The 143,822-nt window shown below is 43.8% G+C and overlaps 3 protein-coding genes across 6 annotated transcripts; 2 read left to right on the forward strand and 1 right to left on the reverse strand.

Moving 5' to 3' along the window:
- The first annotated feature begins 4,087 nt into the window (after positions 1 to 4,087).
- NEIL2 (nei like DNA glycosylase 2) lies at positions 4,088 to 23,739 on the forward strand. Of its 3 annotated transcripts, none has more exons than XM_060184933.1 (5): positions 4,088 to 4,336; positions 6,238 to 6,377; positions 17,794 to 18,143; positions 19,993 to 20,189; positions 22,441 to 23,739. In XM_060184933.1, exons 2-5 carry the CDS (start codon positions 6,240 to 6,242, stop codon positions 22,794 to 22,796), a joined length of 1,041 nt encoding a protein of 346 aa, XP_060040916.1. In that variant the 5' UTR covers positions 4,088 to 4,336; positions 6,238 to 6,239; the 3' UTR covers positions 22,797 to 23,739. The 3 variants fall into 3 exon arrangements, with proteins under 3 accessions (XP_060040916.1, XP_060040917.1, XP_060040915.1); XM_060184934.1 differs by having other exon boundaries at positions 4,088 to 4,282; XM_060184932.1 differs by having other exon boundaries at positions 4,088 to 4,242.
- Positions 23,740 to 36,608: 12,869 nt separating this feature from the next.
- On the forward strand, positions 36,609 to 81,992 carry FDFT1 (farnesyl-diphosphate farnesyltransferase 1). 2 transcript variants are annotated; one of them, XM_007517225.3, is made up of 8 exons: positions 36,609 to 36,783; positions 50,060 to 50,157; positions 51,869 to 52,052; positions 59,975 to 60,103; positions 64,642 to 64,833; positions 68,819 to 68,995; positions 73,876 to 74,028; positions 81,312 to 81,992. In XM_007517225.3, exons 1-8 carry the CDS (start codon positions 36,685 to 36,687, stop codon positions 81,531 to 81,533), a joined length of 1,254 nt encoding a protein of 417 aa, XP_007517287.1. In that variant the 5' UTR covers positions 36,609 to 36,684; the 3' UTR covers positions 81,534 to 81,992. The 2 variants fall into 2 exon arrangements, with proteins under 2 accessions (XP_007517287.1, XP_016041106.1); XM_016185620.2 differs by lacking the exon at positions 36,609 to 36,783 and having other exon boundaries at positions 49,689 to 50,157.
- A 14,105-nt stretch (positions 81,993 to 96,097) lies between these two features.
- CTSB (cathepsin B) lies at positions 96,098 to 114,980 on the reverse strand. Its single transcript, XM_007517224.3, has 10 exons — positions 114,846 to 114,980; positions 102,126 to 102,268; positions 101,608 to 101,693; positions 100,722 to 100,836; positions 99,442 to 99,560; positions 98,581 to 98,666; positions 98,292 to 98,438; positions 97,990 to 98,106; positions 97,339 to 97,467; positions 96,098 to 96,820 (listed from the first exon to the last, which is right to left on the reverse strand). Exons 2-10 carry the CDS (start codon positions 102,237 to 102,239, stop codon positions 96,735 to 96,737), a joined length of 999 nt encoding a protein of 332 aa, XP_007517286.1. The 5' UTR covers positions 102,240 to 102,268; positions 114,846 to 114,980; the 3' UTR covers positions 96,098 to 96,734.
- Positions 114,981 to 143,822: the final 28,842 nt, after the last annotated feature.

Genomic DNA, 143,822 nt, shown 5'->3' on the forward strand with positions numbered 1-143,822 from the left:
AGTACAGGAGCCTGTATAGCCTCTCAGTCCTTGTCAGTCTGAGCTCACAGTACATGATCACAGCTAGGAACATTCTAGGCTACACTCATTTCAGGACCAGTCTTCCTCGAGTGGCAGAGTAGGCTGACCTAGCCTCCCTTCAGAGAGTAGAGCAGTCCTTACCAACACTAGATTGTAGTGATGGTAAGATGCTAGAGAAGCCCACAGAAGGCCTAATGAAGACATTCCTGGTGGAAGTGACCAGTGATCCAGCCCACTAATACTTAATACTAGACTTTTGTATACCTGTATGGGGTAAATAGTAGCAGATTTAGCAGTGATTATCTTTAGTTAGGCTGAAAGTAATGAAAAAATTATAATTCACTGAACATACAGCAAATGGAGCTGGGCAGAGGGTTATTGGGATGAAATTACACCCTGGCCCTCAGAGATTTGTTTTGTTTTGTATTTTGTCCTTAGAGTTTTACATTCTGGTTTAGACTTAGATACTGAGTGTCTGAGTAAAGTCATTTGGAAAGTTGTATCTAAGGTACAGCCTGGATATGAATTTTTTGTTCTGTTTTTTAAAATCTTTTTTTAATATTGGAAGTATTTGTCAAGTCACACACGAGCCTTGTTCACAGGTAGAATACAAATATGTCATCATCTCATAACAACACCAGATATGCCATCCCATAATGAGGAGTACAGCTTCTGGAAGTAGAATGTTCAGGAATTGGCCCAGAGGTCCACTGCCTGTGGACACAGGCTGCTGTATCAGTTCCTGGGGCATCTTGGGAAGCAAGCCAGTTCATTACACTCTTCAGTGTGGATCATATATCCCTCCCTCATAAAATATTTTAAGGTATTTGTATTTTTTAATATTTTTATAATGTTCTTGCATATGTAATAGGTTACAGTAGGTCTGTAGGTGTCTATCTTTCTCTCCTCCTCTCTGTCTTCCCCTCCTTTTTCCATTTCCCGGTCCTATCCCAACAACAACGACATCAATAACAACAACAGTAATAACTACAACAATAAAACAAAAAGGGCAACAAAAGGGAATAAATAAATAAGTATTTTTAAAAAAAGAATTGTGTGACTTGCTTGATTGTGAACACTTGAGGGGTGCCTGTAGCCCTCTCAGAACTGGGCAAGTAAATTTATTGGAAGAGAGTCAGTCTGTTGTGACACAGCACGGATATGGGGATGTATTTAGCCTATGGCTGATGTCAGCCTATGAGCATAGTATGAATTTATGCAAACCCACAAGGGATTGTGGGTGGGTGGGGAGCTACTTAACTGGCAGGCTGCTGGAAATCAGGTCTCTTTTCCTACAACTTCTCTTCTGGCCTCTCTTTTCCTCCACGCTTTTGGTGGCTGCTCCATTTCCCAGGACCCACCATGCTATTTCTTGCCGCACCTGAACACATGTAGCCAAGCTCCGGTAAATTTAGCTTAAAAGACTTAATGCTCCTCTGCCCATAACGACTAACTGATATTTGCCTCTTTACCATACCTAAATATTTGCCATGTAGTAAACCTTTGATTGTCTTAAACCCACGCCAAGCTGCTCCCACAAACTCTATTTTTTAATTACATTATCAGTCATCAAAGATGCTGTGACCATTAATGAAGCAGTAGTATGTGCATCACTTAGCAGAATCTTGGACATGTGTACTCAATACACAAAGCTATTAAAAAAATGACAAGTACAGACTGGAAATCATTTGGTGTTTATATTCTATAGCCCTCTCTAACCTTGGCAGAATCCTTGGGGAGTATGCAGACCCCACAGAGTATGCATTCCAACAAGAGAGGAGAGGATTATGTTTCTTTCCTTCCCTCTCAGCTCAGTTGGAATCTACACACTGGGGAAGTATGGAGTTTAGGAACTACTGTTGGGAAGAGCCTGACTCTACAGAAAGCATCCTGTCTTTGGGATGGGGTTGCCCAGATGAGGCAGATGAAGGAGGAGATAGGCATATGGCTTTCCTGGGGTCCTGCTGCAAACACCATGTTCCTCAACCTACTCCTTTCTGTCTCTGGGTTCCTGGGTATTGAGGACCCCATCTTGGGCCTTCCATCTCCAGACTTCCTTCCCAGATGTTTGGGAGATCCCCATCTGTAAGAATCCCTCTCAATCACCTCAGCCTGATGTTAGGAGGGGTTGGTCCCCCATGTGCAGGCCTCAGTTGACCCAGACCCCACGGTGCTCTCATCCTCGGGAAAATCTGCAGGTACTTTTCTGCTTGTCTCTTAGAAAGCATTGGCTCCACATTCTTTTATTTATTTATTTATTTTGGAGGGGGGAACCAACTGCAAGGGAAGAGATTAGCTTTTAAAAATAGCCTCTTAAGAGATCCAAAAGGCCAAGAAACACATGAAAAAGTGCTCCAAGTCTCTGATTGTCAGAGAAATGCAAATAAAGACAACAATGAGATACCACTTCACTCCTGTGAGAATGTCATATATCAGAAAAGGTAACAGCAGCAAATGCTGAAGAGAGTGTGGGGTCAAAGGAACCCTCCTGCACTGCTGGTGGGAATGTCAATTGGTCCAACCTCTGTGGAAAACAGTCTGGAGAACTCTCAGAAGGCTAGAAATGGACCTACCCTATGACCCTGCAATTCCTCTCCTGGGGATATATCCTAAGGAACCCAACACACCCATCCAAAAAGATCTGTGTACACATATGTTCTTGGCAGCACAATTTGTAATAGCCAAAACCTGGAAGCAACCCAGGTGTCCAACAACAGATGAGTGGCTGAGCAAGTTATGGTATATATACACAATGGAATACTACTCAGCTGTAAAAAATGGTGACTTCACCGTTTTCAGCCAATCTTGGATGGACCTTGAAAAAATCATGTTGAGTGAAATAAGTCAGAAACAGAAGGATGAATATGGGATGATCTCACTCTCTGGCCAAAGTTGAAAAACAAGATCAGAAAAGAAAACACAAGTAGAACCTGAAATGGAATTGGCATATCGCACCAAAGTAAAAGACTCTGGGGTGGGTGGGTGGGGAGAATACAGGTCCATGAAGGATGATAAATGACATAGTGGGGGTTGTATTGTTAAATGGGAATCTGGGGAATGTTATGCATGTACAAACTATTGTATTTACTGTTGAATGTAAAACATTAATTCCCCAATAAAGAAATAAATTTAAAATAAATAAATAAAATAGCCTCTTATCACTGTCAAATGTAAAACATTAATCCCCAATAAAGGAAAATCAATAAATTAAATTTTAAAATAAAATAAATAAAAATAAAAATAGCCTCTTACAGGGGACAAGTGGTAGGGCATGTATTACAGTGTGAAAGGTTCAAGTGCCCAGTCCCCACCTACAAAGGGGACGCTTTATGGGCAGTGAAGCAATGCTGCAGGTATCTTTCTCTGTCCCTCTTTATGCCCCCCTTTACTCTTTATTTCTGTCTCTATTCAATAAGTAAATAAATATCTTTTTAAAGAAAATAGCCTGTTATCTTCTTTTTTTCATTCCCTGAAATAAAAATGTAATACACAAATGGATGAGATAGCATAATGGTTATGCAAAAAGTCGCCAATATCCCAGATTCAGTCCTCCCCCCTCCTCCAACCACCAAACCTAGAGACACTGGGAAGGCTGGGGAGACAGCACAATATTTACACAAAAGATTTTCATGCTTGAGGCTCTGAGGTCCCAGGTTCAGTTCCATTCACCACGATAAGGTAGAGCGGAGCAGTGCTCAGCTCTTTCTCTTATTATAACAACAATAATACATTGTGAGAATTTCTTGATCACCTGTTCCCTTCTCAGCTACATCCTGAAGCTCCAGGTGGAGCACCCCAACCAGAAGACCGGCCTCTGCCCTGCCCTCTCTTCCCCTCCAAGTTCTCCCTCTAGAACCTTTCCTCCCAGTCAGTCTGTCTGTCCCACACAGACAAACCACTCGTAGGGATCCAGCCTCCCTTGCAGGCCCTCTGCTCCCACACTTAGCAGAAACGTCAGAACCCCCCATCTACCAGCGGAGAGGAGTCCCAGGAGACACCCCAACCCCCCATCACAGCCGCAACCTTCTGATCCTGCCCCCGGGGAGGAGCCTCTTGGGGCGGGGCTGCACAGGCTGCGCGGGTTGAGTGCGCTCGCCGTGGGGCGGTGGGTTATTCCCCAGCCTGGGGTCCTAGTACTTCATCGACCTTGCGGAAGCTTGGGGTGTCCCCCACCCCTGCAAAAGCAAGACTTTACGCCGCCCGACCGTCTCTGGACCCCTGGTAGGGAAGTATCCTCCCAGAACAATCTAGAAGCGCCCGAGTGAGTTTGTGTTCACCAGCGTGCCCTCTAGGGAACTCCCTCAGGAAGCGGCAGGTGGGCTCCCAGAGAGAAGACGTGGGGATAGAGGAGCTCTCCTCCGCCCAGCGCTAACGGGGGAGGTGTGCACAGGGTCCCCCAACCCCTTGGTTAGATTCCTGCGCAGGGCCTCACACCCTAGTCTTCTGAGAAATGTGTATTTGGGGAGGCTGTGGGTGAGGGGACGCTTTTACAGAGACTTCCCTGGATGGTCAGCATGTCAGGATAGGCTGATTAATTTGTTGAGAGCAGCATGATCCTGGTGCAGGGAATGGAATCTGGGTTACTGAGACACTTTCCTGGTCTCAAATCTAGTTCAGACTAGGGGAACTCTGACTATATTTCAGTGAATCCAAGGCTCCTCTAAGTGTTAAGATACGCTACTGCTAGTGAAACTAGGAAATAAAAAGGCTTCTCATTTCAGAGATTTTTTTATTTTATTTATTACTTATTATTGATTTTATTTATTTATTGAAAGGAGGAGAGAGACAGAGAAACACCTGCAGCCCTACTGCACTTAGCTTTCCCCTGCAGGTGCGAGGCCAGGGGCTTGAACCTGAGTCCTTGTGCACTGTAGTGTGTTCACTCAACCAGGTGTGCCACCGCCTGGCTCTTTTATTTTATTTTTTAATTTTAAGGTGTATTAGGGTTGGGGAGATAGCATAATGGCTATGCAAAAGGCTTTTATGCCTGAGGCTCTGTGATCTAGTTCAATTCCCAGCACCACTATAAGCCAGAGCTGAGCAGTGCTCTAGTCTTGGTCTCTTTCTCTGTAGTTTTGTGTTTTTCTCTCATTAATATTAATACCATCGCAGAGGGCATCAGCTATCAAATAGAAAGATTAATTATTAGAGAGAGAGAGAATCAGAGCACCCCCTCTTGTGCATGCAGTTCTGGGGTTCAAACTGGGACCTCATACTTGAGAGGTCCCATCACCTCCTGGGTTGCCTGTATGTATGTGTACACACACACACACACACACACACACACACACACATATTCATCCAACAGGGTTATTATTGCTGGGGCTTGGAGCTTGTGCTATGAACCCATTGCTCCCAGTGGCCATTTTCTTTCATTCCTTTCCCTCTCTCCCCCCCTCCCCTTTCTCTTTCTTCTCTTTATGATAGATACAGAGATATTAAGAGGGGGAGATAGAGAAAGAGACACCTGCAGACCTGCTTCACTGCTCATGAAGCCCCACCCCTTCCCCACAGTTGGGGATAGGAGGCTTGAACCCTGCTTTGCAGTGGTAATGTGCAAGCTCAACCAGTTGTGCCACCACCCAACCTGGACCAATAGGCTTTTGCAAGGTGGATAGGGAAGGATGGTGATTAGCAAAGAGTCAGGACCCCAAGTCCAGGTAGAAAGTGACAAGAACTAGTTCCTGTTTTTAGCTGTCCCCAAGGTGAAAGCTTACAGTGCCTCAATATGACACCTAAGACAGTGTTGGTGTTTAATAAGTGTGTTCATGAAGGAAAGTAAGAGAATTGGAGGGGAAACTCCTGGGAACTTCACAAGACCCACTTTGACCCCATCACTCCCTATCCATACTCCTCTTGGGGCCACCAAGATTCTTATATTGATGAAAGAAAGATAGCTGGGAAACTTGGAGCTTGGACACCTAGCCATAATAACCTCAAAGAAACTGGGAGAAAACTCAGTGCTAGAGTACAGAACATGCACGCCTGAGGTCCCATGTTAGATCCCTGGCACCACACATATACCAGCTTTGGTGCAGTGCTCTGGTATCTCCCATTAAAATAAATATTTTTTTCAGGTTGAGGAGGTGGCTCAGTGGTAGAGTGTAGGACTTGTAAGCATGAGGTCCTGAGTTCCAGTTAACAAGTCTTTTTTGTTTGTTTGATTTCTAAAGAAAAAACATTGAAAAGAAATTTCTTCCCTGCTCCTTGCTGCAGCGATGCCAGAGGGGCCATCTGTGCGGAAGTTTCACCATCTGGTCACCCCCTTTGTGGGGCAGCAGGTGGTCAAGACAGGTGGCAGCAGCAAGAAGCTCAACCCTGCTGACTTCCAGTCTCTGTGGCTCCAGGACACCCAAGTGAGTGCATAGAACATTTCTGTGAGCCCAAGACAACTCCACTGGTGATTCTGACCTGTGCACCTTTGTCTGGGGACCGTGCTTAATCCTCCAGGACAAAGACCCACCAAAGTGTCATCCTGACCATCTCTGTTCTTAGCAAATCAGAGTTCTCCCATGGGGCTTTTGGTGGCCTTGGTAGGCCAGCTCAGGCCTGATCTCCAGTCTATTTCCTACCTGCCCCTGACTCTTCCAGTCGCCTTGAACTTGTGGATGCCTCTGCCAGGCCTTCCTGACAGGCTATACTCTTCTTGCTTAGACAACACCCGCCCCCTCCCCTTTCCTTTTAACTCTGCTCCTACTTGTGCTCCCCCTGCTTTTCATGGCAGCTTCTAGTCTGTGTCTAGATTCAGTGGTGCCATCATACCCACTGCAAATTCTGTAAAATAAGATAAACCATCTACCATTAAAACTAGAATGAGCAGACTTCATTCCTGGCACCTCATTTGTGCTACTCCCATCTTTCATCTGATAGTCCTCTCTCACCCCATAAACACACACACACACACGATAAAAGACTTTCATTTAGACCTAGAAATGGTCTTAGAACCCCTTACGGAATTCCTGCATTGGAGATGGGTCCTGTAAGAGACACCCATGTTGACACAGCTGGTGAGGACAGGGTCAGCCCAGGCAACCTGTCCACCAGGTCCAGGCTCTTTTCAGAAGAGCATTTGGACTCAGTTTAAACTGTTTTGTGACGTTTGTGGGGTATGTCTCTTTGGGATATCAGCCCCAGGAATGGGCCTGTGTCTGAGTGGGCGATCAAGATCTCTCCCAAATAAGTGGGTAAGCAGAAGAGCTAGGGAATCTGGAAGTGGTCCTGGGGACCAGTTTCTGGGAAGCAAAGGCAGAAGTCAGGGTCTAGAAACCCAGAGGAATATGCGGAAGATAGCCTGGGGACTGCTTGATTGATTCGTAGGTAGTCAATGCCCCATTGTAATCTTCTCTGTAACCAGTCCCGGCAACACCTCACACTAGTCTGCTTTCATAATCTTACTTCTTCAGTCTGAGTCCCAAGGCTTATCTTCATTCAGTGCTTGTTCTGTTACTTTATTTATCCCCACATGAGAAAGGACATTCAGTGGTTTCCTTTTATATAAGTTGCTTTAGTTTTCTTTTCAGACTGGCTTGGTGACAGTGAACTCCTTTAACTATATGTCTGAAAAGATCTTTACCACTCCTTCAAGCCAGATTGATAACCTAGCTAGATGCATTGTACTTGGGTACATGATTTTTATATTCAAAACTTTCAATGTATCCTGACAGTTTCTCAGGTCTTTGAAATCTCTGTTGGAAAATCAGCTGACAGACTTATAAGGAGTCCCTTTTTAGGTGTCTCTGCTTCTCTCTAGATGCTTTTAAAATTCCCTTTTTATTTATTAAAGTGGGGAGATAGCATAATGGTTATGCAGAAAGATTGTCATGCCTGTGGCACCAAAGGTTCCAGATTCAATCCCCAACACCACTAGAAGCTAGAGTTTAGGAGGGCTCTGGTAGTAAACTGCCAGGCTAGCGTGGGGGTATTCTTCCCGGGCGCGTACTCTCTGGGTTGGAGATAACTCGACTGGAGCCAACCTGGGCTGCTACTCACTCAGCGATGCGGGAGATAGATGACTCAGGAACCAAGCATGTGGCTCGAGGTAATGCAACCTTTATTGATCAGAGACAACGTTTTTATAGGATAGAACCGGAAGTGTCAAGTTGGAAACAGAAATGGCTAGGAAAGGGGGTAGAGAAAGGCAAAAGCCAGCTGGGAAGGTATAAACTTCCTTAGCAACTGTTGAGATGATTTTAACTGGTGGGATTAATGTTACCCTGCAGGCAGGGCGGGTCTCGAAGAAGATAGATCAAAGGAATGGAATGGGTGGGGATCTTTCAGGCAAAACAATGATTATGTAAATAGGCCGTAGTATCAGCAATGCAGGGTGGAGCGGGGGGAGCTGGCTTAATGTCCGACAGTAAACAAATAAAACGTATTTGCTAACACAACAGAGAAGGGGAGAAAGGGAATCATAGTATCACTCTGGCACATGAAATAACAGGGACTTCATGCTTTTAAGTTCAGTACTCTAGCCACCACACTATTTCCTATGCTACATGTATGTATGTAAGAATGTATGTATGCATGCATGTATGTTTTTAAAATATTTTATATTTTTCCTTTTGTTGCCCTTGTGTTTTCTTGTTGTAGTTATTATTGTTGTTGTTATTGATGTCACCGTTGTTGGATAGGACAGAGAGAAATTGAGAGAGGAGGGGAAGACAGAGAGGGGGAGAGAAAGACAGACACCTGCAGACCTGCTTCACTACCTGTGAAGTGACTCCCCTGCAGGTGGGGAGCCAGGGGCTCGAATCGGGATCCTTACGCCCATCCTTGTGCTTTGCGTCAAATGCATTTAACCTGCTGAGCTACTGCCTAACTCCTCACATGTATGTATTTTTCAGATAGAGTGAAAGAAACCAAAGCCTCCTCAGTGTAGTGGGGGCTGGGCTAAAACCTAGGCTGTGTACATGGCAAAGCAGCACACTATCCAAGTGAACTGTTTTACCAACTTTATTTATTTATTTATTTATTTAAGATCTTAGAGCTTCCTGAATCCAAGAGTCTCTCTATTCGTTAATTTCTAGAAATTCCCAGCTAATATTTCTTAAGTATTTTAGTAGGTATCTTATATTCTTGTCCTATTTATTTATTTTTTAGGATTTATCTGTTAATGAAAGAGAAAATCTGTGGTCCAAGAGGTGGCGCAGTGAATAAGGCATTGAACTCTCAAGCAGGAGGTCCCTAGTTCAGTCCCTGGCAGCATATGTACCTGAGTCATGTCTGGTTCTTTCTCTTTCTCCTGCTGTCTTTCTCATTAAAAAATGAAGTCTTAAAAAAAGAAGAGAAAATCAAAGCACCACACAGGCATGTGAGATTTATTGCTGTAGTTCTTTCAGTAGATGTTTGATGTATTTGGATGTCGTCTCATTGAGGACACAGATGTTAATAACTGTTAAGTCCTCTTGATTGACTGATCCTCTGAGCATTAAGTAATTTCCATCACCATCTTTTTAAATTTTATTTACTTTAAAGTCTATTGTATCAGATATGAGTGTAGCTGTTCCTGCCCTTATTTGTGGCTCATTGGCTTGTATGATAGTTTTCCATCCTTTCACTTTGAGTCTGTATTTGTCTTGTTGAGTTAGGTGGGATTCCTACAGACAACATATTGTTGGGTTGTATTTTCTGATCCATCTTCTTATTCTGCCTTTTAATAGGTGAATCAGGCCATTGATATTTATTGATATCATAGATTGAAGATATTTTAACACCATTATTGTAGATTTTTAAAGTGTTCTGATATATGGCATGTTTATGGTGGTCTGTTTATAGGAGACCTTTCAAATTTTTTTTCAGGACAGACTTGGTGATAGTTGATTCTTTCAACTGTTGCTTGTTTGAGAAGGTTTTTATACCTCTATCTAGTCTGACTGACATTCTAGCAGGATACAGTAGTCTTGGTTGAAAGCCTTCCTCATTGAGCACTCTCTGTATATCTTGCATTCTCTTCTGGCCTATAGTGTTTGTGTAGAGAAATCTGCTCCTAATCTTATGGGCTTTCTTTTGTAAGTGACTCTTTGTTTTTCTCTTGCAGTGTTCAGGATCCTTTCTTTATCCTTATTCCTTTTCATCTAAATATGATGTGTCTTGGTATCTTTAAGCATGGATTAATTATGTTTAGGACCCTCTGGGTTTCTTGAACCTTTATGTCTTTTATGTTGTCTAGAGCAGGAAAATTATGTTATTATGTCCTGTATAATGCTTGCTTTTCCGTCTCTTTCTTCCTCTGGTAAGCCGATAATGTGTATATTATTTCTTTTGAAATTATCCCATATGTCTCTGTTGTTTTCAGTATCTCTTAATCTCTTTTTGAGATCTCTTACTTCTTTCTTAGTTTTCTCTAATTGCTAATTTTGTTTTCTGCCTCACTTGTTCTGTTTTCTCTCTCCTCTGTTTTCTGTGACTCAGCTACTTTGTTACCCTGTTCCAATACTGTATTAGCTTATTCAGCTAGTTGTGCTCTTAGTGGTTTTTGTTTGCTTGCTTTTTTTTTTTTTTTTTGCCTCCAGGGTTATCACTGCCTGCACTATGAATCCACTGCTCCTGGAGGCCATTTCCCCCCCTTTTGTTGCCCTTGTTGTTTATTGTTGCTGTTATTATTGTTATTGTTATTAGCTATTGTTGTTATTGGATAGGACAAAGAGAAATTAAGAGAGGAGAGGAAGACAGAGAGGAGGATCGAAAGACACCTGCAGACCTGCTTCACCACTTTTTTAAAAAAATTTATTTCTTTATTGGGGAATTAATGTTTTACATTCAACAGTAAATACAATAGTTTGTACATGAATAACATTCCCCAGTTTCCCATTTAACAATACAACCCCCACTATGTCATTATTTTATTTTATTTTATTTTTATTTTTTTTAAATAATTTATTTCTTTATTGGGGAATTAATGTTTTACATTCAACAGTAAATACAATAATTTGTACATGCATAACATTCCCCAGTTTCCCATTTAACAATACAACCCCCACTGTGTCATTCATCATCTTTCATGGACCTGTATTCTCCCCACCCACCCACCCCAGAGTCTTTTACTTTGGTGTGATACGCCAATTCCATTTCAGGTTCGACTTGTGTTTTCTTTTCTAATCTTGTTTTTCAACTTCGGCCTGAGAGTGAGATCATCCCATATTTATCCTTCAGTTTCTGACTTATTTCACTCAACATGATTTTTTCAAGGTCCATCCAAGATCGGCTGAAAATGGTGAAGTCACCATTTTTTACAGCTGAGTAGTATTCCATTGTGTATATATACCACAACTTGCTCAGCCACTCATCTGTTGTTGGACACCTGGGTTGCTTCCAGGTTTTGGCTATTACAAATTGTGCTGCCAAGAACATATGTGTACACAGATCTTTTTGGATGGATGTGTTGGGTTCCTTAGGATATATACCCAGGAGAGGAATTGCAGGGTCATAGGGTAGGTCCATTTCTAGCCTTCTGAGAGTTCTCCAGACTGTTTTCCATAGAGGTTGGACCAATTGACATTCCCACCAGCAGTGCAGGAGGGTTCCTTTGACCCCACACCCTCTCCAGCATTTGCTGCGGTTACCTTTTCTGATGACATTCTCACAGGAGTGAAGTGATATCTCATTGTTGTCTTTATTTGCATTTCTCTGACAATCAGAGACTTGGAGCATTTTTTCATGTGTTTCTCGGCCTTTTGGGTCTCTTCTGTGGTGAATATTCTGTCCGAGTCCTCCCCCCATTTTTGGATGGGGTTATTTGTTGTCTTGTTGTTGAGTCTGGCAAGCTCTTTATATATGTTGGTTATTAAACTCTTATCTGATGTATGACATGTAAAGATCTTCTCCCATTCTGTGAGGGGTCTCTTGGTTTGGGTAGTGGTTTCTTTTGCTGTGAAGAAGCTTTTTAATTTGATGTAGTCCCATAGGTTTATACTTGCCTTAGTCTTCCTTGTAATTGGATTCGTTTCATTGAAAATGTCTTTAAAATTTATGCGGAAAAAAGTTCTGCCAATATTTTCCTCTAAGTATCTGATAGTTTCTGGTCTAACATCCAAGTCCTTGATCCACTTGGAATTTACTTTTGTATTTGGTGAAATACAGTGATTCAGTTTCATTCTTCTGCATGTTTCAAGCCATTGTTTCCAACACCATTTGTTGAAGAGACTCTGCTTTCCCCATGTAATAGTCTGGGCCCCTTTGTCAAAGATTAGATGTCCATACATGTGGGGCCTCATTTCTGGGCTCTCAATTCTATTCCACTGGTCAGTGTGTCTGTTCATGTTCCAGTACCAAGCAGTTTTGATGACAATGGTCCTATAATACAGTTTGAGATCTGGGAGTGTGATGCCTCCGGTTCTGTTCTTTTTTCTCAAGATTGTTTTGGCAATTCTAGGTCTTTTCTGGTTCCAGATAAACATTTGTAGCATTTTTCCTATTCTCCTAAAAAATGTGCTTGGGATCTTGATGGGGATAGCATTAAATTTGTAGATGGCTCTGGGTAATATATTCATTTTGATGATGTTAATTCTTCCAACCCATGAACATGGAATATCTTTCCACTTCTTTGTGTCTTTTTCAATTTCTTTGAGTAGTGACTCATAATTTTCAGTATACAAGTCTTTCACTTCTTTGGTTAGGTTTACTCCTAGATATTTTATTGTTTTTGTTGCTATAGAAAAAGGAACTGATTTCTGGATTTCAATTTCTTCTAACTTAGTGTTTGCATAGAGGAATGCCACTGACTTTTGAATGTTAATTTTGTAGCCTGACACCTTACTATATTGCCTGATGATTTCCAAAAGCTTCTTGCTGGATTCCTTAGGTTTTTCCATGTATACTGATAGTCATCTGCAAATAAGGAGAGTTTGACTTCTTCTCTTCCAATCTGTATGCCTTTAATTCCTTGCTCCTGCCTGATTGCTATGGCAAGAACTTCCAACACTATGTTGAATAGTAATGGTGATAGTGGGCAGCCCTGTCTAGTACCTGATCTGAGTGGAAATGCTTCCAGTTTTTCACCATTGAGTATGATGTTGGCTGTAGGTTTGCTATATATAGACTCCACTAGCTTCAGGAATTTTCCATCTACTCCCATGTTTTATAGTATTTTGATCATAAAGGGATGTTGTATTTTGTCAAAGGCTTTCTCTGCATCTATTGATATGACCATGTGGTTTTTGGTCTTGCTTTTGTTGATGTGGTGGATCACATTGATTGATTTACATATATTAAACCAACCTTGCATGCCTGGGATAAACCCCACTTGGTCATGATGAACAATCTTTTTGATATACTGCTGTATCCGGTTGGCTAGAATTTTGTTCAATATTTTCGCATCTATGTTCATCAGAGATATTGGTCTGTAGTTTTCTTTTTTGGTTGTGTCCCTGTCTGCTTTTGGTATCAGGGTGATGTTGGTTTCATAGAAGCTGGCAGGGAGTATTCCAGTGTCTTCAATCTTCTGGAAGACTTTTAAAAGTAGAGGTATTAGTTCTTCTTTGAAAGTTTTGTAGAATTCATTTGTAAAACCATCTGGTCCAGGACTTTTATTTTGGGGAAGATTTTTGATAACTGTTTCAATTTCATTAGCTGTGATGGGCCTGTTCATGTTATCCACTTCCTCTTTACTTAGTTTTGGAAGTTGGTAGGTATCTAGGAAATCATTCATTTCTTCCACGTTCTCTAGCTTGGTGGCATATAGTTGTTCATAGAAGCCTCGCATGATATGTTGAATTTCTGCAGTGTCTGTTGTGATATCTCCTCTTTCATTTACTATCCGATTTATTTGGGTCTTCTCCCTTTTTTGTTTTGTGAGTCTGGCTAAAGGCTTGTCGATTTTGTTTACTCTTTCGAAGAACCAACATTTACTTTCATTGATCTTTTGTATGGTTTTCCTATTCTCAATGTTATTTATTTCTGCCCTAACTTTAGTGATTTCTGTCCTTCTGGTTGCTTTAGGATTCCTTTGTTGTTCTTCTTCTAGGTCTTTAAGATGTGCAATCAGGCTGCTTATTTGTGCCTTTTCTTGTTTCCTTTTTTTTTTTCTTTTTTCTTTTTTTTTTTAATTTAAGAAAGGATTAATTAACAAAACCATAGGGTAGGAGGGGTACAACTCCACACAATTCCCACCGCCCAATCTCCATATCCCACCCCCTCCCCCCTTTTCTTGTTTCCTAATGTGTGCTTGTATAGCTATGAACTTCCCTCTTAGGACTGCTTTAGCTGTGTCCCAAATATTTTGAGAGCTTGTGTCTTCATTTTCATTGAACTCTCGAAACATTTTGATTTCTTCCTTGATTTCCTCTTTGACCCAGAAGTTGTTAAGAAGTGTACTGTTGAGCTTCCACATTTTGGGACTGTTACTAATCTTTTGTTGATTGTTAAGTGTTAGTTTAATTCCACTGTGGTCTGAGAAGATGCTTGGGATGATTTCAGTGCTCTTGAATTGGCTGATGCTGTCTTTGTGGCCTAACATATGGTCTGTCCTTGAGAATGATCCATGTGGATTTGAGTAAAATGTGTATTCCAGTTTCTTGGGATGAATGACTCTGAAAATGTCCAATAGTTCTAGTTTATCTATCTCTTCATTTAGCTCCCTTATGTCTTTACTGATTTTCTTCCTGGATGATCTGTCAAGTTGAGAGAGTGGGGTGTTGAAGTCCCCTACTATGATTGTGTTACTGTTAATATATTGCTGTAGCTCTTTCAGTAGAAGTTTGATGTATTTAGATGGCTTCTCATTGGGTGCATAGATATTAATAATTGTTAAGTCCTCTTGATTGACTGATCCTCTGAGCATTAAGTAGTGTCCATTCCTATCTTTTTTAATCTTATCTATTTTCAAGTCTATCATGTCAGATATGAGAATAGCTGTTCCTGCCCTTTTTTGTGGGCCATTGGCTTGTATGATAGTTTTCCATCCTTTCACTTTAAGTCTGTGTTTGTCTTGTTGAGTTAGGTGAGTTTCCTGTAGACAACATATTGTTGGGTTGTGTTTTCTGATCCATCTTCCTACTCTGTGTCTTTTAATAGGTGAATTCAGGCCATTGACATTTATTGATATCAAAGATTGAAGATATTTTAACGCCATTCTTGTAGAGTTTTAGAGTGTTTTGATATATGTCCTATTTGTGGTGGTCTGGTTGTTTATAGGAGACCTTTCAGAACTTCTTTCAGGGCAGGCTTGGTGATGGTTGCTTCCTTCAACTGTTGCTTGTCTGAGAAGGTTTTGATGCTTCCATCTAGTCTGAAGGACAGTCTAGCAGGATATAGTATTCTTGGCTGAAAGCCTTTCTCATTGAGCACTCGATAGATATCTTGCCATTCTCTTCTGGCCTGTAGTGTTTGTATGGAGAAGTCTGCTGCTAATCTTATGGGTTTTCCTTTGTAGGTGACTCTTTGTTTATCTCTTGCAGCCTTGAGGATCCTTTCTTTATCCTTATTCCTTTCCATTCTAAGTATGACATGTCTTGGTGTCTTTAGGTCTGGGTTAATTCTGTTTGGGACCCTCTGGGCTTCTTGAATCTTTATGTCTTTGGTGTTGTCTAGACTAGAGAAATTTTCAGCTATTATGGCCTGGAGAATGCTTTCTTCCTCTCCTTCTCTTTCTTCCTCTGGTAAGCCAATAATGCGTATATTGTTTCTTTTGAAGTCATCCCATAGGACTCTGTTGTTGTTTTCAGCATCTCTTAATCTCTTTTTGAGATCTCTTACTTCTTTTTTAGTTGTCTCTAATTCATCCTCAATCTTGCTAATTCTGTCTTCAGCCTCATAGATTCTATTCTCTCTGCCCTCTACTGCTTTCTGGAGTTCATCTATTTTGTTGCCCTGCTCTGATACTGTTTTAGCTTGTTCAGCTAGTTGCCTTCTTAGCTCGGCGATTTCAGCTTTCAGCTCTCTAATAACCATGAGATTATTAGAATTTTCTTCCATATTCTCATTTGTTGTTCCTGCATTTCTGATTACAATTTTTTCAAATTCTTTACTCACTCCTGTTATTATTTCCTTAGCTAATGTTTGGATGTTGAATTCGTTGTTTTGTGCTTCACCCTCTGGAGGACTTTTAGCTGGACTCTTGTCCTGGTTCGAGTCTCCAATATTTTTTCTTGTTGTTTTAACCATTTTATGTGTTATGTTATGAGTTCCCTTTATCAGTACTTTTCAAATTATTGATCACTATTGCCTGGATTGACTTGTGTCTACGTAATTTAATTAAAGGGTTTACCGTGGTGGAAGTTAACAGTTGTTTCAATCCCTGAGTTGGAGCTCAGTGGTGTAAAAGCCTCTTTTTTTTTTCTTCCCTGTAGACTATGGGAGCCTGAGGGCTTTTAAACTATCAATAGGCTTCTTAGCTTAATCACTGACTCCTGACCAAGAGATAAAGCAGGGTCTGCTTCACCACTTGTGAAGCTACCCCCTTTCAAGTGGGGAGCTGGGGGCTCGAACTGGGATCCTTGTGCTGGTCCTTGGCTTTGCGCCATGTGTGCTTAACCTGCTGTGCTACCACCCGGCCCCCATTTGCATGCTTTTTTAAAATCCCAAATGCCCAATTAGGGAAAATATTATGGAAGAAACATTATTGGGACAGTTTTTGTTGGGGTTAATATGTGTGAACACATGTCTTCCTTTTTTGTATTTGTTTTGGCTCTCATTTTTTTGGACTTCTGCAGCACTATCACATACTGGGAGCTTGGAAATAGTAGAAACCTGTTTCTCCAGGTCTAGAAACTGAAAGTCCAAGATCAAGATCAATGCTCTCGTAGATTCAAGGTCTGGTGAGGGCTCTTTTCCTGGTTCTTAGAGGATTGTCTTTTGGCTGTGTCCTCACATTATAGAAGGAGTGGGGAGAGGGAGTACCCCTGGGGGGTGTGACACACCTGGTTGAGCATACATGTTACAGTGCACAAGGACCTAAGTTCAAGCCCCTGGTCCCCACTTGCAGGAGGAAAGCTTTGCAAGTAGTGAAGCAGGGCTGCAGATGTCTCCCTGTCTCTCTCCTCTCTACCTCCCCTTTCCCTCTTGATTTCTAGCTGCCTCTAATAAATAAAAAAGATAAGTTAAAAAGGATTTTAGGAGCAGGGGTAGATAGCATAATGGTTATGCAAAGAGACTTTCATGCTTGAGGTTCCAAAGTCCCAGGTTCAATCCCCCCGCACCACCATAAAACAAAACTGAACAGTGTTCTGGTTAAAAATTAATTAATTAGCTAATTAATTTTTAACTAACTGATTTAAAAAAGAGTATTTAAAAATTAAAAGTAAGGAAATTCTCTTATAAAAAATAACCCCAGGAGTTGGGCGGTAGCACAGCGGGTTAAGTGCATGTGGCGCAAAGCACAAGGACCAGCATAAGGATCCCGGTTCGAGCCCCCAGTTCCCCACCTGCAAAGGAGTCGCTTCACAGGTGGTGAAGCAGGTCTGCAGGTGTCTGTCTTTCCCCCTCTCTGTTTCCCCTCCTCTCTCCATTTCTCTGTCCTGTCCAACAGCGACAATATCAGTAACAACAACAATAACTATAACAATAAAACAAGGGCAACAAAAGGGAATAAATAAATAGAATTAAAAAATATATTTTTTAAAAAAGTAACCCCTTTTTTATAAGGACATTAATCCCATTCATAAAGGCCCACCTGACTGTTGTGATCAAAGTACCTTCCTCAGGGCCCACATCCTTACCCCAGATAACTTGGAAGTTGGGTACCAACTTGGGAAGTTGACCACTTGGTAGTTGGATACCAATATATGAATTTGGGGACATGTTTACAGTATGTAAAGATCCATGGTTACTTTTTCCTAGGTTCATGGGAAGAAGTTATTCCTTAGATTCGATTCTGATGAAGAAATTGAATTGCCTGGCAGCAGGTCACCACCAGAGCCTCTCCAAAAAAGGAAAAAAGAGGCCAGGGATCAGAAGCAGGTTCTGGGACCCAAGTGCCGGAAGATTTCTGACACATCCCTTCGGTCTCCAGAGTGCCCTGTGCCTAGTGGAGACAGCAGTGGGAGTTGTGTGGGAGGTGATGCCCCTGCAAACAGTGCTGAGAAGTGGCTGCAGCTCAGCTTCGGTATGTTTGGCAGCATTTGGGTGAATGAGTTCTCCAGGGCGAAGAAAGCCAACAAGAGGGGCGACTGGAGGGACCCCATTCCCAGGTATGTGTGGGCCAGGGCCAGGGCTCTGTGGGATCCACAGTGCAGGTTGGGCTGTTGCTGGTGAGAATTCTGGGGTGAATTCAGGAACACATGCATCTCTGTTCCCACAGCCTATTTCCTGAAGATAACATGTCTGTGTCACCTGTAGAAAATGGATGACAGAGTCCTTGGAGAGTTTAGGCAGGGGGAGACCAAACCCCCAAACTTGACCCTTGAGGGTTAGGAACCTTTGGGAAGAATTTTATGGCTTGACTAGATGACTAGAGTGCTCTGAATTTAGGGTTATAGTTGTGTGTGTGTGTGTGTGTGTGTGATTATGTCTAGGAGAGTATAGGGAACCAGTTAGTAGTGCAGGTTACCATGTGCAAGGACCCAGGTTCAAGCCCCAGGTCCCCACCTGCATGAGGAAGCTTCTGGAGCAGGGAAAAGCTGTGGGTGTCTTTCTCTTTTCCTATCTTACCTTTCCATCTCGATATATATATGTCTAGTGTCATAAAACTACATCGAAGTTCAGGTGATTTCTTTAGTGTGAATTCCCTAAACCTTGCTGTGAATTCACCAGTTGGCACTGGTGGCCAAGAACAAATGTTCTTGGCTGCTAGTCTTCTGGCTTTGAATAAGTGCTGGCTTAACTGAGCATTCTCCAGCAGTGAGTTGTTTGTGCACCTTTTAATAATTTTGTGAGGACTTTGGGGTATTGGATTTTTAGTTCTGTGACATGGCACCAAAAGCATTTCGAGTCTGTCTGCATCTTTTAAACTATGTAGGTGATGCCTTTTGGTGTTTAATTTCTGTGTAGTCAATGGTAAGTGATTTTTTTTCTTTTTTAAAAAAGATTTTATATATTTATGAGAAAGATAGGAGGAGAGAGAAAGAACCAGACATCACTTTGGCACATGTGCTGCTGGGGATCGAACTCGGGACCTCATGCTTGAGAGTCCAAAGCTTTATCACTGCCCACCTCTCAGACCACTGTTTTGTTTTTTTTTTTTCTTTTTAAGATTTTATTTATTGGGCCTGGGTGGTGGCACATCTGGTTGAGCATACATATCACCATGCATGAGGACCTGTGTTCAAGCCCCCAGTCCCCACCTCTAGGAGGGAAGTGTCACTAATGTGAAGCAGTGTTTCAAGTGTCTCTCCTTCTCTCTCCCTCTATCCCCACCCTATTTCTCTCTGTCTTGATTCAGAGTAAATAAAACCTTAAAAATATTATTAAAATGGCACAGAGGGTAGATAGCATAATGGTTATGCAGACAGACTTTTATGCCTGAGGCTCCAAAGTCCCAGGTTCAATCCCCCGCACCACCATAAGCCAGAGCTGAACAGTGCTCTGGTAAAAAGAAAAAAAAATCATTAAAATGATTTCATTTATTAATGTAAGAGAGGAGAGATCCAGACGATTATCCTGGCCTATGTGATGCCAGAATTAAACTTAGGACCTCATGCTTGAGAGTTCAGTACTTTGGTCTCTGTGCTACCTCCAGGGCTACTTTTCTTTTGTTGTTATTTTTAATCACTTAAGGGGGGTGAAATAATAATTTATAAGATGATTATCACATGAGTACTATTTCTTTATATAGTTTTATTTTCTTCAAGATTATTAATAGGAGTGTGAACCTGGGACTTTAGAGCCTCAGGCATGAGAGTCTGCATAACCATTATGCTATCTACCCGACCCTATATGCTTTCTTTCATTGATTCCCTGTAGTCCCAAGACCTGTGAGATCCTGGCAACATCTCCCTTTCTCTCGGGGTTCATCTTGACTGTGGAGTGGGAGCCAGAGGGTGGCTGTGTCACTCAACAAGGCTGTTGACTATGTGCTCAGGGTCTTTTCTTTTTTCCCAGGTTGGTCTTGCACTTTGGTGGTGGTGGCTTCTTGGCATTCTATAACTGTCAGATGTCCTGGGGCTCTTGCCCAGTGGTCACACCCACCTCTGACATCTTGTCTGAGCACTTTCATCGAGGACAAGCCTTGGAAGCCCTAGGCCAGGCACAGCCTGTTTGCTACACACTGTTGGACCAGAGACATTTCTCAGGCTTAGGTAGGAGCTGTGGATGGGCTAAATCCCCAGAATAGTGTCTTCCCCAGTCACTGATCTGGGAAGCACAGAACTTCAGCCCTCCTCAAATATATTTATACTGTTGGTCTTAAGGGATCACTTCACCCCTTCAGCTTGGCTCCCTTTGTTTTGATTTTGATTTACTTTTGCAGTCCCAGGTATGAATCTAGGGCATCATACTTGCATTATATCATCAAGCCACTTCCTGGCCTAATTTATTTTTGTTATTGTTCTGTATTTCCCTAGAAGTGGGGAGAGAAAGAGAGAACCCAAAGCACAATTTTACTATCCATGGAGCCATCTTTCCCTTTCCAAAGCAGAAATCATAACCCTAGACTAATGAGCCATCATTTCTCCCCTTTCATCCCTTCCCCTTAGCCATTCATGATGCTTGCATATGGTGCACTGAGGCTCACCAGCACTGCAAAGGCCTCTGTTGGGAGAGCTATCTCCTAGCCCCTAGAGTTGACTTTTAATGTAACAACTTAGTATTCATAAAGTCACCCTCTGCCCTATGTGCACAAATTCTCATGCCCTGCGCACTAAGCCCATGTGACAGCTAAGACTCCCCCTTGCACAGTGAAGGCAAGTGGAATTCATAGAGGTGCTGGGGCATGCCAGAGCTGCTTGTATGGTGGGGATCTGACTGAACGGGCGCTGAAATCCAGATGTTCTTGTTTCCAGAGCCCATTTAGGTGCTCTCTCTGCTGGGTTTGAGCCAGGCAGGAGAGTAGTCCATTTCCTTCACATCCATAGAGATAAGGAACACCACACCTTTCATTTCTTTAAATTAATTAATTTATTTATTTGTTTATTAATTAATTTATTTATCTTTTTATTGCCATCAGGGATATCTCTGGGACACAGTGCCAGCACTATGAATCCACATTTCCTGGCAGCTTTTTAATTTTTTTCTATTTTTTATTAGTGATTTAATATTGATTTACAGAACCATAAGATAACGGGTATAATTCCACACTGTTCCCACAACCAGAGTTTTGTGTCCTCATTCCTTCCATTGGAAACTGAAGTAGTTCTCCCAAGGTCACAGATGTGGATTGACTATTATTTCTATACTATCTATCTATATTTATATTTTTGCCCATTTGTTTCTGTGGCCCTACTTTCTCTTCCTTTCTAAGTCATACCTACACCTGTTACTACTTCTGAATGTCCTTTTTGCCTTTTCTCTTTCCCAGTCCTGATGGAATTGGGTGGGGTTCAGAGCCCTCTGGTCATCTTCCTTGTATCACTTCTCCCTATCTGGGAGTATGGACCAACATTCTTTTTGGGATGCAGAAGCTGGGAGTTCTGGCTTCTTTAATTGCTTCCTTGCTGGACATGGTGTTGGCAGGTCAGTCCATACCCCCAGATTGTTTCTCTCTTTCCCTGGTGGTGTAGGGCTCTGGAGAGGTGAGGTTCAGGGACACATTAAGATGTCATTATTCCAGCGAGGTCAGTATGAAATCATAGTAGCATCTGCAGCTTGGTGGCTGAAAGGCAGTAAGATATAAAACAGGACAAAATGCTTAATAAACAGAAGCCAAAAAGCAGGAATAGAGCATATGAGAATAGGGATTTCAGGGTGGAAAGAAGCTAGAAAGTCTATGTTAGGTGTGTTCCTAGGGGCACATGACTTTAGTAATTTTTGCTTGAGCTTGATAGCTAACATGAAGGTGTGCTAAAAATATTGTCTGGAAAGATGATTTCAGAGTTATAGAACTAGAAAGCTAGACTAGGGCAGAGTGTGACTCCCAAACCTGAAAAAATATATAAATACAATTAACTGTTTACCACATTAATTTGGCCCAGTGCCCATGTATATGCATATTTAGCACAGGAATCTATATCTCTGAGTCCTCGTCAGTCTGAGCTTGCAGCCCACAGTCACAGCTAAGAACATTCTAGGCTGCACTCATTTCAGAACCAGTCTTTCTTGATTGGCAGAATAGGCTGACCCAGACCTCTGATAGATCCCTCTTTCACTGTCACTGGTCATTTCCATCAGGAACGTTTTCATAAGCCCTCTTGTGGGCCTCTCTAGGGTCTTGCCCTCACTGTAAAGTAGCAATGATAGGGACTGCCCCACCACACCTATTTTATAGAAAAGAAGGCCTACCCCTGGCCCCCAGAGCCTAGTTAGAGGCAGAATAGCCCTCCTGCAGGTTTTCTTTTGTTTTGTTTTGTTTTGTTTTAGACTGTGTTATTGTGGTCCTCCTTTATTCTCTTGCAGGGAATATCATTAAGAATGAAGTCCTGTTCAGAGCAGGCATCCATCCTCTGTCACTTGGTTCGACACTTAGCCCTCCACGCCTCGAGGCCCTGCTGGACCAAGTGCTGGACTTCAGTGCCTGCTGGCTACAGGGCAAGCTCCAGAGCCAGCCACAGCACACACAGATCTACCAGAAGGAGAGCTGCCCTGCAGGCCACAGAGTCCAGAAGGAAGCACTGGGGCCCGCAGGGGGCCTGAAGAGGCTCACCTGGTGGTGCCCACAGTGCCAGCCTCAGGAGCCCTCTGAGGAGTCCCTCAGTGATGCACCTATAAAGCTGCAGACCCCTAGTCCATCTCCCCACACCTCAGCCCTTTAGGGATCAAGAGTCAAGTGGGAAGGGGTGTGTGCAGGATAGTGGCTAGGGGACAAGAATTTGGGAGGCAGGGAAGACTGGGGGTGTGGTTCTGGGAATGGTCATTTCACTGGACTACCCTAGGGGTGGTATTGCTCTCTTGTTTAGTTAATTTTTCTTAGCCTTGTGGAACATAAGAACAGTCAGACTGATTAAAGTAGACACCTCTTGGAAAGGACAGTGAGGCAGGGATGATGAAAGTCCCTGGGAAACATTCTCTCTGTGTGGTTTCTGTCTAGTGTGAAACTATGTTATGGGTAGTTGAAAGTCTCCTTTAAAAAAATAAAAAATAAATAAATAAATAAATAAAAGAAAGTCTCCTTTTGAGGGTGGGGATAGATAGCCTCTCATGCCTGAGGCTCCAGAGTCCCAGGTTCAATCCCCCACACCATCATAAGCCAGAGCTGAGCAGTTCTCTGGTTAAAAAATAAATAAATAAATAAATAAATAAAAGTCTCCTTTTGAGAAACGGAAAGGTGGAGTCATCTGTCTTGGTTTTCTGCAGGGGCTAGAGATGAGACTAGGATTGCAGGGGTTGGGAGGCTGAAATTCAACCTCTTGTCTACATCCTTCCCAGGGTGAGGAGTCATTGGAGGGAGAAAGGGGACCCCTTTAATAACAAAAAAAAAAAAGCTCATTTCCTCCTCACTGTGACATGTTCATGCTTGTTGCACAAGTTTGAAATAAAAGGTTGGAGAGACACACTATCAGGTGAGGTGTTCTCAGCTGTGAGAAACTAGGAGAGATGTGGAAATAAAACTTTTTGCTGCTCTTTGTTAATCTTTCTTTGGCATTGAGGCCTCTTGTACTCTTTGGGAAGGCAGGTACCATAGGACCTGCTGAGTCAGCTTGGTAATCCATGTCAAAGGAGCATGGCTAGGAGGAGCTAGGTTCCCACCTGCTTTGTGTCCCCAGAGTAATTTTTTTTTAATTTTAATAAATATTTTTCTTTCACTATGCCTCTCTGTATTTATTGAAAATAAATGGGGGGGGGGGCTGGGTGATGGTTAAGCGCACACAGTACAGTGCACGAGGACCTGGGTTTGAGTCCCCAGTCCCTACCTGCAGGGGGAAAGCTTTGCAAGTGGTGAAGCAGGTCTGCAGGTGTCTGTCTGTCTCTTTCCCTCTCTGTAGCCCCCTGCACTCTTGATTTCTGGCTTTTCTATCCAATAAATAAAGATAATAAGAATTTAAAATAAATAAAAATAGGCCAGATAGGGGCGCATCTGGTTGATGCACGTGCTACAGTGCCCAAGGACCAGGGTTTGAGCCCCCAGGTCCCATCTGCAGGGGGAAAGCCTCATGGGAGAGCAGTGCTGCAGATGTCTATCTCTTCCTTCTCTTGATTTATCTTTGTCTCTGTTCAGTAAGATATAATAAAATATATATTTTTAATTTTCTAAAATATTTATTCCCTTTTGTTGCCCTTGTTGTTTTATTGTGGTAGTTATTATTGCTGTTGTTATTGATGTCATCATTGTTGGATAGGACAGAGAGAAATGGAGAGAGGAGGGGAAAACAGAGGGGGAGAGAAAGACAGACATCTGTAGACCTGCATCACTGCCTGTGAAGTGATTCCCCTGCAGGTGAGGAGCCAGGGGCTCGAACCGGGATCCTTATGCAGGTCCTTGCGCTTTGTGCTACGTGAGCTTAACCCGCTGTGCTACCGCCGGACTCCCATAAAATAAATATTTTTAACAAAGGGACTCATTTTAAAATGTCTCCAGGGCTGGGAGACAGCATAATGGTTATGCAAAATGACTTTCATGCTTGAGGGTCTGAGTTCCCCCGATTCAATCCCTAGCATCACCATAAACCAGAGCTGCGTATTGCTGTGATTTAAGTATATATATACTAATATATAATATATATTATATTAGAATGTAAATATATATATTCTAAACTAAAAATATATATTTATATATAATATATATTATATTGTATTAGAACATATATGTATATATAAATATATACTAAAAAAAAACCAAGCATAAAATATCTCTGAAGACTTCCTCCATGATTTTTCAATAAAAATAACTTGGGTGAAGAGCAATATCTTACTGGGCAAAATAAGTGCCTTGCCATACTGTCTCAGATTCTAGACCTGGTACCACATTGGAGCACTGAAAGAAACTTTTTAAAAAATATTTATTTATTTCCTTTTGTTGCCCTTGTTTTATTGTTGTAGTTACTCTTGTCGTCGTTAGATAGGATAGAGAGGAATGGAGAGAGGAGAGGAAGACAGAGGAGGAGAGAAAGGTAGACACCTGCAGACCTGCTTTACCACTTGTGAAGTGACTCCCCTGCAGGTGGGGAGCTGGGGGCTTGAACCAGGATCCTTACACAGGTCCATGTGCTTTGTGCCACCTGCGCTTAACCTGTTGTGCTACTGCCCACTCCCCTAAAAGAAACTCTTATCTGTCCTTCTTTCTGTTTCTTTCTGTTTCTTAATCTGAATGAAAAAGTATCCTGGAATGGTGGCTCCAATTTATAAGAATGAGAGAAAACGCAAGGAAGCCATCTCGAATAAAGGGGAGGGAGGGCAATTAAAAAAAAAACTGGAGGGGATTCGACTTCCGGAGGTGGAGCTACAAGCAGCAGATCGCTTTCTCTCCTCTCCTCTCCTCTCCTCTCCTCTCCTCTCCTCTCCTCTCCTCTCCTCTCCTCTCCTCTCCTCTCCCGGATCAACTAGGAATACCAAAGGAGACCACCCGGACCGAAACAAGACAGGACTAGAATGACCACAGGAACCCAGTAAATCACCCCTGAGTACAAACACGCGTGGCTGGTGACAGGAGAGAGGGGCCTAAGGAGAGATTAAGTGACTGCTAACAGTTCAACAGTTTGTCAGTGGAGACACCACCTCCAGTCTGCTCCACCAACAAGGGGACAGCTGAAGGGAGGAAAGGACTCCCCAGAGACTCACCAAGTGCAACTCAGAGTCTCCACTGCTACTACCGTCAGAATCTGGAGCAGTGGCAGGGAGGGACACCAGGGGACAGAGATCTAACCGGGAAACTCAGGAGATGACCTGTACCTCGGTGGCATAGCTGAGGGGCTGTGAAAGTCTCTTTGCATAACCACTGAATTATCTCTGCCACACCCTGCTTTATCTCTTGGTCAGGAGTCAGTGATTAAGCTAAGAAGCCTATTGATAGTTTAAAAGCCCTCAGGCTCCCATAGTCTACAGGGAAGAAAAAAAAAGAGGCTTTTACACCACTGAGCTCCAACTCAGGGATTGAAACAACTGTTAACTTCCACCACGGTAAACCCTTTAATTAAATTACGTAGACACAAGTCAATCCAGGCAATAGTGATCAATAATTTGAAAAGTACTGATAAAGGGAACTCATAACATAACACATAAAATGGTTAAAACAACAAGAAAAAATATTGGAGACTCGAACCAGGACAAGAGTCCAGCTAAAAGTCCTCCAGAGGGTGAAGCACAAAACAACGAATTCAACATCCAAACATTAGCTAAGGAAATAATAACAGGAGTGAGTAAAGAATTTGAAAAAAATTGTAATCAGAAATGCAGGAACAACAAATGAGAATATGGAAGAAAATTCTAATAATCTCATGGTTATTAGAGAGCTGAAAGCTGAAATCGCCGAGCTAAGAAGGCAACTAGCTGAACAAGCTAAAACAGTATCAGAGCAGGGCAACAAAATAGATGAACTCCAGAAAGCAGTAGAGGGCAGAGAGAATAGAATCTATGAGGCTGAAGACAGAATTAGCAAGATTGAGGATGAATTAGAGACAACTAAAAAAGAAGTAAGAGATCTCAAAAAGAGATTAAGAGATGCTGAAAACAACAACAGAGTCCTATGGGATGACTTCAAAAGAAACAATATACGCATTATTGGCTTACCAGAGGAAGAAAGAGAAGGAGAGGAAGAAAGCATTCTCCAGGCCATAATAGCTGAAAATTTCTCTAGTCTAGACAACACCAAAGACATAAAGATTCAAGAAGCCCAGAGGGTCCCAAACAGAATTAACCCAGACCTAAAGACACCAAGACATGTCATACTTAGAATGGAAAGGAATAAGGATAAAGAAAGGATCCTCAAGGCTGCAAGAGATAAACAAAGAGTCACCTACAAAGGAAAACCCATAAGATTAGCAGCAGACTTCTCCATACAAACACTACAGGCCAGAAGAGAATGGCAAGATATCTATCGAGTGCTCAATGAGAAAGGCTTTCAGCCAAGAATACTATATCCTGCTAGACTGTCCTTCAGACTAGATGGAAGCATCAAAACCTTCTCAGACAAGCAACAGTTGAAGGAAGCAACCATCACCAAGCCTGCCCTGAAAGAAGTTCTGAAAGGTCTCCTATAAACAACCAGACCACCACAAATAGGACATATATCAAAACACTCTAAAACTCTACAAGAATGGCGTTAAAATATCTTCAATCTTTGATATCAATAAATGTCAATGGCCTGAATTCACCTATTAAAAGACACAGAGTAGGAAGATGGATCAGAAAACACAACCCAACAATATGTTGTCTACAGGAAACTCACCTAACTCAACAAGACAAACACAGACTTAAAGTGAAAGGATGGAAAACTATCATACAAGCCAATGGCCCACAAAAAAGGGCAGGAACAGCTATTCTCATATCTGACATGATAGACTTGAAAATAGATAAGATTAAAAAAGATAGGAATGGACACTACTTAATGCTCAGAGGATCAGTCAATCAAGAGGACTTAACAATTATTAATATCTATGCACCCAATGAGAAGCCATCTAAATACATCAAACTTCTACTGAAAGAGCTACAGCAATATATTAACAGTAACACAATCATAGTAGGGGACTTCAACACCCCACTCTCTCAACTTGACAGATCATCCAGGAAGAAAATCAGTAAAGACATAAGGGAGCTAAATGAAGAGATAGATAAACTAGAACTATTGGACATTTTCAGAGTCATTCATCCCAAGAAACTGGAATACACATTTTACTCAAATCCACATGGATCATTCTCAAGGACAGACCATATGTTAGGCCACAAAGACAGCATCAGCCAATTCAAGAGCACTGAAATCATCCCAAGCATCTTCTCAGACCACAGTGGAATTAAACTAACACTTAACAATCAACAAAAGATTAGTAACAGTCCCAAAATGTGGAAGCTCAACAGTACACTTCTTAACAACTTCTGGGTCAAAGAGGAAATCAAGGAAGAAATCAAAATGTTTCGAGAGTTCAATGAAAATGAAGACACAAGCTCTCAAAATATTTGGGACACAGCTAAAGCAGTCCTAAGAGGGAAGTTCATAGCTATACAAGCACACATTAGGAAACAAGAAAAGGGGGGAGGGGGTGGGATATGGAGATTGGGCGGTGGGAATTGTGTGGAGTTGTACCCCTCCTACCCTATGGTTTTGTTAATTAATCCTTTCTTAAATTAAAAAAAAAAAGAAAAAAGAAAAAAAAAAGGAAACAAGAAAAGGCACAAATAAGCAGCCTGATTGCACATCTTAAAGACCTAGAAGAAGAACAACAAAGGAATCCTAAAGCAACCAGAAGGACAGAAATCACTAAAGTTAGGGCAGAAATAAATAACATTGAGAATAGGAAAACCATACAAAAGATCAATGAAAGTAAATGTTGGTTCTTCGAAAGAGTAAACAAAATCGACAAGCCTTTAGCCAGACTCACAAAACAAAAAAGGGAGAAGACCCAAATAAATCGGATAGTAAATGAAAGAGGAGATATCACAACAGACACTGCAGAAATTCAACATATCATGCGAGGCTTCTATGAACAACTATATGCCACCAAGCTAGAGAACGTGGAAGAAATGAATGATTTCCTAGATACCTACCAACTTCCAAAACTAAGTAAAGAGGAAGTGGATAACATGAACAGGCCCATCACAGCTAATGAAATTGAAACAGTTATCAAAAATCTTCCCCAAAATAAAAGTCCTGGACCAGATGGTTTTACAAATGAATTCTACAAAACTTTCAAAGAAGAACTAATACCTCTACTTTTAAAAGTCTTCCAGAAGATTGAAGACACTGGAATACTCCCTGCCAGCTTCTATGAAACCAACATCACCCTGATACCAAAAGCAGACAGGGACACAACCAAAAAAGAAAACTACAGACCAATATCTCTGATGAACATAGATGCGAAAATATTGAACAAAATTCTAGCCAACCGGATACAGCAGTATATCAAAAAGATTGTTCATCATGACCAAGTGGGGTTTATCCCAGGCATGCAAGGTTGGTTTAATATATGTAAATCAATCAATGTGATCCACCACATCAACAAAAGCAAGACCAAAAACCACATGGTCATATCAATAGATGCAGAGAAAGCCTTTGACAAAATACAACATCCCTTTATGATCAAAATACTATAAAACATGGGAGTAGATGGAAAATTCCTGAAGCTAGTGGAGTCTATATATAGCAAACCTACAGCCAACATCATACTCAATGGTGAAAAACTGGAAGCATTTCCACTCAGATCAGGTACTAGACAGGGCTGCCCACTATCACCATTACTATTCAACATAGTGTTGGAAGTTCTTGCCATAACAATCAGGCAGGAGCAAGGAATTAAAGGCATACAGATTGGAAGAGAAGAAGTCAAACTCTCCTTATTTGCAGATGACTATCAGTATACATGGAAAAACCTAAGGAATCCAGCAAGAAGCTTTTGGAAATCATCAGGCAATATAGTAAGGTGTCAGGCTACAAAATTAACATTCAAAAGTCAGTGGCATTCCTCTATGCAAACACTAAGTTAGAAGAAATTGAAATCCAGAAATCAGTTCCTTTTTCTATAGCAACAAAAACAATAAAATATCTAGGAGTAAACCTAACCAAAGAAGTGAAAGACTTGTATACTGAAAATTATGAGTCACTACTCAAAGAAATTGAAAAAGACACAAAGAAGTGGAAAGATATTCCATGTTCATGGGTTGGAAGAATTAACATCATCAAAATGAATATATTACCCAGAGCCATCTACAAATTTAATGCTATCCCCATCAAGATCCCAAGCACATTTTTTAGGAGAATAGGAAAAATGCTACAAATGTTTATCTGGAACCAGAAAAGACCTAGAATTGCCAAAACAATCTTGAGAAAAAAGAACAGAACCGGAGGCATCACACTCCCAGATCTCAAACTGTATTATAGGACCATTGTCATCAAAACTGCTTGGTACTGGAACATGAACAGACACACTGACCAGTGGAATAGAATTGAGAGCCCAGAAATGAGGCCCCACATGTATGGACATCTAATCTTTGACAAAGGGGCCCAGACTATTACATGGGGAAAGCAGAGTCTCTTCAACAAATGGTGTTGGAAACAATGGCTTGAAACATGCAGAAGAATGAAACTGAATCACTGTATTTCACCAAATACAAAAGTAAATTCCAAGTGGATCAAGGACTTGGATGTTAGACCAGAAACTATCAGATACTTAGAGGAAAATATTGGCAGAACTTTTTTCCGCATAAATTTTAAAGACATTTTCAATGAAACGAATCCAATTACAAGGAAGACTAAGGCAAGTATAAACCTATGGGACTACATCAAATTAAAAAGCTTCTTCACAGCAAAAGAAACCACTACCCAAACCAAGAGACCCCTCACAGAATGGGAGAAGATCTTTACATGTCATACATCAGATAAGAGTTTAATAACCAACATATATAAAGAGCTTGCCAGACTCAACAACAAGACAACAAATAACCCCATCCAAAAATGGGGGGAGGACTCGGACAGAATATTCACCAGCAAAGAGACCCAAAAGGCCGAGAAACACATGAAAAAATGCTCCAAGTCTCTGATTTTCAGAGAAATGCAAATCAAGACAACAATGAGATATCACTTCACTCCTGTGAGAATGTCATACATCAGAAAAGGTAACAGCAGCAAATGCTGGAGAGGGTGTGGGGTCAAAGGAACCCTCCTGCACTGCTGGTGGGAATGTCAATTGGTCCAGCCTCTGTGGAGAACAGTCTGGAGAACTCTCACAAGGCTAGAAATGTACCTACCCTATGACCCTGCAATTCCCCTCCTGGGGATATATCCTAAGGAACCCAACACATCCATCCAAAAAAGATCTATGTACACATATGTTCTTGGCAGCACAATTTGTAATAGCCAAAACCTGGAAGCAACCCAGGTGTCCAATAACAGATGAGTGGCTGAGCAAGTTGTGGTATATATACACAATGGAATACTACTCAGCTGTAAAAAATGGTGACTTCACCGTTTTCGGCCGATCTTGGATGGACCTTAAAAAATTCATGTTGAGTGAAATAATTGAGAAACAGAAGGATGAATATGGGATGATCTCACTCTCAGGCCGAAGTTGAAAAACAAGATTAGAAAGGAAAACACAAGTCGAACCTGAAATACAATTGGAGTATTACACCAAAGTAAAAGACTCTGGGGTGGGTGTTTGGGGAGAATACAGGTCCATGAAAGATGATGAATGACATAGTGGGGGTTGTATTGTTAAATGGGAATCTGGGGAATGTTATGCGTGTACAAACTATTGTATTTACTGTTGAATGTAAAATATTAATTCCCCAATAAAGAAATAAATTATTAAAAAAAAAAAAACTGGAGTAGGGCACCAAAATAACCCTGTGGTAAGGGGGAGGGTAGAAAAATTGATCATATGTCTAGAACTTTTTAAAACACACACTGGGTCTTTTTGCATGACCATTTTGCTGTATTCCAAGCCCTGCTTTTATTGATATGTTTATTTTTATTGACACCAGGGTTGACTGGGGCTTGGTACCTGCATCATGGCTTCTGGTGACCATTTCTTTTTCCTTTTAGAGTTTAACTCATTGCTGAGAAAGATAGAAGGATAAAGAGAAAGAACTAGACATCTCTCTGACACATGTCCTGACTGGGGATTGAAGGTGGGACCTCATGCATGAGAGTCCAATGCTTATCCCTTGCACCACCCATTTCTCTTTCTTTCCCTTCTTTTCTTTTCTTTTAATTTTTTTTATTTATTCCCTTTTGTTGCCCTTGTTGTTTTATTGTTGTTGTTGTTACTGATGTCATCATTGTTTGATAGGACAGAGAGAAATGGAGAGAGGAGGGGAAGACAGACACCTGCAGACCTGCTTCACTCCTTGTGAAATGACTCCCCTGCAGGTGGGTAGCCGGGGACTCGAACCAGGATCCTTACGCTGGTCTTTGCACTTTGCGCCACCTGCGTTTAACCCGCTGTGCTACCGCCCAGCTCCCTCTTTTTTTTTTTATTATTTGTATTTATTTATTATATAGAGGCATAGAGAAATTGAGAAGGGAGGGAAAGATAGATAGAGAAAGAGACAGACAACTGCAGCCTTAATTCACCACTCCTGAAGCTTTCGCCCTGCAGGTGGGGACCAGGGGCTTGAACCTGGATCCTTGTGCACGCTTAACCAGGTGTGCCACCACCTGTTCCCTCCCCACTTTGTTAATTTTTTTTTCTTCTCATCTGTTGATAGAAATAAAAAGGAGGGGGTTGCATTGTGGCACACCCGGCTAAGTGCACATAGTAAGAAGTTTAAGGTCCAGCAAAAGGATGCCAGTTTGAGCCCCCGGCTCCCCACCTGAATGGGGGTTGCTTCACAAGCAGTGAAGCAGGTCTGCAAGTGTCTGTCTTTCTCCGGGTCTTTTTAATACATAGGCTGAGTCTTTGATATGTTGACTCTCTCAAAAGTCTAGACCAGGGAGAACAGAAGCAACTGGTAGCACAGCTATATACAAGATGCTGGGTATTATACAGCAAACCCTAACAAAGAGACTTTTCAAAGTTAACCCAATTACCAAATAATGTGATAACAATAACAATCCATTGTCTTCTTGAACTCTAAGACAGCAGGAACCTCACATTTCCACTATAGAGCCTATATTTCCCCCAGTCCTGGAACCTTAGGGTGGTGCCCACTTTCCTGTGCATGCTTCTCTCAATCCATATCAAATAATATTTCATCTGCCTATCGCAACCCAATCAACGCAATGAGTGCCACCCCAGCATGCTTCACTTCATACTCTGTCCAGAGACTTCAGGTGTGGAATGACAACCCTTCAGCTTCATTACTCAAGTGAGACCTTTCCTTTCATAGTATTCTCTAATTCCCTTCCAGGTGGTCCACTCCCCAGTAAAGTCCCCAAAGCAAGATATAGACCAGGTTCCCTGAGGTAGAGCATATGTTCACACATGTCCATAAACCAGGGAAAAATATATATTTGAAAGCAGAAGTACACAAGAGTCTGCAGTGAGTACCCCCCAACACTTCATCTGCACTATTCCAGCCTTTAGGTCCTTGATTGTTCAACAATTTGTTTGGCTTTGTATGCTAATTCTCTTTTCAGCCACCAGGTTCTGGATGCCAGCATGATGCCAACCAGACTTCCCTGGACAGATGACCCCACCAATGTGTCCTGGAGCTCTGCTTCCCCAGAGACCCACCCTACTAGGGAAAGAGAGAGACAGGCTGGGAGTATGGATTCGACCAGTCAACGTCCATGTTCAGCGAGGAAGCAATTACAGAAGCCAGACCTTCCACTTTCTGCAACCCACAAAGACTCTGGGTCCATACTCCCAGAGGGATAGAGAATGGGAAAGCTTTCAGGGGAGGGGATGGGATATGGAGATCTGGTGGTGAGAATTGTGTGGAGTTGTACCCCTCCTATCCTACGGTTTTGTTAATGTCTCCTTTCTTAAATAAATAATAATAATAAAAAACCACGGAGGGTAGATAGCATAACAGTTATGCAAACAGACTCTCATGCCTGAGGCTCTAAAAATCCCAGGTTCAATCCCCCACACCACCATAAGCCAGAGCTGAACAGTGCTCTGGTAAAAAAAAAAAACAAAAAAAAAACCAATGGATTGAAACATGCAAAAGAATGAAACTGAACTACTGTATTTCACCAAATACAAAAGTAAATTCCAAGTGGATCAAGGACTTGGATGTTAGACCAGAAACTATCAGATACTTAGAGGAAAATATTGGCAGAACTCTTTTCCGCATAAATTTTAAAGACATCTTCAATGAAATGAATCCAATTACAAAGCAGACTAAGGCAAGTAGAAACCTATGGGACTATCAAATTAAAAAGCTTCTGCACAGCAAAAGAAACTACTACCCAAACCAAGAGACCCCTCACAGAATGGGAGATCTTTACATGTCATACATCAGATAAGAGTTTAATAACCAACATATATAAAGAGCTTGCCAGACTCAACAACAAGACAACAAATAACCCCATCCAAAAATGGGGGGAGGACTTGGACAGAATATTCACCACAGAAGAGATCCAAAAGGCCGAGAAACACATGAAAAAATGCTCCAAGTCTCTGATTGTCAGAGAAATGCAAATCAAGACAACAATGAGATATCACTTCACTCCTGTGAGAATGTCACACATCAGAAAAGGTAACAGCAGCAAATGCTGGAGAGGGTGTGGGGTCAAAGGAACCCTCCTGCACTGCTGGTGGGAATATCAATTGGTCCAACCTCTGTGGAGAACAGTCTGGAGAACTCTCACAAGGCTAGAAATGGACCTACCCTATGACCCTGCAATTCCCCTCCTGGGGATATATCCTAAGGAACCCAACACATCCATCCAAAAAGATCTGTGTACACATATGTTCTTGGCAGCACAATTTGTAATAGCCAAAACCTGGAAGCAACCCAGGTGTCCAACAACAGATGAGTGGCTGAGCAAGTTGTGGTATATATACACAATGGAATACTACTCAGCTATAAAAAATGGTGACTTCACCATTTTCAGCTGATCTTGGATGGACCTTGAAAAATTCATGTTGAGTGAAATAAGTCAGAAACAGAAGGATGAATATGGGATGATCTCACTCTTGGGCAGAAGTTGAAAAACAAGATCAGAAAAGAAAACACAAGTAGAACCTGAAATGGAATTGGCGTATCACACCAAAGTAAAAGACTCTGGGGTGGGTGGGTGGGGAGAATACAGGTCCATGAAGGATGATAAATGACATAGTGGGGGTTGTATTGTTAAATGGGAATCTGGGGAATGTTATGCATGTACAAACTATTGTATTTACTGTTGAATGTAAAACATTAATTCCCCAATAAAGAAATAAATTTAAAAAATTAATTCCCCAATAAATAATTTTTAAAAATAAATTAAATTAAAAAAAACCTCACTAAGGCTAACACAGTTAGATTTATGAAATGGTGATTACTTACAAACTATTATAGCTCCAGCTACAGAAAAAAAAAAATTCATGCAGGACCAGGTGGTGGTGCACCTGGTTGAGTGCACATGTTACAATGCAGATGGACAGGGGTTTGACCCTCCAGTTCCCACCTGAAGTGGTGAAGCAGTGTTGCAGGTGTCTTTCTCCCTATTACTCCCTTCCCTCTCAATTTCTGGTTGTCTCTATGAAATAAATAAAGATAATTTTAAAAAAATTAAAAAACATTTTAATTATTTCTTTTTCAAAGCCCCCTTCCCCCATCATCTGTCCCCAGCCATAGTACAGTATATTCCACAAAATGTTAATCAACAGGAAGGTGGCTTAAAGTGATGCACTATTAAGCATGCAATTCTGAGTTTGATCCCTGGTATTTCATGTGCCAGACTAAAAAAAAATTTTTTTTAAGTGGGGAAAGAGGTGGATTAGAGTATAAAACTGGTCAGTCAAGGTGTTGAAAGAAAGGTTTCAACAAAGAATTACTGGAAGTGAAGGAGATCGTGGAACTGGGACAGCGTTAATGGTTATGCAGAGAGACTCTCATACCTGAGGCTCCAAAGTCCCTGCAGCACTCCTATGAGCCAGAGTTTAGCAGTGCTCTGGGAATGAAAGAAAGAAAGGAAGAAAGAAAAATAGGATGGAAGCTAAGAGACACTGCTGTACTTATCTTTTTTGAACTGGGTTAAAGAGTAATTGTTTTAGGAAACCATGGAGTGTAGAGAGTGTGAAGCCATTCTGGAGCTTCCGTCTTTAACGTGTGACATGGAAAGACAGTGCAGTGTTCTGGGGTAGTGCTCTGAATGAGCAAGTTTGAAAAGATCCCTGGCTATTGCTGTAAAAAGACTGGAGAGCACGGGATAGGCGCTGCTGAGGCTGGTGTAAGAGAGGATGAAGACAGTTCCCACAGTCGCCACTCATAGGTGATAGAAATCTTCAAGTGGGGATGGGAGGGGAACGTAGGCGGGGTGGATGGGGCGAAGTGGGACCTAACATTGAACTTTGAACACTGCAAGAGGCTGGCTGAAATCCTAGGCGCGCATGACTGCCGCGGGAAGGGTCGAAAGGGACCTGGGGGAAGGTGCGAGCCAGGCTGCTGGGCCAGGTAGTCCCAGGTCAGGAGAGTGGGCAGTGAGTCGTATCACGCAGAAGTGCTGAAACTTCGCCACGCCTGAGTCACATGAAAGCCCTGGCAAACAGGCGACAGGTCCACATGACCACACTTCTGCCGTATAACCCGGGGGCTCTCTGTGGTCGCTCAGGTGTGCGGGTGCGCACGTGGGTAGTGCTACCCGCGTTCGACCCGCCCTCCAGAAGCGAGCCAATGCAGCTCTCTTGCCTTTTTCTCATTCTCCAATGAGTGCCGATGTTGCGGGAGTCACGCCAGGCGTGTCCTGCTGGCGATTGGCTGGCGTCTTCCTGGTGCGAGTGCCCAGGCCAATCGGCGTCCGTCAGTCCACTCCGCGAGCCCGGGAGAAGCGGGCTCGAGAGCCGTGGGCGTGACGGAGGGCGTGGCGACGTCTTGGCCCCGCCCCAGCGCATCTTCTTCCTCGGACCGGCGGGTGTAGCCGGTGTCGTAGGTGAGCGCTGCCTAAGCGGAGACCCTTTCGCGGACATGGAGTTCGTCAAGTGCCTGCGGCGCCCTGAGGAATTCTACAACCTGCTGCGCTTCCAGATGAGGGGCCGGCGGAAGATGGTACCCAAGATGAACCAGGTAGGCCGAGCATCCTGCATCCGGCCGGCGGGGCGGGCCCGTCATCCAGGGTCTCCCCAAGACCCCCTCCGGCGCCCGGGCTGCCCCAGTGCTCTTCCGCTGGGGCTGCCGCGCGGAGACGATCGGCCAAGTGCGAGAGGATCTGAGAGTGTGGACATCCTGAGCTTTGTATGCCCCCTAAACTGCAGCCTTATCCCCCCCCCCCCCCCCCCTGGCTTTGCAGTCACCGCACCCCCTGCTCTATCAGCCGGGGCGACTTCCGCTATTTGGATCTGTCAGACCTTTCTGCCTTCGGTGTTTTGTTTTGTTTTGTTTTGTTTCTATGTTCCCCCAGGTCAGGGCTGGTGATTTGTCTATCCAATATCCATCCAACGATCTGTCTATCCACCTAGTTGCCCGGAAGCCAGAACTCGGATTCATTCTTCCTATTCCATCTGCCTCATCCCCGCAGCCTTTATGTGGGGGCTCAGTTTCTTTTACCACCCCCCCCCCCCACACACACACACCAGAGCACTGCCCAGCTTAGGCTTATGGTGGTGCTGGGGATTGAACCTGGAACTTAACAGAGTCTCAGGCATGTGAGTCTCTGCATACCTACTGTGCTGTCTGTCTCCCCACCCCCCCTTTTTTTTTCCCCTCATTACACATTTTGGCAGTAAATTCTTTTTTTTATTACTATTTATAAAATGGAAACACTGACAAGACCATAGGATAAGAGAGGTACAGTTACACTCAACTCCCGCCACCGGAACTCCATATCCTGTTCCCTCCCCTGATAGCTTTCCTATTCTTTAACCCTGCCCCCCCATCCCCCTTTTAAAGAGCTTTTTATAGTTATCTTAAGGAGAAACACAGCAGAGCCACTGTTCAACTCTTCTGGCAGTGCTGGGAATTGAACCTAGGACTGTGGAGCTTAGCATGAGACTGTTGTTACTGCGTTATCCCACCCAGTTGAATGCACACATTACCACGCTCAAGGACACAGGTTCGAGACGCCCCCCACACACACACACCTGTAGTGATGCGGGTATCAACCTTTCTTCCTCTTTATACTCCTCCTCCTGCAATTTCTGTCTCTCATATCAAATAAAAAATAAAAGGAAAAAAAGGGAAGGATGGCCACTAGGAGCAAAGTGCATTCAAAGTGCTGACACAGAGCTCCAGAACAGCCCTGGTGTTTAAAAAAAAAAAAAAGTGTGTGTGTGTAGGGTAGATAGCATAATGGGTATGCAAACAGACTGTCATGCCTGAGGCCCAGGTTCAGTCCCCCACACCACATGAACCAGAGCTGAACAGTGCTCTGGTGGGAAAAAAAAGCATTACACCAATATTAATGAATTGCAACCAAAGCTCTTAATCTTTTACCCCCAAACAGAAATAAAACAGTCACACTCATTCTTTGCTTAGTGAAAAAGCACCCTAATTATTCATCTGAAAAACCTTGTTCCCTTTTGTGTCATGGCAGGTCTAACTCCAGTGTCACCTCTGTGCTTTTCAGCAGATTTCTTGAACACCTTTTCTATGCCAGGCATTAGACTGGCTACAGCTTCGAAAAAAAATGGCATATGTGTTGGTGAAACACTTCAAGAGCTCCCTATCTTGTCAGGTCAATGAAGTATCAGTTTTCTTCCTAGCTGCTTGTTAGTTTCTACCAAAGCACTGCTTTTATCTAGTTTACTGTGTAGCATTAGGCAGAAAAGTCTCTTGACAACCATTATGTTGCCATCCCAGACCTTTCTGGTCCTTCCACCTATCAGTCCCATAGTCTTGTATTGTCATTTCTGTATAGTGTCTGTGTACCTTTCAGATTTAGGACTCTGTATTTGATTTTGGGTTTCTATCCATCTGAAAAATAGGGTCTTGTTTATATCTTTAGTGACCTAGTGAACCAAAGGTGGATGCCCTGCACTAAAGAAACCTGTGGTGTAGGCAAGGGGTTGAATTGTTAAGTGGAAAACAGAAATGTGGGCAGGGGTAGATAACATAATGGTTAGAGACTCTCATGTCTGGGCCTCCAAACAACCAGGTTCAGTCCCCTGTACCACCATAAGCCAGAGCTGAGCAGTGCTCTGGTAAAAAAAAAAAAAAGTAAAGTAAAATAAGAAACCTGTGGCTATGCATAAGGACCCAGGTTCAAGCCCCCCCCATAGTGCTGCAGGTGTGTCTACCTCTCCTTTCTCTCTTAATTTCTTTGTCTATTCAAAATAAATATTTTAAAAATGAAGAAATCTGTAGTTATTTTGATAAGATAAAACTTTAAAAAAAATAAATGAGTGGTCTGGGGAGATAGCTGTGGTCACATAAAATTTTTTTCATGCCTGAGGCAGCAAAGGTCTCAGCTTAAATCCCCAGTCTCACTATAAGCCAGGACTGAGCAGCCCTTTAGTAAAATAAATAAATGAACAAATTAGTAAAATAGTGATTGAGGAAATATTTGTAAGATTTGTCACAGGTATATAGTTTTATATCTGCCCAAACTATGTGTAATCACACCTCACTTACCTATAAATTGTCATTTCCCTCTACTCTTTCAGTCCCCTCCCATCTCTCCCTGTTGTGTCCTTGGATCTGCTGAAATAGACCACAGTTGAGTTACACAAGATAAATGTGGGCTGGGGAGGCAGCATAAAGGTTATCTAAATGACTTATGCCCCCCCCCCCCCCCCCAGCACATGCTCTGAGCTCCTAGGTTCAGTCCTCAGCACCATCACAAACCAGAGTTGAGCAGTGCTCTAGTAAAAGCAAAAACCAAGATAAGCTTAAATATGGCAGACTGTAGTCAGTGCCATACAGAAAGTAACTGAAGGGAAAATAGCTTCAGAGAATAGGAAAGGGATTAGCCTGATACATATCCAAAGTTTTACACTGCTGTGCCTTGCTGCTCAACACTACTTTTTATCTAGAAATATTTTTTTTGTCTCTAGGGTTATTTCTGGGGCTCAGTGCACTAATCTACTGATTCTGGAGGCTATTTTTTCCCTTTTGGTGCCTTTGTTTTGTCATTGTTGTGGTTATTATTATTGTTATTGCTGTCATTGTTGGATAGGACAGAGAAATGGAGAAAGGACTAGAAGACGAGAGGGGGAGAGAAAGACACCTGCAGACCTGCTTCACGGTTTGTGAAGTGTCTCACCTGCAGGTGGAGAGCCAGGGGCTTGAACCGGGATCCTTATGCCGGTCTTTGCACTTCACACTACGTGCGCTTAACCCGCTGCGCTACCGCCTGGCCCCCTTACCTAGAAATTCTTACTGAGAGCTCTTATTTATAGCTTTCCTACAAATGTTGATATTATTTGTACACTTGTGTGGGGTTTTTTTTTTGGGGGGGAGGCAGGAGTTATAGGGAGGAAGAATGACATACACCAATTACTAAACTCTTCTAAGGAGATGTGACTTAAAATAGTCACCACTGCTTCTGGAGACTACCTGCTCCTTCACCAGACAATTTTGGTGTCCCCAGTGTCACCTTATAGTAAACTGAACTTAAGTTCTTTGTTCCCCTTCTAGAGCCACAGACTCTAATGTAATGTAGCACTTGAAATATCTTCTGGGCTTTCATAATCTCTCTAAGAATACTGACATGAGCCAAATCCTTCCTCTGGCTTTTCTTTATATGCTACTCTCTTTCCAGGTCACTTACTAACCTGCTCTCTTTTCATTTCAAGCCTAGTATCCAAGATTGAACAGTACTTCTGGTATGGCCTTTGTCATTTCAGAACCTCAAATTTCTTTTTTTTTATTATTGGGGAATTAATGTTTTACATTCAACAGTAAGTACAATAGTTTGTACATGCTTAACATTCCCCAGTTTCCCATATAACAATACAACCCCCACTAGGTCCTCTGAATCTTTCTTGGACCTGTATTCTCCCTACCCACCCACCCCAGAGTCTTTTACTTTGGTGCAATACGCCAATTCCCTTTCAGGTTCTACTTCTGTTTTCTTTTTGTTTTTCAACTTCTGCCTGAGAGTGAGATCATCCCATATTCATCCTTCTGTTTCTGACTTATTTCACTCAACATGAATTTTTCAAGGTCCATCCAAAATCAGCTGAAAACGGTGAAGTCACCATTTTTTACAGCTGAGTAGTATTCTATTGTGTATATATACCACAACTTGCTCAGCCACTCATCTGTTGTTGGACACCTGGGTTGCTTCCAGGTTTTGGCTATTACAAATTGTGCTGCCAAGAACATATGTGTACACAGATCTTTTTGGATGGGTGTGTTGGGTTTCTTAGGATATATCCCCAGGAGAGGAATTGCAGGGTCATAGGGTAGGTCCATTTCTAGCCTTGTGAGAGTTCTCCAGACTGTTCTCCACAGAGGTTGGACCAATTGACATTCCCACCAGCAGTGCAGGAGGGTTCCTTTGACCCCACACCCTCTCCAGCATTTGCTGCTGTTACCTTTTCTGATATATGACATTCTCACAGGAGTGAAATGGTATCTCATTATTGTCTTTATTTGCATTTCTCTGACAATCAGAGACTTGGAGCATTTTTTCATGTGTTTCTCGGCCTTTTGGATCTATTCTGTCCATGTCCTCCCCCCATTTTTGGATGGGGTTATTTGTTGTCTTGTTGTTGAGTTTGGCAAGCTCTTTATATATTTTGGTTATTAGCCTCTTGTCTGATATATGGCATGTAAAGATCTCCCATTCTGTGAGGGGTCTCTTGGTTTGGGTAGTGGTTTCTTTTGCTGTGAAGAAGCTTTTTAATTTGATGTAGTCCCATAGGTTTCTACTTGCCTTAGTCTTCTTTGTAATTGGATTCTTTTCATTGAAGATGTTTTTAAAATTTATGCGGAAAAGAGTTCTGCTAATATTCTCCTCTAAGTATCTGATAGTTTGTGGTCTAACATCCAAGTCCTTGATCCACGTGGAATTTACTTTTGTATTTGGTGTGAAATACAGTGTTCAGTTTCATTCTTCTGCATGTTTCAATCCATTGTTTCCAACACCATTTGTTGAAGAGACTCTGCTTTCCCCATTTAATAGTCTGAGCCCCTTTGTCAAAGGTTAGATGTCCTTAGGTGTGGGGGAGAACCTCAAATTTCTTTCCTTCCCCTCTTTCTCTCTTAATTCTTTCCTTCCTTCCTCACTTTTTTATTTATGTATTCATCACCATAAGAAAGAGAATCAGAGCATCACTGTGATACATGTGATGCCAGGGACAGGACCTCATGCTTTCAAAAGTCCAGTTCTCTAACATAGTTTTAAGATTGCTTTTAAACTTTTGAAAGTCTTCGTCAGTAATATTTTGAGCAAATACAAAAACACTGAGAATATAACAATATGAGTCCATCTCTAAGTTTAAATGTACATTTAGTGTGCTGTATTTGCTTTATCTTTCTCTTTTAAGGAATAATGCAACTGAAATCCTTGTACTCATGTCTGTATCTTTGCATCAGTGTCCACTTGCTTTGATGGCTACTGCATCAGAGTTGTGGTTAGTTCAGGACTCTTAAAGTACTAGTTCCTATCCACTCTCCATTTTGGTGACTGAAAGACTTGATTAAGTAACTTTTAGATAATAAAGACCACTAGAATAGTGGCTAAAATAGTGGTCAGGCACTGTTTTAACCTCTTACATCTGTTGCTTAAACCTCCCAGTAGCCCTATTAAGAAGCTACCATTAGGGAGTCGGGCGGTAGCGCAGTGGGTTAAGCGCAGGTGGCACAAAGCGCAAGGACTGGTGTAAGGAGCCCAGTTCCAGCCCCCAGCTCCCCACCTGCAGGAGTCACTTCACAAGTGGTGAAGCAGGTCTGCAGGTGTCTGTCTTTCTCTCCCCTCTCTGTCTTCCCCTCCTCTCTTCATTTCTCTTTGTCCTATCCAACAATGATGACAACAATAATAACTACAACAAAAAAACAACAAGGGCAACAAAAGGGAATAAATAAATAAATATTATTAAAACAAGAAGCTACTATTATTTTTCCCATTGTTTAGATGAAGTAGTAGGCACAGAGAAGTTAATTACTGAAGGTCCTATAACTGGTCTGTGACAGCCTTGACTTTGACTTTGCAGTCTAACTAGAGAGCTCTTCATACTCCATTAACCTACTTGATGAATGAACCATGTGACATTAAGCAGAAAATTATCCAGGTGCAGTGAAAACTCGAACACTTTTGTATGATGGCCCCAAAGTAGGAAATGCCTGCCCAGAACACAGTGTATTTGGGAATAGACATACCACAGTAAAATAGCCTATATGCTGAGAGTAATTAAAGTACATACTGTTTTTAGGAACTCTGAGTGATGTGAAACATTTTCAGAAGACACAGGAAGATTATTTTGGAAAATGTACATTCTAGAAAAGGTTCAGTTTAGAGGGTAAATAGCATAATGGTTATGCAAAGACATTCTCATGCCTGAGGCTCCAAAAATCCCAGGTTCAATCCCTTGCACCACCATAAACCAGAACTGAGCAATGCTTTAGTTATTAAAAAAAAAAAAAAAGGTTCAGTTTAGTGCATGGGGAGAAGTTCCTGTGGGGAAATGGGAAGATGGGTCCACTTTTGTAGACTGGACCAGATGTTGTAGGACAATAAGGAAACCCCCTGGCTGGAGGAACCACAGCATGTCAGAGAGATGTAAAGTTTAGGAGTATGGAATTACAAAAGCTAAGCTGTATTTATTCATTTAAACATATCATGGTTAAAAGCAACCCAAAGCTGAGCTACTTGTGGAAAGTAATTTTCTTTTTTTTTTTTTTTTACCAGAGTCCTACTCAGCTCTGGTCAATTGTGTTGCTAGGATTAAACTTGGGACCTCAGATGCCTTAGGCATGAAAGTTTGTTATGTCAACCACTAAGCTATTCCCCCTTCCACTAAGAATATGTGTATATGTAATGGTTTGGGTTTTTTTTAATTTTTTATATTTATTTTCCCTTTTTGTTGCCCTTTTTTTTATTGTTGTAGTTATTGTTGTTGTTATTGATATCGTCGTTGTTGGATAGGACAGAGAGAAATGGAGAGAAGAGGGGTAGACAGAAAAGGAGAGAAAGATAGACACCTGCAGACCTGCTTCACCATCTGTGAAGCGACTCCCCTGCAGGTGGGGAGCTGGGGAATCCTTAAGCTGGTTCTTGCACTTCGCGCCATGTATGCTTAACCCGCTCTGCTACCTCCGGACTCCCGGGTTTGGTTTTTTGTTTTTGTTTTGTTGTTTCTGTTGTCTCCAAGGCTTCCCTACTCCTGGCTGATTTTTGCAGAACAAAGGGAAGAAATCACAGCACTGAAATGTCCTTCAGTGTGGTGGGGCTTGGACTTGAACCTATGTGGCATACATGGCAAAGCAATGTGCGCTATTTTTGAGCCCTGAAGTATAAGATAAGCCCTGAAATAGAACATCTTTCCCATTAGTTATTTAAAAATATTTATATTAAAATTTTTTCTACTAGTGCTATTTTTCTTTCTAGATTTATTTATTTGTTTATTTTAAAGATTATTTTTTCAAAGCATTTATTTCCTTTTGTTGCCCTTATTTTTGTTGTAGTTATTATTGTTATTTATGTCGTTGTTGTTGGATAAGACAGAGAGAAGGAGAGAAAGATAGACACCTGCAGACCTGCTTCACCATTTGTGAAGTGACTCCCCTGCAGGTGGGTAGCCGGGGGCTCAAACCGGGATCCTTCCGCTGGTCCTTGCGCTTTTCGCCACTTGTGCTTAACCCACTGTGCTACCGCCTGACTCCCTCTAGATTTATTTTAATTAGACAGAAGAGCACTGCTCAATTCTGGCCGTTTTATGCATGTAAGTCTTGTGCTCTAAAATTGGGCTGTCTCCCTTGCTCCAAAGCAATATTTTTGGAATACTGATACTAGGTAACGGGAGGAGATATATTATGGAATACTGATACTAGTTAATGGGAGGAGATATATTATGAACTAGAGTAATATTAAGAGCATTTTCTGTGAATATGTATTGTTTACTAGACGTTGCTCTAAACTCTTAAAAGTTTATTAGCTCATATAACAATTTCTGAGGAGTATCAGAGCACCCCAGAACTGAATGCCATATTTTAAGAAATGACCACATGACAGAGTGAGTACATTGTATATTTTAGCACAAATGGAAAAAGAAATTGTAGTGACTTAACAGCTGTGATTTAGCTCACAGTCTAAGGGCTGTGGGAATTCTGATCTGGGCCTGCATGGTACATTTTGATAAGTACTTATACCACTAGATTTCCCATGTGATAACCAGGGGGCTTAGACAGACCCAAGTCCTTGTGTATAATAAAGTATATGCTCTGTCAAGTGAGCTGTCTTTCAGCCCTTAGGACTGGTTATTTCTGTCATAGAGAGATTAGGCTAGATATTTCAGGGTTTAGTGAGCTAAATTTTAGGTTGGCTTAAAGGAACATACCAGTCAGTCAGTCTTATGGGACTTGTTGACACCTGCATGTTATGTCACAGGTATTTATAATCATGCAGGCTTGGTATCTAGCAAATCTAAATCCTGTTCTTTAGACTAATACCTTCTGTCTAAATCTAGATTATTTGATGAATAACTTTTGGCAACTTAACACTCAAATGATGGTCTTTTTCTTTTTAAAAATATTTTATGTATTATTGGATTGAGACAGAAAGAAATTGAGATAGAGAGGGGGAGAGACAGAGAGACACCTGCCTCACTGATCAGGAAGCTTTCCCCTGCAGGTGGGGACTAGGGGCTTGAACCTGAGTCCTTGTGCACTGTAATGTGTACACTTAACCAGGTGCACCACCACTTGGCCCCTAGGATCACAATTCTTTATAATCACAACTTTCCCATTCCAGAATGGCTTGCAAACAAATAGTTAGGTCATGAATCTGGGTGGTAGGTCATATGTGAACAGAACCTGCCCTGAATCAAAGCAATATTCAAATGTTGTGCTCAGGAAATGTTAATAATCAGTTATGGGATGCCACTCCCTGATGGCTGGCACCAGTAGGCATTATGTTGCCTGTTCCTAAACCCCTCAAAATTCTGATTTCTTCATCTCTCCATGAAGATTTCAGATGTATAGAGCTGTAATACCATTGTTAAAGGGCTCTGTAAGGTGATATTTGTGTTATGTTTGGATCTTGTCAGTTGTCAATAATTTGTATTCATCTTGTTGTTACATCTTTTTTTTTTATAATTTATTTCTTTATTGGGGAATTAATGCTTTACATTCAACAGTAAATACAATAGTTTGTACATGCATAACATTCCCCAGATTCCCATTTAACAATACAACCCCCACTATGTCATTCATCATCTTTCATGGACCTGTATTCTCCCCACCCACCCCAGAGTCTTTTACTTTGGTGCAATATGCCAATTCCATTTCAGGTTCTACTTGTGTTTTCTTTTTTTTTTTTTTTTAAATAATTTATTTCTTTATTGGGGAATTAATGTTTTACATTCAACAGTAAATACAATAGTTTGTACATGCATAACATTCCCCAGATTCCCATTTAACAATACAACCCCCACTATATCATTCATCATTTTTCATGGACCTGTATTCTCCCCACCCACCCACCCCAGAGTCTTTTACTTTGGTGTAATACTCCAATTCCATTTCAGGTTCGACTTGTGTTTTCTTTTCTAATCTTGTTTTTCAACTTCAGCCTGAGAGTGAGATCATCCCGTATTCATCCTTCTGTTTCTGACTTATTTCACTCAACATGATTTTTTCAAGGTCCATCCAAGATCAGCTGAAAATGGTGAAGTCACCATTTTTTACAGCTGAGTAGTATTCCATTGTGTATATATATACCACAACTTGCTCAGCCACTCATCTGTTGTTGGACACCTGGGTTGCTTCCAGGTTTTGGCTATTACAAATTGTGCTGCCAAGAACATATGTGTACACAGATCTTTTTGGATGGATGTGTTGGGTTCCTTAGGATATATCCCCAGGAGGGGAATTGCAGGGTCATAGGGTAGGTCCATTTCTAGCCTTGTGAGAGGTCTCCAGACTGTTCTCCACAGAGGTTGGACCAATTGACATTCCCACCAGCAGTGCAGGAGGGTTCCTTTGACCCCACACCCTCTCCAGCATTTGCTGTTGTTACCTTTTCTGATGTATGACATTCTCACAGGAGTGAAGTGATATCTCATTGTTGTCTTGATTTGCATTTTTCTGACAGAGACTTGGAGCATTTTTTCATGTGTTTCTCAGCCTTTTGGATCTCTTCTGTGGTGAATATTCTGTCCAAGTCCTCCCCTCATATTTGGATGGGGTTATATGTTGGTTATTAAACTCTTATCTGATGTATGGCATGTAAAGATCTCCCATTCTGTGAGGGGTCTCTTGGTTTGGGTAGTGGTTTCTTTTGCTGTGTTACATCTTTTTTTAATATTTATTTATTCCCTTTTGTTGCCCTTGTTGTTTTATTGTTGTAGTTGTTATTGATGTCATCATTGTTGGATAGGACAGAGAGAAATGGAGAGAGGAGGGGAAGACAGAGGGGGCAGAGAAAGACACCTCCAGACCTGCTTCACCACCTGTGAAGGGACTCCTGCAGGTGGGGAGCCGGGGGCTCAAACTGGAATCCTTCCCGCCAGTCCTTGCGTTTTGCGCCACCTGCACTTAACCTGCTGCTCTACCGCCCAGACTACTGGTTGTTACATCTTAAGAGGAACTTGTATTAATCAAGGAAGTGGAGAAAGACTAGCTCCTGATGGAAAGAAATGCTACCCACTTTTGTGGGTCACTTGGTCAATCTTGACACCAACACTGCTGAGAAGTGTCTTTTAGTCTGAGGTTGGGGCCCAGGGTATTTAGTCTCCGTCCTTTCAATCACTGCCTGCCCTCCAAATGTCTCTCCTCCTTGCTTTTCTTCTTTCAAATTCCTGGAGCAGTGCACTCAGGTGGCAAGAAAAATAACGGGAGGCCCAGGGGACAGACACCTATATAGCTTTAGCCTTCCCTTCACTCATGATAATCGAGTGGTGGGAAAGTTTATGTGGAATGGTATTTTCTATAGTGTACTGAATGTTTCCACTTGCCAGATTATTTTCTGTGGGTGGAGAAGACAGTTGTTTCAGGTGAGATGCTGAAACAAATTGGTGGTAGATAAGTACTAGCTTCTGAGAGAAGTGGTGTTATTTATGATTGTTGTTCTTCCAAACTAGTTATTCTCAAACCCTTAGTGGTATCTAGATGAAACCATGAGACTTGATAACACTGTGTGTGCAGAGTTCTTGCTGTCATTATGCTTCTTTGCTTTTTCTGTGAAGTTTTGTCTCTACGATTTGAGAGGGAAGAATTTGGTGCATCATCTTTCTTCTTTCTTTCTTTCTTTCTTTCTTTACTTTTTCTTTTTTTTTATTTTTTATTTTTTTTTGGTAATTTTTATTTATTTATCTTCCCTTTTGTTGCCCTTGTTGTCTTTTTATTGTTGTTGTAGTTGATGTCGTCGTTGTTGGATAGGACAGAGAGAAATGGAGAGAGGAGGGGAAGACAGAGAGGAGGAGAGACAGACACCTGCAGACCTGCTTCACAGCCTGTGAAGCGACTCCCCTGCAGGTGGGGAGCCAGGGGCTTGAACCGGGATCCTCATGCTGGTCCTTGCGCTTAACCCGCTGCGCTACCGCCCGGCTCCCTCTTTTTCTTTTTTAGCCATTCTGTTGTGCGTATGTTGTGGTGGCACAGGGCCTAAAGTCTTGAGCTCAAGCATTAGGTCCTCAGTATCATGCACCAGATAGATGCTCTCATTCTCTCTCCCTCTCTTACAAATAATTCTTACATATTTTATTAGCTAGAGTGAAATGAAAAGAGAAGTGGGAGGTAGAGAGGGAAAAAGAAAGACAGCTAGCTGCTGGACTGCTTTACCACTCCGGAAGTTTTGTCCCCTGCTAGTGATAATGGCCTGAGGTTTGAACCAGGGTCCTTGTGCACTCAACCATACCGCTGCCAGACCCCTAATAAATAAATGTTTAAAATGGGGGGGGGGGGCAGGTGGTAGTGCATCTAGTTCACTCAGTACAATGCTCAAGGACTTGGGGTTCAAATCCCTGGTCCCCACCTGCAGCGGGAAAGTGGTGAAGTGTGTGCCTTCGAGTGTGCCTCTGCCCCTCTCCCTATCTATCTCCTCCTACCCTCTAAGTTTCTCTCTATATATTTCCAATAATAAATAAAATTAAACAAGGAAAAGAGTTGTGGAGACTGCTGGGAGTAGGGACTAACTATATGGAACTTTCTTTATCTTTCTTTTTTAAAATTATTTTTATATATTGGATAGCGACCGTTAGAAATTGAGAGGATAGGAGGAGATAGAGAAGGAGAAAGTGAGCTGCCTGCAGACCTGAGACCCGGGTTCTTGCGCATTGTAAAGTGTGTTCACCAGGTGCGCCACCACCCAGCCCCCACTTTCAATTTTCTATGGACCAAAAACTGTTGTAAAACAAAATCACCAGGAAACATAAACATAACAAACAGGTGCGAGATTTTATCAGGGTTCTTAAGTAGCCCTACAGAAAATTGTAGAGGTTTACCAGATCAGAGCTGGACAGTTGTTCAAGTTGTTGTTGTGTTATTTTATTTTTTGATCAGAAAAGCTGGGGGACTAGAGACCTTGACCAAAAAAAAAAAAAAAAAAGGCACCGAAGTGGGTGGTAGGCAGTCACTGAGAGGAGCCATCAGGGATGAGGGTCTACAGGGCTTCCGAGGGGGGGGGACGGACTGGGCCATGGGACTGTGGAGATGAGTCTTGGGTCCGAGAGAGACGCTGGAGGCTGAACTCGCCCAGCAGAACTTGCGTTCAAGCAGGACGCTGCGGGAATAAGTTCTGGAGAGCAGATGAGTTTGAGCTGGGGATAGCTTCTCTGCGGGACACGGAACGGGGAGGGGCTGGGGCGGGGCTAGGGCGGGGTTGGGGCGTAACTCTCTGATGGGTGGGGCGGGGCCCGGACCTTTAGGGGCGGGTTGATGACCCCTGGGCTCTGGGCGCAGAGGCTGCTAGGAGAAGGGAGGGCCCAGGCCTGCCCGCAGTGGCTGCTTGTTTTCTCTGCATGGTCTATGGAGAGAACATTTGCGTATCTCCGCCAGTGCCATGGCAGTGGCCGCTGGCAGCCCCAAGGCCATGTCCCTGTTCCAGCGGACTTTTGTGCGGAGCCCTGCCACGGCACCCCGGTGCCCAGCCACTCCCTCACGTGGAGCCCCTCTGCTCCCAGGGCAAGGACTGACAGGGGGGAGACGGTGTCTGCGACAGGTTGTAGGGCAGCAGGCTTGGCCACCCCCAGCTCAGGGCTGCTGCTCCACATGTTCCACTCCTCCGGGTCTTCTCTGCCCACAGGCCGAGCTTAGCAGCAGTCTGAAAACCTGCTACCAGTACCTGAATCAGACCAGCCGCAGCTTCTCAGCTGTCATTGAAGCTCTGGACGGGGATATTCGGTGAGTTGGGGGCTGTCACCTCGCCCGAGACTTTGATAAGCTTCACTTGAATGAAGGAACCGGCTTCCAGACCCTGCTTGCCACCTCAAGAGTCCCGTGCAGGCCTGAGTTTTTCAAGGAGGGGGTGGAGTGTTTACAAATTTTAGTTCTGGCGGTTAAACCAGATTCTGAGTTTAACTTAAGATCTGTTAACTTTCTGTATGATAGCATTGATTCTTTAGAATTTTTTTTTTCCTGCAAAATACTGGTTCAGTATAAACATCTGGGTTGTGTAGGTCTTTGAACAGCCATTTTGTTATTCAGTGAAACTCATTCTGGTAGTAATGACATCCAGCTGCTAGGTTTATGTTGCTTTTGTGACTTTGTTTTGTTTTGTTTTCAGTGGCAGGAATTTCACAGCTCTGGCCAATTTACCAGAATGTTCCTCTGGTGATATAGAGCAGTGAACCTGGAACCTCAGAGGTGTGAAAGTCTTTTTGAATAACCAGTATGCTATCTCCCTAGCCCTGGCCAACTTTTTTTTTGGGGGGGGGGCTCTAGAAAGAGAAGGAAAGAGGAGCCGGGTGGTGGTGCACCTGGTTGAGTGCACATAATTACAGTGCACAAGGACCCAAGTTCAAGCCCCCAACCCCCACCAGCAGGGGGAATGCTTTGCAAGAGGTGAAGCAGTGTTGCAGGTAACTTTCTGTCTCTCCTTATCTATTACCCCCTTCCCTCTCGATTTCTGGCTGTCTCTATCCAGTAAATAAGATAAACATAATAAAAAAAATTTTTTAAAAGAAAGAAAGAGAAGGAAAGACACCACCAAAGCACGAAAGCTACTCAAGTGCAACGGGAGCCAAACTAGAACCCAAATCATGTATATGCAAAACTGGTGCACTATCTAGGACTTACTTGTCTTACCAGCCCTGCTTTTTTCTTACTCACTTTTTTCTTTAAAGGAATATACAATTGCATTGCCATTTAAGAAAGGAAATCCAGGGAGTCAGGCGGTGGTTAAGCACAGGTGGCGCAAAGCACAAGGACTGGCATAAGGACCCCGCTCCCCACCTGCAGGGGAGTCGCTTCACAAGCGGTGGAGCAGGTCTGCAGGTGTCTGTCTTTCCCCCTCTCTGTCTTCCCTTCCTCTCTCCATTTCTCTCTGTCCTATCCAACAATGACAACATCAATAATAACTACAACAATAAAACAACAAGGAAAAGGGAATAAATAAATAAAGGGAAAACCAAAAAAAAAAAAAAGAAAGAAATAGTATGTCATAAGTACAAAAGGCTTTTGTTACTTTTTTTTGCCACCAAGATTATTGCTTAGGCTCCGTGTCTACTTGGCTCCACAGTTTGTGGTTGGTTGGTTTGTTTTCCTTTTTTGGATAATGAAAGAAATAGAGAAAGAGAATGACATCTGTAGCACTGTTCTTCCTTGAAGATGAGGACTAGGGGCTTGAGCTCAGGTTTTTTTGTGATAGGTAACATGTGCTCTACCAGGTGAATTACCACCCAGTCCCTAGCTATCCTTTTATAGTTCATGTAGACTTAAAAGTGTAGGAGGCAACAAGGGCAACAAAAAGGAATAAAATAAAATTTTAAAAATATTTTTAAAAAAAGTGTAGGAGGAATTAGAAAATTTTTCAGCGTAAATGAGATATTAGCTTAAAAAAAAAAAGTCACTGAATATTTGTTCCACTGCTATAATGATTCTTTTTTTTAAACAGGCATGCAGTGTGTATATTTTATCTGGTTCTCCGAGCTCTGGACACAGTGGAAGATGACATGACCATTAGTGTGGATAAAAAGATCCCTCTCTTGCACAGCTTCCATTCTTACCTTTATGAACCAGAGTGGCGGTACCTGGAGAGCAAGGAAAAGGATCGACAAGTTCTGGAGGACTTCCCAACGGTGCGGAATTATACCTCACTCCTGTTTATGGTGCCTTATCATTGACAGGGATGTGGTTGATGTCTGTAGGCAGCTTAGTCTAAAGTGATAGTTCAGAACTCAGGGAACCAGACTCTAATGCCAGATTGCTGGTTTGGAACCTCTTATGTTACCCACCACTATGTAGTATGTTATTACCATCCCTGTTTCGTAGATTAACAAAAACCTGAGGCAAAGACTTTCTAAAATCTATAAAATAGGAATAATATACCTCTCTAATGGTATTGGAAAGATGATACTTGATGTAGTTAAATTCTTAGAATGGTGTTGGCTACAATTGATGGTAGGGTGTAGTTTGGCAGTCCATCATTGTTTTATGTGAGGGAAGGCAATCCGATTTCAGGTTGGTTAAAGATTCTCAGGCTAGTGCACAAACCTTTCCCTATGTGATGAACAAAAGTATGTAACTGGTGTCTTGGGTCCTCCAAACCTGCCAGCAGGGTTCATTGCTCTTAGTGGATAGAAGTTGTAGGGAGTTGGGTGGTAGATAGCGCAGTGGGTTATGTGCACGTGGCACAAAGCACAAGAACCAGCGTAAGGATCCTGGTTCGAGCCCCCAGCTCCCCACCTGCAGGGGAATTGCTTCACAGGTGGTGAAGCAGGTCAGCAGGTATCTATCTTTCTCTTCTTCTGTCTTCCCCATCTCTCTCCATTTCTCTGTCCTATCTAACCACAATGACATTAATAACATTATTAACTACAACAATAAAAAGCAAGGGCAACAAAAGGGAAAATAAATAAATAAATAGAAGTTGTGGGGTTTGGCATAGGCTCTTAGCCAGTGCAAGAGAAGACTGATAAGCAGGAAATTCCTCTACTGCTTTCAGTTATGTGATCCTGGCACTTTCTGTGCTATAAAGTTAAAGCTGTGAGGACTAGTCTTGTTTGTACATAGGAAGATCAGGTCATGGCACTTTACTAGATATTCCTGTGCATATTAGCTCTTTAGTCTCTCTTGTCCAAGTACAATGGGTTGTCATTAAAATCTTTTTTTTTTCTTTACTGGGGAATTAATGTTTTACATTCGACAGTAAATACAGTAGTTTGTACATGCATAACATTTCCCACGGGGTCCTCTGTCATCCTTTTCAGACCTGTAAAATCTTAATTTTCAAAGACTCCAGTTTATGTTATGTATGTGACTGGGCCCTACTTTTTTGGAATTGGCATGTCTTATCACAAAGATAAACAATTCTTGTGGGTTTTACAAATAAAAGTCATTAGGATTCTCATTTTACCTAGCAGTGTAAAGAAACCCCTTTTTGTCCAGCTGCCAGAATTTATGGGGGGGGGAAATAGTTATTGTATGTTCTTGCTATTGAAACAAATTATTGTTCTGAAAGGGAGGGAAGGAGTCACCCATTACAAAAGAATGAACTCCTTCAGATTAAGTACTCTTTCACATTACTAAAATTGTATCTTCTGGGTCAGCCCAAAATGCAAATGCAGATCAGGAAAAGGAGGACCTGAAAGTCTGAAGGATAATTAAGTAAGGAATTAAGATTCCTCATTTAGGAAGGTGTATTGGCTGTCACCATATGCTCATAACCAGAAAATAAGTTTTCTCACTTGGAAACTCCTGTCCATTCATTAATGAGCCTTTGAAACTGTAAAGGAGGTGAAGTTCTACAAACTAATGATGATCCCATTTATAATTGAAGTATGTTCTTACTTAAAAAGCAATTATCTAGATCTCTGAAAAAAGAAACTGCCTCCCCAAACTCCTTTTGTCTTGAATACATTCATAAATTCTGATTATGGGTTAAGTGTTTTAGGTATTTTAAAGACTAAAGCACTGGACCATCAAGAAAGCTTATTTGAATGCTATACTTGTTTTTTTTTTTTGCACCTCCAGGTTCAGTGCTTGCACTGTGAATCCACTGCTCCTGTGCCAATTTTTTAATTCTTTGTTTGTTTCTGGATAGGACAGAGAGAAATCAAGAGGAGAGGGAGAGAGAAAGATAAACACCTGCAGATCAGCTTCACTGCTTGTGCAGCAACTCCCCTGCAGGTGGGGTATACTTGCTTTCTAACATGCATCCAGGTTCTAGCCTGCTGCATTGATGGAAACTTTGGCACTGTGATGTTTCTGTCTCTAAAAAAGTTGGCTTGGAGCAGTGAAGCCCCAGTGCCAATTAAAAGAAAAAAAAAAAAAAAAGGCAGCCCTAGCCACTAAGTAGAAATGAAATGTATGAAAATGTATGAATGCTAAAATCACTTGGGGCAGGGATATTGTTAGTAATTTCAAAACAGTATTCCAATATATTTGTAAAACTTAAATTGATTGTAAATAAAGCATACTGGGATCTGTCTGGGTGGTGATACACCAGGTTGAGTGCACGTTACCATGCACGAAGACCTAGGTTCAAGCCCCTGCTCCCCACCTGCAAGGGGGCTGCCTCACGGATGGTGAAACAAGTTTGCAGGTGTCTGTCTTTCTCTTTATCTTCCCCACCCCTCTCAATTTCTCTGTCCTGTCAAATTAGGGAGGAAAATGACTACCAGGAATGGTGGATTTATAGTGTTGGTACCAGCAATAACCCTGGTGCATATACATATACATATATGCAATTTTAAATAAAGCATACCAAGAGAAAAGCAATGCTTCATGCTATAATTTGTCAAATGTGAACATGAAGTCTATCTTTCCCTGTATTGGGTAGTGGGGTTTGGAGTGCAGACAGACACTCCCCTCCTGAAAACAGACTTGTCTCAGGTAGAATGAAAGGGTTGCTGCTGTCAACCTTTTGTGTCTTCATGACTGGGAAGTCTTTGAAACTGTGTTTTGTGAGAAAGCATTATTTTAAGATCTTTGGAAAGCCTTTCAGTCTATGGTTTGGGTTATGGAAATTCTAACATCTTAATCTTATGCAATGTTATATGGGATGCCTGTTTATCTTAGCATCTCCTTGAACCCAGATACAGTTAATTTTTTTTTTATTCTATGTGAGAGAGATCAGAGCATGCTCTACCATTTATGATGACCCATTTGGTTTTGTCTTTCCTGTTGTTTTTTTTTTTTTCATGTGGTGCTGGGATTGGTATCTAGAGTCAATTTTGGTCCAGGTCCAAGAGCTAACCTCATTCATATTGTTCTGTTCTAAGGTGGGGGAAATGCCCCATTCTGAGCTTTATATCCTGAAATCACTAAAGGTGCCCTGAGGCCATGGGAAGGTGCCTGTATTTGGATTTCCTTGCTCCTGATTTCCCTCAACCTACTCTGCATGGTCTGCTTTCATGAGCCCATCTCCTTTAGGACAGACCACAAAACAGCCCTGCCCCAGTCTTGAGAAGTGGGAGAGGGCAACTGCTGGTGAGCTTGTGGCTGAAGCTTGGCCCTCAGGCTGTAGTGCCTTAACATGAGTGTGAATTCCCTCTCCAGACCCCAGAGAGCTGAGGATCAGTAATCTCTGCCCAGGCAGTAAGAACTTTACATTCACTTTTTAGTTCTCCAAAGATGTGTTAAGGCAAGAGAATAAAGCAAGTATTTAACATTTTCCTAACTTAATGGAGCATTTTGCAATTTTTTTTTTCCCTCCAGGGTTATTGCTGGGCTTGGTGCCTGTACCATGAATCCACCGCTCCTGGAGGCCATTTTCCCCCCTTTTTGTTGCCCTTGTTGTTGTAGTGTCGTTGTGGTTATTATTATTGCCATTGTTGATGTTGTTCATTGTTGGATAGGACAGAGAGAAATGGAGAGAGGAGGGGAAGACGGGGGAGAGAAAGATAGACACCTGCAGACCTGCATCACCGCCTGTGAAGCGACTCCCCTGCAGGTGGGGAGCCGGGGGCTCGAACCGGGATCCTTATGCCGGTCCCTGAGCTTTGCGCCACCGCCTGACCCCTGCATTTTGGAATTTTTTTTTTCTTTTTTATTTAAGAAAGGATTAATTAACAAAACCATAGGGTAGGAGGGGTACAACTCCACACAATTCCCACCACCCAATCTCCATATCCCACCCCCTCCCCTGATAGCTTTCCCATTCTCTGTCACTCTGGGAGCATGGACCCAGGGTCATTGTGGGTTGCAGAAGGTAGAAGGTCTGGCTTCTGTAATTGCTTCCCCGCTGAACATGGGCGTTGACTGGTCGGTCCATACTCCCAGTCTGCCTCTCTCTTTCCCTAGTAGGGTGAGTCTCTGGGGAAGCGGAGCTCCAGGACACATTGCTGGGATCTTCAGTCCAGGGAAGCCTGGCCGGCATCCTGATGACATCTGGAACCTGGTGACTGAAAAGAGAGTTAACATACAAAGCCAAACAAACTGTTGAGCAATCATGGCCCCAGAGCTTGGAATAGTGGAGAGGAAGTGTTAGGGGGGTACTCACTGCAAACTCTGGTGTACTTCTGCTTTCCGGTATATATTTTGCAGTAGTTTATGGATACGTGTGAACATATGCTCTCTCTCACAGAAACTGGTGTATATCTAGGTTTTGGGACTTTGTTAGAAAGTGAACCACCTGAGATGAAATTAGAGTATACTATGAAAGGAAAGGTCTCACCCGAGTGATGAAGCTGAAGGGTTGTTATTCCACACGTGAAGTCTCTGGACACAGTCTGAAGTGAAGCATGTTGAGGTGGCAATCGTTGCGGGAATTTTTTAAGAGTACTTACTACTCGGCTGTAGCTTATGGTGGTGCTAGGGACTGAACTGGGGACCTTGGCTGCCTCAGACATTAAAGTCTTTTTTACATGACCATTACAGTATCTCCTCAGCCCCATTTTAAGCCTAAGGTATATGTGCTCTTGGACCAGGTTCCAGAATTCTAGAACTGTTTAGCAACTTAGATGGGAATCTACCAGTGGACCATTTCCATGCACAGCCAGTCTGTACTGATACTGAGCCAGGTGCTTAGTGTTTTAGAGGTCATCAGTTGCCGCCATTTAAGAGTTAGACTTTCTGGAAGTTTTGTTATAGATTAGAGTATATATTTTTCACCTGGTCCTAATAGAATGAAAGCATCTGAAACAAGCTTAAGAAATAACACATTGTTATTTTTATTTTACTATTTTTGGGTGTACCACTTCAGTGATCCCCCTTTTTTTTTTTCTGATACAGAAATAGAAGGGAATAGGCTGTTCAGTACTATTCCACCATTTGTGAAGCTCCTCAACCTCTTTTTGCAGGTGGGGACCAGGGACTAGAACTAAGGTTCTTAAACTTGGTAACCTGTGTGCTCTACCAGGTACACTGTCCCTAGCCCCTAACACAGGGTTATTATTTTTATTTTCCTTTTTGTTGCCCTTGTTGTTTATCATTATTATTGTTGTTATTGATATCATCTTGTTGGATAGGACAGAGAGAAATGGAGAGAGAAGAGGGAAGACAGAGAGGGGGAGAGAAAGATAGATAGACACTTGAAGACCTGCTTCACCACTTGTGAAGCGACTCCCCTGCAGGTGAGGAGCCAGGGGCTTGAACCAGGATCCTTATGCCCATCCTTGCACTTCGCGCCACATGCACTTAACCCACCGAGCTACCGCCTAACTCCCCACACAGGGTTATTTTTAACTGATTGTAATAACATACCTTTTCGGAATAATTTACTAGAACTAGCTATAAAATATTTTCATAATTGATTTTTAAAATATTACTGTAGTATCAACACATGAAACATGTGATATGTATTGTTGTCACATTTTGTACAGATGAGGAAACAGGCATAGATTCAAATGCCTTACCTAAGGCTGGCTATGAAATTTAGCAGATCCAGAATGTAAATCCAAAAGTTCTGATTTCAGAACCTCTGTGTTTTGTAACTGCCTCATTCAAAATACAACTGTTAGAAACAAAAATTCTAGGTGGAGTTTAAATTGCATAGCTCTTTGATCATAACATCAGAAGGTTCACAGTTGGAGAGAGTTTTTATTTACAGGTTGTTGGCAGTATCACTTTTGCCCTACATGGAGTTTGGCCTTTCTCCATCAGACCAGGGGAGCTATGAGAGCAATCACCAGGGAGCTATCCAAGGGCATAGAAATATAGTAGAATTGTGAAACAGTTATGTCAAGGGACAAAACACAGATTTCCTGACACACTTCAGTCCTGACCTTGTTGCTGCTTCTAAAAGAAATGGAGATGGGTATCCCCTCTTTCCCTCAGCTTTTTTTGGGGGAAGCATGTTATCACTCTTTAAGTATTTTAATTTTTTTAGTTATGAAATCATGCAATAAATGCCTAACGCTTGTTGCAGGGTGGTATTTGGGAGTGTGGTTTAGGAACTTAAGTGGCCCCTTTATAGAACTGGCCCCTTTATAGAACTGGCCCCTCCAACTTAAGTGGAACTTAAGTGGCCCCTTTATAGAACTGGCCCCTTTATAGAACTGACTGGGGATAAGTCATCTTTGGTAGAGTTGATCATTCACAGTGGAAATTATCATTTGCCATTGTCTTGGAACAGCTCTCAGGGAAAGAAACAAATTCTAACTGGGTTGATATTATTATTTTTTTATATTTATTTTCCCTTTTGTTGCCCTTTTTTATTGTTGTTGAAGTTCTTATTGTTATTGATGCCATCGTTGTTGGATAGGACAGAGAGAAATGGAGAGAGATGGGGAAGACACAGGGGGAGAGAAAGATACCTGCAGACCTGCTTCACCACCTGTGAAGCAACTCCCCTGCAGGTAGGGGAGCCAGGGGCTCGAACCGGGATCCTTAGTCCTTGTGTTTCATGCCACATGCACTTAACCCACTGTGCGACTGCTGGATCCCCAGCCAGCTTCTTTTCCCTCAGTGTTTGAATGCAGGTGCTTCATGGGGGTATTCTAACTTTTCTGTGGACACAGGCCCAGTATTTCTCACGTTTGATATTTAGCAAAGTCTGTCCACTATTTTCAGTACTGTTTGTTAGCACTGCTCATGCTTTTAGTGTTTCATTTACTAAGAAGTTTCAAGTGTTTTACTGTTTTATTTTTATTATCAATTATATAAGAATGACAAATTCGCTTCACAAGTGGTGAAGCAGGTCTGCAGGTGTCTATCTTTCTTTCCCCTTCTCTATCTTCCCCTCCTCTCTCCATTTCTCTCTGTCCTATCCAACAACGATGACATCAATAACTACAACAATAAAAAACAAAAAGGGAATAAATAAATAAATATTTAAAAAAATGACAAATTACAAAATAGCAATACTATTTGTCTACATTGGGACTTATAGGGGGTGGAGGGTCAAGGATGAAGAAAGAAAGCATGTGAGATTGAACTGAGTAGAATCACTAAAGGAACTAAAAGAGTAGTCTTAGTGGGGAAAACACTATAGCTTCATAATAGAAGTTTGGTCCCCACCTGCAGGGGGAGAACTTCACAAGTGGTAAAGCAGATCTTCAAGTATCTCTCTGTCTCTTTCTATCTTCCTCCCCCCTCTCAGTATCTCTCTGTCTTTATCCAATAATAAATTTAAAAAGAAAGTATTTTAAAAAAGAAGTTTGGGGACTGATAATGGAGCATAATTGACTTATTGCCTGATCAGATATAACCTCTCCAGGGATGTGAGATCCTGGCTTCAGATCCCATATGTCCCATATACTACTAATAATCTTCATTCTCTTGAGGCTGACTTGAAATAAGACAGTCTTCTTAAAATTCTTACATGAATACCCCCTTCTTTGTAGAACCATTTCATTTTGGAAAGATGAGAGTATGGTGAAACTTTATATCATTTGAGTCTGGAGACTATTTTTAGACTCTTCTATTTATAAAATTTGCTGAGCTTATTGTTATTCAGTGTAGGAACCTAGTATACATACATTCAGTATTGGGTTTATAGATGAACCTGTGAGTCTAAATTAACCAGTTCTGCTCTTGCTTTACAATGTACAGGTAATGTGTTGGCTCCCTATGTAAGTATATGTTTCATATTTTCTGTTTTTTATGATCTCCGTTTCAGATCTCCCTTGAGTTTCGCAATCTGGCAGAACGATATCAAACAGTCATTGCTGATATTTGTCGACAAATGGGATTTGGAATGGCAGAGTTCTTGGATAAGCAAGTGACATCTGTACGGGAGTGGGACAAGGTTGGTATCACTGGCAGCAATTATGGTGCCCGGGATAGAGCTGGCAGTGTGTCATGTGTGTGTCTCTCCCTCCTACCCCCCATGTGTGGGTCAGAGCCAGGAGCATGGTATCTACCTGTTCCAGGTTTCTGGTCTTATCATCTAACTTGAATATTCGTCGTAAGCTTGAATATTCACCTCATCTCATGAACACTTCTAGAAGCTTATAGCTTACTATTTCCATCAGGCAGTTACCCTGAAGAGTTTACCTTTTAAGTTAAACCAGAATAGATAGGCCTTGTTACAGAGGTACAGGTACAGACATTAACTTATTCCAGTGCTTCTGGCTTGCTGTGAAATTTTAGGTAAATGGCCACATTACTGAGTGATATAGCAGCAGTATTGGCAGTTTTCAATTTTTTTTTTTTACTTAGTAGAGCTGGGTCTTAATGCCTGTCCAATTTTACCACTCCCAGGCCTGCATTCACTAAGATAGTGAGAGGGAAAGACCATAGGAGATTCCTATGGTGCCAGTGCTTGAACCTGGACTGAGTGTATGAGAAGGCACATGCCTTACCTGATGAGCTATTTCTTTAGCTCAGCGGTTTTCAGATCACAAATATGTGTCTTTGCCTTTTCCATAGTCAGTTATATGTATGTCCACATGTCTTAATATATCAGGTATATTAAACTTAGTGCCAGCTTGACTCCACAATTTTAAAAGAAGTAGATATCTGTCAAACTACTTAATTATGTTGTGTCCAGAGCAGAGCTGATAAGGGGGGGGGGGGGGGTTCGGATAGTGAAACAGCTCATTTGGATAGTGTAGTGTGCTATTTTGTTATCTGTGTAATCCATGTTTGAGCTTGACCATGCCTCCCCTCCCCCAACCACATTGAAGGAAACTGATGCTGTGGTCTCTTTTACTCCCTGTCTTTGTCTATAAAATAGAAAGAGAGAAAGAGAGAGAGAAAGAAAGTAAAAAGCCTGGGCAGTGGCTCACCTGGTTTAGCATACACATTACCATGCTCAACGACCTGAGTTCAAGCCCTCGGGAGAAGGGGGAAGCTTCATGATTGGTCAAGCAGGTCTATAAGTGTTTCTCTTTCTTTCTGTCTCCTTCATCCCCTCTCAATTTCTCTGTCCTATGAAAGGAAACACACACACACACACGCACACGGAAGAAATAAAAGGAAAAAAGACTGCCAGAAGCAGTGGATTTGTAGTGCAGTCACGAAGCCCCAGCAATAACCCTGGTGGGGTGGGGTGGGGCAGGAAAGGGGCTCTGAAGAAAGTATTAGAGCTTGGGTGGGGCTCTAGGAGGCGGTGTAGAGGGAGATATTCTAGTCCCCATCCTTTCATTTCCCAGACTCCATCCTTGATAGACTCCTGTGTTTTGTAATGCCCCTTAGCTATGGCTCCCAGGACCACTTGGATCCCAGTTGTTTGTGTGCTGAGAAGCATGCATCTCAAAGTCCTACTTCTTTCCCATCATCTCCTAACAGGAATAAAACAATATGAGATGTTCCTGCCTCAGTCCCAAATTCATCTAGTGGTTATAGATACTCAGCAAGTGTGAGGGACACACCTCACATGGGTGAGACTGTCCTCAGATTGAAGTGACTGTAGGGATAGTAAGAGCAAATGATTTGCAAATGCACTGAAGAATGTCCTAGTTGGTCAGTTTATTCCTGACCAGGCAGTAGCAGAGGCTTAGGAAAGTGTGTCTCTAAACCAATGGCATGGTGGATTACAGATGAAAGTGTAAAGTAAACAGCAAAGTGTAAGATCTATAAGAATTATATTTGAGAGACTTTGACCTCTAATGTATAGTGTTTTATCTCTAATAGCAATCAAGTAGAGATTTCAGATGCTACTTGATGCTCATCAAATCAGTGAAGATCCAAGATTAGGCCTCATAATTTTCTGAACTTCAAAATGTAATGCTTCATCTTTAGAACCATTGCTGGATGTGTGTCCCAAGTTAGCATGTATACTGTCGCTGCTAGCTAAAGTTAGATTTAATGCTTCCTGGCCAGGAACCAGCAGTGGTTATTTACATGGCATCTTTCTTTTCTGGTGTGCATATCTTTTGAATATAAGTTTAGGTCAGATAAAATTAAATTTTTCCCCTCAGAGCACTACTCATTTTTGACTTGAGGGGAGGCATGGAGGAGGTGACTAGACCTGGGACTACGGAGCCTCAGGCATGAGAGTAACTATTATGCTATCTCCCCCCACTCAAAAACAAATACTTCTGTTCTAGGAGTATTTTTATCCAAAAAGTATTATGTTAAGACAGAATTGGGGTCAGGCAGTGGTGTACTAGTTAAGCATACACATTTCAGTGTACAAGGACCTGGGTTCAAGCCCCTGATCCACACCTGAAGGGGGAAAGTTTCATGAGTGGTGAAGCAGGGCTGCAGGTATCTCTCTGTTTCTCTCCCTCTCTCTTTTTTTAAAAAATATTTATTCCCTTTTGTTGCCCTTGTTTTATTGTAGTTGTTGTTATCGTTGATGGATACGACAGAGAGAAATGAAGAGAGGAGAAGACGGGGAGAGAAAGATAGACACCTGCAGACCTGCTTCACTGCTTGTGAAGCGACTCCCCTGCAGATGGGGGACTGGGGGCTCGAACTGGCATCCTTACACCAGTACTTGCGCTTTGTGGCACGTGTGCTTAACCCGTTGTGCTACCACTCAACTCCCTCTCTCCCTCTCTATCTCTTCCCTCCCCTCTCAATTTCTCTCTGTCTCTATCCAAAAATAAAAATATTAAAAAATAGATCCTTGTTTCTTCCTCCAGGTCAGTAAGTTGTAATATATATACTTTGTATTTGGTAGCATTAATTATTTGAATTTGAGCAAACTTTTTAAATATTTATGGTTGTTATCCATAGCTCATTTTCTGTCTACTTGGTTTCATTATCTCTTGCTGGTTGCTTTGTCACTATTTTATTGTAACCCTAAATCAGCTTCTGCCTTTGTACTTTTTCCTTCCTTTTTTATTTTATGTATTTACTTATTTGTTAATAAGAGGGATAGAAGGAAAGAGGGAACCAGAGATCATTCTGGTACATGTGTTGTTGGGGATTGAACTCTGGCCCTCATGCTAGAGTCCCAACACTTTACTGCACCACCTCACAGGCCACCTTTATAATTCTTTTTAACCACAAAGACTCTTCATTTTTTGGTCTTTGCCCAACTCTTCCCCCTTCCTGATGTCAACTCCAGAGTGTACCTTCTTTTACTGTTCTTCACTTCTTAAACTATATCAGGAACATTCATCTTACTGGAGTATTGAATTTAGTCTTGAAATGTTCTCTTCAAGAGAGATAGCTTTGATAAACCATTTTTACAGGGATAAGGTCTATAACCACTGAGACCTACATTTGCTAAATCTCTTCCTAGAGACAAGCAGTTGTGGACAGGTTGTTAAAATTTGACTCAACTGACGGGGACTGGGTGGCGACCCTGGTTAAGTGCACATAGCACAGTGCTCAGGGACCCGGGTTCGAGCCCCCAGTCCCCACCTGCAGGGGGAAGCTTCATGAGTGGTGGAGCAGGGCTGCAGGGGTCTGTCTGTCTTGTCTCTATCTCCCCCGCCCCCTCAATGTCTCTGTCTCTGCCCAATAATAAAGATGATTTAAAAAAAAATTTTTTTTGACTCAACTAAATCTTCCATTTTTGTTTCTTTTGCCTCTGACTTTTTCGTTTTCTTTTTCCTTTTATTAAATCAGAACACTGCTCAGCTCTTGTTTATGGTGATGCGGGGACTTCAGGCATGAAAGTCATTTGCATAGCCATTATTACTATGTCCCCTGCATAAAGGAGTGATCTTAATCTCTGTCTGTTTCATCATCTGTAAAATAAGGATTATAAAATGTGTACTTCATGTTTGTGAAATTGAATATACAGAATATTTGAAAGTGTCAAGAACATAGTAGATGGTCTAATGAGGATTTTAAGACATTGCAAGATCTTGAAATACCTTTCAGATTAAGGTATCCTTTGTCTTGTTCTGGTTTCTATTAGGATGTTTCTAGTATCCTAATAGAATTGTAAATTTCATCATTGCCTTTACTCTCAGTTTTGGATATCAGAATTTACTAGTTTCTTTTTGTTGTGAACCTTTTATTCTCAAAGTAGTACATGTTCATTATAGAAGGAAAATAAGTATGACCTTTTCCCTCATCAGCTATCATTTCCATTAGTCAGAGATTACTACTAAGTCTTTTGGTCCTTCCTGGGTGGTTTTTATTATTTATTTGTTTGTTTTGTTTTTTCTTAGTTTATTTGAGTTTTTTTATAAATGTGAGAGAAAGAAAAGATTGAGCCAAAGCATCACTCTGGCATATTTGGTGCCAGAGATTGAATTTAGGGTCTTAAGTATACAGTCTGGTGTTCAATCTGCTGAACAATCTTCCATGTCAAAATATTTGCTTTCTATAAGATTTTGCACATTTTGTTTGATACCTATTCTTGTAGCTGAAAATCTTAGGCTTTTCCATTTAATGCAAATGACATTACTGAAGTGCTTGAATAATCCTCTTTTGCAGTATTGCCACTATGTTGCTGGACTGGTAGGAATTGGCCTCTCCCGTCTCTTTGCAGCCTCAAACTTAGAAGACCCCATAGTTGGTCAAGATTCAGAACTGGCCAACTCAATGGGCCTTTTTTTGCAGAAAACAAATATTATACGTGATTATCTAGAAGACCAGCAAGAAGGAAGAGAATTTTGGCCTCAAGAGGTAACAGATTTGGGAGATTTGGGACAAAGTAATTTTCAACACACTGAAAACAAATGAGTTTTCAACCATACAACCTTTTGGTCATGACAAAAATGCAAGTCCAACCACCTTAGACCACAGAAGTAATATATGAAAATAGGTTAAGATCTATTTTATTTTTTAGAATTGTTTATTAATGAAAGATAACCAGACCATCACTTTGACACATGAAATACCAAGAGTCAAACTCTGGACTTCTCATGCTTGAGTACCTAGTGCTTATCAACTCTTCCAGTTTGTCTAGACCTCAGGATTCTTGTTGGCTTCTGTTGAGATCAATTTACAATATCAGGTCAGGCTCCTTCCTTCCTGTTTTTGGACAGGCTTCCTCTAAGCAGTGGCTGTGATGACACCCCAGGACTTAGCCAACTAGCTTAACAAAAGCTTCTAAGAAGGGCTCTGGTAGGTAGTGTTTGGTTCCTGTGTCTATCGCTGAATCAGTTACTGTTACCAGAAGGCAGAGTATTCTGATCAGACCCCAGTTATGTCTGCCTAATGCACACAAGATCACAAGATGGAGAAAGAAGGGTCCTGTTGTGAGGAGCTAACAGTTTCACTACGAGAGTCTGCTGTTGGCTTGATTAAAAGATAGCCATAGCTGAGGAGACAACATGATGATGATGCAAAAAAAAAAAAAGACTTTATGTCTATTGGTGTAAGCATGTCTGGTTTTCTGACTGATCTTCCAATATCCTTAACCTCTTAAGGAACCTTCAAATGAGTAAAGCAGAAATACTCAGATGAGCTTGAAGTTTACTGTCATGTCAGATATTGAAGGGAATTTCTCTAAATGGCCACATGGAATAATTGCAGAAAATAAGAAAATAAAACTGCAATGAATTAAAACACTTTGACTTTATTATTGACTTTTCTTAGAGAAAAGATTAACAAAGACTAGGCATGTATACGTCTTGATAAACAATGTAGTGGTGTGTTCTTTTATCAGAACTACTTAATCTGGTGGTCCGGGAGATGACGCAGTGATAAAGCTTTGCATGAGGTCCTGAGTTCAATCCCCGGCAGCACATATGCCAGAGTGATGGCTGGTTCTTTCTTTCACCTATCATATTTATTTATCATAAATAAATAAATAATAAAAAAGAAATAAAAGTTGTATTTAAAAAAAAAAGAAAGACAATCTGGGTCGTCTCCCCCCTCCCCCCATTTTAGTTTTTTTGCCACAGGGTTATTGCTGGGGCTCTGTTTCAATATGATTTCTCTGCTCCCAATGGACTCTTTTTTTTTTTTCCCCTAAGAGGCAGAACAAAACAAAATGAAACAGCACAGCACTGCTCCACTGCTTGTGAAGCTATCTTGTGTAGGGATTTTCTTTTCTAGGTGATAAGTTCCTAGATCTTTGTCAGTGGAGATGCCAAATGATACTGTTCTAGTTCTGTCCTTCTGCTTTTTTTTTTTTTTTTCTTTTTATTTATTTCTTTATTGGGGAATTAATGTTTTACATTCAACAGTAAATACAGTAGTTTGTACATGCATAACATTCCCCAGTTTCCCATTTAACAATACAACCCCCACTATGTCATTTATCATCCTTCATGGACCTGTATTCTCCCCACCCACCCACCCCAGAGTCTTTTACTTTGGTGCAATACGCCAATTCCCTTTCAGGTTCTACTTGTGTTTTCTCTTCTGATCTTGTTTTTCAACTTTGGCCTGAGAGTGAGATCATCCCATATTCATCCTTCTGTTTCTGATTTATTTCACTTAACATTCTGACTTATTTCACTCAACACCTTCTGTTTTCTTTAAGTGGAATTTTGGGTTCTGTAAGGATGGTGTTAGTGGCAATAATATAATTGTTTTGGTTTCCCAAATTCTCAACAACAGAATTAATTAGACAGATTCAGATAGTGGGATAATTTGAACATGACAGTGGATATTTTATATTCAATATCTTTTTGGGGTATGAATTTTCATTTTTAGATAAATGTGCAGAGCAGGTTCCTTCTAGAAGTACATAATGAAAAATCTGTGGGTTATATGAGAATTTGAAATAATCTCTGGACTGAGGCTGAGGATATATAGATAGAACAAGATTGACCATAGGTCAGTAATGGTTACAGTTGACCTGTGGCTACAGAGGGGCTCATTATTATTTTTCCAGGTTGTGCAGAGCCATCAGAAAGGGTTCAGGTTCAGTGCCAGCAGTCTGAGTAGGTTTAGGCACAGATTAAGAATGGATAGATAACAAATTTCACTTCCTATAAACTCTCCCAGTTCTTCTAGGCCATACTGTTTATTTTCTGGGTATGGACAGAATCAGAATAAATATTTTTAAAGAAACATCTAAGAATAAAGTTATCTGTTAGCTTTAGAGGATCCTCTAAATAATAACAGGAATCATTAACAAAAATCCATTATTGGGCAGTGGTAGATAGCATAATGCAGACAGACATTTTCGCCTGAGGTTCCAAAGCCTAGATTCAGCCCCCCACACCACCACATACCAGAGCTGATTAGTACTTTGCTTTTAAAAAAGAGAGAAAAAGAGGAAGTCGGGCGGTAGTGCAGCGGGTTAAGCGCATGTGTCACAAAGCGCAAGGACCGGTGTAAGGATCCCAGTTCGAGCCCCCAGCTCCCCACCTGCAGGGGAGTCACTTCACAGGTGGTGAAACAGGTCTGCAGGTTCTCTTCCCCTCCTCTCTCCATTTCTCTCTGTCCTTCCTAACAACAACAATAACTACAACAATAAAAAACAAGGGCCACAAAAGGGAATAAATAAATAAATCTTTAAAAAAGAGAGAGAGAGAGAGAAAAGAATCCCACTGTTGGAGTTGAAAATTTTATAATTAAGGGTCGGGGTGGTGGTGCACCTGGTTGGGCGCACATGTTACAATTCTCAAGGACCCAGGTTCGAGTCCCTGGTCCCTACCTGCAGGGGAAAAGCTTCACAAGTGGCGAAGCAGTGTCCCTCTGTCTCTCTTCCTCTTTATCCCCCCCTTCCCTCTTGATTTCTGGCTGTCTCTGTCTAATAAATAAAGATAATTTTAAAAAAATTGAAAAAAGAAGAAAATTTTACATTGGACTAAGGTCCAAGGAGGTAGTATATTCTCACAGTCTAAACTCCACTTGTCCCCAGTTTAACAAAGCACTGGGGAAAATAATGAAAATATGTAATTATTCTAAAGTCTGGTTACCCTGAGAATGTTGAGTGTTTTAGCCTATGGGCTGTTAATGTTGACTTTGTCTCTGAGTACTAAGACCTTCTGCATAATAGGAGCCCTCTTTAGTTTGAAAGCTTTAAAATACTGTTTAAAAGACACAGCTCTGGGAGTCGGGCTGTAGCACAGCGGGTTAAGCGCAGGTGGCGCAAAGCACAAGGACCGGCATAAGGATCCCGGTTCGAACCCCGGCTCCCCACCTGCAGGGGAGGGGAGTCGCTTCACAGGCGATGAAGCAGGTCTGCAGGTGTCTATCTTTCTCTCCCTTTCTCTGTCTTCCCCTCCTCTCTCCGTTTCTCTCTGTCCTATCCAACAATGACGACAACAACAATAATAACTACAACAATAAAACAACAAGGGCAACAAAAGGGAATAAATAAATAAAAATAAAATATTTAAAAAAAAAAAAGACACAGCTCTCTGAATGTTCTAGAACTCTACTTAATTGTCCTGTCCTGATTAGCCCCTGTCTGGTGGTGGAAATTGCATGGAGTTTTTTTTTTTTTTTTTCTTTATTGGGGAATTAATGTTTTACATTCAACAGTAAATACAATAGTTTGTACATGCATAACATTCCCCAGTTTCCCATATAACAATATAACCCCCACTAGGTCCTCTGTCATCCTTCTTGGATGCATGGAGCTTAAAACTGATTAGATCTTGCTAAAAAGTGAATCACTAACTTTGATTCACTTGCAGAGTTCTTTTAACATTGCTATACACTCTTTGTATAGCTAATTTATTATTGAATATTCTTACCTTTTCAGGTTTGGAGCAAGTATGTTAAGAAGTTGGGTGATTTTACTAAGCCCGAGAATATTGATTTGGCTGTGCAGTGCCTGAATGAACTGATCACCAATGCGCTCCAGCACATTCCAGATGTCATTACCTACCTCTCAAGACTGAGGAACCAGAGTGTGTTCAACTTCTGTGCTATCCCACAGGTACAGAGTGGGGCTATTTTTTGTTGGGTTGTGAGGTACAAGCTAACTGGCATGGTAAGCAAGGGTGAATAGAATAGTTGACTGTTGTGGTCTGCTGTATTCTAAGAAATAGGGTTTTTAGTAAATTGGCTCTAGTTTACTTTCATGGCGCGGAGGGGGGGGAGGGAAGACAATCTTTTTAAAAAATTTATTTTATTAGTTAGGACAGAGAAATTGAGAGGGAAGGAGAAGGGAGAGGGACCTCTGCAGATCTGTTTCATCCCTTGTTAAGCTTTCTCCCTGCAAGTGGGGACTGGGGGCTTGAACGCATGTCCCTGTACACTGTAATGTGTGCACTTAAGCAGGTGGACCACCACCTGACCCCTAGGAGGCAGTCTTAAACCACTTTCCCTTTGCCCCTCCCAACCGCCACACTCATCTCAGTTTCAAGGTTCACTATGACCTTTCCAGAACTTTCCTTTTGTGTTTATTCTTTTATTCCATCAAAAGTTTGAATGAAATCTTGATTATTAGTATGACTTTTCTATAGTCAGGATCACGGAATTTGATCCTACAGCCCTCACTGGGTGTCTTTTTTTTTTTCAATTAATGATTTAATAATGGCTTACAAGATTACTAAATTGCAGGGGATATAGTTTCCACTGCATCCACCTCAGAAGTTCTGTGCCTTCAGCTCCTCAGTGATAACTACCATTGTTTTCACAAAATCTTAAGAGACAGTTTGATGACTTTTTTTTTTTTTTAATGAAATTTTCCCTTTTACCAGAGCACTGATCAGCTCTGGCTTATGATGGTACTTGGGATTAAACTTTTGGTGCCTGGGGTATAAAAGTCTGTTTGCATTACCATTAATTAATTTATTTATTTAAAAAGGGAGACATTAACAAAACCGTAGGATAGGAGAGGTACAATTCCCACCACCAGATCTCTATATCCCATACCCTCCCCTGATAGCTTTCCCATTCTTTATCCCTCTGGGAGTATGGACCCAGGGTCATTGTGGGTTGCAAAAGGTGAAAGGTCTGGCTTCTGTAATTGCTTCCCCCCTGAACATGGGTGTTGACTGGTCAATCCATACTCCCAGTCTGCCTCTCTCTTTCCCTAGTAGGGTAGGGCTCTGGGGAAGTGGAGTTCCAGTACACATTGATGGGGCCATCTGTCCAGGGAAGTCTGGTCGGCATCGTGCTGGAATCCAGAACCTGGTGGCTGAAAAGAGAGTTAACATACAAAGCCAAACAAATTGTTGAACAATCATGGACCTAAAGACTGGAATAGTGCAGATGAAGTGTTGGGGGGTACTCACTGCAGACTCTTGTCTACTTCTGCTTTCAGGTATATATTTTCCCCTAGTTTATGGGCACGTATGAACCTATGCTTTATCTCAGGGGACCTGGACTATATCTAGGTTTGGGGACTTTATTGGGGAGTGGACCACCTGGAAGGGAATTAGAGAATACAATGAAAGGAAAGGTCTCACCCGAGTGATGAAGCTGAAGGATTGTCATTCCACACCTGAAGTCTCTGGTCACAGTCTGAAGTAAAGCATGTTGTGGTGGCACTCGTTGCATTGATTAGGTTGCGATCCGAGGATGCAATATTATTTGATTTGGATTGAGAGAAGCATGCAGGAAAGTGGGCCCCACCCTAAGGTTCCAGGACTGGGGGAAATATAGGCTCTATAGTGGAAATGTGAGGTTCCTGTTATCTTAGGGTTCAAGAAGACAATGGATAGTTATTGTTATCATCACATTATTTGGTGATTGGGTTAACTTTGGAAAGTCTCTTTGTTAGGGTTGCTGTATAATACCCAGCATCTTGAATATAGCTGTGCTACCGGTTGCTTCTGTTCTCCCTGGTCTAGGCTTTTGAGAGAGACCACATATCAAAGACTCAGCCTATGTATTAAAAAGACTCAGTCTGTCCCCACTACTTTTTAACATATAAAGACTATACTTACTATAAGAGAAAGGAAAAAACATTTAAATATGAATTTCCTATTTACATGAGTCATTAGTCTTTTTGAACAGTTGATAATTCAAAGAAGATCTTTGTGAGTCATTTATTATTATTGTTGTTGTTATCTATTTATTGGCTAGAGATAGCCAGAAATTGAAAGAGTAAGGGGAGATAGAGAGACCTGCAGTACTGCTTCACCACTTGCAGAGTGGAGACCTAGGGGTTTAAATCTGGGTCCTTGTACATTGTACTGTGCACTCAACCAGGTACGCCACCGCTCTGGGCCTGTGATTGACTTTTATTAAACAGTAGCTTTAGAATTATTTTTGCTTGTGAAAAACCTTGATCTGTCCTGATTCTTTCTTGAAGGGATTCATCACTCTTATGTTAGCATGTAGTGTGTGTGTGTGTGTGTGTGTGTGTGTTTTGCCACTAAAATTATCATTGGGACTTCTTGGTGCCTACATGACTTTACTATTCTTGGTTGCTTTTTTTATTTATGAGTGGGGTTAGAAACAAGAGAAATAGGGAGAGAGAGAGGTAGAGCAGCACTTGCAGCACTGTTACACCAGTTGTGAAGCTCCTCTTCTCACCCCCACTGGAGACTTGAAGTTTTGAACCCCCTACTAGATAAGCCACCACCCAGCCCCTCATGCATGGTTTTTTTAAAATTTTTATTCATAAAAAGGAAATACTGACTAAACTATAGGATAAAAGGGGTACAACTCCACACAACGCCCACCACCAGAACTCTGTATCCCATCCCCTCCCCTGATAGCTTTCCTATTCTTTAACCCTCTGGGAGTGTGGACCCAGGGTCGTTATGGGGTGCAGAAGGTGGAAGGTCTGGTTTCTGTAATTGCTTGCCAGCTGAACATGGGTGTTGGCGGGTCGATCCATACTCCCAGCCTGTCTCTGTCTTTCCCTATTGGGGTGGGGTTCTGGGGAAGCGGGGTTCCAGGACACATTGGTGGGGTTGTTTGTCCAGAGAAGTCTGGTTGGCAGCATGTTCTTTTATTTATTATTAAATATTTATTCCCTTTTGTTGCCCTTGTTTTATTGTTGTTGTATAGGACAGGGAGAAATGGAGAGAGATGGGGACGACAGGCGGAGAGAAAGATAGACACCTGCAGACCTGCTTCACTGCCTGTGAAGCGACTCCCCTGTAGGTGGGGAGCCTGGGGCTTGAACCTTGATCCTTACGCCAGTCCTTGCTCTTGGCACCATGTGCGTGTAACCCACTGTGCTAACGCCGGACTCCCAACATGAATGTTCTTATAAGTGAGTCAGGCTGCTGAATCAGTGTGTGTTGGACCCCAGTCATTAACAGACTAGAGTTTCAGTCTAATAACATAGACATATTGTCCTGAGGAGGGAAACAGCATAATGGTTATCCAAAAAGAATTTCATGCCTAAGGCTCCAAAGCTCCAGGTTTAATTCTTTTTACTATCATAAGCCAGGACTCAGCAGTGCTATGCTTTAAAGAAAGAGAATGTGGACACAAATGACGGTATTGCTTGTGGTCATCTTCCAGCCATCAAGTGTAAGCATACCAGAGTTTATTTGAATTTTTGAGCCAGTCAAATGTAGAGTAACACACATTAAAGTGAAGACTTTCTATGTTTAATTAGATGTCTGTTTTGATAACATAGCAGGATGCACATGATAATCTAGAGAGCAGGTTTTAGAAATTCTGTAGTTCTACAGTCTGACCGTAAGTATGTATATCTATTTCCAAATGATTGTCATAGTTCCAGTTCTTCTGAAAGCTCATTAGAGAAAATAAAAAGTAAAGTTTTAGAGTTGGCAAAATAGCTTATTTAGACAGTGTTGCTTTGTCATGTGTGTGATCCAGCTCCTACTTCATTCAAGTAAGCTTTGGTGCTGTTCTCTCTCTGCCTCTATGTAAAAGGAAAAAAAAATCGCAAAAATAAATAAATTATATACATATTACCACCAGGGGGGTTACTGCTGGGGTTCAGTGCCTACAACACAAATCACTGTTCTCAGTGGCCGTTTATTTTTTATTTATTGTCTTATTAGATACAATAGAGAAATTGAGAGGGGTGAGGGAGACAGAAAGAGAAAGAAGTGGAAGATAGGGAGAGAGATATCAGGAGACCTTCACCATTTATGAAGCTTCCCTACTAACGGGGTGGGGTGGGGGTGTTGAACCCAGGTCCTTGCACATGGTAACATGGTACACTTAACTGGGTGTGCCACTATCTGGCCCCCCTAAAATATATATTTCAAGTAATAACTCATTGTTCTGGATGGAAAATGTTGCTTTGCTTGTGTGTTTATTTCCCAAATAAAAAGCTTTTGTAAACTGCAGAGTCAATACTATAAAGGACATTAGATTATGTTTATTGTCGGGAAAGTAGTCAGAGATGAATGTTTTGAGGGGCCAGGTGGTGGCACACCTGGTTGAGCACACAAGTTAACAGTGTGCAAGGACCTAGGTTCAAGCCACCAATCCCCACCTGGCAGGGGGTGAAGCAGGTCTGTAGGTCTCTCTCTCTCTCTCTCTGTCTCTGTCTCTCTCTCTTCCTCTTTCTCTCTTTTAATATTATATTCATTTTATTTTAATGAGAGAGAGACTGGTCAGAGCTCAGCTCTGGCTTATGGTGAGGCTGGGGATTTAACCTGGAACCTCAGAGCCTCAAGCATGAGAGTCTTTTTGCATAAGCATTATGCTGTGTCCCCAGCTCAGTTTCTGACTGTCTCTATCCAATAAATAAATTTAATTAAAAAATAAATAAAAACTTGAGAGGTGAACGCTTTGACATACTTTTTTCATGTGTATTTTCTCTTGGCTAGACAAATTTGTCCTTTGGCAAAAGGTTTTTTCTTCCCTTTTTATGTTAATAATTGCTTAACACAGTAAAATAAATTTATGTTTTTTCCCCCTTGTTACCTGTAGGTCATGGCCATTGCCACTTTGGCTGCCTGTTATAACAACCAACAGGTGTTTCGAGGGGTTGTGAAGATTCGAAAGGGACAGGCCGTTACCCTGATGATGGATGCCACCAATATGCCAGCTGTTAAAGCTATCATACACCAGTACATGGAGGAGGTGGGCTTAATTAACTACCTAGATAGTTTGTAGAGATTACTATGACTTAGATAATGTCACTGATAATGACATTTCATATTTGGGTGTTACATACTTTATAAACTGTATGATCCTAAAAATCACTGTGTTCCAGTATGAAGGCAAAAGAGTTGCTAGCTTCTTTAGGGCAGGTGTCACAAGCTGATGTTTTTGGTGGAGATGGGTGAAGCAGAACTGTGGTATGGGTAGAATCCTATATTTTGAACTAGAAGATGATATAAGAAGCTATCCAAACTTCTTTTTAATAGTGAGGCATGTGATCTTGAGGTCTGTGTATACGAACACAGTATGTATCACTAGGTGAGTTTCACATCCTGGTTCAAAACTTTCCATTATGTCAAAGACTTTAATTGAGAAACCATAGGAGGGTATTTGGTTCTTAATCACTCCTAAATTTTCTTCTGTAATTCTCATTTAAAGTGCCAGAACTATATTCTGCCAAACACTTATCAAGCCAGATCTGTAAGGACAGAAGGTGGAGGGGTTAGTATATGACTTGAGTTTGAAAGAACTTTTTCTTAGAAACCAAAACGAAATCATTGGGTCTTAAAGTGGTAGAAGTTATTTTGCTCCAACTCCTGTCTTGTGTGCAGAGAATAGATAGAAACCCCCTAGAAGAGCCTGTTGATCTTTTACATGGATGTAAAAAATGGCCTGAAGATGGCACAATGGCTAGAGCTTTGGACTGGATTTAATCCTTGGCATTGCATGTGCGAGTGGTACTCTGGTCCCTCTCTCCATCCCTTGTTTCAATAAATCTTTAGGAGGGGGAGAAAAACCACTCAAAGGAGAGACATAGACACTCTAGCAAATGTGGTCTCAGGTTTTAGACATAGGTCCTCAGGTTTGCTAAGGCTAAGCTACCTCCCCTGCTGTACAGAGATGTGATTACTAAGTTTTTCCTTTCAAATAGGATTCTCCTAAATCAAGATTCCCTCTGGTTTCCGCTATACATTGCACTTTTTTCCCTGGCATTTTTTCCTTGTCTTTTCCCTGATAGTTTTTGAACATTATCATTTCTTTTATTATTATTATTATTATTATTTATAAAAAGGAAACATTGACTAAACCATAGGGTAAGAGGGGTACAACTTCACACAGTTCCCACCACCAGAACTCCGTATCCCATCCCCTCTCGTGATAGCTTTCCTGTTCTTTAACCCTCTGGGAGTATGGACCCAAGGTCATTGTGGGATGCAGAAGGTTGAAGGTCTAGCTTCTGTAATTGCTTCCCCACTGAATATGGGCGTTGATAGGTCGATCCATACTCCCAGCCTGTCTCTCTCCCTAATCGGGGAGTGGAGCTCCAGGACACATTGGTGGGATTGTGTCCAGGGAAGTCTGATTGGCAGGGCATCATGCTAGCATCTGGAACCTGGTGGTTGAAAAGAGAGTTAACATACAAAGCCAAACAAGTTGTTGACCAATCATGGACCTAAAAATGCAGATGAAGAGTTGGAGGTCCCTCCATCTTGTAGATAGCTAGTAGGCATATTTTAGTTATATTCTAAAGGGCCTGTGGCTATACTAGTGTTTGTTTGTTTTTGCCTGAGCCTGAAGTCTGATACGCCGGTGGATCCTAATTATTGTCTGGGGAGGTGATGTCATGGCTGGATAAAAGACCAGAAAGCTGGATCAGGGAAGAGAGTAGCTCCCAAATATGGGAAAGGTGTATAAATACTGTTGATTGTAAACCCCATCGATTTGATGTGATCTGGGGCCCATATTCAGCTTAGGAGCCTATGTGACCTCTGCATCCCTCTAGATCTGAGCTCACATTCTGTGGTCATAAGTAGGAATGTTCCAGGCTGCCCCAGTATCAGGACCCATCTTCCTCAGGTGTAGCATAGAGTATGTTGTCCATCCTCCTTTTGGAGGATGGAACATTCTCTACCATTGTTGATCCAAGTTGAGGGCAAGGTCCTATAGGGGCCCACAAAGGGGTCTATTGTGTTGTTCCTAATAAGAATGACCGGTAACAATGGAGAAGAGGAATTTATTCGAGTCTAGGCCCATCATGTCCGTTTAGGAATCTCAGGACTCCCTGAATAGGGCCCCAGCTGATGGGGTAGAACATCAGCATTTCTAACCAGAGATGCCTATAGAGGGTGTAAGAGAAGGGTGGGAGAGATAGCATAATGGTCATGTAAAAACATTTTTATGTTTGAGGCTCCAAAGTCCTGAGTTTAGTCCCTACCACCTCCATATGCCAGAGCTGTACAGTGTTTTGGTTAAAAAAAAAGGGGGGGGAGGGGGCAGGTGGTAGAGCATCAGGTTAAGAGCACATGGTGCCAAGTGCAAGGACTGGCATAAATATCCCAGTTTGAGACCCTGGTTCCCCACCTGCAGGGGGTTGCTTCACTGCTGCTTTACAAGTAGTGAAGCAGGTCTGCATGTGTCTATCTTTCTCCCAATCTCTCTCGATTTCTCTCTATCCTATCCAACAACTATGACAGCAGTAACAACAATGATAAAACAACAAGGGCAACAAAAGGGAAAAAATGGCCTCCAGGAGCAGTGGATTCATAGTGCAGGCACCGAGCCCCAGCAATAACCCTGGAGGCAAAAAAACAAACAAAAAAAAATTGAGAAACCAAGGTTTAAAAATCCTGGAGTTCTCTTAGTGACTAGATGTAAATGTTCAGCTTTTGACCAAAACATTGCTGCTTTGACAGGACAGTTGGATTTCAAAGCAAGCTGTGATATCCAGATCACTGTCTGGCGCAGCCCCTAAAGGCAGGTGCTATTAATGTCCTAGAAGCCTGACCCTGACCCCAGAGCTGGCTGACCTTAGAGCCTGTGCTGTTTACCATGGTTCTGAAGGTTAGATAACTTTAAGCCAACCAGTGTCATTTTAGGCATTTTCTCCCTAGTATGTAAGTTGGAAGCATTATATATAGTTCAGGTCATAATGTGGTTTTTACAGTTTTAACCTAGTCACCTTATTTTAGAAAACTGTTTAAAAATGTTTATTGACAGTTCTTCTGTATTAAAGTTAAGGTGTTTCTTTTTTCCTGCTTTCTTTATTTTATTTTTTGAACTGCTGAATGAAATCTTACTGTGATTCATGATTGGACTTGGCACAGGGATGAGATAGGTGGGTGGTGTACATAACTTGGTGTTAGAGTTCAGCCATCTGTTTATCTTCCATCTAGTTTGTGCAATGATCTTTACTCTACTCAGCTGTAGAGCTGAGTAGAGTAAAGATCAAAAGAAAGAGAGGTGACCAGCAAAGCTGGAAGACATTTTGGGCTTTTTAGAAAAAAAAGTTTCCTGTCCTCTGATTTAGGGCATCAGCCCTTTGTTTTAGTTATTTTAGTGAAAGTCTTTTTTTTTTTTAGGAAATGTTAGTACTTAATTTGATTTGATTCAGAGAAAGTTGGCAATTTTTAAGACTCAAGTAACTAACTGAATATGCTCGTTATTTTCATGGCAGCATAAAGGACAGTCACCACAGAATGTTTTGTATGAAAGCTTTGCAAAAGGACAGGAAACAAAACTCTGCCAGCCAGGTCATGAGCCCCTTGCAGATCTCCTGTTTAAAGGAGATACTGAAGAGAGCCCCAGGTGGATATTCTTGTTCCTTAGGACAGCCTGATACCAACCAGTCTCAACCAGCTATTTAGGGACAGAAATAAAGGCCTCACTCAACAGCCAGCAACTTATGTTACCTTCTCTGCTGTAATGAAGTCCTGGCAGGATGCTGGGGCTCATCAAGATTTTCAGCCCAAGTGAGTCAAGGCTTCTGAAAGAATACAAGCCTCTTCACACATTCTGTCCTGCTTCTAAACACATGCCTCTCGTAGACACATGCCTCCTCTCACCCATACTTGCAGCTACCCTTCCTTTTGTCTCCTTATTGCCAGTTGCTTAGAAACCCTTTCTTTTCTTTGGTCACCTTTATTTGTCTCACTCTTTCAGAGAAGGAACAAGTGGGAAGACATTTTTGTTGCTTTTCATGGGTTTTGTTTATTTTGTTGTTTTGTTTTTGTACTAAATTGGGACATTATGTATGTGTGGTTTCACTGGGCTACCTCTCCTCCTGGGCCTTCCCTTCCCTCCCCCTTTTGTTTTCCTTGTTGTTGTTTTTTAGAGAGAAGAGAGAATCAAAAATACCATAGCACTGTTTCACCATCCATAGTTGTCCATAGTGCTCCCATGTATTGGGCTCAAATCCAGGGCCTCACTCATGACAAGGCACACAAGTGAGCTTTCTAGAGCTAAATCCTCTCTCTTGACCCTATTATATCATGGACATGAAGGTCCTCTCCTCTCATTACATTTGTCTCTAGCTTATCCTTTATCCTTCCTTCCCTGAACTTTGCATCTTTTCTTGTTTACACAGTAGTACTCTGGTCTCACCTGTAGCCCTGGCTGCTTCATCTCTAGCTGGTCATTCTGAACTTTATTGTTGCAGCTCATACCTAGGTCATGTGCTTTTATTGAGGTGTTAATGACATCAGTTACCCAGTCCTGGACTCCAGATAACTGAGGAATATCACAGAGTTCACCCATGTCCTGAGAATCCCCACGGCCTGTCTGTCCTGTCTTTGTGTTCTCATGCTCATTAAGTTTGTGTGCATTTCTTGTTGGTAGCAGTTCTAGAAACTGTCCTACAAAGACATCACATTGTAGGTTCTATCATTCAGAAATAAATGTCCATAAAAAATGGTGTGAGCAGCAGTGCATTCTCACTTTATATGTATACTTTAATTTTTTTTTAATTTGATAGGACATAAATTGAGAGGGAAACGGGGGAAGGCTAGTGAGAAAGACACCTGCAGCTCTGCTTCACCACTCATGAAGATTTCTCCTTGCACATGGAAGACTGAGGACTTGAACCCTGGGTCTTTGCACTCATTAACATATGCATTCAACCCAGACTTTCTGAGAGCATTGCACTCTTAAATGTGACATCCTGAGAATTGGGCTGTAGCACAGCAGGTTAAGCACAGGTGGTGCAAAGCACAAGGACCGGCGTAAGGACCCCAGTTTGAGCCCTCGGCTCCCCACCTGCAGGGGAGTCACTTCACAAGCGGTGAAGCAGGTCTTCAAGTGTCTATCTTTCTCTCCCCTTCTCTGTCTTCCCCTCCTCTCTCCACTTCTCTCTGTCCTATCCAACAACAACGACATCAATAATGACTACAACAATAAAAAAGCAAGGGCAACAAAAGGGAATAAATAAATAAATATTTTTTTAAAAAATGTGACATCCTGAGTTCAGTCCCTGCCTCTGCATATTCCAGAGCAATGGTTTGGTTCTCTCTCTGCATCATTCTTCCTCACAAATAAATCTTTTTAAAAAAGATGTGAATGAATAGGGGAATAGTTGGCAATATGTTTATAACCTATGTAACATTGCATATAATTTCATATGTATAGCAACTATATTTTTACATTACATGTAAAATCACATTTTATATTATTAAAGTAAGTATATTAGTTTTACATTAAAAATAGATATATGCCTATGGGTACAGCAAGTAGTACAAGTAACTGCATTGACACAATATATTTATGTATGGCATGTACATGTGTGGGTACAATGAAGGATGTAAAAATAACTCTACTAGTCCAACTATATTCTGGTCCATGTATGACATATTGGCATGTCTCCTTAAGAGGTTATGTGGGCCCTGCCAGGTGAAGAAGCTGCATCTGAAGTGTGGAGTTTTGACTTACTGCATTTTTGTACATTTCTTATTTTTACTGGCACAATTCTACCATTTAAGAAGCTTTTGAAAGCTCAGTTTTCAAGGTGCCTGCACTGGGACCAGGGAGGTGGCTCAGCAAGTAGGTCTCATGCCTTATAGCATGGATAAATCAAGGACAGAAATGGGTGGGTCTCTATAGATGGTAGAGGTGCTGTCCATGTCTCTCTCATAGAAATGTACAATTGAAAAGTTAGACTGGAATGACTCCAGATAGCATATTTGAGAACCCTTGAGCTTGGCCCTCATCACTGGGCTCTATTTTTTTCTTGCCTCCTAGGAATTTGCACTTTCCTGACTATAGCAGATTCTACTGTCCTGGCTAACTATTCTGGCCACTGTTTCTACTTTTTTTTTTTTTTTTTCAACTTGAGACAGAGGAAGAAAGGGAACACAGCACTGCTCCACCATTTATACAGCTGTGTACCATGCATGGAGCTCCCATGTGCTGGAAGCTCAAAGTTTTATCCTCACATAAAGTGAAGTGTGTGTTCCACTGGTGAACAATTTCCAGCCCACTGAGCTCATTTGTATTTTCAAGGAAAAATGATGTCTATTTCGTCCTCTTCCACTCTTGTCTTGTGTTATATATTACTTGTTCTCATCCTTCTCACTTCCTCAGTTGCATCTTCACTGGTCTGTCAGTTTGAGTCTGGAGCACACTGAGGCCTATTTTGTGGGGGCCTCATTGCTGGCAGGTGTGAGTGTTCTCAGTACATGAAAAGTTAGTGAGTCTAGAGAGCTGTGCTAAACCAGGCCTGACCTGGGGGTGTGAGGGAGGTGGGAGAGCCAGGTCAGAGAAAAATAGTGTGAGAGATTCAACAGGCTGCCGGGCTAGCGTTGCCCTGTTGTCATTAGAAATGGGCTGGTGGCAGCATCAGATGAAGCCGAAGAAAGAGTATGCTGCCAGACCCTGGGCACCCTCATGCTCCTGGTGTAGAGCTCTGACTTCACTGGCAGGTGGTGGATCCCTAAAGCTATGAAGTAGTGGTTTCTGTCTCTGAAGGCAATGAACAAATGAGTGGGTTTTAGGGTTTAAGCACAGAGGCTGGTAGAGTTCAGGGAGGCTCTGAGGCCTCACCAGGATAGTAAATTTGTATGAATGAACAAGAACTTGGTGTCTCCTTGGGAGGTAGGAGGTATAGTTGTTAAGTATGGGGGAGGGGGTCTCTAAGATGATTCTTGGGATTGCCTTGCTACTCTGACCTTACTACAGATTTGATCATTTGCCTAAACCAGTATTTTTCAATGTTATTTCATTCTCTTTCTTTTCAGCATTGTTTTCTCTCCTTCGTATCACTCTCCTTCAGAGCTCTGCAGGTGTGTGTGTTGGGGGGTGAGGGGCATTTTCAGCCTCAGTTATCACTTACAGGCAGGCTTTGGAGTTCCTCAGGCTAGGAGACACTTGCATTGTCCTCTAGCCCATTCTCTCAGTTCAATGGCAGATAAGTATAAGACACCTCTCTTTGAGATCTGAATCTCCACACTCCCACTATAAGGCCTACTGACTATGTTTTCCTCTCTTCCTCACAGATCTATCATAGAATCCCCAACTCCGACCCATCTGTTAGTAAAACACGGAAGATCATTAGCACTGTGCGGACACAGAACCTGTCCACCTGCCAGCTAGCCTCCCGGAGCCACTACTCCCCTATCTACCTGACATTTGTCATGCTGCTGGCAGCCCTGAGCTGGCAGTACCTGAGCACACTGTCACAAGTCACAGAAGACATTGTTCAGAGTGGAGAGCACTAACTGGATGGTGTGGAAGTCACATTCTTGCAAATAGACTGACCTTTTCTCCTGAATGAACGCAATTCCTTTTCCCTCTGGTTCTAATTCCCAGAAGAATTCTGTGAACCTGGATCTTTAGAAACTACCCTGTGACCAAGAAAGAAGTGGTCACCCCGGCTACAGCAACCTGGTACTTGGTGACTTCAGGGAGAGGGCTGCAAGTTAAAAGACATTTGTATGTGAATCCACAAGAGAAATTCCTTGGTGTATATCCTAGCAATGTAATGAATTTGAAGCAATCATTAATACCTATTGCAGTAGAAAACGAAGTAAAATTTCATTTTTTTTCAGTTTATTTTTCTCTCATCTGTTTTCTTTCATTATTTGGGATATAACAGTGGAAATGGTTACAGTTCTAGGTGGCTTTGCTTTATTTCTTAAAGAAAACTTAGTTTTAATAAAGAAGCAAGATTGATCACCTTTGGTCCCACCATAGAAGCTTGGTCTTCACTAAAGGTCAACTGTTTTGAGATTTATATAACAACAAAAGTTGACTTTCTCTGCACCTGACAAAGGTGGTTCACTTGAGAGCCTGGAGGAGCCCAGAAACAAAGGACTCAGGCATGTAGAGAATGGGGTGGGGGGGGTTACAGGGGTAGATAGCATGTTATGCAAAGAGACTTCCATGCCTGAGGCTCCAAAGTCCCAGGTTCGACCCCCTGCACCACTATAAGACCAAGCTGATCAGTCCTCTGGTAAAAAAATAAAATTAAAACAAATGACCATGGGGTGGAAAAGCAACTGCAGCCTCTTATGTTTTCAGCTGACTCTCAGTAATATTCAGAAATTTCAAGAGTATTGTTTTTCTAACTTTGTCTTATGGTTTTTGTTGTTGTTTTTATTCTCAAATAAGTTACTAGTTTTTTTGTATTATGTATAAGAAGGAAACATTTCAAAACCATAGGATAAGAGGTAATTGCTTCCCTGCTGAACATGGGTGTTTACAGGTCGATCCATACTCCCAGCCTACCCCTCGCTTTCCCTAGTGGGGTGGGGCTCTGGGGAAGCGGAGCTACAGGACATATCGGTGGGGTTGTCTGTCCAGGGAAATCTAGTTGGCATCCTGTTAGCGTCTGGAACCTGGTGGCTGAAAAGAGTTAACATACAAGTGGCCAATCATGAGCCTAAAGGCTGGAATAGTGCAGATGAAGAGTTGGGAGGTCCTCCATTTTGTAGATAGCTAGTAGGCATATTTTAGTTATATTCCAAAGGGCCTGTGGCTATACGAGTTTTTGTTGTTGTTGTTGTTGTTGTTGTTTCCTCTGAACCTGAAATCTGATATGCAGGTGGATCCAAGTTATTGTCTGGGGAGGTGATGTCATGGCTGGCAGAAGAACCAGAAAGCTGGATCAGGGAAGAGGGTAGCTCCCTAATATGGGAAAGGGATATAAATATTGTTGACTGTAAACCCCATTGATTTATCAGACCTGATCTGGGCCCCATATTCAGCTTAGGAGTCTGTGTGACCTCTGCATCCCTGTAGATCTGAGCTCACTTTCTGTGGTCATCAGGAACATTCTAAGCTGCCCCAATCTTCCTCAGGTGGAACATAGAGTATGTTGTCCAGCCTCCCTTCGGAGGATGGAACATTCTCTACCGTTGTTGATCCAAGTTGAGGGCAAGGTTCTATGGGGTGCCTACATAGGGGTCTATTTTGTTGTTCTTGATAGAGATGAACGTTAACAATGGAGAGAAGGATTTATTTGAGGTCTAGGCCTATCATGTCTGTTTGGGAATCTCAAGACTCCCCAAATAGGGCCCGAGCTGATGGGGTGGCCTGATAGTGACTAAAGAGTCATCATTAAAGTATGCCAGTCTCTTGCCCTTATTCAACTTTTGCAGTCCTTGCTTTGATAAGGTTAGCTTTGGAGTGAGGGAACTGTGTAATAGGAAGTAGGTGAGGAAGGTATCTAACTAGACACAACTTCATTATGAACTTTATACTGACTCACTTCAGACTATTGTGTATTTTTGCTTTCAGGTATATATTTTGCCCTAATTTATGGATACATGTGAACATATGCCCTATCTCATGGGACCTGGTCTATATCTAGGTTTTGGGACTTTGTTAGGAGTGAACCACCTGGAATGGAATTAGAGAATCCTATGAAAGGAAAGGTCTCACCTGAGTATTGAGGCTGAAGGGTTGACATTCCACGCCTGACATCTCTGGACACAGTCTAAAGTGAAGCATGCTGGGGTGGTACTCATTGCGTTGATTAGGTTGGGATCAGCGGATGCAGTATCATTTGGTATGAATTGAGAGAAGCATGCAGGAAAGTGAGCCTGCACCCTAGAGGTTCTAGGACTGGGGGAAATACAGGCTCTGTAGAGGAAGTGGGAGGTTCCTGCTGTCTTAGGGTTAAGAAGACAATAGATAGTTATTGCTATAATCACATTATTTGGCAATTGGGTTAACTTTGAAAAGTCCCTTTGTTAGGATTTGCTGTATCATAAAAATATCACCATGATTTATGTCCTGTGACATTATTTGTGTATAGCTGTGCCACTGGTTGCTTCTGTTCTCCGTGGTCTAAGCTTTTAAGAGAGTCAACATATCCAAGACTCAGCCTATGTATTGAAAAGACCAGTCTGGGGCCAGGTGGTGGCGCACCTGGTTAAGTGCACGTTATAGTGCACGAAGTCCTGGGTTCAAGCCCCTGGCCCCACCTGCATGGGGAAAACCTCACAAGCAGTGCTGCAGGAGTCTGTCTCTCTCCCTCTGTATCTCCCTGGCCCTCTTGATTTCTGGCTGTCTCTATCCAACAAATATAATAATAATAAAAAAAAATTTTTTAAAGGCTCAGTCTGTGCTTTAAAAAGTTTGAGACATTCAATTTTCCCCTCTCATATTAGTGATTTATATGACTACAAATTAATAGGAGTGTACATAAACACCATTCCCACCAACAAAAGACCACGTCCCATCCCATCCCTCCACCCTGTGAAGCCGAACATCTACCCTCACCCTCAACCAGGGTTTTTACTTTGGTGCCCTACTACAAATTCAGTCAAATCCTGCTTTTAGTTTCCCTTTCTGTTCTTTCTCAACTTCTGTTGATGAGTGGGATCATCCCACACATACCTTTATCTTTCTGACTTAGCTCACTTAACATAATTCCTTCTAGCTCCATCCAAGATGGGTCAGAGAAGGTGGGTTCATTGTTCTTCATAGCTGCATAGTATTCCATTGTGTATATATACCACAGCTTTCTCAGCTACTCATCTGTTCTTGGGCACCTGGATTGCTTTCAGGTTTTAGCAATTACGAATTGTGCTGCTATGAACATAGGTGTACACATATCTTTTTGGTTGGGTGTTGTGGTGACGCTATATGCCCTAACACAGTGGTGACATCAACTTTGGCGACAGAAGGCTGACAGAGTGTGCAGTGATCTGCGCAGGCACATGGTGGACTGTAGGTGAATTTAAACTGCTGATGTGCAAAGCATTGTGGGTAGGCTGAATAGACTTAAAAGGACAGCAGCCGGAACTCTGGGGCTTTTGGTTGCGGCTTATCCTGGTCAGATGCCTCTCAGCGGAGGTGCTCCAGGCATCCATCTGCCATGTCTACTTCTGGGAACTGAACATGTGTGACTCTGCTAGCCGGTAAACTTTTAGACCCCTCTACAGCCATGAGCAACCTTTACCAAAGCTGATAATTGTTTATCCTATGGGACTAAACTTTGATAACCATATTCAGACTTTATAGACCTAGCGTACGCTTAACCCTTGATGATAATTGCTGATTTTGCCTTTTACCTGTTTCACCCTAATAAACCTTGTATTGATTAAACCAGTTCCCAGCTCTTGCAGTGAATCCTTCTATGCTCCGCAAGCAGCCCCAACCCCCATACCTCTTTTTAAGTTAATTTACAACAGGGTGTTATGGAGTTCTTGGGGTATGTCCCCAGGAGAGGAATTACTGGGTCATATGGTCCATGTCTAGCCTTCTGAGAGTGCTCCAGACTGTTCTCCACAGAGGCTGGACCAATTTACATTCCCATCAGCAGTGCAAAAGGGTTCCTCTGTCCCCACAGCCTCTCCAGCATTTGTTGCTGCTGTCCTTTTTGATGTATGCCATTCTCACAGGAGTGAGGTGGTATCTCAATGTTGTCTTTATTTGCATTTCTCTGACAATCAGCAACCTGGAGCAGCTTTTCATGGACTTGTTAGCCTTTTGGATCTCTTCTGTAGTTAAAGTTCTGTTCATATCCTCTGCCCATTTTTGGATGGGGTCATTTGCTTTTTTGTTGCTAAAGTTACTAGTTTCTATAGTGAAGCATAGTATATAAAGAATGGCAAAAGAGAGTGAGAGGTAGCATGATTGGTAGTGTAATTGATTTTCATGCCTGAAATTAATTAAACCAGTTTAATTAATTCAGGTTCAATTTCTCACAAATGTAAGCCAAAAATGAGCAGTTCTATTAAAAATTAAAAAAAAAACCTCAAAAGTTTTCACATGATTGGCATTGAGGGCTGAATAGAACTTAGCCTGATTATTCTAGCACTGAAGTTTGTGATGTACTGACTCCAAAGGACTTCCCAAGTTTCTCAGGCTGAGAATCCATGTTAAGTGCTTTTTAGAAGCCACTCATACTCAGGAGACATAATGTCTCTGTATCCACTCCTGCTGCAGCCCTCTGGATGGTGAGCTCATCATTAGACTAGGGTGTTACTAAAGCAACAACATTAGCTTTGTATTGTGACAACCACCCCCACACGGATTTCCTCCTATGGCCCCACTGCCACCTTCTGAAACAGTGGGCTAATTTGAGGGGCCCTGGATGCTTCAGATAACTGACTCATCTGAAGCTTGGGCCTGGACAAGCTGGTCACCATGATGGAGCCAATGACCACAGGCCAGAATCCATAGTTTCCTAAGTGGGCTGTTACAAATTTATGTTGATATAAGAAGAAATTTCATAAGGGAAATAGGACCACCCAGAGGTGGACACCCTGGAAACTTCTCCACTGACTCAGCCAGTCTATGAGACTTTGTGGACTTGTGTGTGGTTTTAGCTGATCCCTTATGTCTCAAGAGATAAAGCAAGGTGATTTTTCTCAAAATGAAATAAAAAGCTGGCAGGAGAGGTCACTTGGGCAGTGTACCTATTTTGTTGTGTGCTCAATCCCAGATGTGAACCTAACCCCCATCTTTCCCTCTCTGTCTCTCTGGGGGAATAAAAAAATTACCTCAAAAGTAGTGCAGGCCCAGTGACAAGAGAAAAAAAAAAAGCCAGTTAAACCACAAGTAAATTTTTTTTCAATACAGTTGACTGTCTCAAATATTGTTCAGGACACATCTACACTAAAGTTACTTATCTGAAATTCAAAGTTAATTAAGCAGTTTGTATTTTTATTTGCTAAATCTGGAAACTCTCAACTCCACATTTTGAATGTAGATTTTTAGTATCCCTTTCATAGAGTACATTTAATCCCTATTTAGATTGGTGGTTTGGGGAGAAAAAACTAGGACAGAAAGAGAGAGAGAGAGAAGACACCTGCAGCACTGATTCACTACTTGTGAAGCTTTCCCCTTGGAGATGGAGCCAGGTGCTTGAATTTGGCCCCCTATACATGGTAACACTTGCACTTAATCAGGTATAACACTTGCCATTGCCCCTGGAGGGTCCCCCCACTCCTCCACACACATATCATTTAAGAAACTAAGTTACAAAATGGGAACTTGGTCTGCACATTCTGGCAGTTTGTGGAGAGCTAGAAAAACTTTACTCATGCACATCTGAAAGTGGGCATCTATCCACCTCTATCCAGAAAAAGAGGTAGTCACATCTGCTAATTTAGCTTGGATACTTTTTTTTTTTGCCTCCAGAGTTATTGCTGGGACTCAGTGGCTGCACTATGAATCCACTGCTCCTGGAGGCCATTTTCCCCAATTTTGTTGCCCTTGTTGTCATTATTATTGTCATTGCTGTTGTTGGATAGGACAGAGAAATCAAGAGACAAGAGAAGGAGAAACGAGGGGGAGAGAAAAGCAGACCTGCTTCACCGGCTGTGAAGTGACACCCCTGCAGGTGGGGATCCAGGAGCTGGAACTGGGATGCTTATGCTGGCCCTCGTGCTTCTCTCCATGTGCTCTTAACCTGCTTAGCTACTGCCTGGCCCTCAATATCCAATTACTGAATGGGAACTGAAGTGATGATCAGGAGAAATTCAGGATTCACCAAGGAATTATAACTTTTCACAATCATGAGCACTGCTTTTGTTTTTTCCTTTAATTTTTTTTTAATTTATTAGATAAAGACTGAAAGAATTGAGAGGGAAGGGGGTGATAAGAGAGGGAGACAGATTCAAACTCCTGACATTTAATTCTGTAATATAAAAATAATTAGGGGAAAAAATAATAAAATAATTAGGGGGCCAGGTGATGGCACACCTGGTTGAGCGCACATTAGTGTGCAAGGACCCAGGTTCAAGCCCCCAATCTCCACCTGCAGGGGGAAAGCTTCACAAGTGAACCAGGTCTGCAATTGTCTGTCTATCTACCCCCCCATATCTGTCTATCACATAATTTTTAAAAGTTCACAAATCTCTTGCCGGCTCTTCACTTCAGTGTTTCACTGTTCAACGCTTGACGTTTCGTCACCCAATCTGGTCCCCTACGCCTACACTGAACTTCTCTGTTCCAGTCTCTTGGAAACAGAGCTGGCAGTCAGCTGAGGTAAAGAACAAACACCTCATCACAGACCCCTGCAAGCGTCAACCCGGCTTTGACCTAGCACGTTATGATTGGGCCCTCCTCAATCGCTATCGAACAGGCCATGGCCAGTGCGCCGCTATGTTCCACTGCTGGGGAGCCAGAGACGACTCGAACGGCCCCTGCGGCTACAGACAGACTATGACCCACATAGTCAACGACTGCCACCTCTCCAGATTCAAAGGAAGTCTAGAAACTTTACATCAGGCTCAACCTGATGCTGTTGACTGGCTATGGAAGAAGGGCAAATGCTAGAAGAAGAAGTGTTTAGACGCAGGAAAGGTTGCTGCGTGAGGCAGCCATTTTTGCTACCTCCACATGGCCCAACCTGCTTCTCTCTCACCCAACTCTGAGGTGCCACTGCAAATAAAGATTTGTGTTCCCTCTTCGCTCTGGATCTCCTCTCTCTCTTCTCCATGGCGCAGCTCAACACCTGGCGCCCAACATGTCCCGCACTCACGCCCTGCTGGGTGGCCCAGCCTGAGGTCCAGGAAAGTTGCCCAGACAAGGAAAAGTGGCCTTGGGGATTCGACTTCTGGAGGCAGAGCTACAAGCAGCAGATCGTTTTCTTTCCTCTCCTCTCCCAGATCAACTAGGAATACCAAAGGAGACCACCCAGGACTAAAACAAGACAGGACTAGAATGACCACAGGAACCCAGTAAATCACCGGTGAGTAGAAACACGTGTGGCTGGTGACAGAGAGGAGAGAGGAGCCTATGGAGAGATTAAGTGACTGCTAACAGTTCAGTTTATCAGTTGAGACACCACCTCCAGTCTGCTCCACCAACAAGGGGACAGCTTAAGGGAGGAGAGGACTCCCCAGAGATTCACTCTGAGTCTCCATTGCTACTACCCTCAGAATCTGGAGCAGCAACAGGGAGGGACACCAGGGGACAGAGATCTAACCAGGAAAGTCAGGAGAAGACCTATACCTCGGTGGCATAGCTGAGGGGCTGTGAAAGTCTCTTTGCATAACCACTGGATTATCTCTGCCACACCCTGCTTTATCTCTTGGTCAGGAGTCAGAGATTAAGCTAAGAAGCCTATTGATAATTTAAAAGCCCTCAGGCTCCCATAGCCTATAGGGAAGAAAAAAAAAAAGAGGCTTTTAAACCACTGAGCTCCAACTCAGGGATTGAAACAACTGTTAACTTCTGCCACTGTAAACCCTTTAATTAACTTACTTAGACACAAGTCAATCCAGGCAATAGTAATCAATAATTTGAAAAGTACTGATAAAGGGAACTCAAAACATAATATATAAAATGGTTAAAATAACAAGAAAAAATATTGGAGAATTGAACCAGGACAAGAGTCCAGCTAAAAGTCCTCCAGAGGGTGAAGCACAAGATAAGGAATTCAACATCCAAACATTAGCTAAGGAAATAATAACAGGAGTGAGTAAAGAATTTGAAAAAATTGTAATCAGAAATACAGGAACAACAAATGAGACTATGGAAGAAAATACTGATTTTCTTATGGTTATTAGAGAGCTGAAAGCTGAAATTGCTGAGCTAAGAATGCAACTAGCTGAAGAAGCTAAAACAGTATCAGAGCAGGGCAACAAAATAGAAGAACTCCAGAAAACAGTAGAGGGCAGAGAGAATAGAATCTATGAGGCTGAAGACAGAATTAGCAAGATTGAGGATGAATTAGAGACAACTAAAAAAGAAGTAAGAGATATCAAAAAGAGATTAAGAGATTCTGAAAACAACAGACCTATGGGATGACTTCAAAAGAAATAATATATACATTATTGGCATACCAGAGGAAGAAAGAGAAGGAGAGGAAGAAAGCATTTTCCAGGCCATAATAGCTGAAAACTTCTCTAATCTAGACAACATCAAAGACATAAAGATTCAAGAAGCCCAGAGGGTCCCAAACAGAATTAACCCAGACCTAAAGACACCAAGACATGTCATACTTAGAATGGAAAGGAATAAGAATAAAGAAAGGATCCTCAAGGCTGCAAGAGAAAAACAAAGAGTCACCTACAAAGGAAAACCCATAAAATTAGCAGCAAACTTGTCCATACAAACACTACAGGCCAGAAGAGAACGGCAAGCTATCTATCGAGTGCTCACTGAGAAAGGCTTTCAACCAAGAATACTATATCCTGCTAGACTGTCATTCAGACTAGATGGAGGCATCAAAACCTTCTCAGACAAGCAACAGTTGAAGGAATCAACCATCACCAAGCCTGCCCTGAAAGAAGTTCTGAAAGGTTTCCTATAAACAATCAGACCACCACAAATAGGACATATATCAAAACACTCTAAACCTCTACAAGAATGGCGTTAAAAATATCTTCAATCTTTGATATCAATAAATGTCAATGGCCTGAATTCACCTATTAAAAGACAGAGTAGGAAGATGGATCAGAAAACACAACCCAACAATATGCTGTCTACAGGAAACTCACCTAACTCAACAAGACAAACACAGACTTAAAGTGAAAGGATGGAAAACTATCATACAAGCCAATGGCCCACAAAAAAGGGCAGGAACAGCTATTCTCATATCTGACATGATAGACTTGAAAATAGATAAGATTAAAAAAGATAGGAATGGACACTACTTAATGCTCAGAGGATCAATCAATCAAGAGGACTTAACAATTATTAACATCTATGCACTCAATGAGAAGCCATCTAAATACATCAAACTTCTACTGAAAGAGCTACAGCAATATATTAACAGTAACACAATCATAGTAGGGGACTTCAACACCACAGTCTCTCAACTTGACAGATCATCTAGGCAGAAAATCAATAAAGACATAAGGGAACTAAATGAAGAGATAGATAAACTAGAACTATTGGACATTTTCAGAGTCACTCATCCCAAGAAACTGGAATACACATTTTACTCAAATCCACATGGGTCATTCTCAAGGATAGACCATATGTTAGGCCACAAAGACAACATCAGCAAATTCAAGAGCATTGAAATCATCCCAAGCATCTTTTCAGACCACAGTGGAATTAAACTAACACTTAACAATCAACAAAAGATTAGTAACAGTCCCAAAATGTGGAAGCTCAACAGTACACTTCTTAACAACTTCTGGGTCAAAGAGGAAATCAAGGAAGAAATCAACATGTTTCGAGAGTTCAATGAAAATGAAGACACAAGCTATCAAAATATTTGGGACACAGCTAAAGTAGTCTTAAGAGGGAAGTTCATAGCTATTCAAGCACACGTTAGGAAACAAGAAAAGGCACAAATAAACAGCCTGATTGCACATATTAAAGACCTAGAAGAAGAAGAACAAAGGAACCCTAAAGCAACGAGAAGGTCAGAAATCACTAAAGTTAGGGTAGAAATAAATAACATTGAGAATATGAAAACCATACAAAAGATCAACAAAAGTAAATGTTGGTTCTTCGAAAGAGTAAACAAAATCAACAAACCTTTAGCCAGACTCACAAAACAAAAAAGGGAGAAGACCCAAATCGGATAGTAAATGAAAGAGGAGATATCACAACAGACACTGCAGAAATTCAACATATCAACACTGAATTCAACATTCAACACTGCAGAAATTCAACATATTCAACATAACATGCGAGGCTTCTATGAACAACTATATGCCACCAAGCTAGAGAACCTGGAAGAAATGGACAATTTCCTAGATACCTATCAACTTCCAAAAATAAGTAAAGAGGAAGTGGATAACATGAACAGGCCCATCACAGCTAATGAAATTGAAACAGTTATCAAAAATCTTCCCAAAAATAAAAGTCCTGGACCAGATGGTTTTACAAATGAATTCTACAAAACCTTCTAAGAAGAACTAATACCTCTACTTTTAAAAGTCTTCCAGAAGATTGAAGACACTAGAATACTCCCTGCCAGCTTCTATGAAGCCAACATCCCTCTGACACCAAAAGCAGACAGAGACACAACCAAAAAAGAAAACTACAGACCAATATCTCTGATGAACATAGATGTGAAAATATTGAACAAAATTCTAGCCAACCGGATACAGCAGTATATCAAAAAGATTGTTCATCATGACCAAGTGGGGTTTATCCCAGGCATGCAAGGTTGGTTTAATATATGTAAATCAATCAATGTGATCCACCACATCAACAAAAGCAAGACCAAAAACCAAATGGTCATATCAATAGATGCAGAGAAAGCCTTTGACAAAATACAACATCCCTTTATGATCAAAACACTACAAAACATGGGAGTAGATGGAAAATTCCTGAAGATAGTGGAGTCTATATATAGCAAACCTACAGCCAACATCATACTCAATGGTGAAAAATTGGAAGCATTTCCCCTCAGATCAGGTACTAGACAGGGCTGCCCACTATCACCATTACTATTCAACATAGTGTTGGAAGTTCTTGCCATAGCAATCAGGCAGGAGCAAGGAATTAAAGGCATAAAGTTCTTCGTACTGAGGGGAATTATCAGGAAGATCAATAAAGAGAGGTTTAGGAGACTGTTTGTCTGGGTAATATATAAGGGCAGCAGCTTCCCTTTTTCCACCACCAGTAAAGACTGTAGGAGCAGAGGGAATGGGATCCCAAGAGAAAAGTTTAGGTGCTAGTAGAGGCAAAAGAGGTAAAGAAGCTATCAATTTATTAGAAGGAAAATGGTTATCTATTTGTCCTGGAAACCCCACGAAGTTTATGGCAAAGCGGGAATGATGGCATATAAGCCACTCTGTATCTGTGAGAGAAAAGGGCAGGATAATTAAATCTGGTTCTTTCCTTAAGACCTGCACAGACCTATTTCCCCCTTGGCGTGTCTATCTCAGTGAAGAGTCTTGGAGCTCCTCCTAATGGCATGTGAAGCCACTTGAGAACCCCATGGTCTTGCCACAATGCCCCTACTACTGTGGGGGTGTAGTTAAAGATTAGAAGGTTTACCGGAGAGGAGGGGGAGAATTGAACAAGGTGCATATCCTGGAGGGCCTGGTTAACCCTTTCCAGTGCCAAGGAGGCCTTGGGAGTTAACTTACGTTTTGAAGAGGGCTGTTTGTTCCCTTTCAACAGGTCAAACAGTGGTTGGAGGCAGCTTGTAGGCAGGTAGAGATACTGCCTAAGCCAATTTAAATTTCCTAGAAAACTTTGTAAAGAAGCAAGAGTAAGGTCAGAAGGAAAGATGACATTAGGTTTTAAGGGACGAATTTGCATTAGAGAAATCTCTGAACCTAGGAAAGATATTGGAGGAATTAGCTGTATCTTCTCAGGAGCTATATTAAGGCTGCTTTTCTTTAATGCAGGAATGAGAAAATCACGTAAGGCACAGAGATCTGTATCTGATTTTCCCCATATTAAAATATCATCTGTATAGCGAAAAACATTAAGGTCCTTATGAATATATGGGAAAAGGGCAGATTTAACAGCCTCCTGACAAATTGTAGGACTATTGGCCATACCCTGGGGTAGCACCACCCATTCAAATCTATCAGCAGGGCTGGCATTATTAATAGACGGAACAGAGAAGGCAAAATGTTTACAATCTTGCGGATGCAAGGGAATAGAGAAAAAACAATCTTGTATATCAATAGCTATGATTGAAATCCCTGTGGGAATTGCAGAAGCAAAAAGCAAACCCCTCTGGGGGGAGCCCCAGACCTGCATGGTTTTATTTACCGCACGGAGATCTTGAAGGAGGCGCCATTTTCCCGAGTGCTTTTTAATCACAAAGACAGGAGTATTCCATGGACTTCGAGAATGACGAATGTGTCCCAAGGACAACTGCTCTCAGATGAGCTCTTTTAAAATTTCTAGTTTATCCCTAGGTAAAGGCCACTGTTCCACCCAGACAGGCTCATTAGAAAGCCAGCCTAAGCAGGGAGTTTGCATACAAACAGCGGTAGCTAGTATTGGGGGTGCTGATTAGATCTGGTCTCACAGGAGTGAGTGTTATGCTCTGCAGAGGCATCTGTGGATATCCTAACATCAAGAAAATCCAGAAGATCTCTTCCCAGTGGGTTGGTGCTAATATCAGCTACCAAAGGGCGGAAGTGTCCGGTAGAGCCTTCTGGGTCTTCCCACACAAGTGAATCTTGTGTGTGAAATGATGGGGTCACCCCTCCTACTCCATGTATACTGGGTCCAGGGAGAAGTTCCCAATCTTGGGGAACCTCTTCTTGCCTTAAAATCGTCTTTTCTGCCCCCGTGTCAATCAAAAATTTAAAAGGAATATTGACAATCTTTACTGTTATAGAAGGGTGACCTCATTCTAAAACAGGAGTGGTCCACAAAATCTCAGGCCCCAAATTTGTACCGTTCAGGGACATGCCAGCTTTGTGAAAATTTGACCAACAATGTCTCTTCCAGTGAAACCCTTTACGACATCTTGGACAAACCGTACGTGGCTCCTGGCTCCCTGACTGAAGGCAGGGTTGTCCTGACTGGAGGTGGGATTGCCCTGACTGGATGCAGGATTGCCCTGACTGGAGGCGTGGTAGCTCTAACTGGAGGTGGGGTTGCCCTGACTGGAGGCATGGTCGCAGCTTATCTGGACATTGGTTATGCCAATGTCCTTGGCGACCACACTGAAAGCAGGCCCCGTTTTGATTACATGGGGTAACTGCTTAAACCTGTGTCGTAGCGGGTGCCCAATAATTGCCTGATGTAAGTTCCTGTGTCGCTAAAATCCAATTATCTGGGTGTAGTTGTTTAAGATTAAGGCATGCCTGATGGAACTGTGGTATCATGCCATCCCAGACAATAGAGCGCAGGAGTAGAGAGCGGACGTCAGGATTATAAACCTTTCTCTCTAAGTTTGCCCTCACCCTTGAGATGAAGCTCGCTAATGATTCATCAGTGCCTTGGCGAAGAGAGTTAATGGAAACTGACGAATCTACATTGGGTGGGGTCACCCTTTCCCATGCTTGTGTTGTGCAGATGCGTACCTGTTCAAAATAACCGGTTGGAAACCTGGCTTCTGCCTGCTGAGTTCCGGATTCAAATGCTCCTGCTCCAAACAGAGCATCAAAATTCCATTCTACCTGTTTGTTACTATTTTCCTGCAATTGTCTAGAGCATTCATCGCGGAAGCACACTGTCCACTGAAGGTAGAGGGGGTTTGGGAGTGCAGCACAATCCAGGTCTTTCCAGTCCTGTGGGGTGTTAAGGTGCTGGTAAAAACTCCTTAAAATGGACTTAGTGCATGGCGCATGAGTACCGTCATCCCTAACCGCTTGTCTGAGTTCTCTGAGTTCTTTAGAGGTATGTGGGTGCTACGCCTGAGGGTTTTGTCTAGAGGGGGCCACGTTTACCATGAAGGTGTGGATTTGGTTCGATGACACTGGGGAGAAAGCTACGGAAGTGGAAGGTTCCATGGAAACTGCTGTAGTGGCCGCAGGGGAAACTGAACACGTATCTACGGGGACAGAGCTCTCGGGGCAGACTGCACATGGTTTAAGGTCCTTAAATGCTGAAAAAAAATATCCTTTATCTCTTGTATCTCAGCCACAAGGTCTCTTAATGATGACGTATCAGCAGGGGGAGAATTTAGGGAAGCAGGAACCGGAACCGCTGGGTCAACAGAAGGCGGGCTTAGAGAGGCAGATACTGGAACCACGGGGTCAACAGAAGGCGGGTTTAGAGAAACAGAAACCGGAACTGGGCCGGCAGATTCAGCTGGGGGCGGGGTCAAAGGAGGAGCCTCCGAACACGTGTGCGTGTTGGTGGGAACGGAAGTTTTGGGTCTAGCTGCTGATCGCTTAGAAAACTATTATCATGTTTTGAAGGTAGAGTGGTGAGAAATTAAAGCTTCTCCCACCCTGCTGGATGACAAACAGTCTAGGTTCACACCAGAATAGACTTAGAATGAAGGAAAAACTTTTTATTGGCACAGTCATTGTTAACAGGGTGAAAGCAGTGGGTTTTAAACAGTGAAAGCTGGGTTCTTCCAAACTAGTTTCATTGTAATATAGAGGTTGGGCCAAACCACTACACTTCCATTTTGTTTAAAAAATGAGTACAGTTTTTCTGACTATTACTCTCATTCACATGATCAGTTGAGGTACACGAAAAAATAGGACTTCTGTTAAAAATCATACCCAGGCACAAGACCAAAGTGTAACAACAGTACAATCCACTCTACCCTGTCCCAGATGGAGAAAACTGTTTGCTAGGAAGTATACTGCCAATTTGTAGAAATTGGGCTACTGGCATATCTGCTTTCCAGGGCTTTGTGCCTGTGGTTCCCTGGAGGGTGTGGAGGGAGAAGCAGCAGGCACTAACAAGCTGCTAGGTCCAGGGGGCCTGGCTGTGTCCAGGCAGGGGTGTTTGCACATGGTAGTCAGGTCTGGCTCTTTGAAAAGACAGCTTGAGTGGTAGACATGAAGTTTGCCCCTTCATGCCCTGTCCAGAGCCTCATGCATCATGTGTTTGAGCTCAAAAAGAAGATGTTCCCACCTAACCCCATCTCATCCCCTGTCCAGGGTTGGTGGGTGGCTCTTTTTCTAGTACTGCTCAGTGCATGGGAGTCCAGCCACGATTTCAGATTCGATACCACAGTGGTCTTCGCCTCTGAGAATTTTAAATAAGCCTGGAAAACAAAGACAAGACAGATGCCCTCAAAGAATGCTCTGGGGCTAACCTTTCTTTGACATACTTGAACTATTTGCTAGAAGACCCTGGTGTGTGGTCCAGGAGATGGTGCAGTGGATAAAGCACTAGACTCTCAAGCATGAGGTACCGAGTTTGATTCCCAGGAGCAGATGTACTAGAGTGATGTCTGGTTCTTGTTCTTTTCTCTCTCTCCTCCTAACCCTCTCATTAATAAATAAAATGATTAAAATATATTTCTCCTTAAAAAAAAAAAAAAAGACCCTGGTGTGATAGCACCAAGAAGTTTGGGGCAGCTTGTTTGCCCAGCTCCATGTCCTGGGCCGAAGTATCATTTACAATTGACCCCACTCATCACCTTGTCTGGTCCATCCTCTCACTCTGAGCAGAGACACTGGCCACCAAGTCCTCAGCCTGTAACTGGTGAGCAGAGTAGATGCAACCCAGCAGGTCTGGCTCACCACACCCTCTTGTGGATGTGGACTATTCACCACTCACCTTTGTCCCCCCAGTCGATGTTCCAGGAATTACCAGCCAGCCAGTAGGGGGTGCCATTCTCTACCCCCCAGCCCAGGATACGGATGGCATGGCCTCCCATCATCTCTCCAGTGACATGCTGGTACACTCCTGTGAGAGGGAAACCATGAAGACTGAGATCAGGACAGTGCCGCCCCCGGGCAGGAAATGCGGTCCAGGGGGACAAGTTGGTCCTCTCCTTGCACAGTCAAAAACAGGAATTTTAGAGTTTCTACCTAACAGACTAAGTGGGAGAGAAGAAGTAAAGCCAGCCCCTCTGCCTAGAAAGGTGATCTCTAAGCTGGTCCTTGGGCGGAAGCCCCGCAGGTGTCAGGCATAAAGCTAGGATTTTGCCAAGAAAAAGTAATGAGTAGCTTTAAAGACTTCCCCAGAGCAGGGCCCCACATGTAGACTGATGGGGGGGGGGAGTGTGTGCATATGGACACACATGACCTAACATGACCTGCTGCTTATGGTGATGTGGGGGATTGAACCTGGGACCTGCGAGCCTCAGGCATGAGAATCTTTGCATAAACATTATTCTATCTCCCCTGCCCAGTTTCTATAACACCTCCCCTGTCCTGCTGGGTCCCAGGACCACCCCCATCCTGCTCACTCAGGGTTTATACACACCAGACTTGTACATCAGGAAGTCGGCATAGACGGAGAAAGCTGCCTCCACTGGACCGTTCTTGTAAATCTCGGCCATGATCTCCTTCTCGTTTGGGGGCACACTGTAGGAGCTGCACCCTGCAAGGGACCCCCTGGCAGGTGAGGCTCTGCAGGCCAGCACTCAGATATGAGCCCTTCCCAAGGGTCTCCAGCCTGTTTCAGGAACTTAGTCCAGCCCTGCCACAGGGGTGGTCCATCAGGATTCAAGACCAGGGTCTTTATTCTAATAGGCCTGGGAGGGTGTAGGACCCTGTAACACCTACCGTAGTGTTTATCCTCTTTGTAGGCGGGGCTGTAGCCAACCTCACATATCTTGTTACACTTGGGAGTGCTGCCCCCCTCCCCTGTGCAGGGAGGTCGGGACCCATTCACGTGGTGTTCGCAAGGAGGGATGGAGTAGGGTCTGCAACCTAGAGAAGCCAGGTGGAAGGAGTGTCAGTCCACATCCCTGGAAGTGCTGGCTAGCAAGAGCCAAGATGCTATGCCCCACTCCTCAGCCCTCTCCCATTCCTTTCACTTTTGTGGCCAATGAGGCAGAGGACAGACACTCACCCACATGGGAGTCATACAGGCCACCAGAGACCAGGCCATGCTTCTCCCAGAAGTTCCAGGCTCCAACAGGAAAGCCCCCATTACAACTAAGGAAATAGTTACTGGTTAACACCCTAAGTGGGACATTTAGGCTTCTCCCAAACCACTACCAGACAGTCCAGGAGTCTCATGGATCCCATAACTCCAACTCACCCTACCTCAACCCACCCCCAGTCCCACCAGACAGGTTCATGAGCCTCCAATCCCACTGCCTGGTCCTTTCTAAAAGGGGCTCTCCTAACCAATGCTGGGTGCTTCCTAGGGGCTCCTACAATGTGTGATAGTAGGAGCCTAGAGGCAGCTCACAAACTCAGGCCAAATGGAGAACCAAGACCAGGGTAGGCAGGAGTACCTAACAGCATCAGTTCTGAGTCCCAGCACCTTAGTTATAGAACATGAAACTGGCCCGAGGCCATCACATTTCCTTGTTCCACGGGAACAAGGAAAAAGGGTCTAAAGCTGAATTGCTTCTGAGGCTTCAGGTACTGCTAGTCCCTATAACCACTCCCCACCCCCCAGCTTCCCAGACAGCCTGGTTTACCAGTTGGGGGGGGGGGGGGCTAAATAGCTAATGGTTATGCAAACAGACTCTGAGGCTCTGAAGTCCTAGTTTCAATCTCCCACATTACCATAAGCCAGAGCTGAACAGTGCTATGGAGAATGAAAGAAAAGAAAAGAAAAGAAAAGAAAAGAAAAGAAAAGAAAAGAAAAGAAAGAAAGAGAAAGAAAAAGGGAAAGGAAAAGGGAAAGGAAAAGGAAAAGGAAGAAGGCAGGCCAGCTGCCACCTACAGGTGCCTACCATGTGCCCACACCTCAACTCACCCCTCCCCGCATTGCTTGCCACAGCAGGTGAGCAGATCCTCAGCTGACACCTCCACATTCACTTTCCCCATGGAGCTGATGCAGATCCGGTCAGAGATGGCTTCCACAGCCCCAAATGCCTATAGGAGGGACCACAGCACAGGACTGAGCACAGCAGTCACTCCAGAACTGAGTGTCTGGTGTCACCACACCACTCAGGGGAGGGTCTGGTGCTCAGCTCACCTTCTTAAGTGCAACAAACCAGCAAGGAGCTAAAGAAGTGATTCAGTGGGCAGAGCACAGGACTTGCAAGCCTAAGTTCTGAGTTTGATCCCCAGCACTGCACACAGCAGAGTGATGCTCTGGTTCTCTGCTTCTCTCATTACATAAGTAGAAGATAAGATGAACAAATCTATCCACCAAGACCTCTGCCTAACACCCGCTTCACTCTCATGGGGTTCATGCTGGGTTTTGAGCATAAATGAGCCAGCACAAAGGACTCAGTGTTACATTTTGTGTGTACCCCCTGGAGTGGTCAGACAATGTGATGTTGACCAGAAGTAAAAGACCACTGTTTAATGGGGACAATTTCATCCTGAGATGACAATGGTTTTATGTATAAGTGGTGACAGCTGGACAATGATGTGAATGTTCTTGAGCCCCACACTTGAAGTAATTCATGTGATTAAATGGTTAGGGACCAGGTGGTGGTGCACCTATGGTTAAGCGTTCACAATGTGCAAGGATCCAGGTTCAAGCCCCTGGTCCCCACCTGCAGGGGGAAGTTTCATGAATGGTGAAGCAGGTTTCAGGTATCTCTGTCTCTCTCCCTCTCTACCTCCTCCTCACTTCTCAGTTTCTATCTGTCTCTAGCCAATAATAAACAAAAAAATATATATTTATTTTTAGAAAAATGGTTAAATAATTGGTATCATAGGCGCTTTATAATTCGCACAGCTAAAGGTATAGACCAGGATGTCAAAACTAATAGTGCTACTGGATCTCCCTAATAAAGAAATTAAAAAAAAAAGCAAACAAACTAAAAGTGCTACTGATGGACCAGTGTCAGCATCCATCAGTGTCAGCGGCCACCAGTGTCACTGTCCCAGGCATAACTGCTCTTTCTAGAAGAATCCTGAGCTGGGTGGCCCCCTAGCTGGGAGTGAGTGCAGAGCCTGCACAGTTCATACACCACCTCAGGGACCTCGCCCTTGCTGGGATGGGCTCAGAAGTCTGTGCTGCCTGCCCCTCACATCCCCTCCTCCAGCTCTACCACCCCCTCCCTCAGTCACAGGCCTCACCCAGCATGACCCACAAGAACCCTGGTCTCGGATCTCCCTAATGGTTGGGCAGTTGGGCCACTGCTCACGGGCATCAAAGTTTTCGGGCAGATCCATGTCCTCAGCAAACTGCACCCTGGAGAGGAAGGAAGGAAGGAAAGTCTGTCATAGACTCTTCTACCAGCCACTGTTCTCACCTAGAAGGGAGTGAGCACACCTGTAGGCATGAGAGAGGGCCTAGAATTCTATAAAACAAAACACAGTTCAACTCAATTCCTCCTTCCCTGGTTTGTGTTTTTCAAGAGATGAAGTCACTGGGTCCTTAGTTTCTTGCTTCTCCCCACTACCACTCCCCACTACTAGACTTCTTTACTTCGGCCCCCTATCATAAAGGGCTGCTCAGGTTACTCATCCTTTTTAACAAGTAGAGAATGAAAGAGATCACAGTATTGACGTTTCCTTCAGGCCTAAGCATGGGTCTCGCACACTACAGTGCAGCACACTATCCAAGTGAGCTCTTTCACCTGTTTTTCATTACTGTTGTTCTGTTTTTGTTTGTTTCTCTTGGTCAGCTTCTTCACCTCTGTATGATGCCCATTCTCACTGTGACAGTCCCAACACTGTAATACTAGTTTCATGAAAGTGTCTGCTGCAGAGTCTTAGAGAAAAACAAAACACTAAGACAGGGTCTGTGAGCACGAGGATACCCAGTCATTTGCCTGCTACCCCTGGGGTCCAGACACCTGGAGTCACAACAGGCTGGATGGGAGTGGAACCCAGTCCTGCAGCTGGGGATTGGGGGGAGGAGTGTGGAGTGACACCACATCCTCTCCTTCCCTGGCCACCGTTCCAAATACATACTTGGTACATACTAACACATGCACGATCACAGAGAGGCAGCACTCACCTCTGGGGTAGCTTGGGTCCACCCAGGATGGTGCCACACAGCTTCTTCACATAACTCAGGTGCACATTGTAGAAATTGTGTCCCGCCTGCAAGAGAGCCACTCATGGCAGTCACTCACCCACCCACAGGCCTAATGAAGCTGGGGTTTCCTACCCAACTCCAGGGACAAGAGGTCAGTTGACTTGCCAGAGCTGCTAGGCACCGACTTGGACATCTGTGGCTCCCACCAGGGGCAGCTCCTCTGATATCAGGAGCTCCCCAGCCTGAAATGGCTTGAGCCTTGTGTTAGGACCCAGTTCCTGAGTCTTAGATCCTGGCTCTGGGGAGATGGGGGCTGCAGATGTTGATAAGCCTAAGCCACCACTCCCACCATGTGAGGCCCCTATCAAGCACATCTCCAGAGGAGTGGATTGGTGATCACAAACCTATCTTGTCAACAGTCAGACAGGTGGTCCTTGGAGTCAGTTAACTTTCTGAGTGTGGGGGGAGGAGGATACTGGGTTTGGCCCCCAACTCACCTGCCATGTGGTGTTTTGTTTATTCAGATAGTTGACCAGCTCATCTGACAGAGGTGGCAAGTGTGCCCCAGTCAGCAGCACAAGGCAGCTCAGGAAGGCCACCAGTGGCCACATTCTGGAGGCTAGATGTGTCCTGGGCTCACCTGCAAGGAGAGGATAGATGTCAGGATGCCACCTAGCTGGGGTGTGGGGTGGGGCACAAGCCCACATGTCCACTATGCCCAGGAGCTCCCAGGCTTCTTTGCCTCCAAGTCCCAGCTGTGCATACGGCACATAGGCCTATGCTAGGGACTGACTGCATTCCCCCAAATGCATACTGAAATGCAAGCCTCCAAAGTGATGGGATTGCAAGGTAGGGCCTCAGAAAGGGATTACATCATCAAGGTAGAACCTCCCTGAATGGCCCTGTTTTTTTTTTTTTTTTTTTTTTTTACCAGATCACTGCTCTGCTGTAGTTTATGATGGTTCGGGACATTGAACCTGAGGCTTTGGAGCTCAGGCGTTAAGAGTCTCTTTGCATAGCCATTATGTTATCTAACCCCGCTCTGGCTCTGTATCTTTATGAATGAGACCCTAGAGTCCAACAGGATTCCATTCCTGACCCGTAGAAACAAGGATTTTTGGAAGCCTCTCAGTCTGTAGAACTCTTGGCTCAGGTCCCTGAGGGTGGACATCAGAGATGGGCTGGTTCACAGACTGCTGTGTCAGGACCAGCTAGTGGCCATAAGCTGGGCTGCCCTGGCTATCACAGCCCCAGGCTGGTGCAGAAGAGAGAAGTCAGGTCTGCAGGCTCCATACAGAACAAAGCTGACCTGGTAGGGGCTGTGAGATGATGCCCCAGCCCAGCGGGAGGGGCATCAGGAAAGGGAAAACCCCCAGAAGAAAAACATTTCCTGACCTACGTTTTGATGTAAAAGCAAAATGCAAGTCACCTGATAGGCCTAGTGCCAGCCAGGCAGAGCTGGTTCAACCAGCAGAAAGTCCCCTAGAGCCTCCTGTGGTTCTTCCTAGGGAGGGCTGAGGTTCCACTTCCCAGAAGAGTCATGTGAACACAAGGCTCTCAGCTCTGACTCACTGCTTCCTTCCAGGCAAGTGGCTCTTAACCAAGACCTGTGCTACCCAGTCTAGAAGCAACCTTTGTCCCCAAATTGGTCACATGAGGATGACAGAGGCAAGGCTTTCAACATGCTGCCTCACACAGGGAGGTCTATCTGAGGCGAAGTTAAACACACCAGTGTAGAATGAAAACGGGCTGACCAAGGATGGTCACAGGTTCCCCATTTCCTTTTAGCTGATTTAGCATTTTCCTCCCCACTTTTTATTTCCAGCTCCCTCTTACATAAGGCCTGAAAATCTTCTCAAAGTACATAAATTAGCCATTTTGCTCAACTTGCATTTCCTCCCATGTGGAGCAGAAGCATTTCATAGGCAGGTAGTCTGCAGTTACTCTGAGTGCCCATATCCTTGCAAGTGCTGGATACTGGTGACTCCACAGATAAGTGCTGTGGGTGACAAAGATACCATACCTGAGGTTCTGAAGTCCCAGGCTCACTCCCCCACACCACCATAAGCCAGAGATTATGCTCTGGTATTAAAACCAAAAACCAACCAACCAACAACCAAAAACCCATGCATGATTCTCACAGATAGGGGCCGTATTCTGCTACCACCAAAACGTCAATATGCGGTACATCTCCTGTGTCATAGTCATAATGCAAATTGCTCTTCTATAGCCTGTAAAGTTCACCAGCACCGCCACCACCTTTCTCACTCCCCATTAAGGGCAAAGAGGGTGCTTTGGCTCTGTTCTTTCCAGGTCAGATCTGCAACCCCCGTTCTGAAATAATAAGTTCCTTTCTTTCTCTGCAATGGTGTTATTTTACTTAAGTTAACACTGAGTACTTCAGCAATAAGTCATCTGGAAGAATGAACAAGGAGAGCAGGAAGATGCTGGAAAAGAGCAGCCAGGAGATGCTGAGGAGAGAGTGGGTACTGGGTAGGGTGCATTTCCTGGCACGACATGCAGCTACAGTTTGAGCCCCAGCACCTCTGCGGAGTTGCTTTGGCTCCAGTATCTCTCCCCCCTTCTCAATTACTGAATAAAAAGTGACCCAGGACAGTAAAATTGCACGTCAGACCCCAGTCTCACAAGAAAAAAAGAGGTGGGGTAAACAGTAGTGTAGGAGCCTGGCCCTCTGGAGTGATGACTTGAGATAAAAGTACTGCTGACATAGAACAGTGAGACAACAGAACAAGCACTCATGTGGAGAGGTGTATGAGAAGGGGGGGGGCTCGGCTGGTAGTGTAGTGGGTTAAGTGCATATGGCACAAAGCTCAAGCAGTGAAGCAGGGAACACCCATTTGACAGCAGTCATTCCACTCCTGTCATTACATTTAAAAAGCCAACAAAAGGTATGTTTTTGCAATGGGAAACTCACTTCTAGAGGCCAGGTGGTGGCACACCTGGTTAAGCACATGTTATAATGTGCAAGGACCCAGGTTTGAGCCCCCATCCCCACCTGCAGGGGGAAAGCTTTGCAAGTATCTATCCAACAAACAAATATATTTTTTAAAAACACAAACTCATTTTCCACTATCCTTCCTTTCTGAAAGGGATTATGTTACAAGCTGTGCTCAACTTAGGAAGCACAGAAGCTAGAGATAGCAGAGGCCCCAGCCACCAAACTGAAGACAGAACTTGATGAGCTCAAATCCATTTCCAGGCTCCTGGGGACTTGTTGATCCCAACCCCTCTCCTGTCCAAGTCAGGGAAAAAGCTGCTCAAGTGATCCTGTGTCAGGGACCCAGGTAGGAAATGTGTCTTCTGGGCAGAAAAGCACTGTGTCTTTATTCTTATAATCAACCTCCTCCTCTCCACTCATCCCAAATACACACACAGGTATCTAACTATACATGTTCCAAGATGAGAGCCGCTCGTATGCACACTTGAGGGAGGCCTGCTCCCTGCACCCCACAAAGGGAGAGAACTGCAGGCCCGCAGCCCCAGTAGTACTACCTGAAGGATGGCTCTCCCTGCCTGAACGCCACCCACCACCACCACCACACACACCCTTATCCAGGATGATGGACATGGCTAGGAGGTCAGGAACCCCAAGGTCACCTAGCAGAACTTCCCATATTTCTAACAGAGTGACCCTGGGTGCCCTGGGGCTAAGCCAGACAACAGACTATGAAGTCACCAGCAAGTGGAAGTGGGACACCATTTATTTCCATGGCAACCAAATCTTCTAAGACTCCTAGGTTTGGTAGAGGTAGAAAAGCGGGCATCTCCTGTCGTATGCTTTACATTGGTTTGTTCTAGCCCTCCCCCGCCAAGAGAATTGGATCAGTCCTATTAATTTCGCGGGCCTGCTTGGCCCCGCCCCAAGGAACCCAGAGAGTGCGAGAGTTCCTGAGTTCCTGAGTCGGAGAGTTCCTGAGTTCGAGAGTAAGGGAGAGGGTTCCTGAGTTCCTGAGTTCGAGAGTTTGAGGGTTACAGAGTAAGAGAGTTACACAGTGGGAGAGTTTCAGAGGGTTCCCCAATAGGAGGGTTCCAGAGTTCCAGAGTTGGAGAGTTCCCGAGTTACAGAGTAAGAGGGAGTGCTTGTGCCGCCGCAAAGAGACAGCAGAGTTCTGTTTGGTGATTAGTTTGTCTTAGTTTATGAATCATTGTTCCTGAATAAAGAAATACAGCTTCCCTGCCCAGCCGTTGTCTCCGCGTCTCTGTTCACCACCGTGAAGCAAGCCAGCCCGGCCAGAGCCACCGAATTTTAACAACAATCTCCCACCTGCCAGAAGATCCAGTTCCTACACAATAGCTGCTTCCTTCCTGTCCATGCTCCCTCCCATTCATCTCACCTATAAGTCCTGTGTTCTCACCCTTGTCTTTGGCTGGACAGCTGCCTCCACTTTCTGTCTCCTCCACCTTCCCTGCTCATCACCTGTCCTGGAGCAGGTGTTCATGAGCTGGGGGCTGGTAGTCACATGGACTCAATGAGCACCCTTGACTGAGTTTCAGTTTCAGCACCTGTAAAACTGAGCCACGCTGTGTGGTCTGCACTAAGTCAGGAGGAAAAAGTGAGTGGGCAGAAGCCTCAGGCAGTTAAGAGGCAGAAAGGGCTCTCCCCTGGGAATATTCCAGCCCCACGCCTTCCCACCCTCCCAGTTTCTCTCCCTTCACTCTTAACTGCAGAGAATTCTAGCTCGGCTAAACCCCACAGCAGAGCAGACTGAACAAAAATCTGGGCTTAGTCTCAGTGAATTTCCAGAGGAGCTTCCACTTGAAGGGTCTGAGAACCCAGAGAGTACTAAGTCAAATCTTTCTTCTTTGGAGGGGAGAGGGAATAGGCAACCTCACTCTGGGAATACCAGCTTTTCTCCCCTTGACCCACACACTGGTAAAAACCACACACAGTGCTTAGAAGCAGCTATACAGGCTGGAGGTGGCACACTGGGTTAAGTGCACATGGCACAAAGCACAAGGGCCAGCATAAAGATCCCAGTTCGAGCCCCTGGTTCCCCACCTGCAGGGGAGTCACTTCACAAGCAATGAAGCAGGTCTGCAGCTGTCTATCTTTCTCTCCCCCTCCTCTCTCAATTTCTCCATCCTAGCCAACAACAAAACAACAAAGAAAGGTGGAAAAAATGGCCTCAAGGAGCAGTGGATTAGTAGTGCAAGCACCAAATCTTAGCAATAACTCTGGAGGCAATAAATAAATAAATTTAAAAAAAAAGAAGAGGAAAAGAAGAAGGAGGATGAGGAGAAGGAGGAGGAGGAGGAGGAGAAGAAGAAGAAGCAGCAGCAGCTGAGCTGTCAACCAGCCAGTCACAGGATCCCTGGTCTGACAGCAAAAAATAGCCACCAACTCTCACTTCCTTACTTTCTCAATTCAGAGTGTGGTTCTTTTAATCCCAGAAGAAAAAAAAGAACTGTAAGACCTGATTTCATGAAGGAAGAGGCACAAACACCACAGACTCATACTATGGACTAATGCTATTCTAGTCTCTGGACAGCTGGACCTTCTGGGCAGGCTGTGTCCACTTCACCCCTCTACCCCTCCCCTCAGTTAGTCCCTACTAAAACCAAGGGGTCCTCCATTTCTTTCCTATCCAGTCCCACACAGTATTGAACTGTTTATGTGAAAACACATTCCAGGGGCCAGACAGTGGAACACCTGGCTGAACTCATACTATACCATATGTAAGGACCCAAGTTCAAGTCCGCAGTACCCACCTGCAGGGGGGAAAGCTTCACAAGTGGTGAAGTAGTGCTGTAGCTGTCTTTCCTTATCTCCCCTTTCCTTCCCATTTTCTCTATCCATACCCCCCCCAAAATAGGGGAAAGGGAGATAGCATAATGATTATGCAAAGAGACTCTAATGCCTTAGGCTCCAAAAAAGTCCCCAGGAGTTGCGATTTGTCATGCAGGCACCGGATATTAGCAACATTGGTGGCCAAGAGAAGGAAAAATAAAAAAAGCACTTTCTACAGAAGGTGTTCAAAACAGGGTCCTTCATCAGGTGGGTCTCTCAACCACAGTATCCTTCCAAAGGTACTGGGAGCCCAGGCTCACTCGAAGGAGCTAGAATGGAACAAATTCCCCAATTAAAAAAAAAAAAGAGGAAAAATAAATAAATAAATACAATGGTTAATTAATAATTAACTAACTCTGGTACATGTACTGCCAGGGATCAAACTTGGGAACTCATGCTTGAGAGTTTTATCCATTGAGCCACCTCCCAGGACACAGGGAAATATAGTTTTAATAATAGGAAGGCATTTAAAAGAAAAAAAAAAAAAGGTCCTGCAACTCGAGAGCTGTGTCCTAGACAGTAAAGACGTCAGTTCTAGGTGCCACAAAGCTTCAAATAGGGTTTTCTTGGGTGTGTATTTTGACTCTTTCATAAAAAAATACATAAATCTTTCAAATAAAAAATTGTGGGGCTAGTTAGCAGGTAGCTCATCTAATAGACACATCAGTAAAATGCTCGTGGACCTGGGCTCAAGCCTTCAGGCACTACAGAAAAGCTTCATGAGCAACGAAGCAATGGTGTAGTGTCTCTTCTTCACTGCCCCTCCCTCTCTTGCCCTCTTATCTAAAGAAAGAAAAAGTCACCAGATGTGATGGAGTTGTGTAGGCACTGAGCCCCAGTGATAACCTTGGTGGCAAAAAAATAAAGAAACAAAGGAAGCTTCAACCTGGGAAGCTGAAGGGTTGGCTTCGTGGTAGAACTCTGAATTTCCAAGTATAAGGTCCTAAGTACAATCCCTAGCACCACATATGACAAGATGCTGCTCTAGCCTCCCCGAGGCTCTCAAATAATAAAAGTCCCCTTTCAAAAAAAAAAACCCTTTCATGGTTACAGAGCCCTCCAAGGAACAGAATCCCAAATCTGTACCAAATCTAAGAAGACACCTACAGCCTCTGTCCAGATGTTGCTGAATTCCTTCACAACTGGCTCTGAAGGGGAAAATAAAAGGTGGGGGTGGCTGCTACAATTTACCAATAGCTACAGACTATGGCTGTGGGGTCCCTACCAGCAGAGTAGCTGCAGACCTGGGAAGGCTGGAGTCTATGAAAGAGTGGGATCTTGCTGAGAGCTTGAGGGGTCTTTCTTTGCCAAGTAGACACGCTTTGGCCTTCCCAGTAGTTGTTCAGTGCCAGATTCCATCATACTGCCTTGATGGACAAGTCACAATGCAGACAGTGCAGTGGGGCCATCTCACACCCAGTCCGGATCAGCTGATAGACCTAGGAACTATCTTTTTAGATCTGTGTCACAGCCTTGATGGAGTCTCCTGCATGCTATTATGTCTCTGTTCTGCATGGGAACTGTTTCTTGGTTTATAGTCTTCAAACTTAAAAACACATCCAAAAAGCTATGAGATGACTCAGCAGATACAGCACATGCCTGGCCAAGCTGAGGCCCCAGATGCAATCCTCAACATGAGAGAGGCGCTTTCTCTTCCTTTATGTAAAGGAACAAAAAATAAAAAAGGTTCCTCAGTCACTACTTGTCTCGCACTGTATGTAACTGGAACATGCCCTCACTAGCTGCTGTCCTCTCCAGATAGCCTGCCTACAGCTGGACACCACCCAGTCACTGCAGTGTGACCTGGATAAAGTGCCTACTGCACCTGGGGTGCTCAGATCTGCACCAGGGGGTGGGGGAGCACATCCCCCCCATGGACACACTCACCTGTTAGGCCACTCAGATGTGCTGCTCCTGCTGCCCACCCAGCATTTTTTTTTTAATTATCTTTATTTATATACTGGGTAGAGACAGCCAGAAATCAAGAGGGAAGGGGATGACAGAGAGGGAAAGGCACCTGCAACACTGCTTTATCACTTGTGAAGCTTTCCCCCTGCAGATGGGGACCAGGGGCTCAAACCCAGGTCCTTGCACATTGTAACATGTGCCCACCCATCCCCAGATCCCCCAGCATTCTTCTGCCCAAAAACAAGTGACTACTTCCCTCCAGGCATGAGCCTAGAAACCCAACCACCCCAGTGCCCACAACAGAACATTTGCTTAAAAATTGGTCACAGCAGCCCACATCCTGGTGTGGAACGTACCACTAACCACCTAGGGTGAAAACAAAGAACCCCGGCTGGTGTACTGCATCAAAGTAAAAGATTCTGACTCACCCTACTAGGGAAAGAGAGAGGCAGACTGGGAGTATGGACCGACCAGTCAACGCCCATGTTCAGCGGGGAAGCAATTACAGAAGCCAGACCTTCTATCTTCTGCAACCCACAATGACCCTGGGTCCATGCTCCCAGAGGGATAGAGAATGGGAAAGCTATCGGGGGAGGGGGTGGGATATGGAGATTGGGCGGTGGGAATTGTGTGGAGTTGTACCCCTCCTACCCTATGGTTTTGTTAATTAATCCTTTCTTAAATAAAAAAATAAATAAATAAATAAAAAATAAACAAAAATAAAAATAAAAAAAAAGAAATTATCTTTTGCTATCCTATTACCCATATTAGTTTCTGGAAAAAAAAATAAAAATAAAAAATATTTATTTGTTTTCAAAAAAAAAAAGTAAAAGATTCTGGGGTGGGGGTGGGGTTGAGGTCCTGAAACATGATGGCAGAGGAGGACCTAGAGGGGGTTGAACAATTATGTGGAAAACTGAGAAATGTGGGGCCATGGTGGCACACCTGGTTAAGTGTATACACACTATAGTGTGCAAGGACCCAGGTTCAAGCCCTTGATCCCCACCTGAAGGAGGAAAGCTTCATGAGTGGTGAAGCAGGGCTGCAAGTGTCTTCCTGTCTCTCTCTCTCTAGCCCCCCTTCCCTCTCAAACTGTCTCTATCCAATAACAAATAAATAAAAATAAACTTAAAATCTTATAAAAAGAAAACTGAGAAATGTTACACATGCACAAACTAGTGTATTTTACTGTTGACTACAAACCATTAATCCCCCAATAAAGAGAGGAAAAAACTAAAACAAAGAACCCAGCAAGGTCATCTCCAGCAAGAACTGTTGTACTGCTTCAAAACAAGATGGTCAGGGCAAAGTGCAGTGAAGAGACTTCCAGAAGCTTTTGCTCACCAGCACTGACATGGAGACGTTGGAGGTGGCACCAGGCCTCCGTGTCTTGGTTTCAAAGATGGGACACACATGCCTGGGTTCTCAAGGGCCTCAGGTCGACTTCACTAAAACTTTTAGAAAATCCCCGAAGGGTCCTGACAAAAACACTATGCAGCCACAAAAAGCAAGTTCCAGAAAGGCCTGGCCTCTCGAGTCCCAGGGCCCTTGGGGAGGGATTTTCCCTGAAGACTGTTGGCAGGGGGAGACCTGTGTGGCCCAGTTAGAAGCAGGCAGCCCCCATGATGCCCTGCCACCAACGAGACAGGTCTCTCTCACTAGAGTAACCAGATCCCAGGACCTAATACCCTGGAGAGAGAATTCGTCTTGTTCACAAAAGCATCCCTTTCTGGAGGAAAAATGACAACCTCCCTACACTGAGACAAGTTGTCAAAGGAAGGTTTGAATATTCAGCTGTCAACATTGACACAGTTACTCAGAAGGGGACCTAACCTTGGTACCTGGGGGTGGACGAAGAATAAGTAGCCAACAATAGGAGACTCCCAACCTCTATCTACACTGTCACCACCCTGGAGAAACTGAGCACATGAGTGCCCAGCATCACCTCCCCAGGTCTTGCACAATTGAGAAGCCACATGACTTGTGTATGTGAGCACATTCTGCCCAGAGCCAGGTCAGCAGGGCACAGGGTCAGAGAAAAGTTAGCCGACTCCCGGGGAGAGCTAGCAGAATCTTGACTTACTCTCAGTGGCATCTATCTTTGTGACATCTGTCCCCTCCCCCAGCCCTGAGGTAACTTTATGTTATCTTGAAAGCCAGGACAACTGATCTGTGGGTTCAGTGGAGGCTATAGGCCTGCAGGCCACATAGTCAGTTGCTTGCAGCTTGTCTATGGCTGCTGCTTTACAGGTGGAGGGAGTACGGTGGACAAAGAACAGGAAACCACCTCCCTCAGTGGTATCCCTGAGCAGGAACAGAGAACTGCCAAGATAGTCCCATTCTATGAGAAGCCCACCTCCAGAGTAACCCCAGGTATGTATCTGAAGTGGATGTGACCCTGCCACTCCCCAGGCCTCAAAGATAAAATATTAGAAACAGTCTCTGCAAAGAAGACTTGTAGGGGCCAGGCAGTGGCACACCTGATTAAGCACACATATGACAGTGTACAAGGACCTGGGTTCAAGCCCCTGGTTCCCACCTGCAGGGAGAAAACTTCACAGGGTGAAGCAGGGCTGCAGGTCTCTTTTTCTCTCCTCTCCCTTCTTCAACCACATTTTCTCTTCTGTCTCCATTTCTCTGTCTTTATCCAATAATAAAAATTAAAATTAAAAATTAAAGAACATCTGCAAAGACTAGACATCTAGGTTCAAATCTACAGAAAACTAAAGTAAGATGGTTGCTTGTGAACTCATGAAAATCCACAAAATACTCTCAGATGAACAACTCAAAAGAATTAAATATGAATTCCTGGTCATGAAAATCAAAAGGGGGGGGGAGCACACACACCAATCCATCAGATTAGGTGGGGTAGATAGCAAAATGATTATGCAAATAGATTGATGCCTGAGGCTCCAAAGTCCCAGGTTCAACCCTCTGCCAGAACTGAGAAGTGCTCTGGTAAAAAAAAAAAAGAAATTTATAAAAAAAAATAATTCATCATAAAGTCTGGAATAGCTCATGGTAGTACACGAGGTGCACAGCCCAGTACAGTTGTCAGCAGCCAGCAAAATGGGAGATGCTCATGCCTTAGGACCAGTGATAACTACTCTGGTGGCTTTTACCCTGAAGAAACCTCTGCAGGTATCTGAGAGATTAAGAATGGCTGCAGTGCTATGAGCAACAGTGAAGAGGTAAAAGGTACCTACTTGTCCCTCCAAGATGAATGAACTAGATCTGCCTCTTTCCACTCCACTAGTTCATAAACAGAAGTGGAAAAGGATACAAAGTTGAATAATGTTCTATCAAGTTCAACAACGGTTACAAATTGATAGGAAGTGTTCAAGATATCCTCTAAAACAGGTACAGAAATACAAAATAATTAACATTCTATCAAGTTCAACATTTACAAATTGATAGAAAGTGTTCAAGATATCCCCTAAAGCAAGTACAGAAATACAAAGCAGAGAACAGCTGGAAAATACAGTTCTCTCAGGGTGACTGAGACAAGTACCCTGGAGCCCAAACATCTGCACAGTCACCATCAGCAGCAGCCTGCAAAGGGAAGCTGAATCCAGGGAGTCCAGTCCCCTTCCTCTCAACCCCACACAGAACTGAGACTTGGATGGGGACAAGGCTTGAGGTAGAAAATGAGGTTAAAAAATGTTACCCAGGGAGGTAGAGAAAGGTCAGGAACCACAGGACCCATGCTGCAACACACACACACACACACACACACACACACACACACACACACACACTCACACTCCCAGGAGGCTCCGGGTATGGGATGTGCTAAGCTAGACCAAGAGATGCTGATGGGCAAGTAGACACCTGCCTCTGTGTGTACAACACACACCTATGAGTGCCTCCATGGGGGCCATCCACTTACTGGCCCCCAGCTCTCTTTAGCCTGATCCCTATGAAAGCCCCACTCTCATCTTTCCTGACCTACAAAAACATCCATTCTGTTGAGTCCCACCTTCTTTATTTCTAAGACTTTCTTTATACCACATTATCAACAGCAGGCAGCAGTCATTGCAAGTCCTCACTCCTAGAATATTTCAGACCACCTCTCCAGAGGACAAAGTCATGAGCACAAGGAAAAAGAAAAGGAAAAAAAAGGGGGTGGGGTGAGAGATAGCACAACGGCTGTGCAAACACTCTTAATGCCTGAGGCTCTAGGGTCCCAGGTTCAATTCCCCACACCACCATAAACTAGAGCTGAGCAGTGCTCTGATAAAAATAATAACAAATAAAACTTTGGGTGGGGGTAGATAGCATAATGGTTATGCAAACAGACTCTCATGCCTGAGGCACTAAAGTCCCAAATTCAATCCTCTGCACCACCATAAGCCAGAGCTGATCAGTGCTCTGGTTTCAAAAAAAAAAAAAAAAAAAAAAAAAAAAAAAGGTCCGGCGGTAGCGCAGCAGGTTAAGCACACAGGGCACCAAGAGCAAAGAGGGGCGTAAGGATCCCGGTTAGAGCCCCCTGTTCCCCACCTGCAGGGGAGTCGCTTCACAGGCGGTGAAGCAGGTCTGCGGGTGCCTGTCTTTCTCTCTCCACCTCTCTGTCTTCCCGTCCTCTCTCCATTTCTCTCTGTCCTATCTAACAACAAGGACAACAATAATAACTACAAGGGCAACAAAAGGGAATAAAATAAAAATTAAAAAATGTTAAAAAAGAAAATTCTTAAAAAAAAAACAAAAAACTTCCCCTACTTAGGAACACTCCTCCTGTCCTCAGTCTCCCCATTTCAATCCAACAATCAGATACAAGGGTTGGGACCCCTACAACATGGGTCCAGCCTAGGGAAGACAGGCCAGGCGCCCAGGACCCGGCAGATTCAGCCTAAGCCAGTCTCTCATCCTCACGCCTAACCGGGTGCTGCCAGGTCCAGCTGTCTTGCCCCTCAGTCTGGGGGATTTCTGGGGCCAGGCCAGTTCTGACCTGGGTGACTTTCCCAGAGGCCTGGGGAGCCTCCGGACTCCTATCCTATCAAGGGGGGGGAGGGGCAGGCAATTCTGGAAAAAAGGAAGACCCTTCTCCTGGCACCTCCTACTTGCACAGGGTCAGGCTGCCCAGCCCCGTTCTCTGCAAGCTCCCCAGCTCACCCCGCCTGGGTGGCCTCCCTGGCTACACCCACATCTACAGTGTCCAAGGGGGGTGCCCAGAGCCTGCGCTCCGCCCCGCACGCTTCCGCCCGCGCCCCTCCCCCAGGCTCCGGGAGCAGAACTTGGGCCGCGCTGCGGGGACCTGCAGCCCCTGCCCACACCACGAGTCAGCAAGACGGAGGGGGGGGGGATTGCCCAAGAGACAGCCCCCCCCCCCCAGCCCCGGAAACCCGCGGAGCCCGGCCTGGAGGCGAGCCGAGGACGCGGCCCGTGGAGCCGCTCAGGCCTAATCCCCGCAGCTCATCCCAGGCTGCTTCAGGCTCCGCATCCCTTGTCAAGGTCACCGCCCGCATCTTCAAGGTCACCTCGTCCGCTTGCGGGCACTCACCGAGCTCTGCGAGCGCTGGTCTGCAGCCTCGAGTCCCGAACCAGAGCCTGGACCCGCCGCCGCAGCCTATTTACCCGCACGCCCCGCCCCCGCGCCACGTGACCCCGCGCCGCCCGCCCAGTCCCCAGCCCAGAGCCGGTATCAGCCCGGGCTCCACGCCCGCCTGCTCTGCTCTCATCCTGAGCTCTTAGTCTGTGCGTAACCCCCGCCCCATTCCTGCCCCAAGGCCTCCAAGGGGACCCTCCTCTCTCTCCCTGCCTGCTCTCTTCTTTTTGTTTATGTTTGGTTTTGGTTTTGTTTAATCATGTAGTGGGTTGAATTTTGTTTGAGCACTGCTCAGCTCTGATTTGCGATGGTGTGAGGAATAGAACCTGAGAATTCTGAGCAGCAGGCGCCAAAGTAGTTTCTGTTTGTTTGTTTTGTATATCCATACGCTATTTCCCTCCCACTCCCTACTAGTCCCCATTCTCATGCTTTGTTCCTCCTGAGGGCTCTTCAACATCAGCCCATCCCAGGCTTCTTCGGTCAGCCCCTCCAGCACTTCGCCCCCGCCCCAAGTCCTCGCCCTCCCTCTGGAGACCCTGAGCTCAGTGACCTATGGAGATCTGTGAAGTTAGAGAAATTCACAGGAAACCCACCAGCCCCCTCCTGGCTGAATCAGTTAAAATTAAAATCAATTAAAATTCCCAGGACCCTTGTCCCTCCTTTCCCACACAGGCAGCCCCCTAAAAGGCCTTGGCTAACTGCTTTATTTGGAAGACCTGTCTGTAAAGTACTCAGTGTGGTGAAAGAATGACATGAAAAACTCCAGTGGGCTGGAAGCTCAGACTTCCTGCAGGGGGAACTCCCAAAGGCAGAGAGAGCCTGCTTTACCTTCAATCCTTGGTGAGTGCCAGGGCATGGTGGGGCTCCCTGGATCTCTAATGGTGTCTCTAATCCTCCTGGCCAGCCTGAAAGGTAAAATCTCCACTCTATCCAGGAGGCTTAGAGGAGCTTGGTGGTGTCCTGGGCCTCCTGGCACTAAAGTAGCCTATATCTGCTCTCTGCCAGTCTGCAGAGGCCTGGGTAGCAGCTGGCACCCACCCCCATCAAGGCCACCCACTGCCTCCTGTCTGGTCCCAGTTAAAGAGGGGAGTAGAAGGAAAATCACAGTGCACCAGTGGTTGGTTCCTAAACCACTCATGTAAGGCAGAACTGGGGTTAGAGGGGGAGGGGGATGTAAGAGACTCTTGCTCCAGTCTCCAGTCTGCAGATCACCTTCCAAATGAGCAGTAAACAGCTTCACTTTCTCTAGTGGAAGGCAAAAAAGGAAGCCAAAATGTGGAAAACACCATTAACAGAGTATATCTCTCCATCTCTTTCTCCCCCCCCCCCCACACTCACACCCTCCTTCCTCTGTCTCTTTCCTTATATCCCTTTGTCTCTCTCCTCATCTTGGTGTAACAAGACACTCCACTCACTGAGTGCTTTACCTGCATTAACTGCACTTGATGAAGTTTTGACTGGGTGCCATTAATGTGCTGGGAATCACTTCTGAAATAAAGAAATAAATGCTTGCAGCCAGAGTGGACCTTCACCCCTCTTGGGATATATAGAAATGCTTCATGGAGAAAGACACACTCCACATTCCTTTTCCTGGCTGGCTCTGACTCTGTGTGAGGAAAGTTTTTTTTTTTTTTTTTGCAAGAGTTCCAGGTTCACAGAGGGGAGTAAATCCATATATGTTTACTGAGTGAATGCATGGATTAAATGGTCCAGTAGAGATTTGATACATCCTACCAGGTGTGGAGGTGAACTCATGAACTAATTCTCAGATTCTGCAGAAGGACCCTGTATAGGCAGAACCTACGGGTTTGCTGAGCTTCTGGAAGTGGCCTGGGTAAAGAGCCCAGGGAGATGAAGATTACACAGCCTAACAAAAATGTGTATGTAGATGTTCATTGCATAGTATTCATAGTAGCCACAGCACTCTTCTGAAGCCCTAGCAGATCAAGAGGTCAATGTGAATTTGTAAGGACATAGTTTTCAGACCATGGCTCTGTCCTGGAGAGAGGGCAGCTTTGGGATCTTCTGAAACTAGCAGGTTGTTTGGATACATGAAGCCTTCTGATTGTGGGTATCTCAACAGATGCTGGGGGGGCAGTTATTTCTTCAATGGATGTTTACTGGGAATCTATTATGAGGAAGGTGCTAGATTGAGTCCTGGGAGTTAGCAGGGAACTGTGCTGTAAGCCCTACTTAGCTGGGTGACAGTTGTGTTAGTAATAAAGGTAAACTGTCTTGAGCTAAGAGAGAGTGTACCTATTAGATCATGTACTTTAGCATGCCTGAGGCCCTGGGTTCAAGTCTTGGCACCACATGTAAACACTATGGATGTCTCCAGAGGACCTTCATGGATGGTGGACAAGTGCTGTGTGTATCTCCCCTCTCTGTGATTCTCTCTCCCTCTCCCTGAAATAAAGAAATGATTGACCCAGGGAGGTTGTCCAGCTATGGCGTTGCACATGTGTGAAGGCCCTGGGACTGTGCCCTGGCGCCACATTAATGTTTATCTTTGTGCTATTTCATGCCTTATAATGAGAAGTAATACTTATTTAGTATTACCTCTAATTGTGCAAACAAATATCTGCATCATTTGCGCATATTATACTGGTTTGGTTACCTTGATTGACCTTCATAAGACATCCTAAATGGTTGCATCTACTTCTTGTCTGAAGGCAGGCATAAGAGGGTTCCTCAGTCCCTGTTAGGATCTCTTAGAGAGTGTGTGTGATGAGGGTGGGACACATTAGTCATGTATGAGCTCTCATCAGAAGCAGGCTCATACCAATCATAGTTAATTTCTTATTAAACTTAGAAACAAAGGGGTCAGCAAAATAGCTCACTTGGATGGTGTAATGCTTTATCACATGTGAGATCCAGGTTTGAGCCTGGTGAAGCTTCACTGCATTGAAAGAAGCTTTGGCTCTGCGGTCTCTGTTGTGTGTGTGTGTGTGTGCGTGTGTGTGTTTGTGTGTATATACGCATATGTGTGCACCTCTTTGGTTCTATCTAAAACAAAAACAAAAAGCAAAGTTGGAGACTAGAACAGCCAGGAAGGTGGCACAGCCGTGGATTATATGACTTCTATGTATTATATAAGGCCCAGAGGTATATCTTGAGCACTGCATATGGCAGGGTGATGTTCTAGTTCTCTCATTCTGTCTCTTTCTAAGTAAATAAGGGGACTAGATGGTGGTGCAATTGGTTGAGCATAGACACCACCATGCTTGAGTACCTGGATTTGAGCCTCAGCTTCCAACTCTGCACCTGCGGGGGGGGGGGGGGGGGAGCTTCAGAAACGGTGAAGCAGGTCTGCAGGTGTCTATCTTTCTTTCTCCCTCTCTCCCCTTCCTCTCTCAATTTCTCTGTCTTAATTTTAAAAAAGGCCTCCAGGAGTGATGGATTCATAGTGCCAGCACCAAGCTCCAGAGATAACCCTGGTGGCAATTAAAATTAATTAATTAATTAATTAACAAATCTTTTAAAACATAAAGTTGGAAACCAGAGACGGTTGGCTGGGGAAGGCCCTCTGTTTCGTGATGTCACTAGGAATCAGGTCATTTCTGCACATGAACCCAAGGGGAAGAGGAACATGGGGAAGGGGAGCACTTGGAAACCACATGACTCTTTATACGCCAATCCGGACAGGATAGTGTGTGTTTTCACAGACTTCCCACTGATGCCAAAGGGCTGGGGACACAGCTGAGTTCTGTGCCTGGGAAGGAATGGTTGGGGGGGGGTGGCTGAATGATTTCCACTATGAGCTCCTGGTCCTGGTGCCACCCTCCACAGACATGACATTGACCTTGAGTGTGTTTATTAAACCCTCAGGTCATCATTTTCCTCATCTGCAGAATGATCTTTATAACCAACTGATCTCAGAGGGACGCTATGAGATCAGGGAGTGTCTTACTCAGCTTGAACTGTCCTAACCACGCACCTAGGGACAATATGAGGAGGGGAGGAGATAGAAACTGATTTCTCATGCATCAAGAGACCTGATAGCCATGCTCCAGGGACCCACAGAGCAGGTGCAGAAGAGCGTTCTCTCCTTGGGGGACCTCTTCTGCTCTCCCTTCCACATGGTCAGGTGAAAGAGAACATGAAAGCAGCACTGGCACCTCCTTAAAAGAATCTCTCAGGACCTCTTCCAGACTTGATGGCTTCCCAGAGACCATATGCCATACTGTCAAGGTTGGGGCTTCAACATGGAAATTTGGGAGACACATCCAGGCCAGGGAAGGGAAAACTTCCTAAGGTACTGAGTGCCCAGCACTGAGCTCCAAACACAGGACTCTTCCTTCAACATCATGCCTCACCCAGAGTGCAGCACTGAGCACACACTTGCACTCCTTTGGCCTCTGCACGTCACACATCCTCATCCTCAAGCCCTCTCCCACTTGGAGCCTCTTAGCAGTCCCTTGAGGCAGGCTTTTTTTCAGATCAGAAAAACCAAAGAGAGGCTGGGCGTTTGGCCAAAGGCACTGCTCGTAAGCAGTGACCTGGGTTGGTACTTTAACATTTCTTTGACATCATGGTCACCCCCTTGGGGTACCCAAGGGGCACAACTTGTCTGCCTGGACCCCGTCTCACTGCTGCGAAGCTTACAGAATGGGTCTGAGTCACTGAAAACAAATAGACTTCAAGTGTCATGTTTTGGGGTGTCATGGAATGTTCCAGAATAATTGGGGTCTAACTACTAACTCCCCTCCCCATGACAGATCTACTGACTGTAACTCTCTGTGCAGAGGCAACTGCTTGCTGGTTGCAGTGATTTGAGCTGTCCAGTGAGCAAAGTCACCAGGAAAAGGGACAGGAGAGAAGCCCCCAATTTCAGGAGTTCTCAGTTTGTACCCAGCCTATTCCAGCAGGAGAATAGTTGCCTTACTACAATCCAACAGTGTGAGTTTTTGTTGTTGATTATTTGTTTTGTTATTGTTTTTGCTAAAGTGAAAGGTTAACTTTAGCTGTAGCCTCTTTCTTTGCTGTGCTGGTTTATTGAGCTACCAATAAGATCAGCCATGAAGGATGAGCCAGTCTTGCCATCACTTTAGAAGCATTGCCTCCATTGCTGTAATATTAAATACTTTCCCAAGATGGCTTAGTCTCTCAGCAGTGGTTCTGTGTGCATATTTTATCTATTTTTGCCTGAGAATGTCTTCAGGTTTTAGAGATCCATAGAGACATGAATTCCCATGTTTCCTTCAGATGTTTGCCTATGAGTTTCCCTCATTTGTTTATCTGGGCTTTGTGTAGGCCTGAGGTCCTACTCTAATTGTCTGTCTGCCTATGACTGGAAGGAGACAGCATTTTCCACTGCACCACCTCCAGGACCAAGGAGACAGCATTTTCCAAAGGCTCATCATCTCCTTTGTGTGTGAGAGGGAAGGAGATGTGGAGTGAGGGAAGGGGAAGCTGGAGAGGTTTGTAACAGGAGTAGAGAACTGTTTGAGCACCTAGAGGCTTCTGAGGCCCAGCTCCCTTTCCTGCTTTTCATTCAACCACAGTAGACTTCAGTCTGGGCTAGAGTCTACACCAATGAAAGAGGTGTGGGCGTGTGGGAGGCAAGCTCTAGCATGACGGATCGGTTATCGTCTGTTGGAAACCAGACCAGATGTAGGTCAGGAAGGAGACTGAGGGAAAGGGCAGTTAGCCCATGTCTGGCTCATGGGAACAAGAGCTCAAGAAGTGCATACAGGCAAGCCTGGATTTGTCCAGCGGAATTATCAGCACTCTGCTAGCTGGTCCCTCTTAGCTGTTCACTTTAGGTCTGTAGTAGGGCCTTCTCTCCTGGGAAGTCCAGGAAATAAAGGGATGCATTGTGTTTCAGTGGGCTTTGATGTCTGAACTGGCATCTAAGGTGTTCACAACCCCCCATCTCCACCCATCACTCCCAGTTGGAGGTGGAGTACTGAGGAAAGAACTGTAGTTGCTCTTTGAACATAAAAGTTTTCTTTGCTGATTTTTACATACATCTTGAGCTCAGTCAGGTCCAGGGAATGTAGTATATCTTCCTGGAGATTTGGGAGGAGGCAGCAAGAATGGAGGAGGTGGAGACAATAGGGGAGGTGGTGAGGATGAGAAGGAAGGAGGTAAAGATAGAGGATATGGGGTGGGAGGAAAAGCCTGTGAGGAGGTAGAGGAGGGTTGACCTCAGAGATGCACCCAGGCACAGGCATCTCATCAGAACTCATCTCTGATGATCCACCATGTTGATCTATAATCTCAATTTTTACCTTCCATGCTCCTTCCTCTTTCGAATTTCCCCACCTCCCTCTCACTCTCTCAGGGGTAAACAGTGCACTCTTCACTGTTTCATGTTCAGCAGTCAACAAAGTCTACAAAGTCTCAGTCCTTGCTGGCATTCACTGTATGGTCTCATCTTCCCACCTGGTCCTCCAGCTGCAGGATCTTCCTGCTTCTGTAGAGTTCTGGGGTCAGCTGAACTCTTGCTCTAACTTTACTTGTCTGGAAAGTTCAATTTGGACATTTCAAACTTGCTTAGCTGAACTGAAGGGGGGGTGAGGGGCAAGACTTAGATGGGCTATGCTGCCTCCCTAGCTCCAGATGTGCCTGTCAAGAGGGAGCTGATCCCAGGGGCCCAGCGGCTGAAGATGGGTGCTGGGCAGCTACTCTAGTTGGCACAATCATTGTGTGGTCTCCAGAGCCTTCTGGGAAAGGAAGCATGTCCTAGATATACCCACTTGGAAACAAGATTGTTCTGAAAATCTTTTGCTTTTGTTCAATAAGCTATTTTAGAGCAGGACTTTTGCTCCATTAAAAACAAACTACTTTTAGAGCATTACTAGGTGCCTAGCAAAATGGAGAGGAAGGGCCAGAGAGTTCCCATACACCCCCTCCTGTCACTCCTGCTCAGCACCCCACCACCACCCTACCAAGTGGGGCATTTGTTCCAATCATTGACTCTACACTGACACATTGCTATCACCCAGAGTCCACAGATAGCATCAGTGTCATTCCTGGTGGTGCACATTCTGTGGGTTTGGACAAATAGATGAAATGTGTCCACCAATATATAGTATCATATAGAGTAGTCTCACTACAGTAATACCCTCTGTGCTCCTCCTATCCAACCCTCACCTCTGCACACCAAGTTTTTACTTTATTTTTACCACCAGAGTTATTTCTGGGCTTGGTGCCAGCATGATTATGCCACTGCTCTAGGAGTTACCTTTTTCTCTTTTCTTTTATCACAGAGACAGAGAGAAATAGCAGAAAAGGAGAGGGAGAAAGAGAGACAACTGTAGCAGTGTTCCACAGCTCATGAGGCTTCCCCCCTGCAGGCGGGGACCAGAGGCTTGAACCCAAAGTTTTCATTTTAAAAATGAATATGTGCAAGGTTATGTGCACATGCAGTTTCATTACTTCTGGGCTGACCTTTACATTCTTTTGGGGAAGAGATGGGATGAATGAGGGAGAGACACCATAGTACTGGAGCTTCCCCTGGTGTTGTGCCTCTGGGACCAGCTCCCCCTTGACAGGCACACCTGACTGCAGCCCTCACCCCTCCAGTGCAGCTAAGCAAGTTTGGAATTTCCATATTGAACCTTCCAGACAAGTGAAGTTAGAGCAAGAGTTCAGCTACCCCCAGAACTCTACAGAAGCAGGAAGATCCTGCAGCTGGAGGACCAGGTGGGAAGATGAGACTCTCGGCCATGGCCAGACTGTTTATCTGTGTGCCAGGTACTGTACTAGACCTTGGGGACTGAGTGAGAGCACTGCTGTCATGGAAGTAAGGACCTAGGTGGAGAGGCAGGTGCTAGTTCGTCAGTGGAGACAGCACCACAGTGGCATTTATCTGGAGGTTGTGTGCCCTTAGGGATCTGAGAGGCAAGGTCATATGCTACCTGACTCTTGTCTCATGACCTTCCCTAGCAGTCCCTACATCTAGCTCACAATGGATCTTTGGGTACATTTCTTTCTGAGAAAGAAAGAAATGCAGGAGTTGTAACTTTTTTGTTTCCTTGCACCTGAAGGGTAACTCTGATTCTCACCTAGGAGTGAGAGTGAGATGAATAGTTTAACATGGTAACAAGACCAGCTTAAGGGAAGCCCAGATAGGTGGTAGATACATCAGTATTTATTTATTTATTTATTTATTTATTTATTTATTTATTTATTTATTTATCGTAACAGAAACACTGCTTTGCCCTGGTTTATGGTGGTGTGAGGGATTTAACCTGGGACTTTGGAGCCTTAGGCATGAGTCTCTTTGCATAACCGTTATGCTGTCTACCCCTACCCTACATCCGTATTTCTAGATGTGTCTGTGAGGTTATGGGGGAGAGACCAGCATTTGAGAGGATGGGCTGAGTAAAAGGATCCTCCTCACCACTGTGGGTGGGTATCAACCCATCAGGTGTTTTGAATGGAACAAAGAGGAGAAGGGAGGGGGGTGTTTTCTCACTCCATGAGCTGGATGGCCCATCTTCTTCTGCCCTCAGACAGTGGAGCTCCTGATCCTTGAGCCTTTGGGTTGGGACAGAGTGACTCCACAGGCCTCCTGGTTCTCTAACTTCCAAATATCAAGTCTTGGAATTTTTTGTCCTCCAAAACCTCACTAACTAACTCTCATGATAAATCTCCTCTAATCCAAGTCACTTCTCCCTCTCCATCTTTGGTGTCTATGCTACTGGCTGTGTTTCACTGGAGAACCATGACTAACACAAGGAATGACTCAGATAGCCACTTTGGCTATAGCTGAAATCCAGGGAATGGAATGCAAAACACTGACTCTAATGATCTTCAGAGATTAACTCTATTAATTTGACACTTGTGGAGGATGAGACCTAGAGAGATAAGTTCTTAAAGATGGCTATGTACTTCACTTGAAACAAGACCATCTAGAAACTGGTTTCCTGGATTACACTGTGGGTCTGAGTCAGCACCAGGCTGCCCGGCCTCTGGGGCACACTTGATGACTGACCTCATCACCAGATCCATGGTCATGGACATGACCACCAGTCACACAACATGGATCATGGTCATGTTGAAGTTACCATGCCCACAGTTAACAAGCACCAAGACCCTAATGATCACTTCCTCAAGCCTCTGGCTGCCCACCTGGAGCATGGGTCAAGGGTCAAAAGGTGAAGGAAGCTGGGTGCTGGAGCCTAGGAGCTAGCTTGGTAAGGCATGTTATCTGTGAGCCATCTTTGATATACTCCTGACCGGGGTCTCATTTTAAGAGTGAATTTGTCCCCACCTGCAGAGGAGTCGCTTACCAGGTGGTGAAGCAGGTCTGCAGGTGTCTATCTTTCTCTCCCCCTCTCTGTCTTCCCCTCTTCTATCCATTTCTCTCTGTCCTATCCAACAACAACATCAATAACAACAACAATAATAACTACAACAATAAAAACAACAAGAGCAACAAAAGGGGATAAAAAAAAGAGTGAATTTGGGGGCTGGGCGGTAGCATAGCGGGTTAAGTGCCTATGGTGCAAAGTGCAAGGAACAGTGTAAGGATCCCGGTTTGAGCACCCAGCTCCCCACAAGTGGTGAAGCAGGTCTGCAGGTGTCTTTCTTTCTCTCCCCATCTCCGTCTTCCCCTCCTCTCGCCATTTATCTGTCCTATCCAACAGCAACGACAGCAATAACAACAATAATGATAACCACAACAAACAGGGCAACAAAAGGGAAAAAATATAGCTTCCAGGAGCAGTGGATTTGTGGTGCAGGTACCGAGCCCCAGCAATAACCCTGGAGGAAAAAAAAAAGAAAGAAAAGAATGAATTCTGGGGACAGGAGACAAATAGAATACATACTTTATTGTGCCTCAAGACCCTGGTTCAAGTCCTTAGTATTACATAGATGCACCATGAACAGGGGAAGCCCCATGAACAGTATAGTGGTGCTATGGTATCTCTCCTCCCTTTCTCTTTCCCTCTCTGTTTTTTTCTATCTGAAATTGAAAGGAGGGGCCCAGGTGGTGGTGTGTCTGGTTGAGTACACACATTACAGGCCTCCAGGACCTGAGTTCAAGTTCTTGGTCCATACCTGCTGGGGGTGGGGAAAGCTTCATGAACAGTGAAGCAGTGCTGCAGGTCTCTCTCTTTCTCTATACCTCCCCCATTTCTCTCAATTTCTCTCTGTCTCTATCAGAAAGAAAAAAAAATTTCCTTCTGAAGTAGTGAATTCATAGAGGCATAAAGCCCCAGTGAACAAAAACAAAAACAGGTGAATGAGGGTTGGATGGTGGCTCACTCAGTTGAATATACTTGCTACCATGTGCAATGGCTCAGGTTCAAACCTCCATTCCCCACCTGCAGTGGAGGGGGTGGGGGAGATAATAATCAGTGAAGCAGTGCTGCAGGTGTCTCTTTCACTATCTCGTACTCCTCTCTCAATGTCTCTATATTCTATCAAATGTAAAAAATAAAATAAGAAATAGATTAAATTAAAAAGCAAGTGAATGGTGATACTGTCTTTATGAAGACCCTGGTTCCTATTGAAGTTCATCTTCTTTAAAGGCTTCAGTGACTTCCGGGGGAGGGTCTTCTTGGGGGTCCTAGGAGCAACATTATTGAGCTGTGTCTCTGATTTCTTTCAGCAAGAAGGCCAGCCCCAGCAGGTTATTAGGGTAACCTGAAAGATATGGGGCATTGGCAAAGAGTGAGGAAGAATGAGAGACACAGTGAGTTGATGCTGAATCAAGCTCAAGCAGACATCTCTGTCACACTTAAGCAGAACTTTATTTTATTTTCTTAAAAATTTTTTATTATCTCTATTTATTGAACAGAGACAGCCAGAATTGAGAGGGAAAGGGGTGGCAGAGAGGGAGAGAGACACCTACAACACTGCTTCACCACTTGTGAAGCTTTCCCCTTGCAGGTGGGGACTAGGGGCTTGAACCTGTGTCCTTGTTCACTGTAATGTGTGTGCTCAACCAGGTGTGCCACCACTCAGCCTCCAGAACTTTATTTTTATATTCTCATAAGGCTTAGATTATTAAAACAAAAATCACCAAGGCTTTGACTATTAATACAAAAATCACCAAGGCTATGGTCACTAATATATAAATCACCAAGTCTTTGATTACTAAAACAAAAATCACTAAGTAAGAACAGCACGGGTAGGGAACACCTCCTGCTTTGTGGAACATTCACATTCCAGAGGCACTTTTCTCCCTAGAGATCACATCACAGTTTCTATGATTTTTGTTATTCCTGTACCTGTGTGCTAGGAACATGTCCTGTTGATTAAGATTAAGATTCTACCTGTATGTTTATGCCATTCTCTTGCCCCTATGCATCAGCAGCCATGGTTCATAGAAAGTTCAAGCTTGTTATGTTTCTATGTTCTTGTTATGTTTCATAAAATCTGTTCCATTGTTTGATGAAGGAGTTTTGTTTTGTTCCTTACTGAGAAGGCACCATGGTGGTGCTGACCTGGCCAGCCTCTCTATAAAACTAAGCTCTCTAGTTGGAATCCATCTTTCTTGTATGCTCACTATGTGACCTAGGTTCTCGTGTACTATTCCTGTATAAGGAAGAGGGAGCATAGTGGTGGGTTGCAGGGCTAGCATGGGGGTGCCTCTTCTAGCATGGGGGTGCGTACTCTCTGGGTTGGAGAGAATACGACTGGAGCCAACCGGGGCTGCTACTCAGCAACTCGAGAGAAATGACCCAAGAACCGAGCTGGTGGTGGTGAGGCGATTTAATTTTTTACCGATTAGAGAGCCAAGGCTCTGCATTATTGGTATTGCTTGTTCTATTATGATCAGTCTTACAGAGTGCAGTGCAGGTTTTGTCATTACTTTTGTTATTGGTCAGGCTCTGAGCCTGACCATAGGTAAATATTATGAAGAACACACAGAGCTCAATCCCAAGCCCTATACATGGCAAAAGGCAAGGTGGTTTCAGTTTGGCCTGGAGAGCCCAGCTGTGCTGAACGTCCTGCGAAGCCGGTACCACATCAAGCAGCTCGCATGGTGGCACCTGTGCCAAAGCAGCAGGGGCTTGAACTCAGACTTCATGCTTAAGTAGGTGCATCTTCGAGCAGGCCTCTATTTTTTTTTTTTTAATAATAAAATGGAATCACTGACAAAATCATAGGATAAGAGGGGTACAATTTTCACCACCAGAACTCCATATCCCATCCTATCCCCTCCCCTGATAGCTTTCCTATTCTTTATGTCTCTGGGAGTATGGACCCAGGGTTATTATGGGGTGCAGAAGGTGGAAGGTCTCACCGAGTAATGATGCTGAATGGTTGATATTCCCTGCCTGACATCTCTGGACACATTCTGAAGTGAAACATGCCAAGGTGGTACCCACTGCATTGAATAAGTTGGTCCACTATGTTTTTTAAGCCTTTGCTCAGATCCCACTAGACACATGTGACCCTGATACCATGCAAGCACTTGAAAAAGCTCTCCTAATCTCCAGGTACAGTTGAAATCTCGGTCGTGGCAGAGAAGTGAGTGCATGTGATTATACTGCTAGAAACTGGTACCCAGTGGTTATCAGCAATAATTCCTATCCAAGGTGGGGGAAATAGCATAATGGCTGTGCAGACTTTCCTGCCTGAGAGTCTCCTGCCTCAAATTCAATCCCCCACACCACCACAGACCAGAGCTGAGCAGGGCACTGGTTAAAAAAAACAACAAAACAAATAAACAAACAAAAAAAAAGAATTCCTTTCCACTGGAGCAGCCTACATTGATCCTGACAGCATGGCAAATGTTCTAGAGGATTATTTATTTGTTTGTTTCAGTGAGAATAGCCCTGGGGCTGGGCAGTGTTGTGCAGGGTTGAGCCTCTTAAGTTGCCATATGCAAGTTCAACCTCTGCTCTCCACCTGTGGTGGGGTGGGGTGGGGTAGAGGGAGCTTCATGAGTAGTGAAGGAAATCTGAAGGTGTTTCTCTTTCTCCCTCTTTCTCCCCCCCCCCCATCTGAATTGCTCTCTGTCCTAGCAAATAAAACAGGGGGAAAGAAAGAGGTTAAAAATGGTCTACTGGGATTGGAAGATTCATCATGTAGGCACTAAGCTCTAGCAATAACCCTGGTAGAAAAGAGAGAGAGAGAGAGAGAGAGAGAGAGATTGAGAGAGAGAGAACTGCAACACTGCTCCACCACTGGTGAAGCTTCCCCCATACAGGTGGGGACCAGGGGCTCAAACTCAATTCCTTGTGCTTGATAATGTGTGGGATCTACTGGGTGCACCACCAATTGTCCCTTTGTCGTTGTCTTTATAATAAACAAAATATGTGTGAGCTGATCAGTTTAATCTCCAGCACTGCATGTGCCGCCAGTGATGCTCTGGTTCTCTCACTACATTAACTAATGTACAAAAAAAGATGAAACTCAGAACTGGACCACTGGATCACTTGACCCCTCTCTCTCTCCCTCCCTCCCTTCCTTCTTTCCATTCTGCCGGAGTACTGCTCAGCTCTGGTTTATGGTGGTGTGGGGGATTATACCTGGGACTTTAGAGCCTCAGGCATGACAGTCTTTATGCATAAATATTACGTTATCTACCTTTGCCCAACCTCTTTTTTTAATATTTATTTTATTTATTTATTTATTCCCTTTTGTTGCCCTTGTTGTTTTATTGTTGTAGTTATTATTGTTGTTGTTGTTGGATAGGACAGAGAGAAATGGAGAGAGGAGGGGAAGACGGAGAGGAGGAGAGAAAGATAGACACCTGCAGACCTGCTTCACCGCCTGTGAAGCGACTCTCCTGCAGGTGGGGAGCCGGGGTTCGAACCGGGATCCTTATGCCGGTCCTTGTGCTTTGTGCCACCTGCGCTTAACCCACTGCGCTACAGCCCGACTCCCCCAACCTCATTTTTTATCTCCTTCTGCTTCCATAGCCAGCACTCCCTTAAATTTGCAACTGGACTCACCCTCATTCAAGCCCCAGTACAATCTTTTTGGACAATTGGCTTAGTGTGCCCACCATCTCCAGGCTGCTTCTTATCAGTGTGCTGCCTGCCCTAGGTGTGTAAAGGGTCCTGTCCTGGTACTGGATGGCTGTATAGTATAGATACTCCCTGAACTACCACCACCACTACCACTTCTTTCATCTTCCTATTTCTTCTTTGAGATAGTGACAGAGTCAATGTGGTCACAGAGCCAGAGCTGTTTAAAAGACTTTATTTATTTATGAGAAAGATAAGAGGAGAGGGAAAGAACTAGACATCACTCTGGCACATGTGCTGCTGGGGATGGAACTCGGGACCTCATGCTTGAGAGTCTAAAGCTTTACCACTCAGCCACCTCCCAGATCACAGAGCCAGAGTTTTATTCTGTGTTGTGGGGGCCAGGCTCAAACCTGTGCATATAGCAAAGCCGCACACTAGCCAAGTCTATCTCCACCCTTATGCATTTTTAAAGTATTTATTTATTCCCTTATGTTGCCCTTGTTGTTTTATTGTTGTAGTTATTATTGATGCCGATGTTGATGGATAGGACAGAGAGAAATGGAGAGAGGAGGGGAAGACAGAAAGGGGGAGAGAAAGATAGACATCTGTAGACTTGCTTTACCGCCTGTGAAGCGACTCCCCTGCAGGTGGGGAGCAGGAAGCTCAAACCTGGATCCTTATGCTTTGCGTCACTTGAGCTTAACCCACTGCGCTACAGCCCGACTCCCCTTTATGCATTTTTAATAGAAATTTCAGCAATAGGTTTTAGGTAATTCACCGCCACACTTGTGAGAGCACTTATTGACATGGAAAGCCTAGAATATTTTCCATAAAAGTATTAGCTTTACTGGGCAACTTGGTGTGGAGGAAAGGGTGTGGTTTTTGCAACCCATGAACCTGATAACAAACCCTAGCTCTGTGGATCCCTCCTAGTGAGAATTAGGACAAGTCACTGACATCTTGGAGCCTTGGTTTCTCCTACAGTGTAAGGAAGATAACTACAGTGGTTATAAGGGTGAAATGAAACGTCCCAGATACCAGTGCTCTAATGAACTACTACAGAGAAGGCAACTTGAACAACAGACATGCATCCTCTCTCTCCCAGTGTGGGAGGCTGCAAGTCCAAGGTCAAGGCTTTGGTAGAGCTGGTTTCTCTTAAGACTTCTTTTCTGGGCATACATGTGGACATCCTTTCCCTGTATCTTCAATTGGTCTTTTTTTCTAAAAAAAATTTCTTTATAAAAAAGGAAACACTGACAAAAACTACAGGATAAGAGGGGCACAACTCCACCTAATCCCCACCACCAGAACTCCATATCCTATCCCCTCCTCTGATAGCTTTCCTATTCTTTATCCCTCTGGGAGTAAGGACCCAGGGTCATCATGGGGTACAGAAGGTGGAAGGTCTGGTTTCTGTAATTGCTTGCCTGCTGAACTTGGGCGTTGGCAGGTCAATCCATACTCCCAGCCTGTCTCTCTCTTTTCCTAGTAGGGCAGAGATCTGGGGAGGCAGGACTCCAGGACACATTGGTGGGGTCGTCTGTCCAGGGAAGTCTGGTTGGCATCATGCTAGCATCTGGGACCTGGTGGCTGAAAAAGAGTTAACATATAAAACTATACAAATTGTTGACTAATCATGAACCTAAAAGCTGGAATATTGCAGATGAAAATTTGGGGTCTCCATTTTTAAGATAGCTAGTAGGTCTGTTTTAGTTATATTCCAGAGGACCCATGATTATACTGGTTTTTTCCTGAGCCTGACCTCTGATATGCAGGTGGACCCAAGTTATGGTCTGGGGAAATGATGTCATGGCTGGAAAAAGGGCTAGAAAGCTGGATCAGGGAAGAGAGTAGCTCCCAAACATGGGAAAGGTGTATAAATATTGTTGATTGTAGACCCCATCGATTTGATGTGATCTGGGGCCCATATTCAGCTTAGGAGTCTATGTGACCTCTGCATCCATATAGATCTAAGCTCACATTCTGTGGTTATGAGTAGGAACGTTCCAAGCTGCCCCAATTTCAGGACACATCTTCCTTGGGTGGTAGATTAATTGGTTATTTGTATGTGCCCATTAGGTGCTGGTGTCTCTCTGTATGTTCATATTTCCTCTTCTTAAAAAGATACCAGTCTGATTGAATCAGGGTCTCCCATGGGTATGTCATTTTAACTTAGTCACCTTTTTAAAGACCCCATCTTGAGACAGTCATACTCTGAGATACTTGGGGGTGGAGGTGGGAGTTAAGGTTTCTGAGTTAGTGAGGGTAAGGTGGAGCTTCAGTGTAGGAATAGGCAGCAGATGGGAAGGGAAAAACACAGTTCCATGCCTAACAGGACTTCTAACCAAGCAGAAGACCAACAGGTACTCATTAAGAGACTTTATGATTTCATTTATTTTCCTTTCATTTTGCTTTCCTTTCTCTTCCATTCACCTTTTTTCTTTTCTTCTCCCCTTCCCTTCCCTTCCCTTTCCTTAACTTCCCCTCCCCTCCCCTCCCCTCCCCTCCCCTCCCCTCCCCTCCCCTCCCTTTCCCTCCCCTCCCCTCCCCTCCCCTCCCTTTCCCTCCCCTCCCCTCCCCTCCCTTTCCCTCCCCTCCCCTCCCCTCCCCTCCCTTTCCCTCCCCTCCCCTCCCCTCCCTTTCCCTCCCCTCCCCTCCCCTCCCTTTCCCTCCCCTCCCCTCCCCTCCCCTCCCCTCCCTTTCCCTCCCCTCCCCTCCCCTCCCTTTCCCTCCCCTCCCCTCCCCTCCCTTTCCCTCCCCTCCCCTCCCCTCCCTTTCCCTCCCCTCCCCTCCTTTTCCCTCCCCTCCCCTCCCCTCCCTTTCCCTCCCCTCCCCTTCCCTTCCCTTCCCCTCCCCTCCCCTCCCCTTCCCCTCCCCTCCCCTTCCCTTCCCCTTCCCTCCCCTCCCCTTCCCCTCCTTCTCTCCTCCCCTTCCCCTTCCCTCCCCTCCCTCTCCCCTCCCCTCCCCTTCCCCTCCCCTCCCCTTTCCTTCCTCTCCCCTTCCCTTCTCTCCCCTCCCCTCCCCTTCTCTCCCTCCCTTTCCCTCCCCTCCCCTCCCCTCCCCTTCCCTTCCCCTCCCCTCCCCTCCCCTCCCCTCCCCTCCCCTTCCCTTCCCCTTCCCTCCCCTCCCCTCCCCTTCCCTTCCCCTTCCCTCCCCTCCCCTTCCCCTCCCCTCCTTCTCCCCTCCCCTTCCCCTTCCCTCCCCTCCCTCTCCCCTCCCCTCCCCTTCCCCTCCCCTCCCCTTTCCTTCCTCTCCCCTTCCCTTCTCTCCCCTCCCCTCCCCTTCTCTCCCTCCCTTTCCCTCCCCTCCCCTCCCCTCCCCTCCCCTCCCCTCCCCTCCCCTTCCCCTCCCCTCCCCTCCCCTCCCCTTCCCTTCCCCTTCCCTCCCCTCCCCTTCCCCTCCCCTCCTTCTCCCCTCCCCTTCCCCTTCCCTCCCCTCCCTCTCCCCTCCCCTCCCCTTCCCCTCCCCTTTCCTTCCTCTCCCCTTCCCTTCTCTCCCCTCCCCTCCCCTTCTCTCCCTCCCTTTCCCTCCCCTTCTCCCCTTCCCCTTCCCTTCCCTCCCTTCCTCCCCTCTCCTCCCCTTTCCTTTTTTTTTTTTTTTTTTTGTATCAGAGCTCTTTGACTTATAGCGGTGCTAGGGACTGAACCTGGGACCTTGAAGCCTCAGGCATTAAAGTATTTTGTATAACCAGCTATCTCTCTGGAAGGAACTCTTGTGTGATAAACCCAGGGCTCCACAATTGAGCAAAACCACCGAATCCTCTCCAACCCAATTTTCTTTTCTTTTCTTTTTTCCATTCCAATTTTCTATTCTTAATTCTTCTGAGAGAGATAGGCAGGCAGAAAGGAGAGACATCACAGCAGAGCTTCATGATCCATGGAGAGGTTCCCCAGAGTGATCTATGGTGCTCCCATACAATACCGAGGCTCAAACCTAAGGCCTCACACACAGCAAGGTATGTGCTATATTATGTGACCTATCTCAGGGCTTGAGACCCTAACATTTTTTTTTTCCCTCCAGTCTCCTTCTTCCTCCTACTTCTGGAATATTCTATAGTGTGTAATTGCTAATTATGCAGGGTTAATAAGGATTTTTTTTTAAGTAAGGATACTTTTTACAGTGTTTAATAGTAAAGGCTAATTACTGGCAGGAAGAGAGAAACATGAAAAACCTGCTCTCATCACTCTATAAGCAGAGTCTGGCCTCAGGTGCTTTTCTTGGGCACAAATGACAGAATGTGTTGGCTCTGGGAATATGTAGAAAATGTGCTGTCGCCAGCTTAAAAACATGTGCCCCCACCAGCTTTGGTGATGGGCTGTTTTTCACACACGTGAAGAAAGGGTGTTCAGTGGATACTTTGCCCACGTGAGTGAGGTCTTTTTGGTGGGTTCGGTCTCTTACAGTGCTTGAGTCTGAGGAATCCTGAACTTCAAGGACACTTCAAATATGATTGGGGTCTTTGTCTGCTGCAGGAACTATTCCCCATGCTGGAGACACCAAGAAGACTGGGTCAGTTTCTGCTCTCCCAGCTACACACATGTCCATTGCCTTCCAAGGTGGTGTTTTAGTTTTAGTTTTTTTTTTTTTCCACCAAAATTACCTCTGGGGCTAACTGCCTATATAACAACCCCACCATTTCTGGAGAACACATATAATTTATTTATTTATTTATTTTTACCAGAGCACTGCTCAGCTCTGGCTTATGATGGTGTGGGGGGTTGAACCTGGGGCTTCGGAGCCTCAGACATGAGAGTCTCTTTGCATAACCATTATGCAATTTACCCCCGCCCTAATTTTACATTTTTATTGCCACCAGGGATATTGCTAGGACTCAGTGCCTACACAATGAATCCACTGCTCCTGGCAGCCATTTTTTCTCTCTTTCTCTCTTTCTTTTTTTAAAAAATATTTTATTAATTAATGAGAAAGATAGGAGGAGAGAAAGAACCAGATATCACTCTGGTACATGTGCTGCTGGGGATTGAACTCAGGACCTCATGCTTGAGAATCTAGTGCCTTAGCCACTGCGCCACCTCCCGGACCACTTTTTTTTTTTTTTTTTTAACCAGAACACTGCTTAGCTCTGGCTTATGGTGGTACAGGGGATTGAACCTGTGACTTTGGAGCCTTAGGCATGAGAGTCTCTTTGCATCACCATTATGCTATCTACCCCTGCCCTGATTTTTTTTTTTTTAAGTTTTATTGCCACCGTGGTTATTGCTAAGGACTCAGTGTCTGCACAGTGAATCTACTGCTCCTGGTGGCCATTTTTTTTAATCCCCACATTTATCTCACATCTGATAGGACAGAGAGAAATTTAGAGGAGAAAGGAGATAGAGAGGAAATACAGAGGGAGAAAGTAAGAAAGACACCTACAGCATTGTTTCACCATTCATTAAGTTTCCCTCTTCATGAAGTTTTCCCCTTGCAAATGGGGCCATGGGGCTTGAACTGGGATCCTTATGCATGGTAGTCTATGTACTCACTGCCTGGCCCTTCCTGGTAGACGTTTTTTCTTTCTTTTTTTTTGTCTTTCTAGTCATAGAGACAGAGAGAAATAGTGAAGAAGTGAGAGAGCAAGTGAAAGAAAGAGAGGCACCTGCAGCACCACTCCACTACTCATGAAGCTCCCCCTCTTCCCAGGTCAGGACTGGGGTCTTAAGCCCAGATCCTCATACCTGGTAACCTGTGTTCTCTACTGGATGTGCTACCACCTGGCGCTGCAATGACTTTTGTACTTGTAGGTAACATGAGCCCCAGCTAGTGGTTGTGGCTGAGCAGGAACAATTGGCTATTGGGAAGCCTACTGCTTCCCCAGCCTCTCCAATGGCTGAATTTCTCATATGAGGTTGGCTCTCTGTCTCACCTGCTCCCACTCCAGATTCATACACCAATTTCTGCCCAGGCAGGATGGCAGGGTTTTAGATGCAGGGCCAAACTGCCTTGCTTCCCTTTGCTCCTGCTCTTAGGATATAGCTCTCAGACTTTCTGTCACCCAGTTGGCTCTGATCACTTATCATTCTCTTCCTAAAAGCATATTGTCCAGAGCAGGAAGGGGGGGTTGAGGGGGGCATTCCACATCTAGATTTAAGTAACATTTCTTCCCCCCAAAACATCAGGGTCATGGATACTTTTGCTAAAGATAAGAGTCCTTTTCTCTTAAGCTTCCAATATGCAGCCTCTCCCTGAAGTCTGCTGATGTCTTCCTTTTCCACATTAGGATGAGGTAATGAACCTCATCCCCTTCTCCTGGATGATAAGTAGGACTCAGAAAAATGCTGATTAGTTATAGAAGTTGGTTTCAGAAGGAAGGATAGATTGTGGTTGACAGAAATATCTTTATCTTCCCAGAATAGCCCTTGCTCAGCAAATCCAAATGTTAGGGTCTAGATATTAGGGTGAGGTAGAAAACAGGGCATTGGCTTAAGCTGCAAAGGTGGATGGGAAAGTCACTGAGATGCACAACTCCAGGTGGCTAACAATAGTGGACACACAGCTTTCTTTCTCTTTCAAAAGAGAACAGAAACATTAACAGGAACATTAGCCTCCCATTCCCACTCCCCCTACTTTGAACCAGAGCAAACACTACCTGATGAAACCATGGTAACACTAGCAGACAGGGGACCAAAGCAGTCCAGGAATGCTGACTCAGCCCTACCATCCAGTCTGATCTTGGAGGCAGGGAAAGGGGGCTTGGAAAGGAAACCTCATAAAAGCCCCTAGCTTAGAGGGGAATGTTGCAGTTCTCTCTCAAATCTGCTCACTTCCTCATCTGTCTGTCAGGGGGTTTCCTTTTATTTTCTCTATCTATAAACTTCAAACTGGATGGTCTTTAAATTCTGCTGAGGGAATGACTATCCTGACTATCTCTGTCACTCCTCAGGATGCTTGCAGTGAAGGCTCCTTTGATAGACCATCCTTTCCCCCAGCCCCATCTGACCCCAGCCCCACCTGCTCAATTCCTTCCTGGTTTACCTAGGAACCACACCCACCCCCTTATCACATATCTTCAGGGCCATTGGGAGCCCTAGGACTCACTGTGACCTTGAAACCCCTCACCAGGCAGGTGAAATAGCTCACTTGGATAGTGTCTTGCTTTGCCATGTACACAGCCCCAGTCTGAGTCTAGCCACAACTGCATTGAAGGGAGGTTCAATGCTGTGGTCTCTTCCACTCGCTTTGTATCTAAAACAAACAAACAAACAAACAAACAGCCCTCACCAAGGACTGTCTTTCCTAGAAAAGATGCCAGGCAGAGACCTTTTACTGGCAAATGCTTCTGTAGAGGCCCCTTTGGATCTATCACAACTATCTCTTTTTAAAGAAGACTTTTTCTTTCTTTCTTTCTTTCTCTTTCTTTCTTCCTTCCTTCCTTCCTTCCTTCCTTCCTTCCTTCCTTTCTTTCTTCCTTCCTTCCTTCCTTTTTTTTTTTTACCATGTACACTGAACTTGGTATGACACTGCCTGACCCCCAAAGACTTTTAAAAATGCATTATTTAGATATTTATTTATTTTGGATAAAGGCAGATAGAAATTGACAAAAAAGGGGGAGAAGGGGGGAGAGAGATTTGCAGCACTGCTTCACCGCTTGTGAAGTTTCCCCCTTGCAGATGGGAGCCAGGGGCACAAGAACCCAGGCATTGCTCAGCTCTGGCTTATGGTGGTACAGGGGATTGAACCTGGGACTTTGGAGCCTCAGGCGTGAGAGTCTGTTTGCATAATCATTATGCTATCTACCCCTGCTTTATTTAATTTTTAAATTTTTTAAAAATTTATTTATTTATAAAATGAAAACACTGACAAGACCATAGGATAAGAGGGGTACAATCCCCACCACCAGAGCTCCGTATTCCATCCCCTTCACTGATAGCTTTTTTATTCCTAACCCTGAGGGAGTATGGATGCAGGGTCATTATGGGGTGCAGAAGGAGGGAGGTCTGGCTTCTGTAATTGCTTCCCCGCTGAACATGGGCATTGGCAGGTCGATCCATACTCCCAGTCTGTCTCTCTCTTTCCCTAGTGGGGCAGGGCTCTGAGGAAGCGGAGCTTCAGGACACATTGTTGGGGTCATCTGTCCAGGGAAATCCAGTTGGCATCATGGTAGCATCTGGAACCTGGTGGCTGGTAAAGAATTAACATATAAAGCCATACAAATTGTTGATTAATCATGAACCTAAAGGCTGGAATATTGCAGATGAAGATTTGGGGTCTCCATTTTGAAAATAGCTAGCAGGTCTATTTTAGGTATATTCTAAAGTGCCCATGACTTTATTGGTTTTTGCCTGAGCCTGATATATGATATGCAGGTGGACATAGGTTATTGTCTGGGGAGATGATGTCAGGGCTGGAAAAAGGGCTAGAAAGCTAGATCAGGGAAGAGAGTAGCTCCCAAATATGGGAAAAGTGTATAAATATTGTTGAGCTAGAGACAGAGAAAGAGAGGGGGAAAGACCACAGCATAGCTTCCTTCCTTGCTGTGGGGGCTGTGCTCAAACCTGGGTTGCTCACAAGGCAAAGCAGCACACTAACAGTAAGCTACTTCACTGGCCCTGTCCAGTCTTTCAATGCTTTAGCTGACAGTTAAAAACAAAGCAGTCATTAAGCTGTAACGAATGAAGAGAATGATGACATGGGCTCTTGCTGCCTTGGGAGAAGGGAGAATCTTGGAAGTTATTACCTGCCAGTTTCCCCAGAGCTATAGGACTCTGGGGGTGGATGTTGGGGGACACTTCTGAAGGCTTCATTCTTCCTTTGGATTGGACATAAGGAACACAAAACTGTTTTGTTGGTCTCTACACCCAGTATCTAGAGAGTCCTGCTAACTATAAGCAGCCTAAGTGGGACTGAGCCCAGACAGGCCCTGCCCTGCCTTGTGTGCCTCTGAGTCCAGGGCTCCCTGCCAACCCAGCCTTCTGCCCAAGCAGACCAGGGACCAGGGCAAGATACAAACTGCCAGCCTTGGCTTCAGCGGCCTCTGGACAAAGCTCTGCTTTGAGGATTATGTGCTTTGAAGATGAAAGGCAAGAGCCTACATGTGTTTTGTTTTATTTTAGTTTCTGCTGCGGTTGGCCCTTATAATCAAACCCAAGCCTCCCTCACTTTTTTGTCCCTGCAGGAAAGATCTCCTCAGTCACCCTCTGCATTCTGCCCTACCCCCAACTCCGCAGCTTCAACCCTCCTCCAGGGCCATAGCTTGCTGGGCCTGCTCTCAGAGTCCAGTGCACCATTTGTGCCTTAAAAAAATAAATTTATTTACTTATTAGTGGCGAGAGAGAACCAGAGCATTGTTCTAGTGTATATAATAATGAGACTCTAATTTGGAACCTCATGCTTGAGAATTCAGTGCTTTATCCATGGCACCAGCTCCAGGGCAGCCCTGTTTGTGACTTCAGAATGCACTGAATAGCTGTGCAGGTTGTTCATTGCACCCCAGTCTGGGTGCCGGTAGCCAATCCCCTCCCGTCTCCCATCCTCCTGTATCTCCAAACTCAGTGGCCAGTCACCTAATTCAAGATGGATGTGCTAAGATCGACCCAGTCTGGAAAAGAGAAATTTCCCATGAGTGGTCATCCCACTTCCGGTTATCTTGTCCATCTCCAAAACTCTCTCCTTTTTTTCTTTTCTTTTTTTTTTTTTTTAATTTTTTATTTAAGAAAGGATTAGTGAACAAAAGCATAAGGTAGGAGGGGTACAACTCCACACAATTCCCACCACCCAATCCCCAATCCCCATAACCCACCCTCTCCCATGATAGCCTTCCCATTCTCTAGCCCTCTGGGAGCATGGACCCAGGGTCGTTGAGGGTTGCAGAAGGTAGAGGGTCTGGCTTCTGTAATTGCTTCCCCGCTGAACATGGGCGTTGACTGGTCGGTCCATACTCCCAGTCTGCCTCTCTCTTTCCCTAGTAAGGTGTGTCTCTGGGGAAGCTGAGCTCCAGGACACATTGGTGGGGTCTTCAATCCAGGGAAGCCTAGCCAGCATCCTGGTGGCATCTGGAACCTGGTGATTGAAAAGAGAGTTAACATACAAAGCCAAACAATTTGTTGAGCAATCATGGATCCCAAGTTTGGAATAGTGGAGAGGAAGTGTTAGGGAGGTACTCACTGCAAACTCTAGTGTAATCCTGCTTTCAGGTATATATTTTGCAGTAGTTTATGGATACGTGTGCACATATGCTCTCTCTCACAGAAACTGGTGTATGTCTAGGTTATGGGACTTTGTTAGAAAGTGAACTACCTGAGATGAAATTAGAGTGTACTATAAAAGGAAAGGTCTCACCCGAGTAATGAAGCTGAAGGGTTGTCATTCCACACGTGAAGTCTCTGGATACATTCTGAGGTGAAGCATGTTGAGATGGCAATCGTTGCTTTGGTTAGGTTATGATCGGCGGATGCAATATTATTTGGTATGGATTGGGAGATGCATACGGGAAAGTGAGCCCTATCCAAGGATGCCAGGACTGGGGGAAGTAGGGGCTCTATAGTGAAGATGTGAGGTTCCTGCTGTCTTAGGGTTCAAAAAGACAATCAATAGTTAATATTATCATCACATTATTTGTTAATTGGGTTAACTTTGAAAAGTCCCTTTGTTATGGTTTGCTGTACAGTACCCAGTATCTTGTATATAGCTGTGCTATTGGAAGCTTCTAATCTACTTGGTCTAGGCTTTTGAGAGAGTCCGCATATCAAATACGTAGCCTATCTATTAAAAAGATTCAGTTTGTCTTTTGAGAACCTTTGAGACATACAATTGATTTCCCCCTCTCATATTAATTAACTACTGATTTATATGTCTACATTTTGCTAGGAGTGTACATAAACACCATTCCCATCACCAAAGGACCGTGACCCATCCCTCCCACCCACTCCCACCCCCCACTGGCCCAGGAAGCTACATGTCTACCCCTCACCACTGGGTTTTTACTTTGGTGCCCTACTTACAATTTGATCAGGTCCTGCTTTTAGTTTCCCTTTCAGATCTTCTAAGTCAGCTTCTGTTGATGAGTGGGATCATCCCATACTCATCTTTAACTTTCTGACTTAGTTCACTTAACATAATTCCTTCTAGCTCTGTCCAAGATGGGTCAGAGAAGGTGGGTTCATTGTTCTTGATAGCTGCATAGTATTCCATTGTGTATATATACCACAGCTTTCTCAGCCATTCATCTGTTGTTGGGCACCTGGGTTGCTTCCAGGTTTTAGCTATTATGAATTGTGCTGCTATGAACATAGGAGTACACACCTCTTTTTGGTTGGGTGTTATGGAGTCCTTGGGGTATAACCCCAGGAGAGGAATTATTGGGTCATATGGAAGATCCATGTCTAGCCTTCTGAGAGCAAAACTCTCTCCCTTTACACTGTCTGAACTGGAAGACGCTTTGAAGAGGGTTAAACCGGGAACAGCTGCTGGCTATGATAACATCACCCCAGAACTCATTCTTAACCTGGGCCCCACGGCAAAGAAGTGGCTCGCTTCATTCCTGTCCCACATCTTGGAATCTGAGTCTATGCCCAAAGTTTGGTGTCATGTGAAGATAATAGCGGTTTTGAAACCAAAGAAAGACCCAACACTGGCCGCCAGCTATAGACCAATTTCTCTCCTCTCCGTGTGTTACAAACTCCTTGAGAGGCTGCTTCTGTCACATATTTCTCCTCTTACAGAGAAATTCCTATCACCCACCCAAGCTGGTTTCCGCCCAGGAAGATCTACCTGCGAACAAGCCCTGGCCCTCTCAACTTACACTGAAAATGGATTCCAGAAGAATTTAAAGATGGGTGCTGTCTTTGTTGATCTCACAGCAGCCTATGACACGGTTTGGCACCATGGTCTCCTAGTCAAGATCTCAAGATGCCTGCCTCCATGGGTGGCCAACACTATATCGTTTCTTCTCCAAAACAGAAGATTCCGGGTGCATCTGGGTGACAAGTCTAGCAGATGGAGACTTGTCTCAAGTGGCCTCCCTCAGGGCTCTGTTCTGGCTCCTACGCTATTTAATATTTACATCAATGACCTCCCAGAAACTTCTTCAAGGAAGTTCATCTACGCCGATGTCATCTGCTGTGCAACTCAGGCATCCAAGTTCGACATCCTCGAGGAAACACTCACGAAAGACATGTCTCTGATATCTGATTACTGTAAAAAATGGCGACTAATCCCTAGCACTGCAAAAACGGTATCATCTGTTTTCCATCTACACCATGCCTCGGCCTCACGTGAGCTTAATGTGCAGCTTGGTGGTACGAGAATCCGGCATGAAGCCCAGCCAGTCTATCTTGGCGTTACTCTCGATTGCACTCTGTCATTTCACGAACATCTCATAAAAACTGCAGCAAAACTGGCCAGCTCCTCCTGGGGTGCGAGCGCTTCCACACTACGATCATCATCTCTGGCATTATGCTATTCCACTGCAGAATACTGTGCCCCAGTATGGTTCCGTAGCCCCCATGTCCACTTGGTCGATTCCAAATTATATTCCTCCATGAGAATAATTTCTGGAACCATCCGTTCCACCCCGGTTCCATGGCTGCCAGTTCTTAGCAACATTGCCCCGCCAGATATTCGTCGGGATGCGGCATCATCTAAGTTCATTTCCCACGTCTACGCTCGACCGGACCTGCCAATATACGCGGATATCTTCGCCCACCCTGTCCAACGCTTGACATCTTGTCACCCAATCTGGTCCCCTATGCCTACACTGAACTTCTCTGTTCCAGTCTCTTGGAAACAGAGTTGGCAGTCAGCTGAGGTAAAGAACAAACACCTCATCACAGACCCCTGCGAGCGTCAACCCGGCTTTGACCTAGCACGTTATGATTGGGTCCTCCTCAATCGCTATCGAACAGGCCATGGCCGGTGCGCCGCTATGTTCCATCGCTGAGGAGCCAGAGACGACCCGAACTGCCCCTGCGGCTCCAGACAATGACCCACATAGTCAACGACTGCCCCCTCTCCAGATTCAAAGGAGGTCTCGAAACTTTACATCAGGCTCAACCTGAAGCTGTTGACTGGCTACGGAAGAAGGGTAAACGCTAGAAGAAGAATTGCACAAGACTTGAGAAGGTGAACTGCAGTCACATGAACATGTGGGCTGTCTTGCATATTTTGTCCACTCTGCCATGGTAGAGTCATTAGAGGCTTGATACATGGGCAGTGCAGACTTCTTTCTCTCTCTTTCTTTATGTACAAAGGGCCTGTGCATACTGAAAATGCTAGGCCAGATTTTACTTTTTTTTTTTTTTTTGAGAGAGAAGGAGGGTAAAGAGACAGATACATAGAGAAAATAGATATCATAGTATATTCCATCTTCTACAGAGCCTCCCCAGAGTCATCCAATGTGCTCATACATAGTGCTGAGGCTCAAATATGGGCCCCAGATCACATCACATTGATGGGGTTTGCAGTCAACAATATTTATATACTTATCTTGTATTTGGGAGCTACTCTCTTCCCTGATCCAGCTTTCTAGCCCTTTTCCCAGCCATGACATCATCTCCCCAGACCATAACTTGGGTCCAACTGCATATCAGATGTCAGGCTCAGGAAAAAACTAGTATAGTCATGGGTCCTTTGGAATATAACTAAAATAGACCTACTAACGATCTTAAAAATGGAGACCCCAAATTTTCATCTGCAATATTTCAGCCTTTAGGTTCATGATTAGTCAACAATTTGTATGGCTTTATGCGTTAATTCTTTTTCAGCCACCAGGTTCCAGTTGCTACCATGAAGCCAACCGGCAATGTGAAAGGTGGTGATGAAGACTTGGCTGTGGTTCAGGAGAAGCAAAGTGGTGAGGAGAGCAAGAATGGAATGAGCCGTCAGTAAAGGACAACTTTGACTCTGTTCTAGAAGATTCTTTTTGTGCAGGGGATGGAGCAGAATGTTGCCATTCTTCTGATTTGCCAAGTAGGAATAGCAATTATATTTTTCAATTAGTTGAAACAATTATTTTAATGCAGTGTAGGGAATAAATCCAGGGCCTCTCATATATGTGATACTAAGAAGCAGCTTGCTTAGCTCAATTATCTATTCTCTCTCCCTCTCTCTTTTTTTAAACATTATTTATTTATTTATTTATTTTCTTTTGTTGCCCTTGTTTTATTGTTGTAGTTATTGATGTAGTTGTTTTGGATAGGACAGAGAGAAATGGAGAGAGGAGGGGAAGATAGAGGGGGAGAGAAAGATAAGACACCTGCAGACCTGCTTCACTGCTTGTGAGGTGACTCCCCTGCAGGTGGGGAGCCAGGGGCTCAAATTAGGATCCTTATGCCGCTTTGCACCACGTGCACTTAACCTGCTGCGCTACCACCCGACTCCACTCTCTCTGTCTCTTGAAGGAGAGGTAAACAGCAAGAGAGAAACAACATAGTACTGCTGCTTCACCAACTATGGAGATATTTAAAAAATTTCTTTATTGGGAGATTAATGGTTTATAGTCTACAGTAAGTATAATAGTTTGAATATGGGTAACATTTCCAAGTTTTCCACATAACAATTCAGCCCCACTAGGTCCTCCTCTGCCACCATGTTCCAGGACCTGAGCCCTCCTCCCCACCCCTGAATCTTTTACTTTGGTGCAATACTATGGAGATTTCTTGACACCATGTGGTGTTAGGGTTTGAACTCCCGGGCCTTATGCATGATAAGGCAATGCGTGCTCAATCTGATGAGGTATAAAATGAATGAAAAACAAATGAATTAGCAGTAGCTTCAAACTATTTTTGTCCTACTGGTTGCAGATAGTAGTGATTTCTGCTTTATACCCCAAAGGGCAAAGCTGTCCTTAAGTGGGGGGGAAAAAAAACCCAGAAGTTGTGTCTCTGGTGACCTTCCTGTGTGAGCAGCTTGAACTGTGGAAGCTGAGGGAACCTGCATGATTTTGCCATAATTATGGTACTTCCTCTTGGTTCTCGAGTTTGTTCTCTTCCTCCTCTTTCTGGTTCCTATTTTCTTCTTCTTCTTTTTAAACTTTTATTTTATTTTGTTTTACAAGAGCACTGTTCAGCTCTGGCATATGTTGATGTAGGGGATTGAACCTGGGACTTTGGTG

Source organism: Erinaceus europaeus, chromosome 2 (genome assembly GCF_950295315.1).
Source record: "Erinaceus europaeus chromosome 2, mEriEur2.1, whole genome shotgun sequence".
Classification (NCBI taxonomy): domain Eukaryota; kingdom Metazoa; phylum Chordata; class Mammalia; order Eulipotyphla; family Erinaceidae; genus Erinaceus; species Erinaceus europaeus.

Bases quoted from the DNA above. Each gene is read 5' to 3' on its own strand.
- NEIL2 (XM_060184933.1), top strand. From the start codon at position 6,240: ATGCCAGAGGGGCCATCTGTGCGGAAGTTTCACCATCTGGTCACCCCC. The intron at 6,378-17,793 runs GTGAGTGCATAG...ACTTTTTCCTAG, and splicing joins TGTGGCTCCAGGACACCCAA to GTTCATGGGAAGAAGTTATT. The intron at 20,190-22,440 runs GTAGGAGCTGTG...ATTCTCTTGCAG, and splicing joins GAGACATTTCTCAGGCTTAG to GGAATATCATTAAGAATGAA.
- FDFT1 (XM_016185620.2), top strand. From the start codon at position 49,817: ATGGCAGTGGCCGCTGGCAGCCCCAAGGCCATGTCCCTGTTCCAGCGG. The intron at 50,158-51,868 runs GTGAGTTGGGGG...TTTTTTAAACAG, and splicing joins GCTCTGGACGGGGATATTCG to GCATGCAGTGTGTATATTTT. The intron at 64,834-68,818 runs GTAACAGATTTG...TTACCTTTTCAG, and splicing joins GAGAATTTTGGCCTCAAGAG to GTTTGGAGCAAGTATGTTAA.
- CTSB (XM_007517224.3), bottom strand. From the start codon at position 102,239: ATGTGGCCACTGGTGGCCTTCCTGAGCTGCCTTGTGCTGCTGACTGGG. The intron at 101,694-102,125 runs GTGAGTTGGGGG...GCTCTCTTGCAG, and splicing joins AACAAAACACCACATGGCAG to GCGGGACACAATTTCTACAA. The intron at 98,667-99,441 runs GTGAGTTGAGGT...CTATTTCCTTAG, and splicing joins GGCAAGCAATGCGGGGAGGG to TTGTAATGGGGGCTTTCCTG.